General features: G+C 41.8%; 1 protein-coding gene across 8 annotated transcripts; it reads left to right on the top strand.

Moving 5' to 3' along the window:
* The first annotated feature begins 17,572 nt into the window (after positions 1-17,572).
* TRERF1 (transcriptional regulating factor 1) lies at positions 17,573-122,263 on the top strand. 8 transcript variants are annotated; one of them, XM_074817985.1, is made up of 18 exons: positions 17,573-17,779; positions 47,744-47,799; positions 71,728-71,896; positions 90,786-90,883; positions 98,932-100,571; positions 101,188-101,237; positions 102,018-102,168; positions 103,117-103,365; positions 106,765-107,134; positions 107,734-107,794; positions 108,575-108,714; positions 109,438-109,541; positions 110,731-110,806; positions 115,623-115,711; positions 116,528-116,641; positions 117,443-117,631; positions 118,154-118,362; positions 119,011-122,263. In XM_074817985.1, the coding sequence occupies exons 5-18, from the start codon at positions 99,195-99,197 to the stop codon at positions 119,330-119,332; spliced, it is 3,501 nt and encodes a 1,166-aa protein (XP_074674086.1). In that variant the 5' UTR covers positions 17,573-17,779; positions 47,744-47,799; positions 71,728-71,896; positions 90,786-90,883; positions 98,932-99,194; the 3' UTR covers positions 119,333-122,263. The 8 variants fall into 8 exon arrangements, with proteins under 8 accessions (XP_074674086.1, XP_074674083.1, XP_074674084.1 ...); XM_074817982.1 differs by lacking the exon at positions 71,728-71,896 and adding an exon at positions 17,944-18,111; XM_074817984.1 differs by lacking the exon at positions 17,573-17,779 and adding an exon at positions 17,842-18,111.
* The last annotated feature ends 408 nt before the right edge of the window (positions 122,264-122,671 follow it).

Below are 122,671 nucleotides of genomic sequence, written 5' to 3'. Positions count from 1 at the left end.
GCTGGGAATTTCTGTGTGGCCCTAAAGCATCAGGCACAAACTAAATATTAGTGCTATGTTGCACCCTGTGTCAGCGTTCACAGACGTAAGGACCCACCCTGCAGGAGGCTAGCCCAGCAAATCCTGCTGAGGAAGTATCTGCTCCAAACAGTTTACACTCCCAAATCTAGACAAGGCATGGGAGGGGAATAAACAGGCAGGAAAGACAAACCAAGTTATAATTGCCTGAAGTACTAGCCGAAGGCAGCCATAAATGTTACCTTTGCCAAACAACAAAATGTTACCTTCACCTTACAACAAAACTGTGTATTAAAAGTAAGTTCCGGTTCACAGCTTACATTCCTTAACAGTTTTTAAACATTCTCATAGTGGGCATGGATAGCTGTTTTTTCCCTTTTTTGTCTCATTTCTTTCTTCCTCAATTTCATTCTCCCCTCAACTAATAATTTAAATATTGAGTTACCCAAGGGAGATGATACATTATTTTATATCTGTGCAAGCATACATCTCTGGCCATATATTAATATAAGAATGAAGGTGGGCTGCGTGCCATTCCCTGGCTACTCTGGAAGAGATTTTAACGTTCCCTGCATCAGGGGGCAGCAGCGCACGCTCGCGTATTAGTCATACTCTGTAAGCACTTGTTCCTGAAACCTCAAGGGTTTATAAATCATTGCATTTACTTACATACTGTGTTTGTGAGTTCTGGGGAATTTTGAGATGAAGGGAGCATACATGTCTGGAAAGACTGATTGCGAGAACTGAAAAAGATGGGTTTAGCCAGTGCTATGAGGGAATCATAGAATGGTAAAAGGACAGCCTTTAGAATATTAATCCCACCTTCTAATATTCTAAGAATAAGGATCATTTCCTTTTGTCTGATTGTACCTTTACTATATGCAGGGTACATCTTTTTACTGTATTCATTTTTATATCATTTGCCACTTTTTGAGTAATCGTTCTCAGAACACAAAAAATAATTATATATTCCTTAGAAGATCAGTAAAGCCCACGCTGTTTCTCATTCATGTGCTGTTGATGCCTAAGGAATAGAGAACATGACGCTTCTTTGGAAGAAGGCAGAGGGTGAAAGAAAGCTGTACGATTTAATTGTCTCTCCTTCTGGGCTGCTTGAAGAAAATGCTAGAAAAATCCTGGGGTTTAGTAATGTGAAAGGCATCTTATTTTACCTAGAAAGGTGGGCAACCCAAACAGAAGTTAGACTGCAAAGCCATTATTTCAATATGAGCATAACAACTTCCTGGGTATCGTTTTTTATAACTTTGGGTAGAATTTTCCATAACTTTTAGCCTGTGCCATTAACTTCATAAGCGAAGATATTATTCAAATTCAGGAACAATAATTAAGGTTGAGGAGACTGCCTTTATCTTTTGCCAAGAAGCCTAACTCTTCCAGGTCTATTATCAGATAGAAATGGAAGAAAAGAAATCCAGAGAATTCAATGTTTCTACTGGGTTAATAGTAAACCTTTGTAGCATTTCCCCACTCTAGCTGATATGTTTCTGGGTCTCACCTTGCTTTCAACACTCAAGATAGTCCACAGAATGCTACAGACTATGGTTTAGAAAGATGCAGACATCATCTATATCTCTTTCACCTCCTGACCTATCTGTTTAAGTACTGCTTGCCTCTGCCATTAAAAAAAAAAAAAAAAAAAAAAAAAAGCCAAAAACTAAATGGTTCTTTGACTGGAGGTCAATTAACTTGATTAGGTTCCAGTATTTTTAATAAATGCTGCGTCCATTAAAAACACAATGTAAATAGGCACAATTCAGCAAATATTAATTTTGACAGTGGAGGCTGTGGTTCCTTTCTAAAAACTGTTTTAGAAGCTACTAATGAAACGGGATCTTTCGCACTAAGAAGACTGGATCTCAATGCAAGTCCAAAAGAAGTCACCAGCAGCAGCCCAGATGAAGCCCAGCTGTTCTGAAAGAGAAGGGGCCTCCAGTAGAGCATGCTCCAAAGAGGTGCTCTGCTTACAGAAATTATTGTCATCTTGGCTGAGTACTGCTTGAATGTGATCGTCTTCAGTGTCTTGTTGCATTTGCAAGTAGGAATGGATGAAATCATAAAGTAAAGGGATGTTGGAGGGAATTTTTAAGTGGCTGGTTTGCTGGCATGTTCATTGTACCTTAAATGCAGTCAATCTAATAGCACTGTATTAATTTGAATGTAAATAGAAAAATATTGCATATCTAGATTGCAGTGATAGATGTCTTCTTTATAGACTCAGAAAAATAAAATGCTATTTAATTTTCCCCCCATTGATGGAGTTTTCTGGCAATCATTATGAAAGACAAGTCTTGTGAGAAGGATTCAGAAATGCTTCTAGTCTCTGTGAAATGTTCATCTGGTACAGTTGAAAAACATTTTAGAAGTATTTATTTCCTTGTCTGCTCTCTAAAACAATGCTGCAGTTGTAACTTAATTTCAAAGTTTAACTATGAAAGCAAATGATCAGCGTTTTGCTGCATTAAGTTGATATTACGTACCTGTATCTAAGATCATCATCTTGCAAAGACATTTGTATCTCTTTAATCTTCCCTAAGTCAGCAACCCTTTCCACCAAATAAAGCACGCGTCTAAGTCTAGGATTCAGGTTTATATTTTCAATAACAGTAATTTTGATAAAACAGTTTGCTTAGCAGATACTGAATGACCAAAGTAGTGATTTTTACATTGCAAATATAATTTTTAAAGCCATTATCATTTACATGGTTTCCCTCCCTTCCTCTTCAGTGCCGGATGAGGTAGGTTTGTAGTCACCATCTTCTACATCGTCTTCAGATAAATTCAGATGGTAATTCTTTTATTTCTGTACTGCCAATTCCAATGACAAATTATGCTGACTAAAATAGAATTTTGCCTGTGATAATGTTAATTAAAAGATGAATTGTGAATGAGGTGAACAATGACACCCAGTACTTGGTGGATTGATAAGACATAGTTCACTAAGCAAGACATTCTTCAGAACAAAAGAGCACACGGTAATCTGCAAATACAGGTTATTTTAGGAATTTGGTTCAGAATTAGAGTATTAAAAATACTATCTGACAAACTGTAGGCGATTCTTTGTTCCTTGGAGGCACGAGTGCTATAATATCAGCCCTTTTAGCAATAAATCAGAATAAGCTTATTTCTTTTCCCTGCTTTGTCTTTGCATGATCTTAGATGATAGGTGTATAATATTCTAAACATGTCAAGAAAAAGGATTTAAAAAGATGCTAAAAGCAGAGCATATTGCATAATAACAGTGAACCTAGGAGCCATAATGGAAAGCATAAAGATACTGTGGCCATCTTCCCGTCTGGTGAATGCTCTCTGCAAGTCTAGCAAAGGCAGTTACATAACTGATTTTTATTGCATTAGGCAACAGCAATATTGCTAAGCAAACTGATGTGCAGAATTAGAAGGCTTCTTCCACAGTGGAAATGAAGAAAAAAGACAGAGGAAGGGTTCTCAGTTAACATCCAGTAAGAGGGCAGGGCAAGAGGGCGTGCATCTTCATTAGCGGATCATGTCAGGGTGACAACATGATTTATTCTCATCATGCAGTGTCTTAGAAAAAATACAGTGCAAACTCAGTCCATGATAATATCACTGCTTTCTGCAGTGTAACGTGTCAACAGTTTAGAGCTCAAGCTGGCAAGTTAAAATGCCAACCTCTAAAAGAGATTTAACTGAAGCTAGGATAATACTCAGTAATGAGTTGTACAGGGGGAAAAAATTAACATGGGAGCAAAGGAAAAAAAATACATACGCAAAAATGTGCCTGATCTCATTTGTTTTCACTGTAAATTCAGACCACTGCTAGTGTATATTTAGACATAGCAGTTAATACAAAGGGGTCTGTGAGCCGGTTCCAAAAAAGCCTATGTTTGTGGCATGTGGGTGGTCAGCTTTGACACCTAGGGAAGTGCAAGCACCACTTGAAATTTTTGCTGTAGCTAACGCCCTTTCCCTTCGCTTATTCACTGATGCTGATGAACATACAGGCTTACGTTGCAACCTTCCCCTTAGTGGGCCCTTCTTTCATGTGGCTGACTGTTTTTCAAGCTTGAATAAACAATTTTCCTTGAGACTTCTGCCACTCATGCTTGTGTGGCAAACAAGGTGATAGAAAGAAGGGTACACAGACAGGTAACCAGCCATATGAAGGGTAATTGTGTATGCTATGTTGCCGTAGGACCAGACTTTTAAAACCCCTGCACTACGAAAGAGTAGTCATGGTATTTAGCATCAACTGCAGCGCAAGAAAGTGCATTGTCAAAGTTCAGAGACCTAAACCTGTTATAACGGGTGTAGGATATGGTGAAGTAGGTAGGTTAAGCAGTGCTGCTACCACGGATGAGGGCCTTCTGAGTCACGACCACTTCGGTGACTGCCTTGCAAGAGTCTCTGTCTTGAGCAGAAGGAAAAATCTTGCTTTTCCATATTCGCAGCACTAGGTGGCAATACGTTGCACGGGCATGGCAGTGCAGAAGTCCTCTTCTGCTGCTTCCACTCCAAGCCCTCGCCAGCTCCCACTCACTCCAGTCTGCAACCGGAAGGGTGTGGGCGGTGGGACTGGAGGAGCCATCCGACTTCAGATTTTTTTTCTCTCAAATCAGGCTTTAACTGGTTAGTGACTGGTATTTAGGAAAATTCAAGACATTTTTGGAATGAGTCAGGTGTTAGAAGATGAGAAATGTGCTGTGAAATGACGGGGGGGCATGGATAGGGCCTTGGGTGGTAGGAGAGGCAGGAGAGGGAGAGAAGCAGGAGTGGCCAAGGAGTTGCCCGCAGAGGTGGACGGCAGGACAAGCACAGGTGCTGTCATCCTCTGACGGAAAAACTGGAGCAAGCTCCTCTAGCAAGGCCCTGGCCTACAGCACCGTGGAGGAGCTTCTGGGTATCATGAACAGCTGGACACGACGACGGTGACACTCAACGACATTGCTTGTTCTTGGCTGATGGAGATGAGAACTGATACTGAACCACTGGAGCAAGAGTTCTTGGCTCTGAAACCATGTTTATGTGCAGTTATGCAGGGGATGCACAGTGGAAATGGGAATGCACAGCCCACAGGCAAAGGCAGGGTGGATGAAAGATTTATCTGGGAATATGAAAATGCTTTGAACAAGTGAACTAACTCTTCTTCTTTTCCCCTTCATTCGCACAACGGAGCAATTTTAAATTAGAACAGGTTGTAACAGATTTAATTTAGATCACCATGGTGCCTAGTGTAATGCTACAGCATTTTCTAGTTTATCTTTTTCCCCAATTTTAAAGGGCTAAAGAGTTTTTAAATTGTGAATTTGTTATAGAAGGTATGGCTCCTAGACAGTCCTAAGCAATTAGAAATTTTTTTACCGCCCCATGATTAATTTTGTTAGATAAAACTACAGAAATACAACTGAAGGTAGAAATAAAAAGCATTTAAGTGCTGTACAGCCATGATTTACTCTTCAGGGATGCATTTAACGCTGTCTCCAGCAGAACAGCTTCATCCATTTTCCAAACATTCATTTGTTTATTTCAAGATTAGTCTCAGTTATAAACAGACACTAAATCACCTCCAGGCCCTAATACATTGTAATGAAGTATTGTAAACCATGTAGTATGTTGGTTTAAACAATGTAATCAGAAAGCAACAAAAGCATTTTCTCCTGGTTCTTGCTGGCTCCCTGACTTCTTCTGTCTGTTCAAAGAAAAGTTCTTTTTAGTCTGTAAATGTCAAGGTCAACCAGAGGTCAAGTTTGTGCTTTTGAGCTGTGGTTCCTTTCAGGTTATTGGCTTTGTTTTATTACTGAAAGGAACCATCCATTTTGGCATATAGACCGAAGAAGTCATGTAATCCTATTAAATACAAAACCAACATGTACAAATAATGGTGAGCGTTTGACAATCGCACAAAAGCCCCCTTTTTCTGCCCACGGTTAAGCCTGCGCTGAGTAATTAATGGTCCTTCTATGAGCCTGTCTACACTGGGAAAACTGCCTAACTAGTTTTCAAAACACTCGCTCGAAAACTGGTTACAAGCACGCCTGAGAGCCCGATTTAGGCAAGCTGGCGTCTTTCCACTGCGATGCTCAGAAATGGGAGGAGGACAGAAGCGGCTACCTGTCACCTTCCATCTCAGAGCAGAAAATGGCACAGAAGGAGACAGGCACAATCCTAGGCAGAGGATCCTCGGAAACAGAGAGACTTGAATTAAGAAGGAAGAAGGAGGGAAGCATCTGTAGAGAGTTAAGGATAAAAGGAGGCACTTTAATTTATTAGAAAATAAACTTGCTTTGTTGGCAGTAGAAAGAAGTGGAAAGCCGGGGTTACAGCACACAAGTTGAGATGAAACTGGATCATTATGTACTGGGCACAAAATCTAAGACATAAAAAATTAACTACAAATATCTCACTGATTTCCTTACAAAGAATGTTTAAGCATAGTGCAAGGTCAGTAGAAGAAAAAATTAGGAAGAGGAAACAAGGTATAATCAGAGGTTCAAATGGAGCAAAGAAAGTGTAGGATAATTTAAAGAAAACTGTTCTCACAGTGGTATCTACACAGAAGTAACGGAAGGAAAATGCTGAGGATTTTTCCTGTTCAATTAGTTATGATCAGATGTAAACTATGGGCTTGCAATGCTGTCAGTTCTACTTGTCACTGCTTTGAGGACAGTCAACTACAGTACGTGAAAACTACTGAAGCTGTGCAAAACCCAGTTTTCATAAACAACATTCATAACATTATTTTCACATCCCTCAGACAAGCATATAGGTTATCACAACCTTAAAATCTCTGATGGCAAGACAAGACATTACTATCCTAGAGCGTATGCAAGCATATGAACCAACTGGATGTATTACTAATAAAAAGAGATGAGCTGATTGAGAGTGCAGATAGAAATTGCAGATAAGATGAAGAACTGCATGAAACGTAGGCAGGAGCTGCAGAAATTAACACCAAACCAGACATATAATTGAATATAATAAACATAACAGAAGTGGAAATGGGAAGCAGAGAAATCCACGTTACCCAGATTGTGAAACAAGCCTTACGAAAAGCCAGACAGTAAAAGTTTCCAGCCTATCATATTGCAAGGTCAGATAGACAACAAAGATGCTTGGAGCTTAAGTGTGGAACAGGTCCAAGATGTTCAGACAGCCTTGTAATAGGAAGGGAAAAACACTGACACACCGCAAGGGAAGGACCTCCACGCAGGACTGCTCCTTAAACGCAGACTCAAGAGGTTTCCGGCAGACACTTCAGTGAGACTGGCCTCTAATGGTGGAGTCTTAACACAAGTCTGGAAGAAGCCTCACTCAAGCCTGGGTTTGCTCCGTGGGTTGAGCATATTTGTAGAAGGTCACAGGTTCAGTATGAATAATTGGGGCTGAATTTATTTTTTTGTCCTCCTTTGTTCTCAGGGCATTACTCATGTAGTGCAAAGAAAGTGGAATACACCCGCAACTCCTTATCTGGGGACTTCCTCAACTGATATACAATCAGTGTATAATTAGCTACTTAGCCTCTCTCTGGGGTGCAGAGGAATTATCAGTGTCTCAATCTTTAGCTATCACTAGCTGCTAAATTAGTCAGCTGGTGTGGGACTCAAAACAAAAAGTCATGGAGCTGTACCTGTCCTCCCAGGGGGGTTTAGAAGAGATGTTTGCATGATAAGAGGACATATAAGCTGTAAAATATATACCCAGAGAAACACAAATGCATGCCTTGTCACTGTTAGAATTTCTGAATAAAGTGAAATCGATTCTGCAGATGAACACATCAACTAAAGAAAATATTGATTTGAGAAACCTCTTTTTACTCCCTAGATGTGACTCCCTGTATTTCTTCAAGCTTTTCTAGCAAGCTGGCAATGCTGTGGGTACCCCAGACTAAAAGATGAGCCATCTGGTCCCTAGGTTATCTAGTCATCATTGGTGGGTTCCCAGGGAACCCTCAGATATGGGAGGACAAGTTGGTACTACACAGGGCTAGAAGAAAACTTTAGAGACTTTTATAGGAAAATTCCACACATTAGTGACCCAGAAGTGAGTAGGGTTTTTTTTTTTCCCTCTGAAAACAATCTCATTCCCAATTTGCATCGTTAGCTTTCTTCTCAACAGAACAAACCCAGAAGCCTGAGACCTTTAGTCTCACAGATCTAAGCTTGCATCTTGAGCACTACACAGAGATTGTTTTGGGGACCCTCTGTTTAATTTCCCAACTTCCATATTTGTTTGGGGACTCACAGGCCATTCGAATGGGATGGAGGTACTTTCTTCATCTCTAGAATCAAAATTTGTCCATCAAAACATACTATAAAAGTCTTCACCTATTTACATATCCCTGGATTTACTTGTCATCTGCTGCCCTTCAGCTGCTGCTGGCAAAACTGTCTCAGCTATAGAGCAAATTGGTTTTCCCCTACTATTAATTTTGTTAACCTGTTTTATAGAGGTCCCCCGCAGTTCCTGGTCTCACTACAGCTATACAGTAACTCCATCGCATTTTCTGCTTTCTGGTTTTTGGTGCAGCTCTCACCTCCTCAAGTGTTTTGGGGCCACCAACAAAAACACTGACACAGAAATGCAAATATGTTTGTCTTCTACTGCAAGTGTATTTTCATCACTATAAAAATGTGAAATGATACAGCTTATTTCAATGTAATGATGTAAAGTGCCTTACATCACTATAAACAGAATATACTGTATATATATTGGATATACAATGAGTCTAGCCATGTTAGTTAATAGTATTTTTTAAATCACGACAGCTGTATACTTACAGTTTAAATGCGTATCTGCCCACTGTCACATATGTAAGAAAAAAATAAGTAAGACACAGTGAGACCTAAAAGTGACCGGTATATATGACTACAAAACACTTGTATAAAAATTCAGGTTACAGTTCTGAATGGGAAAGTTCGGAGCATAAGATGTGGATGTCAGTTTTCTTTTAAACTCCTTCAACAAAACCCTACACAGAGTATATTCAACTCTGCATTAAATCATAGAATCACAGAATGGTTTGGGTTGGAAGGGACCTTAAAGATCACCCAGTTCCATCCCCCCTGCCATGGGCAGGGACACCTTCCACTAGACCAGGTTGCTCAAAGCCCTGTCCAGCCTGGCCTTGAACACTTCCAGGGAGGGGGCAGCCACAGCTTCTCTGGGCAACCTGCTCCAGTGTCTCACCACCATCACAGTGAAGAGTTTCTTCCTTATGTCTAATCTAAATCTGCCCTCTTTCAGCTTAAAATCATTACCTCTTGTCCTATCACTACACTCCCTGATAAAGTGTCCCTCCCCATCTTTTCCACAGGCCCCCTTTAAGTACTGGAAGGCCACTATAAGGTCTCCCCAGAGCCCTCTCTTCTCCAGCTGAATAAACCCCAACTCTTTCAGCCTGTCGTCATAAGGGAGGTGCTCGAGGCCCCTGATTGTCTTCGTGGCCTCCTCTGGACCTGCTTGAGCTGATCTGTGTCCTTCTTACGCTGGGGGCCCCAGAACTGAACACAGCACTGCAGGTGGCATCTCACAAGAGTGGAGTAGAGGGGGAGAATCCCCTCCCTTGACCTGCTGGCCACACTTCTCTTGATGCAGCCCAGGATACGGTTGGCTTTCTGGGCTGTGAGCACACACTGCTGGCTCATGTCCAGTTTTCCATCCACTAATACCCCCAAGCTCTTCTCCAGAGGCAGGGCTGCTCTCAGTGCACTCCTTGCCCAGCCTGTATTTGTACTTGGGATTGCCCTGACCCATGTGCAGGACTTTGCACTTGGCCCTGTTGAACTTCATGAGATTTGCAGGGTCCCACCTCTCCAGCCTGTCCAGGTCCCTCTGGATGGCACATCCCTTCCCTCCAGCATGTCGACCACACCACAAAGCCTGGTTTCGTCATCAGTAAACTTGATGAGGGTGCACTCCCTCCCACTGCCAAAAATGTTAAACAGCACTAATCCCAACACCAACCCCTGAGGAACACCACTTGCCACTGCTCTCCACTTGGACATTAAGCCATTGACTGCAACTCTGAGTTCAACCATCCAGCCAATTCCTTATCCACCAAGTGGTCCATCCATCAAATCCACGTCACTCCAATTTAGAGACAAGGATGTCAGGCAAGACAGTGTCATATGCTTTGCACAAGTCCAAGTAGATGACATCAGTTGCTCTTCCCTTATCCACCAGCGCTGTAACCCTGTTATAGAAGGCCACCAAATTTGTCAGGCACAATTTGTCTTCAGTGAAGCCATGTTGGCCACCACCAATCACCTCCTTATTTTCCAGGTGCCCTAGTTTAGTTTCTGGGAGGACCCACTCCATGATCTTGCTGGGCACAGAGGTGAGACTGACTGGTCTGTAGTTCCCCAGTTCTTTTTTTCCCTTTTTAAAAACAGGGATTATGTTTCCCCTTTTCCAGTCAGCAGGAACTTCACTGGACTTCCATGCCTTCTCAAATAGTGAGCCACTTCATCCGCCAGTTCCCTCAGGAGCCGTGGATGCATCTCACCAGGTCCCATGGACTTGTGCACCTTCAGGTTCCTTAGATGGTCTTGAACCTGGTCTTCTCCTACAGTGGGCAGTTCTTCATTCTCCCAGTCCCTGCCTTTGCCTTCTGTGTCTTAGGTGGTGTGGCTGAAGTACATGTCGGTGAAGACTGAGACAAAGAAGTCTCCATATCCTGGGTAACCAGGTCTCCCGTTTCCTTCTGGAGAGGGCCCACATTTTCCCTAGTCTTCCTTTTACCACTGACGTACCTATAGAAGCTTTTCTTGTAGCCCTTGACGTCCCCGGCCAGATTAGCAAAATAATTTGCTTCTGTGCTGAGGAATATGAAATAGAAAACTGAGAAACTGCTGAAAGAAGGGTGATGACTGGGATAGTTCTGATTAGAGATGCCACCTGAGCTCTTTTCACACAATACACAGTGGGATATTGCCAATATTGTATCCACTCCTGACAGTAAAAATCTGTAAAAAAATAACACTGCTGCCGTTGCACTGAAACTCACTACATACATTGGAAAACTTTAATCTGGATCTCAGTTGTCAGTGTGGACTTGAACGTGTTGCATGTTGTGGTAGGGCACTACACTGACTTAATCATATCTGTATTTAGATATTATCCTTCTGTTACAGAAAATTATTTAGATTAACTGCAACTTAAAGTTAAGACGCCAGGCTTCCTTGTACTCATTTTTGCATACAATCAGTTTCATTTTTCCTTCTCGTACTCAAAAGTATGATTTGTCTCATTCAGCAAACACCTTAGCAATTAGTACAGCTCTGTGTAACAAGCTGCCCTAAAGCCTCTTCTTGTATTTGTCAATTTTACCATATAACAGATTTTTAAACCCAAGAAAAAACAATTCACAAAGATTGGTGGGGGCATTCAACTGACGGCATAGGAGACGCTACCTTAAATACGTCACTGTATTTCACTGTTTTTTAAGTTGATGGTGTCTCTGTAAAGGTAGTTTCCATTGAATACTGTAATTGAACTGAATCTTTGCAAACAGAACTGTGCATTTCTTTCCAGTAGTACAGCAGCAGGACGTTTAGAATAAGGTGTGTTTCTTCATACAGCAGTTTTCAGCTGTTACCACCTGAAGTCCATGCAAAACCAGGCAGATAAAACTTCTTGTATGTCAGTCAAAGCTGCAAACATTACAAGTTGGGCATAAGACTTACTTGAAAAATACTGGCCTGTCTTTAAGACATAACCAAGTGCAAAGACTTAAAAGACTGTTTCATACTTTACCTCTGCAGCTACTTTCCTGGATGACACTGGACCACCTCTGTTCCCTAGTTTACCCATCTGTAAAATGGGGAGAGCATTACTGGCCCCTGACTGTAAGACCCTCTCAGATCTATTTATACAAAAAGCTGTAACAGTGTGAGTGGTTTTGAAGTTTAGAATAGCTCAAACCACACCATCAACTTAAAAAAGATGAGATTTTCACTTATGTTAGTTTTATAAAGATACATGAGTTTTATATGTTTATGCATTCACAATTTACAAACACATGTAATATGATTTATATAATATGTATATATTATACACATTTGTAAATTTATAAATACATATGTCAGTGTATTTTATAAAATAAAACATTTCCTCTTCTCCAGCATGTGAAAAAGCCCCACAAACTAGAGTGTTGCTCACTAGGACGTGATCCTGCAAGATGGTCCATGTCACTGTATCTCTTGAGCACACATGTACATGCCCACAGATTATTCCTGACAGCATGATAGTATAAGTGACTCTTCCAAGAGGAACGGGAACCTACACAAACCAAACAAAGCGAGAATGTCCTCTTTAAAGCTCCCAATATCTCTAGCTCATTTTCCTCTCTAGGGCTCGCACACAGCTGCAAAACAGTAATAGTGTCATTGAAAAAAAATCTCTGAGTTGTCCATATTTCTAGCTTGCCTATCTGTAACTTCTTTACTAAAACATTCCTAAGTACTTTACAGGCTTTAATTTGTTTCAGAGCATCCCTGTGAAGCGATGTCGTATCTCCCGTGCGCCCAACTGCAGGGAGACGCGGGGAGATCAAGGCTGGGTCCCACTGAGAGGCGCTAGGAGTAACCCCCATCCAGCAGCACCCATCTTCATCAACGCTGGGCCAGGGCCCCAGGGGCTCAGCTGCTCCCACAGGCTGTGCCAGAGGAGTGTTTCTAAGCTTTGTTAAAAAGTTCCCAAGGTTCGAGTTGAGAGAAAACTAGTGCTTCTGGACTTCCAGAGCTGACTGCAATGCAAACAGCCATGTGGGTTCACTGTTCCTTTTTTTCTTTTTCAGTCCACTGCCCAGACCGACCTTCTTAAAGAGCATCTTATCTGCTAGATGAGATAGCAGCCATGGCTTCATGACAATTAAAGGCAATTTAAACTGGTGAGGCTGCAAATCCCGCTTTTGGCCACACAACCCTGCCTCCTTTTCTGCTACTTGTTTGGCTGACTCAGTGAAGCAGTTCAGGGGAAAAATTACGCAGGGTTTCTGCCAGCCCTGGGAGATGATCTGGCTCACCCGGGAAGTGGTGAGTGTCAGCACTGGGTGCAAACAGGAGGCAAAACCACGGAGCTGGAGGCAGTAACTTGCACGGGGGACTGCAGGACCTTAGCCATCACAATTGACTTTGGTTTCAGCCTTCATGGAAAGAGACCCAGAGGGCAGGGCTTTCACCAGCAGTCAGAGTGACAACAGCATGCTTTCATGCTCTTCTCTCCTCAGCACATTTTCTGCACCATTCCTTACACTGTGCAATCAGCAAACCGATCTGGCTGAAAGTGAAGAATAAGAAAAAAAAGAGTCTTACTTCCAGTATTAGTTTTCAAATGGCAGTGGCACAGCCTGAGATCAGATTAGGCTGCCAGTGAAATCCATGACTTCACCTCACGTCTGGGATCAGAGCAGCCGCTTCACTGGACAAGAGGCAACTGGGACCAGCAAAGGTGGGATGCTGCTTGTCTGACACAGGCCTGCTCCTCACCCAGGCAGCGGAAGCGGCCAAAGGGAAATACGCGGTAGTTCGCAGTAGCTGGGGTCCTGATACATTTCTACTAAAAATTATTCAGCTCCATTTCAACCTTGGCCATATTTCCTAACTTGCAATGGATGTGGTTAGAAGTGACACCAAGGAGCGCAAGCTGTTTTATCCTGGAAGCTCTCAATGTCCTGAGCTTCCCAGGGAGAGGACCTGAGAGGGAGAAACACCATACTTGAATGTACATGAAGGCAAGGAGCACCAAGGCGAGAGCAGGGTTGTTAACATTACCTTCAGAGCAGAGATACAGAGGTTTTTGAGTGCAGGGATACCTGGAACAATGTACTTGCTGATCTCTGAGCAAGCCCATCACCAAACTGTCATTTATTTTTCTTGTGTTCAGGTGTGTGTGATGCTGTCACTACTTCCCTTATGATGCACAGGGAACAAGATCACAGAAAACACATGTTTGGCTTTTTAAACTATTCTGACCCTACTAGAGTCAATCCTGTAAGGTCCCAGTTTTTCTTATTTATCTAACAGGAAAGAGACAAAGGTAGATGACTGACTAAATCCAAGGGGTTCAGATGATACGAAACTAATTTAGAAGGAAAGAACCAGCACTGTCATGCTGGAAAAGTCACAAATTGAAATGAAAAACCAAGCTGAAACATTTAACCAGGAGGTGATCAGTAAATACACCAGAACAACTGGTAGCAGAGGGCATATTTGCCATTTCTTGAAATCTCAAAAATTACTTTTCTTTTTTTCTGCAAAATAAACTTTAACTAAGCAGGTTATAATCTCAACTACAAATACTACAGTTCACATTAGGTAGGATGTTAGATTCTGAGACTGAACTTGCTTCTGATCCTAAATCCTATGCTAGGCTATATGGCTCAAAAGCTCCATATTAAAACAAAACTAAGCCTGTCCTTAGTTTTGTCCAACCAACTTGGATAATTAAGGTCTGATTATTGTTTTTTTCAAGATAACATCCACAATTCAAAATTCAATCTGGAAACAGGCATCCAAAACTGAGAAACTGGATGGACATCTGTATTTTGGCTGCTGTGACTTTGACCAGTAAGATACTTGCATAAATGCGAGTGATTAAGGAGTCTCGGGGGGTTTTATTTTAACAACTCCAGCTGTTGAACAAAGGTATGTTGCCTTCTACAGTCTTACTGTGTTTTCTTCAGCATTGTCTTTCTTGGAAAGCCCACAAATTCAAAGCAAAGCCTGCTAATAAAAACTAAGGCGTTTGGGAAGATAGTGACACAGCAATCCTGTGTTGGAAAGGAATGAACCAGGAGGATGATCAGAGACCTCTGTCACTTCTAAACCTCTGTGATTCTTTCATTTCTAAAACAGTCCCACTTAGAAAAAATTAAAATTCATTAATCTCTAACAAAAATCTGACAGAGCGATGGCAGCTACCATAAGACATTTGAGCTTTTCTGTTGTTTGTGAGTGGTGGGAAGTTTCAGGAGCCAGCTGAACCACCACCCTGCCAGCTCGCTGCTGCTGCAAGCGGCGGCTCCCCTTGAGCTGCCCCCGGCACCCAGCTGACCTCCCAGGGAGCTCACCAAAATGGCAGGAAATTAACCGAGGCAGAGACGGAATAGTCTTCTGGCTTGGTGAGCTGAACCAGCTCGGCGGGGCAAGCCAAGTGGACAGTGAAGAGAGGTCTCCCTCTTCGGACAGCAGCAAGCGGGTGGCTTGGCCGGCCAGGACCTCACCCCAGCGTTGGGGACTCCCAGCACTCACCCACTAGCCAGTTACCATTGCCAAAACGTTGTTAAACAACATCACGACAAGCCTGTAGAATTATTCTGAGGTTTAATATTGTAAATAGTAATATGATTTGTTTTTCAAAACTGGGAAGCTTGATACTCAAATCCTCGCAGATTAGAAGCAGCATCAAGAAAACTGAGATCATAAATTCAGGCTTTGTGCTTTTGATGCAGACTAATTCACAAATTGCAGGATAAGCACAAAGAACGCAGCCTGGCTATAGCCAGCTGTGCCCCCCCCCCCCCCCCCAGTTTTCTTGAAATGTTGTCCAAAGCTAATAAACTAGTGTACCTTATTCAGAAGAGTTTCGCGTAGCTAAACTTATTATGGCAGAGTAAGATGTGTCCAGTTTATAGTATGTCAGAAGGCTGCTTGATAATGATCCTTTGTTCAAGTTTAAATTATACATTTGCTTCTGTTTTGAGTTATAGCACAAACCTGCGTGTTTCAGGTAAATCAAGTAACACCTAGCTGATTCAACTAAGATTTGTTTGAATTGATTAGTTGGACAAGTTGAGACACTGAGACAAACCTAGAAAGACTGTGTTAAATTCCGTTGCTTTTCAAAGGTCATTTTGGAAATCGCAAGTAATACGGGCTATTCTGGGTTTCAGACTAGACACAAAAAACAAACAGAGGCAAGGCACATGTTGAGTTGTGGTTTTAATTCTATTTTCAACATAGTTTATATGACTTCGGACTCCATCAAGCAAACAAGCCAACCATTGAATCCAAAACTCAGCATAGATTTTGCATAGCTCAGCATGGAGAAGTTACAATATCTGAATGGTATTTTTCACTTAAGTAAAAATAAAATTAGAAAATGACTAGCTGGCTTGGTTAGAAAAAAAAGAACCTTTTCTCTCGACATTTTAAACAACTGAGACCTTTGCGTATAGTACAAAGGAGTTCAATAGCCAGTGGGTGATATCATACTTTTTTACTCTTGCTCTAATCTACACTGTAAATCAAAACAATCTCATAAAAGGTTAAATTATTAAGAACAGTGGCCCAATGGAAGTGTCATACAACCAGGAAACCAGGATGACCATAAAAAGAAAATGAGGCTGCTGGTAACCATTATAATGTAAGGCTGAATCACAAACGCTAACACCAAAGACCTTTTTCTGTTCCAGTTATAACCCTGAGAGTTTTGTCTGTTGGTTTTTTTTTTTTTTTTTCCCCTCTCTGAAGGCAGAAGTAGGCCCTATAACCACCCCCCTTTCAGTTTCTCTCTTCCCAGCGACAGTTTCTTACAGTAACTTGTCTGTCATTGTCGGTGAGCTTAAACAGAGCACTGCATAAACCGTACGCATCACATCTCTGTCCCCAAGATGCAAAATCCTTCCCTGCAAGGGAGCATTTTGGTGCAATCCAATGCAAATTCTGAGCTCGAGGGAGGCAGGACCGATGAGGTATTTCACCAAAACATTTATGTAGAATTAAAAAAAGAAAAAAACGATAACTGAAGACTACCAGTGGCAAAGATCAGTGACCACAGGAGCAAGTTCCTACAGGGCTCGCTGCATTAGAGAATTAACTTCCAAATTAACCCAGAGCTCGGGAGCCTCCCTGGAGCCGGCGGCAGCCCCGTCAGGGCACAGACCTCCCCGGTGAGAGACCGCCTTTACCGCGGCCACTTTCCTCCCCCGGCGCCCCGGGGCGGGGGGAGGCGCGGGGGGAGGCCCGGCCGCAGCCCCCGCCACCCCCGGCCCCGATCGCTCCCCCCCGGCGCCGGGGGAGACCCCCCCCTCCCCCGCTCCACGGCGGCGGGGAGACTCCCCCTCCCCCAGCCCCGCGGCGGCGGGACCCCCCTCCTCAGCCCCAGGGCTGGCGCGGTGTCGGCCCGCGGCGCCGCTGTCACCCCCCGGCGCCGCCGCCCGGGCGGGAGCGGGAGCCGTCCCCGGCCCGACCGCCCTGCGGCATGCGGCGGCGCCGGGAGCCCGCGGCACCCCCTCGCCCGCCGCCCGCTGAGCCGCGGCCCCGGCCCCGGCCCCGGCCGCGCCGCACCGGCGGGAGCCGCTGACAGGTCGCCGGCGGTGGCCCCGGCACCTGCGCTGCGCTCGCCGCCCTGAGAGGAGGGGCTGCCGGCGAGACCGCGGCGCGGCGGAGCGGGAGGCGGCGGCGGCGCAGGGCCGGCGGCGGGCCCCCGGGGGCGGCGGGCGCCCCTCGCCCTCGCCCCGCCGCGGGGCCGGGCGGCCGCGGCCGCGGCGCCGCCGACACCTTACTTCCTGCTTCGCTACCCGGGGCCAGACCCATCGCGGCGGAGGGATCCCGCCGCCTCCCGCAGCCTCCTCCCCCTTCTGCTTCTGCTTTTCCCCCCCGTTCCCTCTCCCCTCGCTCTCCTGCAAGAAAATAATTTGACAGCGATTTGCTGACACCGGGATTTTTTTTCTTTTTTTTTTTCTTTTTTTTTTTTTTTTTTTTTTTTTTGCATCACGGACTCGGCACAGGCAGCGCGGCGGGCGGGGGAGGCCGTGCCGGAGGTAAGTGCCGGTGCCCGGAGCCTCCCCCGGCGCGGGGCGGGGGGGGTGCGGCGGGCCCCCGCCCCGCGCTGCTCCATGTGCCGCCGCCGGGGTGGGTGCTGCCGCCGGGGCCGGGGCCGGGCCGGGGGGAGTATGTTTCCTGGCGGAGCGATATTTGTTTACAGGATGAGCGCCGTACTGTAAGTGAAGTAGGACCCAGCCCGGGCAGCGCTGTAATAAATTAATATCGCAATTGTTCCCTCCTCGCCGACAGCGACATAAGCCCCGCGCCCGGCCCCGCCGCTCCCCGCGCCCGGCCCCCGCGCCTGCACTTGTTGCAGACTCCACGCCAGGTAGGCGAATGCTTCGCAAGTTTCATTTTTGCAAGAGCTGGGGCTGCGCTGGAAGGAGGGAAAAAAAAAAAAAAAGGGAAAAAAAAAAAAAGTTTGCAGTTCACTTTCGGTCTGCAGCGCCGAGTAGGCGAGGCCCTGCCTGCTGCCTCCTCCTCCTCAGCGACCGCCGCTCCCCGCCGGCCGGCCGCGGGCAGGGCGGGGGGCGCCCGGGGCGGCGGGAGCGGGCTGGGGGCGGGCGCGGCGGCGGCGGGGCGCTGCCCCGTACCTGCCCGGGGAGGGGGGGGGGGGGGCCGGTCCCGGGGCGCCGCGCCGCGGAGGCGGGGAAGGCCGGCTCGGCGGGGCTTGCCGCGGAAGTTGTGCGAGCGGCGGTCCCGCGGTCCCCGTCACGGCCCCCGACACGAGTGGCCGGCCCACGCCCCCCCCCCCCCCCCCCCGCGGCGGCAGCGCGGTTCGGTCGGTGTTAGCAGCGCGGCGGTGCGGGGCTGGGTTCTGCAGCCTTGCCCTGCGGCCGGGGGGCACCGCGGGGTGCGAACTTATTTTGGGGAAACGTGCATTTCTTCTTCTTTTCCGCGGGAGAGGAATGTGCGGCGGGTTGGGCGCTGGCGGGGCGCAGAAGCGCTTCCTTCTTCTGGCCCGTCAAAATATTGGGGGGTAACGAACGAGAACTCTTATCCAGGTCTTTAAATACCAGAGAGGTGATTTGCAAGTAAAATTAATTGGCAGTTAACCAGTTAATAAATGGGTAATGCCTACTCATTCTTCTGCTGACTTTACAGAGTGGTTTTCACGTCTGCCAGTCAACTAGCCAGGCTTGACTAGTCGAGGTGTAAACTTAGCGGGGTTAACACCTTGGTCCAGTAAAATCTGACCTGTACTTGCAGTCCCAGTGCATCAACACAGGTCGTGATTCAGGTAATTACTGGTGAGGTTCATGATTTTTACAGACTAATAGGATAGCAGCAAAATAAATACGATGACCCATAACTAAACTATTTATGGAAAACGTCGCAAAGTGCTTAACTGCTTGATTAACGTTTTAAGCAGGTAATCACTGGGGGGGTGAAGTTTTATGTCTTTGACAGCTATAATTTTACTGTAAGTATGGGAAGAGGGGAGAGTTCACCTGGCAAGCTTGGGCCTGGCCTGCTGGGCTGCTGGGCGAGGCCACCCTGCTGCCTGTACCCGTCCTGCCTGTACCCCGGGGACCTGCCCCTGCCCGTGCTCAGGGTGTGGGGTCACCATGAAGTGACCCGTCCTTGTAGTGTCAGTGTGTGCGTGAGACGTTCCTGCATGTGGTATAGGCAGCTGTTTGCTGTGATCGCTCATCTACTCGGTGGTCTTGTTTGGGTGTTAAATTGGATCAGAATGGAGCCATTTCCTTAATAAGATGCATCTATCTTGAAATAACTCATTTTGCGTTGTTACCCACTGAAGTGAGGGGGTGTGATGTGCCCTGGTTGGTATGTTACCTTTTTTTTCCCTAAGGCTTGTCCAAGGCAGGTATTTAACAACAAAAGTGCTGCTTCATCAATACTCTGTGCATGCATATGCAGCATGGAAGTTACGCTATGCAGCTTTGCTTAAAACAAATAAATATGTTTGTTTAGAATTTAGATAAGTGATTTTTCATATAAATAAAATGTGTTGTATGCATTTTTCTTCTATAACCAGTAGTCTGATATACTTTCCAAAGTATTTAAGGCTTAAATATACCCTACTCAAAAGTTTTGGCGCAAATAAACGCTGCTATGGTCTGTTCCGCTACCATTGATAAGCAGCTTGTGTTTCTGAAGTTGGGAGACTCCAACGAGGAGCTGAACAGCATTGTTGGCGTGGTGGTCAAACCAATGTATCTTAAAATGCCAAAAAAGCTCAAATGCAAGTAATGCGCTTCACTGTGGAAGCTGGCCTGAGTGAAGAGTGGAGAATCGGCCTCTTGGTGAAATGGTAAGGCCGGAGCTTAATCACACTGCTATCAACATATGTCCTGCCATTGGCATCCCTGCTGTATTTGGATAGATTGGAAAAATCCCCTTGTCTTACCCACTTAATTTTCTCAACCTTTATATTACTGCTGATGACCTGTCTCTGAGAATTCTCCCGTACGTATTTGAGACCATAAGGTGAGTTCTCGTTTCAGGTTTCTTTTGCCTTTGGGTAGTGCTCGACTACCCTAGGTAGGAAAAAGAAATAGCTAGATTTTAAACTCAAAACTCTGTTAGTTCTCTTGTTCTGGCCACTTTCATTCTTCCAGAGATATAGTGAGGCTTGCTGTTATAAATTGAGCTTGTAACTTGGCATCTGGCAGGGAGTATGAGAAAAGTGTAAGAGCAGCAGTCCTGTAACGTACTATAGGTTTCCTAAAGCAGTAAAATAATATTTTGCTGTGAATGTTTTTGTCTTATTTTATTTTTTTGTTTGTTCTGGTCAAGTGGGGAATATGTTGCTTAAAGACTTACTCAGCAAAGTGCTCAACAAGGCTCTTCTCTGCCTTTCCCAATACTATAATGAGACAGCAGTAAACTAAAGAAGAAAGGCCCTGGGATCCATAATGTCATCATGAGATTCTGGTGCTGAAAGGTTGTGTCTCCTATGGTGTCTCATAATAACTTGCAAGATAAGGCAGTGTAATTTCAACTTCCTTAGAAATAAGTTGTGTTTTTTTTTTTTTTTTAAAAAGTAAGCAGTGTTTGATAGATACAAATTAATTGTTGATATGGAAACAATTTGTTTCCTCCTGTTGCTTTTTTTTGTGGCTGCATAGCTTCCAATGAAAAATTAGAATTATGATTTTTCTGTCCCTGAAATTAACAGATCCTTTTACCTCTCCTCCATCTGTAATATGTAGGCAGAAGCACCTTTAAGTGCATGTATGAATTCTGCATGGCACGGCTGACACACAGTTGGTTATTTATGTAAGGTGAGCAGCACCAGTGGTCACACTGATGTCCATGGCGCTGCTTAGAGGAGTGCTGTGAAGTTGCTGTGCGTGTGAGTATTTGTAGGGTGAGGAGTGATGGGGCTGCACTAGAAACTGAAAAAAATGAAGGCAGCAAATGTGTTTTGCTGCATATGAAGTCATAAAACCTCTTCTTAACTTGTCCGGCTCTGAGAAACCTATTATTGTAATCAGTTGTGGGGCTGTGAGGGGAAATCAGGCCTTCTAAGATAAAGACAAAAATAGTGCATTCGAATATGCTTTAAGAAAGGCGGCTCTTCCTTCAAAGAGTAGGTCTGATTGTGATTCAAATGAAGGTAGCAACAGTTTTATCAGTTCTGGTTTGTTCTTTAGCTCTTTGCTTGAAACTAAACAGATTTAAGAGATCCATTGGATTTGCTTTTGAGCAGCATGCATTTATGTGCCAAGTTATCTTGTAGAGCTTGGGGGAGTATTTCCCCTTAGGTCTGGAGGTGCTGAGGATGGACTCTTGCACCATCACATCCTTGGTGCTGCCATTGCATGTGTGTCTCTAGGTAGCACACGATCCAGCCTGGCCGGGAGGATGAAGAAGGTAACGCGGGTGGTCGGCGAGTCGTGTCGATGCTGGCTCTTGTTGGATGTTGGTTTCTGTGGGCAGAAGGGAGAATATTTTTGACAGTGGTTTATTTTCTCTATTTCTGGCTTGGCTGTGTCACTCCGTGGTGGTGGGAGTGTGGGCTCACCTGGCCCTGCTCAAAACAGCAGCAGAAATTAAAGACATTGATTTGTGTGCGGAAAACCTGGAAAATGTGCTCAGGTTACAACCTGCTGCCGTAGAAACTAGAAGGCAAATACACCATTTACGTTACTTTCTTCTCAAGAGGAAAATGGTTTGAGGGACACAGGGCATGTTTTTAATGTATGCCCTGTTACCCTGTAATAGGGATTTTTTAAAAAAAGTTTAAACTCTCCATATTAGAGTGGGGATGTTGCAGGGTTTTGAAGGAGGTGTGTAGCATTGGGTATATTTTGAGCTTCTGAGTGAAGCGAGTCTTGTGGTTTCAGCTTACTGTGTAACAAAGAGTAACGTGGCTCACACAAACAGCCCACCTAAGTTTTCATAGTTCACTGATGATTTGCTCTGGAAAGACCCAAAATGCTGATATGATGCAGACTCAAAAGGTAGTTGATTTAAAAAAAAAAAAATTGTTTTTGGTTTGTCTTTCTCCAATTCATATTTCAAATTTTGTTAGAATTTCACACGAATCGCTGATCTTCAGCTTCCCATCCGCCGGCCAGCTGGGCTGGCGTAGGTCACTTTCCAGGCACATGGCCACAAGTGCTGAGTTTCCCTACCCCACCAGTTCGAGCTTTCTAAAGCAGCCATCCTGGGCCTTATCACAAATTTTCTCCTGTCTTTTTAGTTCAGCAAGAAAATGGTTGCTGTCTTTCCCCTCCCTCCCCTCATCAACTGCTCATGCTAAGATTTTTGATAGAGCCTGCATTGTGATATGTCCTTGAAGTGCAGTGCTGCAAGGTTTTGTTTTGCTTTCTTTTTTTTTTCTCTTCATGTTTAGACTTTGTTGCATCTATAGCAAAGCAAGATTGTTGTAGATGGTCTTTTTTGATTTTTTGGTTTTTTTTTTTTTTTCATTTGTCAAAAATGTCATGTTCAGTAATGAGGAAAAGCTCAGACTCGGGTAGTAAAACCTCCAGTTAACCCTGGAGTGTAAAGACTGCGAAAATATGGATTGGGGAAGGATTGACCCAGCAAAACAGGTGTAAGTTAAATGTTAAATTATCAGCATCTCTTTTTTTTTTTTTTAAAAAGGTCTCTGAAGGCGAGAGGTTTTTGTTCACACTGTCTGGCTAGAACAAGGCTTACCAGGGCTCTTAAAGGACAGGGTTCATTTGATTGCAGAATTTAAATCAGATACCTTCTCTTTAAGTGAATATCAAATCCTAAATAACTTCAGCATGGGACTGTGGGGAAAAAAAAGTACCCAACCGTGTGAAGCAAGTGGCTATTGAGTTTAAAATTTTATAATGGCTGAAGTTCTCTGTCTTTTAAAAAAAAGTCATTTGACTCTTAGTTGGCCATAAAAGATGCTGTACAGACCCATTTTTGTCTTTGTTCTCTGCTCCCCCCACCCCCCCATTTTCATTAATGGGGAAGTTTCATTTCCTTTATTTATATATTTTTAGTATATGCGTGTTTGGGGGTGTGTGAGGGAGGATAGAAGGGAAGTCTGATCTAGTTTTTAAATATAAAAGAAAAAACAAAAGCTAATGCTGGGGTGTTTAGAAATGACCTTAAATACATCCTCCCCTTTAAACCAAAAATTCTGCTGGTAAAATAGTGCATATTAGGGGATTGAGGGGTTTTGCAACACTTCTGTGTGGGTAAGAGTCCCATCTGAGTTCCAGTTGTACTAGCAGAAAAGTGTTTTTCCCAGTATTGTCATGCTTCACATGCCAAATCACAACTAGAAATCCCTTTTCCTGGAAGGATCTCTATATCCACTTGAAGGGTTATGCCAATTACAGCTATATTAGTAAGGCTTTTTACTTTGTGTGGTTTTTTTTTTTTTTTTTTTCAATTTTACACTTGACCTAAATAGTAACTTCTTTCATTTTCTTAACAGAACACACAGTACAGTCCTGGCATGTAGTTTGGACTGGTCTGTAGGGTAAACATTGCTGTTCTATGGCACAAATGCATATGGGCACTCTTGCAAGAGTATGATCATAAGTGGGTCTTAGTGAAATGAATGCTCTTAGAGCTTTGCATAAGTTGAAATAGTCCTCTGCTCAGCATGCAGAATTGAATACAATTTATTGGTGAGCAGGAAGTATGTTATGAAGCACGTTATTCATGTGTCCTGTGTAATTTAATTTTTAATACAGTTTTTAATTCCTGTAGATTAGGAAATCCTGCATTATAAACTTGTGAAAGTTTGGAGGCACAAGATAAGATGCTATTAATACTCATTTTGATCAGAGACTCAAGATTATTTACTCCTTTGGACAACATAGCGGTGCATGAAGAAGGAGCAGGTAAATGGGGCTTCTTTGGCAAGAGTCTGTAGCTGCTGGGTGTTGGGAGTAGGACTGCTGCTGGCGGTGCTGCCTGCTGGACTCGTGCCGCCAGTGCTTTGTCCCTGCTGCTACCCTGCAGTCTCTTTTTCTGCTGGTGGAGTAGATGTCCTGGTGGAAGATCCTGTTTGTACCAGAAAATAAAACCCTGACTAGTAAATAGTGTCATTGTTATTTCATGAGCAAATTTGCTAGTTATTTGCTCTTTTTACAATGTTAAGATTTGCATTGTTAGCAACAATAGCAGTGTATTAAATAAAAAAATGGATGCTGACCAGTCTTTAAATGGTTCACATCTGCCACAAGTATGAATACTTAGAAGACCCTGCATAGCTAAACTGAGCTTTCTTTTCCCCAAAATGGAGGCTGCCAAAGCCCTGAAATATTTATGATACTGACTTAGAGTTCCGTAAATATCTTCCCAGTTGCTTCTTTTTGGCCTGCCTCTTTTATGTTTCGTTTCGTCCTGAGCATCAAAGCTGGGCTTACCTTGCAGATAGGTGGTGGCCTTTGAGTTGGCGACACGCTACCTTCAGCAGGGCTGAGAGCTGCTGTTGTGCTCTCTCTGGAGGCTGAAAGCATCACCTTTGCAATGGCTCCTAGGTCACAGTGGGACGTTAAATAACTATGAGCTCTGTGGCCATTACCAGAGCTGTCTCTGCTGAGCACAGGAGGCTGTAGTCACCTGAACCACAAGTTTATGCCATGTATAGCTCAGTGTTGAGCACAGCAGCTTTGTTCCTGCTTGTGCCCCTAATATATTGGGGGGAAATGGGAGGAAGCAGTTCAGAGGCTAACTTGCTAGCTTGCTTTTAGGCGTTTTATTGGTTAGTTTTTGAAAGCTTATATTCAGTGTTGCAAAGAAACCCCTATGTATTTTGATAAAGCAAAAGAATGGTTAATGTTAATCTACATTGAATGGTGTGGCTTTGCAGGAGCGTTGTTACTCTAGCTGTCTCTTTGGCCTGCTGTGCAGTTTGAATTCAAGCAAAGGTCTCCCACGTGGTTATTTGCATGTGTCCTCCTATCTCTGTTTTGTATCTGCAATTTCAGTATGTGCTTCCAGAATTATTTTTGTTCATTTCCAATCATTCTTCAAAGATAACTGGCGAAAACCAACAGGCTGGTTGTGATTTTACAACAGTAGAAGGTAGACAACTTTGATCTTCTTGTTAAATGAATTTTCTTCATGTGTGGGCTGGGTGTGTAGTGTGTTGATTCAGTTTTTATTGATCAGTGTAAAAACGTGAATTCAGCATCACAGCAATGATAATAAACAAGTACTTGCAGTGATAATCTAATGAGTTCCTGGCAAAAATAAGGCAGAACACCATCTCGGAGATTGACGTGCTTTAGTGGTGAGATGCTGAACAAGGATACTTTATATAAAGGATTGAGTAAAGCTGTTTGAAGTTCTAACTTTCTTTGGCAACACAATTGCTGCGAGCAGTAGCATGCCAAGCAGGGCAGGCATTTGAGTGTCAGAAATGGCATTTTTGCTTCTATCTGGAAGGACTTTCACCCTCCTGATCATGCCAAGATAAGACAGATTGTAGGAACCAGGTAACTGCTTTGTTAGAGGGTATTGCTGAACATAAGTAGTGAAGCACTAATTACCTTTAAGTCCTCAGCTGTAGAAATGCCTAGTGAACCATCCCCATTGTGGTGGGTTGACCCTGGTTGGATGCCAGGTGCCCACCAAAGCTGCTCTTTTCACTCTCCCTCCTCAGCTGGACAGGGGAGGGAAAAATACCTAAAAAGGCTTGTGGGTTGAGATAAGAACAAGGAGAGATCATTCAGCAAGTACTGTCATGGCCAAAGCAGACTTGACTTGGGGAAGTCAGTTTAATTTATTACCAATCAAATCACAGTAAGATAATGAGAAATAAAACCAAATCATAACACACCTTCCCCACATCCCTCCCTTCTTCCCAGGCTCAACTTCACTCCCAATTTCTCTATCTCTTCCCCCCAAGAGGTGCAGGGGGACAAGGAATGGGGGTTGTGGTCAGTTCATCACCTGTTGTCTCTGCTGCTCCTTCCTCCTCAGGGGGAGGATTCCTCACACTCTTCCCCTGCTCCAGTGTGGGACAGTCCTCCACAAACTTCTCCAACATGAGTCTTTCCATGGGCTGCAATTCTTCATGAACTGCTCCAGCGGGATCCCCCACGGGGTCACAAGTCCTGCCAGCGAACCTGCTCCACAGGGCCACAACTCCTGCCAGGAGCCTGCTCCAGCGTGGGCTTCCCAGGGGGTCACAGCCTCCTTCAGGCACATCCACCTTCTCCGTTGTGGGGTCCTCCCCAGGCTGTGGGTGGAGATCTGCTCCCCCATTCACCTCCATGGGCTGCAGGGGCACAGCCTGCCCCACCATGGGCTGCACCACGGGCTGCAGGGGAATGTGCTACGGCACCTGGAGCACCTCCTCCCCCTTCTTCTTCACTGACCTTGGGGTCTGCAGAGTTGTTTCTTTCACATGTTCTCACTCCTCTTTCTGACGGCAGTTTTCTTTTTCCCCTTCTTAAATACAGTATCCCAGAGGCACTACCACTGTCACTGATGGGCTCGGCCTTGGCCAGTAACAGGTCCGTCTTGGAGCCGGCTGACGTTGGCTCTGTCGGACATAGGGGAAGCGGAGGCTTCTAGTAGTTTCTCACAGAAGCTCCCCCCCCCATTGAAACCTTGTGTTTCAATAAGCCTGCATGGCAAAGCATCAGGTACAGAGCGAGAGGAATGGAGGGAGGTTACTAAATTAGCAGACTATTTATGTCTGGAAAAGTGAGATTCCTATTCATAACTATGTTAAGCCCATATTTCTGAGTATGGTAGGGACATGTCTCCATTTAAGGTGGCAATAATTCCTCTAAGCCAAAATGTTTGCAGAAGTGCCAGCAGGCAGCTTGTCCCTCTTTTTGCATGGATGCTGTGTGTTTCCAGGACTGGAAGAGGCTTCTCAGTTGTGGTGATGAGCAGTAATTCTCTATATTTTTTTGTCAGATAAGCTTGTTTTATGCTGTCAGAGTTCAGTAAATTGGTATTTAAGCTGCATGGATCATGATGAAAAAGTATTGCTGCTGCCTGCATGTGTTTGGTAAAAGTAGAAAATGAGAAGCAAAATTTTTCTGAAGTGAGGAAAAGTGGTTTTTTTAGGACTATGAAATTTTGAAAGAGCTGGTTCATAATGAACTTTAATACTTTTAAAAAGTTGCTGCTATTATAATGAAAAAGCATGAATAAGAGAATATGCCTTGCAGGTAAAACGAAAAAAGACTTCGCCATTTATATGCTTGAAAACCAAAGATGCATTGCAGAAGATGAATTTTACCCTTCATTTTGCTCGTAGTAAAAAATTAGTCTTTGAAGTTAAAAACAGCTTTAGATTTAAAGAAATAATATGCCTGAAAAGGGAGGTGCACAGAAAAAAGACACTGGGTTAAGTGCTGTTTTGTTAATGAAAAGAACGTAAGTTAAGCCAAATGTAGCTGCCTGCATAGTAAGGTACTGCTTAACATGAGCAGGGATGATAAAATAAGGTCCTAGCAGACTTTTATTTCAACCATTTCCAACTTTCAGAAGAAATTTTAATCTGGATGTTGAATGCAAATATATAAACGATAGACTAATACCACAGAATTACAATAATTTATGAAAGAAGTTATACTTTCATGCTGGAAGTCTGTCAGCATACGATCCCTAGGCTAAATACTTGATCGTTAGTTAAAGTAGGGGTTCATTAAAATAACATGGGCTCATCTGGTTTTAAGTAGGCGATGGTCCAAAAGTAATAAGGTTGCTGTGCAGACGTTGTGGCAGTGGCGCATAGATTACTACGTAAAGCTGGTTGATGGAGAGATGTCCGTTGGATGAAGTGTGCTCAGTATTGGGCCAAATTTCTCAATTTTTAGTCATCTGTAGCAACGCCTGCTTATATTGTAGTCAGTTGAGCTACCTGTGTGACTGTTTGAAAGAAGGTGCAAGGTTGGATCTGTATATGAATGCAACTCTTTGCTGTAATTACTTTACTCTGTAATAATTGTATTCTTCTACTTGAAGAATCGTAATTACAAAGTGGATGATAGGGTTCAATTATGTACAGAAAATCCTTACGTTTAAGCCCCACACTATCCTTAGCATAAACAGCTTTTTTTTTTTTGTTTTTCCAGGTAGAACTTTTACTTTCAGGTTATTTCTGGAAAATCTGTACTGCTAATTATGTAAATTGCAAGAAACGAAAAAAGAGAACACAAGAGCGGGGCATCTTATTTTAGGCTTCAGCAAATGCAAAGTCATATGTGGCCATTCCAGCTATCTATAGTATGTGACTGTGTTATTCTGCTACTGCTTTTGTTACTAGTAAACCAGATCACTTAAACTGGGCATTTCTTGCAGGCTTTGTACGATCAGATTGCCAAATGTTAGAGCTGGGAAGTTTTTCCAGTAGCAGGGTCAGCTTATGCCCCCTAGAGAGTCCCTTCCTGCAGGGCTCCTTCCTTGCATACACAGAAGTTTCTCACTGAAAGAAAATGTAGGGCTTTTTTTTTTTTTTGGTCTATTTGTTTGTTTTTATGCTTTTGTGTAGGCAAGTCTGTGTTTTCTAGGTCAATCCCGTACAATAGTTTTTGTACCTGCACCTATTGCCTATTAAGGCAATAAGAAGCTCTCCTTGAATGAAGGGAAGGCAGATTTCAGATCTGCCTGCAGATCAGAGAGAAAGGAGAATGGAAGAAGCGGTGTTCGAGTGAATGAACAAACTTTCAAGCTGACTCAGTGATATGCATACAGTATACGCTGTAAAGATTAGTCACCACTTACTGTAAATCTTTCTTTATGGTGCTTGGTAGGCATGTGCCTCTATCAAGCTACAGTTAGTGAGCTTTGTAGACTGGGAATGCAGGTAAATGTTATTTCCACAGTATTTTCCCACTCAACAACAACATCAAGACCCACTGAGACCTGAAGACTTGTAAATGACTGAGCTAAAGGCAAAAGAAGTCTTTCAGTTATCTCATGGTGCTGCTATCTTAATCTGTGAAACTCGTAGGAAAGTGAATAAATTATGCAATAAGGTGGTGGTTTTTTTTATTATTTAGAAACCTGTGCTTACATGTTATTAGTGCTGTTCTGCCCTGTCCTGTGCAGGTTGGTTTGATTTTTGGTTTATTTTTTTCATTTCAAGCTGCATTTGTGTAAAATAATTTGCATGATGGTAACAGAATAACAATTACAGGGAAGGATATTCATCTGTTGAAAAACTTTTCATTTGCCCAGCAGAAACTTCAGGAAAAGTACCCTCCAGGTTGAATTTTCTCATATATGTTCTCTAGTTCTAAAATTATTTACTGGCATAATAGGTAGGCATAGCAGTTAAAGCAAAGTTTGTATTAAGGAGTTACTTTTTGGGGGGGAGAAGTGGGGGGTTTTTTTAATTAAAAAAAATTTTGTAAAAATGGTAAAATTATTTTGCAGCCTTTTCTGAGTTACCCAAATTCAGTAGGTTGGGGTTTTTTTTTTGTACTTTTAAACTCTTCTTTCAGTGGTTTCTTCTCTGTTTGGCTGAAGTTTATTTTTTTGTTAATTTAGCAATTTAGCTGGGCATTTTTTATAATGCTTAGATACCCTTTCTCTCTGATCTTCACCTGGCTTGCTTAGTTTTTTTAATCTGTCCTTAGAAAATTATTAATTTCAGCCATAATCATACCAAAAGTCCTTTAGAGTTGTTACAGCAAGCTGGTGTTGGTTTTTTTTTTTTGGTAGTTTGTTTAAAATTACTTCCTCCAAAATAAAAAAACCCCCAAACAACTTGTTGAAGAGTGAGAACCAGACTCTCCTGGCACGGCTGGGTGGGACGGTGCTGAGACTGCGTGCCTGTACAAGTGGTTTGACTCGTTGCTCTCCCAGTGATCTGATCCTGTCATAGGCTTCGAGTCCTCTGATGAGCAGGAATGAAGGCTGAACTCAAAAACTTAATAATGCTTTATCTCACACTGTTTATTTGAAATGGAGGCCAAGCAATTTGCATATCTCTGTATCTTGGATCTGAAAAAAAGATTTTTTTTTTTTTTTTCACTAGCCTTTGTGTGGAAATGACATCACAGCTTATGTCAGCCATGCTAAATTCAGAGGTTTTTCCCCTCCCTGTTGGGTTATTAACTGAGTATTAGCTCTATGCTGTGAGTCTTCTCTTGCTGACTGTGGTACAATAACTTCATCATACAAAATTCAGGGCATTTACAATGAAGAAAACTAAAGACCTGGTCTAAAGCCCTTTGAAATTGGTGGGAATGTAACTTTTTTGCACTGCTGTGCATGCAGCCGGACTGGGTGACCTCCTAATGCCATGTTGTTCCTGGGAGCGTCAGTGCAGTGTAAACAAGCAAGGGATGGCACGTTGTCTTTTGCTGGATCTGTCAGTGACCAGGTCTGAAGTTTGCTACAGTGCATCATCACACGGGTATGTCCCCTCAGCTGTGCAGGTTTAAACCCCCTGCCCTTCTGAGACTGAGTAGGTTTTTGAACTAAAGCTCTTAGGTTGTGCCTGATATGTCCCATATGCAAACCTGAACTCCGTGGCAGGGAATAGAGTGCCTCATCTCTACCAGAAACACCAGGGTTTTGGGGCTGCCCTTCTGGGGTTGACTCTAGAGTTGCAGCTGTGGCAAAGTGTAACATGGAGGCATGGGGGTTTCCTGTGAGAACCTGAGGAGCTGGGGGGAGGGAAGCAGAAATCAAATTAAAGTTGACATTTTGAAAAGTTGATTGCTGCCTTTTTTAATCATAAAGCAATTTTTAAAGTAAGTTACTTCCCAGAGGAAAAATAAATACATTAAGAAAAGGGGGAAATGTGACGTGGAATTTATGCATTTGAATGTAGCAGACTTGGTACTGTGATGGTAGTGGTACCAAATGTACACAGAGACAAAGAAAAAGATAACAAATGTCCTGACTCTACTCTTGCTAAATTTCCAGCCATAATGTCCTATATGCAGAATGGTTTTTTTTATCTTTACAATTTTGGGAGGTCTGAGACAGTGTAGGACTGATCCCAATTCAAAAAAAATACAGCGAAGCAAACCCACCCATCACCGCAGTGGACGTGGAGAGATTTCCCTTCTCGTCCCGCCTTGCATCAGACACCCTCTGCCTTGGGAGAAAGGCGAGGAGGCCTCTGGGTGCCTTCAGCAGGAAGGCTTGCAGGAACAGCTTTGGATCGGGCTCTTGGCACATGAAAGCTATGGATATCCATTTGACCGCTTTGTCTTTTGGTTTTTATGTCTCTTCTGGCTCAGCTCTTCTGTAGCAGTCGAGGAGGAGGGGATGGAGAGGGAAGTGCTGAGGGGTGCCCTGGGAGGGCACGTGTTGGTGTTACCCCATGTGCGTGTGTTTGAGTGGTGGGTGCTCACAGAAGCCGTGGAGGTGGCCTGCTGAAAAGCGCTGGTGAAATTACTAGTCCCTTTTAGAGCTTGCAAGGAGCACTTCGTCGCTGTAGTTATTTGTACAGCCATATGCTATTCCTTTTTCTTACATATGTTCTCTGATAATTGTCAGTAGCAGGTGCCTGAGAGCTGAGGCGGAGCAGTATTTAAAAATCAGACTCTTAATGGGGATAAAGAATCATGTGAGTTTAGTGCCAGCAAAAAGGCCAGGTTGAAACCGTTGGCCTCTGAAGGTTGTATTCCTTGCAGAGCAACAGCACAGTTCGTAGCACTGCTGGTCCTTCAGCTCCACAGTTCACCTGCAGAGGTGTGACCTTCGAGAAGGAGTCAGGAGGTCTAGTTTTGGGTCTTGTCTATCTGGCTTGGCTGAATAGAGGAAAAAGCACCAGCCCTTCTGATAGGTGCACCAGCCCACAGGCACTGTGTTGGACTGTGGCGCACCTGCTTGGTGACTTAGGTGGTATGGGCTGGTTGGAGATGTGACATGAAATCTCTAGATTGGTTTCTCCCACTCTTTGACACCACCTTTCCCTGTATGTTTGTCGAGACCCGTGAGCTGTTCTGGTTGTATTACTGGTTGCCGTTGCATTGCATGCATATGTATTAAGTACCCATTGTTTACTACTGTGATAGTAATTGTTGATCTTGCATCTCCTTTCATCATCTGAAGAACAACCACCAAGATGAAGATGTGGGGAGACTCGTAGTTACTCTGGACTTGGAACGATGCAGCTGTGTACACTGAAAATCATTTCAGGGCACTGCATGGCCAGAATCCCCCAGTATCCCTGATACTGCTGTCATATCATCTTCACACCCCCACAAATGGCTCTATAAATTGCCATTCCTTCTGCGTATCAGTTGGGGAACTTTATAGCTGGATGTAACAGATTTCTAGGAGACTGACAATTCAGAAGTATCTTACATTTCAGAGTGTCAGGGAAGACATAATGCCCCTAACATTCTTTTTGTGTGGGGTTTGTTAGTTGTTTTTTTTTTTTCTTTTCTGGTAAAGAACTAGTAAAATATAGAGCACATATGGAAATGGCAGACGTTGTTGGGTTTTTGAATTTTTTTTTGTTGTCCTTGTTTCTAAAATTAAACACACAGGAGTTTGCAAGATCCTGCAAAGAATTCAAACGATATTGCACAGTCATGTGTTCAAGGAGTCTTTTTAATCCAGTCACATATATAGTGAACAGATCCAGATTTTAAAAAAATATATATTCCAGTAAGGAGAGATGAACCAAATGGGATAAAGACAAAAGACTGCTAAATATCTATGATTTTATTTATTAAGTTTAGGATTTGCTACTGGCATTCTGTTGTGTTTCCTTTTTTTTTTGGTTGTCCTTCATGGTTCTTCCCTGTGTAAGAAAGAAACCTGTGGTATCGGCTGTTTTGCTTATCCCTTACAAAATGTTGGTAACTGAAAATTGGATCACACAACCAAAGTAGGTCCCTCTCTGTGTCAGAAAACAGTGTCTTTTGTGTGGGTGGGTTATGAATCCATTACACTTGTATCCATACACATGGGTAGTAAGTTTTAATTCTGCCACTCTGTGTTTCTGTAGTATGTTTCTGAGCTGGATTGCAGGATGAGTAGTGATCTCACAGCTTGACCACAAATGCACTTGGTGATTTTCACACAGGCAGAGCTGGTTACAGAATTTGGGTCAGTGGGACAGTATCCTGATGAGCTGTCTGGCACAGGACCCCGTAAGACCAGCTCACTGTATTAACTTGTGCTAGGTCTTGCTATATATACCATAAAAAAACTTTCTTGAATGTTTTTATTTCCGCATCTCCAGAACCTAGACCTTGAAGTACTGCAGAACTTTTTGAGATAATGTTGACGGCATGTCCTATACCACTTCAGAGCAAGTGCTATTCAAGTCACACACTGAAGTCAAGTTTATGCTTTGTAACTGAGAAAGAGGTACAGAAAGTGATATAACTGTATATTTTTTTAATTGTTTCTGACAGTAAATTTAATAAAGAGGTCTTGAAAGAGATACATATACACACAGAGAGTGCAGATCTGAAAAGCAATGAACACAGGCATATATGCATTATGTTGCAATTGTTTTCCTTTGGGGGTTTTGTTATTGTTGTCCCTTTCACAAACTCTGAACCTGCAATTTTTCATGTGCTGTTCTTTGGCCCTCTCTGCTAGAGAGGCTCAATCTGTCATGTTAAAAAAATCAATAAGAATTCTAGAGGTTTATTTATAAAGTAGAGCATGGAGAGAGGGTGCAAAAATTCCATTAAAATGGTAGTTTAGCGCTAGCTACATCTCTTTGGGACTAAGGTCCAATATTTTAAACTATTAAAATTGTTACAAGAGTGCTTTTAAAGTACCACAAATCACAGTAAAGCTTTCTAGTTGAAACTTGCCTTTATATAGTGCACTAGAATTCAGCTTATATATGTTTTTGGAATGTCTGATGCTGCCCTCAAATACCATTTTAGCATCCATTTTAGAGGTTTATTATAGTTAATAATCTTACAGGTTTATGCTCAAGTGAAAATATGCGGATGTAAGAAGTCAATTTATTTTCCTTCAGAAGTGTGAGTGTACGTATGCCTTTGTGCAGATGCAGCTCTGAGAAGATTAATTATTTCTGAGATGTCTATAGGCCTCTAATGTAATTCATCAGGATTGCCTGGCTTGGCACGTGCTACTTCGTTAGAGTAACTTACAAATTCAGATGGCTGTAGGTTATTTTATGACATAGCAGTTTACACCAGTGACGTGATGGTCATCTACTCCATCTTTCCTATACAAAGAAATAAATGTGTCCTTCTGCTCATAAATGCGATGCTGAAGAGTTTATGGGATAGTATCTGTATTAAACCTCTGAAATACCAGAAGCAGTGTACCTGAAGTGTAAGCTTTGCCTCCCCCCAGTATCTTTCTGACCTGTTTTAAATAGCTGAAGAGGATTGATCTTGAAACAAGTTACAAATACAAATGGCATTATATGGTTTTGTGTTGTATCCTCTTTTATGCTGGGGTGAGGAGAATTATTTCCAATGGAAATACCCTTTATTTACTTCCAAAAAAAAAAGTAAACTCTTATTTGGGCAAGAAATGGTCTGTGTGTTGGGGGATTTGTTTTATGGTCTCTGATGGAAGCATGTATAACTTGAAAGATGAGGAAACTGCATGGAACTGACTCAAAAGCAGGCTTTTCCATCTCTAGGAGACAGCACAGACCATTGGAGAGTATGGCTGTTGGTGGAGGCTGTGGGAGCAGGCTACATAAATGAACATGAGAGAAGGCAAAAGAGAAACTCCAATTCACTAAACATTTGTGTGTGATATATGTGCCCTGTCACATAGTCATATCCCTGCATGCAACTGAATAACCCAGTCCATCATTCCCACATTATTCATCCATTACTTTTTCCGTTTCTTACTAATTCACAGTCTAGTTCTACCTTACTTCTTGCCGTCATTGCTTGTATGTTTTCCCTTTTCCTGGCTGTATGAAGTTGGAGTAAAGTAATAATCCCAGAAAGCTTAAAAAAAGCAAAGCTATTAACATGGACCTTTCACTGTTAATTAACATTTGAAGTTTCAGAGAAACAGACCTATGTAATTACTGTGTGGTTAAAACTGTGGAAAACTCACACTAGTGCTTGGAAAGTGGAGACTTAGTTGTGTTACAGAGCTCTGAGCAGGAATGATAAAAATAAACAAGTGATGTTAATGAGGATAAAGGAGTAGAACATCAGTCAGGAAGAGGGAGTTTCCTGTGAAGCCTTCATAATCTGGAGTCAACAGTCCGCCAGAAACCTGGGTTGTGGGTGGGTTAATCAGGTTTGACCAAATTGTGATTGTTGCCAGCTGATGTTGGCATCCCTGCTGGGTTCTTCTGCTTAGGGCCCCTCTTTCTTCCTCCTCCTCCTCCTCCTCCTGGGTTTGCTGTGGCTTGGGAAGGAGCAAATTGGCTCCCTCATCTCTTGGTGTTGTGCAGTGCTGCTGTGCCCGGACCTATGTAAAAAGCCAAAAGGTAGGGAGGGAAGTTGGATGGGAGGTGTGGGAAGAGACAAATGAAAGAAAGTAATGTAGGCTAGTGCATTAGGCTGAGGTCTTTGGAAGGCATTTGTTTAGGGCAGTGGTGTTGAGGTTGCTCAAGGTAATTTAGGAACTGTGATGTCTTTGAAGGAGATTGAGGGTCTCCTCTCCTTTAGCCATCCTGGAGCCCTCAGAGCTGTTGTGGAAGTTACTCCCTGACTATATCTCCATTGGCAGAGCAGCTGTCTGCCAAGCTTTTAACGCTCTGTAATTCTGCTCTGTAACCAGTCTGCTGGTTTCCATTTCTCCTCGTGCTCTCAAGAGATTGGCATCTTCTTGGCCTAGCAGAAGGCCTTTCTGCATGGTTTTCCCTGTGTTTCTCAGGGGTCTTTTTTTACTCCTTTGTCATCCTGAGTGATGTGGAAGTGTGGGGAAAATTGGGGTTTTATTAAACATTTCCACTAGGATATGGCTGCTGGGCCCTACGTATGGCAATGTGTGGTGTGCTGCTGCTCCAGGAGTGTGCTAAGAGTGGGTCCCTCTTGGTAACAGCCACTCCTTTGCTCAGGTCCTCATCTTTCAGCAGCGAGGGCTAGATTCTGGGTTGCTGTCACTCCTCCTTTTCCTTCCGTGCCCATGTTGGTAGCGTCTCTGTTCTCAGTGGTGGGACATGTGGTGGAGGATGTGGGACCCGTTGGCTGCAGAGAATCTCGGCAGCCTCTGAGGCCCAAAACCCCACCATCTGTAAGGTATGGTCATGTTGGAAAGCTGGACGGATCTGGCAGGGCAAACAAAGTGGCCTCTGGAGGAAAACTTGATGCTTGTCTCCTTGCCTGCAACATTGACCTTTTGCAGGTAGTGGTAAAATTTTTGTTGTTGCTGTTGAGCATTGGTGCTGTCCTTGAGGACAGCAGACTTGCAAGGTGTGCCAAGGTGGCACTGCAAACAGCCAGCACGTACTTTGTGTAACTGGTAAAATCTCTTGGATTAGAGCTGAACTGCTCTGATTTGGCTCAGGGTCATCCCCAAAATAAAGCTGCTCAGGTTTGTCAAAGGGGTAGTTGCTGATTGCTTTAGCTTCTAAAATTTCTTTGGGGAGAGTGCTGCCTTTTGCTGGCTGCCTGTGGGGTGAGTCCAGTCAGACACTTATATTTCTTTGCGCTGGGGTTGGGGCATGGACTAGCACTTAAAGAAATCGCCTGTTCCACCTAGTGATTTTTTCCTATTATGGTGATCTGGGACATGGTGATGTCCCCCTTTCTTTATGTGGAAGGGGGGGAAAAAAAGGAGCTCTTTTTGTGGGTTTGCCATAGGCAGGAGGTGGTGTGTTTTAGGCTGCTCTGGTTTTTTATGGGTGTGGATGTTCTGATGATCTTCCTGAGATGAACTGTACCATGTAGGTGCTGGTGACTGGGAAGGACTGTCCTGGTGGCCTGATTCCTTCCAGGTTTGTGGTCTTATTTTTGTAACAACTTCTCTCTGAGACACTTCAAGGAATCACTGTTTAACCAAACGGGTGAAACCATGTGGTTTTGGCTTTGAGGAATTTCCCACCAAATCTGTTGGTCTTGCCCCTTGTTCAGGCGGTGCATGAACACCGGTATTGGCCCTCTCGTGTGCCTGGGGCTGAGCGAGGAAGTGAGGAAGAACTCTCTTGCCTCTTCTAATTTTTTTTTGGCACAACGGAGGAAGTGGTAGATACCAATCTTCCTCTCTCACACATCCTTCCACGCGCATCTTGCTGATGGCCACCCAAACTGTCCCCTAGAGATGCTACTCTATCATGACTGATTTCCTGGCTTTTATTTTGAAAATGCAGCTATCAAAGTTGCACAGATCAGCTGGGGCAAGTTCCAACCTCTTTTGTACATGAAAACCTAGAAAGCATACTTGTGGGAAAAGGTGTTGGAGATGGGTTGAGTTTTTTGGTTGTTATTTTTTCTGTGATTTGAAGAAAGGGAGGGCAGTAGTGAATGTGAGGATTTTAATAATTTAATTGGTGTACCTTGATTTCAAAATCAAGGCTAAGTGCGTTGGAAGTAGTAGATGCAAACTCTGCCAGGTACAAAGACTAACCAAGGCTGTAACAGTTAAAAGTGTATACAGATGATCCACCTGTGTAATAAACACTACCATGTCTATCTTCTGCTGTTTATACTGATATTTTTGTTGGTAGCATTTTGTGGACAGCACTATTTATGTGACTATGTGTGTTAGACATAACTCTGTTGCTTAAACTTCCTTGGAGAAATATTTTAACTAATATATGTACAAGCATGTGAACTTAGCCATTTCTTTATGCATTGTTTTCCCAGCTATAAAAATGTTCCAGTTAAGGAAAATATTAACTTTTCGCAGCAAGTCAGTACTAGGGAGAACTATTTTGTGTTTTGTTGTGTTGTGTGGTTTTTCTTTGGGATGTGTGTGTTTTCTAAAGAAGAACGCCAACTGAATAAAAACCCTTGCTTGAAGTATTGGTGATTTGGTAATGTAAGGTCAGATATTTATATTACTTATTGTCTGCCACTTGTTTAAAAACAAACAAATTCTAGTATGCATTTCATGTATATATATGACTGCAGATGTTGTAAAATACAAAGCACAGAGTAGAACAGAAGTAAGCTCTAATTGTAGTAGATGCACTGAATTAACTGAGATGCCTAGGGAAGTGAATTTAGAAAGACAGGAATTGGGACAGGTCCTTCCTTTATCAGCAGTTCTAAAGTCAGTTATCAGCTAGAAGTAAATTTTTAAGGCTAGTACAGTTTCAATATCTGAAAACCATTTTTACCAGGTTTTGCATTTATTGTTGGAGCTGTAAATAAATGCAGAATAATTTTACTGAGCTCCATGGAGTTTCTGCAGATCGGCATCAGCCCGACAGTTCTCGGAGTCTAGCCTGACTTCCTCCTCGGCTGGAAAAGCTAACCCAGTTCTTAAAAACTGGGAAACTTGCTGGGCATTAATGTTAGACAAGTGGGTTCTTGTGTTGTTGGGGATTTTTTGTGTTTTGTTTTAATTGGAAAAAAAAATAATATTTTTCAGACAGATTGTTTCCTAGGAATGCTGGGAGAAATGGTTAACTAAGGAGTTTCCTGTCAGCAGTCTTAGTCCCAGTGTTTGACTCCAAAAAAGCGAAATACAGACACCCCCTGCAGCCTCTCAGAAGCCTGCCCGAGCCCTGCACACAGCCTCTGCCCTCCTGCGGCCACCCCAGCCTGAGCACCCCTGAGGGGAGTCTGGAGCACAGAAAACTTGGTGGTTTGGTAAATGAAGTAAAGAGGAAAGTCAAGTTCCCACTGTTTCACTGTGGGAACCAAGAGAGAAGCAACAGGGTTGGCTGTATGTTAGTCTAAAAACAGAGTTAGGAACTTCCTTGGCTGGTATGAACCCAGTTTTTTTGCAGGGAACTGCTTTTAGATTGCCTGGCTCTTTAGCCAGAGAGTCAGTTACCTAAAGTAACATTTTTGTTAAAACCTTGCCCCATTGTAAAATATTTGAAGTTTAAAAAAAAAAAAAACAACCCACCTTCCCCCCCCCCCACCCCTTTCTTCCTCCTTCTTTAAACTCATCTCAAAGATCTGACAGCAGGCTGTGAAATGGTTGTGACACTCACTATCTTGACTCAAGCCTGTATCAGGACTCCACTCCAGGGAGTGCAATCATCCGATAAGCAGACTAGTCAAACACGTCTTAATTGCTGCATACTCGATTTAGATATTTAGATGCTTTCTGGGGCCTTCTCTTAGCAGGGTTTTGCAGGATTGGGACGGTCAATTAGCTTCTCCATACACTGAGGGTGACGCTTGGCTGAACAGAGTAAAGAAAAAAATTAGCATACATGCTCATAGAGACATAGTAAATAGGAGCGCAGTTCACCTTTTATTTTAACTTCTGGCAGTGCAGGTTTTATCGAATTGCTCTTAGAAGAAGCTTGGCAAGATGTGAAACAGACTTATCCCAACTTCCTTGGATGATTCCAGCACTGAAGTGCTGCGGTGCTAGTCCTGTGATTCGTGGGTTAAGAAAAGTAAAGCAGGACAGCAGGAAGCGAGGATGTAAACTGTACTTACTTCTCAGAGGCAGCAGGAAAATAATGACATCACTATTTTTTCAGACTTTGAGCAATCTTAAATTTATGTAGCTGTTTTCATCATATCTATTTCATAAAGAAAAATGTATTCTGTAGTGCTTGATGTGGTCATATTCTTAACTTTTTACAGTGGTGGTTTATACAGACATGGTAACTGCTTTGAAATGGTGTTTGTTTTATTACAGACCTGATTAGTTAGGAGGAAATGGAATTACAAATTTTAATAACAACAAGTACTGGCAGTATCTTTTTTTTTTCCTTCCCTATCCATTTAAATATCTTCTCCTTCCTTTTGTTTCTTTTTATGTGAAGTCTGTGCATGTTATCCACTGAAATAGTAGTATGTGAGACAGTTGTAATTCAGCATTTTGTGTAGTAATCCATTTCAGCAAAAAAAGGGCTGTGAAACTTTTAATAAAATGTCAAACAAAAAAAAAGTTCTAAAAGTTCTGGCTCTGGAATCCCACTTCTTTCTTGTGAAATTTTTACTTGGTGTAATTCTTTTCAAGAGGTTCTGCTGCTTTCAGAAAAAAATGATGCTCAATGAATATCATGGGATAATGCAGAAGCCTTTGTAGGATGTGCACTGACCTACCTAAGAAACCCAAGAGAGTTAATTACAACCTTTCTTAGTCTACATGTAAATGCACTTTGCAAATGTTTTTCCAGAATGTGAACCAGTTACATTTTGGAATCTATACCTCTATGGAAAATGGACTGTAAAAGAGATGCCTATTTCAGGCAATTTTTGACGAGTTCAAGATTAAAAAAAATATTATAGCATATTAAATTATTAGGCATCTTTACTAGGGTGTAAGGAAGATTTATGCTGTAATGAAATATTGCTGAAACCCAATTTAGAACTTGACAAATCTGGTTTTATAGGGCTGAATTATAAGGGATACCTCATTATTTGAGGGGAAAACTTTTTTATTGTTATTTTTGGCACCCTGGTCTCCTCTTTGCTTGGGCTGTACTCTGTAGGAGCTGCTTTGGGCAAGATGTCTCAGCTGTTCCTTTTTCAAGGGAGCTGTGCAAGATGAAGTCATAATTAAGGATCACATCCTGGCAAGCCTTTCTTACCACATGTGGTCACTGATTTTAAGTTAAATGCAGTCCTCCTTGCTCCTCTGGGTCAAAAATGTAGGTCTTCTTAAAAGCACAGACTTCTACTTTATTGTCAGATTTTTCTTACTGATAGTGTATATCAGATACTGTCTACTGAACCTGTATATCAGATACTGTGTATACAGAATCAGTAGCTATACACCAAAATTATGTGTATGCTATATATGCATACTTTTTAAAGCTAAGGAGCCTCTATTCCTTCCCTCTGCATAGCGACCTCTTGATTTTCTCTCGCTTGAAACTCAAAGCATGCCCTTGAGCAATGTATTCGGACTATGACCTGGCATTATGGCTTGCAGCACACAATATGGAACATCACAATAAAAACATCATTTGCTCAATTTAGGAAGTCTACCCAAAATTTTGGGTAGAAAATACGTCTTTGACCATCTTTTGAGACAGCTTGTGGTATTCTTATGTTGCTATTCACAGGTTCTCGGTTGAAAAAACTGAAAAGAAACTGAGTTTGTGCATTTGACCAAACTCAAGAGCAAATTTTAGCTGGAGATAGTATTTCTTCATAGGGTAATGAGTTTCTTGTGTGCAGGGTTTCTGTTTCCCCTGCTGCCCTGGCATGCAAAGTGATTGATCTTAAGTAAATTACATACACTTGTAACTACAACCATATACGTGCACATACATGTGACAAAGGAAAACAAAAACGCACGGTTTGAGCTCCACCAGTAAATGTTTCAGGAACCTTTTGTCCTCATTCCTGGGAGAGACTTCTCCTAGTGCTGCCTGTGTGTTACCTGGCCCTGTGACTTCACAAGTACTCTTTCCGACTTGTTGTGCCTGCCACATCGGAGGACTAAGGCGTTGCCGGATGGCTTATGTGGTCAGGTATAAGTAACAGATGGAGTGTTTACATTTAGGAGAATCTTATGTTGAATACTTAAAATGACTTGTGGGTAAGCACAGGTTTAAAAGTTTAAGAAGAGTCATGGTTTGGTGTGTTGAATGTGCAGTATATTAATGTGCTTAGCTTCAACTATAAACCATTTGCTGAATTTTAGTGACTCTGATGTTTAGTCTTTATCCCCCCTGTTTAGACATCAGTAGCCAAGTGTTTTGCCTCTGTATGTAGCCTCAAGTTGCACTTTTTTCTGCTGTAGTCATCGGATCAAATTATTTATAAAATGAGGACATCCTTTTGGACTTCATGTGTAAACAGTCTTAAATATGTGCATGGGCAGAGAGATTCTTGTCTTGTTTATCCACAGTGGAAGCCCAAATATTAATAAATACTAACATTAAATAGGCTTTTTACCCCCTTCAATCTTCATTTAAGTTTTCCCTTTAAGACTCAGATTTCTTCTCTAGATTAGATTACCTGGAGAAAAATTTTCACCTTGCTCTTGATCAAGTTCTGGTAGCAGAGACATACTGCAACTAGTGATTTGTCATGAGTTAGGGTAAACAAGTGAACTCTTTCAGAGTGGTTCCTACTGGGCAGGTATTAATGCAATTGAAACTGTGGCTGCAGTTGCTGGCGCACGTGTGTTTGAGGGTAGGATTTCCCATCTTCAGGCAATGTGATGACTCCAGGCCTGTTAAATTTTGGAATTAATGGTGAGAGCTGGAAGCCTGCTGCCAGCCCACCAAGGTGCCATTTAAAATTTCCTCAGAGTGAAGTTGGTGTTGGACTTTGCTGCTTATTTGTAAGACATCTCAACAGGCAACAAAGTGCTCCTCTTGTAGGGATTCGGGGGTGGTGGGGAGGGACTCTTGAGCTCAAAGGTGGCTGGTGTTGTCTCAGGCCCCTGCAGTGGGGAGATGCTCTTTTTGCTCTCTCTGCTGCATGCTTTTGCACATGATGTGCTGGAGACCTGGGAAGTGCCCGTCAGAGCAGCTGCCTTCAGCTGGAAGGGAAGATGGGAAAGCAAGAAGCAGGATGCTGTAAAACAGGGGCTGAGAAAGGTGCATATTACATAGGTTTCAAAGGTACTGATTGCTGCCAGGGCAACTTCATTTGTGTGTTGGTTTTAGCTTTCTGTCTTTTTTTAACAAAACTTCAAACATCCTTTTGGCCAATGACAGCAAGGTTTGCAGATTAAAACCAAATCTGAGCATAGCACTGTACTTGAGTGAGCTGCACTAATCTAAGACGAGCTTCTGTTTCCTGCTTAGAGTTTCTCCCTCATGCTCTCATTTGGCGCATGTACAGTACTGCGTGCTGACGGACACTTTTGAGACATGAATCAGTTAAAGAAGTGTGTGTGGTAGGACTTCTCCAAGCTTGGTATTTCATGTGCTTACTGGCTACCTACTCATGGTTAGGAAGTAGGTGTTTGGAGTCATGTGGGCTAGAGAGGAGTCCTACATTTGTGAATTAACATCCATAATAGAGTGGTCTTGGGTAGTTTTTGTGTGCTCCTATGATCAGACAAAAAATGTAATCTGCAAATAAAAGTAATCCCCATAAGAAGTTCATGTGGTGCAAGCAGTGTGTGAGCAGAATATTTTAGGTAGTGAATATGTTGAACTGATACAATCCTGAGTACTCCAGCTCTGCGATTTACATAAAAACAGCCCCTTAAAGATCCTGTGGTCTCATCTTCCATCAGCAACTCAATGACTGACTTTCACTTTTCTTACAGTAAGAGAATCGATAGAGAAGAGAATTTGACATCACTTCTCTCTCTACATTTTTCCAGACAGTTTGGCCTCCACAAATTGTACAGCCTCCCTTTTCTCTGCGTGGGAGAGTACAAACTGCTGCTGGAGGCAAGGAGGAGAGATTAACATTCATCTGTTCTCTCCTCTCTCTCTTTCCATCCCGTGGGCATGGGTGACTTATGAATGTGCTGCAGCTTTGGGGAACGTTTCTACTCGTTGCCCTGATGAGAAGACCACAGAGACACCGGTAAGGTGTGCGAGTTTCACGTTGCTGATTAAATGGGCACATGAAGTCCAGTGACTCCCTACAAGAGATCAGAGAGGAAGATGTAAGGACTGGCCTAAGTCTTAGGTTGCTCACTTGCTAAGAGATTCCTCCTCCAGAGTCCATGCACATTGACAGTTTAATGCAGAGTCTGCCTTCTCACTTGAGTCTTTCATGAAAAGTGGTATGAGTTTATTTTGCAAGAGCTCTGTTTTGAGCAGAGATATTTACTTCTTTGATTCTTACTTGGTGTTTTAATGTTGTGTATATAGGCAGGAATATGGGGAAATAAATGGTTTTTAAAAAGCAAGTCTTTGCTGGTGTGGAAGCTAGAGCTGATATCGTACATGTGTGTACAATCATAGCAGTGGTTGGTAACACTCAAATGCAGGTTCGGGAGATGTAGTTTCATTTTGTGGCATTAGCAGGGACAGGAAAGGTCTTGCAGAGACATGTTTCCAAATCACCCTACCACATGGTGAGCTCTCAGCTGGCATTGCCCTTTGGAATCCGTTTATCCTTCACAGGAGACAGGTACAGAGGTGGGTATACGGCATGAGAGGGTGATGTATTTGCTTGGGTCCACTTCCTTCTGCATGAGCACCAGCCTCAGGCTGACTGTGCAGAAACAGCAATTGCCTTGTTGTCCCCAGCATTTCCTGATGCTACCAAATTAGAGGATCTCTCTCAATTGACAACCAGGCATTCTTTCTCCCCACCAGCCCCCATCCTAATGGGGAGTAGTTGATAGTTAGCATTTACTAATGTAGGACTGTGGAAGGTTTGTTCTCAATGAACTTCAATCAGGAGGTCTTGCTCTTCCTTCAGTTAGTAGCCCCTGCAAGGGAAGAGGGCAGTGGGCCTCTTCCCATCCTTTCCAGCGCTGGCCACTGCTTAGCAGGATGTGACAAGCCAAGTGTCACCGCCATGGTTACCTGGAGGTGACGGAGCTGCTGGTGTGGATGGTGGTCACAAGAATTGCAGAATCTGGGAAGTCTTAGGCGCACACAACCAACATGTTGCATGGGGTGATGGAAGAGTACATGGTGAGGATTTTACCTGGGGTAGCATGCATATTGCTGACAGCAGCAGGGAATTTTTACAGAGCTGCTTGTTGAACTTCTGGAAGGATGTTGCTAACAGGCATCAAGTGTGGTGAGGTCAGTACAAGAGGAACAAAACCTCCTATTCAGATAAAAGCAGGGGAAGGGAAACACTGCCACGTGTGGGACTGGTTCAGGCTAAACTGGTCCGTGCAGTAGTTTCTGCAGCTCTTCAGGAACACACTATGGAGTTGAGCTTCCCAGCTCAGACAGGTCTACGTTCACGTTCCAGTCAGGCTTTGGGAAAGCAGGAACAGCACCATCTGTGTCCCACTTCATTTGAAAAAGAAAATTAAAAAAAACTTGAATGCCAGCCATCTGCTGATATCGCATCGAAACTCTATCCCTGTATCTGGGGGCAGAGGAGGGAGATGGTTTCTGCGGGGAGAGGCACTGTTCAGAGTGGAAGAGCTGCCTGCACCTGGGGGTGCTGCTGGACCCAGAAACCACCAGAGGGGCAGGATGGCTTGGCATCTCTGTCCAGCTGCCTTCTGTAGTACCAAAACAGTCCTGCCCAGAGAGAGCAAATCTGAGTGCCATCCTGCTGACAGAGTCCACAACGCTTGGTTTATGGATCATTGAGAGGAGATTTGAGCATTTCTGTGAAATGGATGCAGAGTGATGGGATGGTTAGCAGCCATCGTATTAATGGCTGAGGCAAAAACAGAGTCCTCACTTTTTCCTTGTAGCCTGGTAATTGGGTGTAATGTTGTTCTGGAAACGGATTAGGTTGTGGTTTTCTGCAAGTTGGCTATTAAAATAGGCCCACTATCTCGATGGGAACTAACATGAGCCCTCAGCCAGACGCAGGAAATGAGCAGACTCCTTTTTCTTTAGTTCTTTTTGTCCCAGATCTCCCCCGGCAAATGTCCAGTGAGTTTTGATTTGCTTATGAAGGTGCTTTTTCTGAAGTCGTGTCACTTTTCTGTGTTGTATTTCTGTCTTCTTCCTTGTTAGAGGAGTCGAGTGCTGCTTCTGTCCTGATAGCTCTGTGTGAATGTGGCCACAAGTAAGGCAGTAGAGAGTTAAAAAAAAAAATCCATTAATTAAAATATTTACATTGGAAGCTGCAAAACATTTACTCTTTGAGTAAAACAAACTTCCCCATTGTTCTTGTATGATTGCTTCAATTTCTCTGAAAATAGCCAGGAAGAGGTTGTGCTCTGAGAAACTTTACTGGGTTGGCAGAGGAGTGGGAGGGGTAGGGATACTCAAGTGGGCTCTTGGTCAGTGGCTCTATTCTGTTCAAATCTTTGTCACATGGACAAAAGATTTCTTCATAGAAAAAACAAAAAGTATCCAAAAGAACCCCATTGTGGTGGAAGTATGTTGTCATATTATTCTGGTAATGCCAAAAAATAAATTATCATCAGTAGAAGATAAGAAAATGGTATTCACTGGATGAAAGTGAATTTATTTTTAGCACTTAAAGCATACACTAATGTATCCTTAAAGGGGAAAAAGAGAAGCATCCCAGAGCAGGCAGTTTGGACCCTGGCTCCCTGGCAACCCTCCTGGCTGGAGACCCATGTGCTGCTGTGCCTGCTTTGCTGGCAGGGAAATGGCAGCACAGCCTGGTGAAGGATGTCACCTTCCTGTGGTGCCGAGCACCTGTGGTTCTGAACGCTGGGGTCTCTTGGCATTGCGGCTGCTCAGTGTCCAAGGAAAATGAAGCAAAGGTGCAAATCGGGGACATCGCACCACTAAAACACAAAGTTTTCTCTGCATCTAGTTTTGTACTCTAGACACAGGGATGCCTTAGTAGCATTACTACAGGAAAAGTAAGTAAACATGAAAACTGTTTGCTTCAAATCCTTCCATTCCTGCCGTATCTCCCCAGGATAACTGGATTGAAAAAATAAGGGTTGGTTGTTCTTACTTTTTAAAAAAAATTTTAATAGTATTCTCTCATACAGTGTGCCATTTCACTCTTACACATTTCTGGCCTTTTCCAGCCTCCAGCCTGGCACTGGACTAACAGGCTTCTAGGTCTTGTGGGCAGGATGCTGAAAACTAAAAAGGTGTGTGGAGGGATTAGTTTGTTTTTTTAAATCCTTGATTCACATTTCTCACTTAAGGCAGGTTCTTAAGCTTTTCAAAGTTGCGAGACAGGAGGTCTGTCTTCTGCCCTTGTGACTCACGGACTGGCTAGATTGCAGGTCCCATCTCCTTTTCCTAATAGTGCCATGGAAAAGTGTTTGTTCATGCCTGAGTCTATCGTGACTGTAAATTTTATTGACAATTCCAACGTTGCAGTTTTGTTGTTTAGGTGCATGGTACTCTTTCCGCTGATCCCAGGTATGCCAGACTGCGTCATGTTTACCTATATTATAGAAACAACTTCGTTGCATTGAAAGGTTGGTTTGTAAAGGTGTTAAGAAATTAAATGTACTTGTTCAGAATAGGCGTCATTTAAATTAATGCATGAGAGCTTTGTTCCATCTGTTTCTTGCATGCTTTACTGTATTTAAGAAAGGCTGCATGCTGACAGTTTCTTGGCCTGGAGATAAAAGGTGCTGCCTACCCAGGTTTGATACACTGATGGAAAATTGTCTCCACGATGTATAACACCGCTGTGATTATTTCTAGCCATTACGACTGGTCTCATTTTACAACCATTCACATTATGTAATTTGATGCTCATTTAATTTAATGAGAGGATGCTGCAGACTTATTTATGACTCGGCTGGGCAACCTGTACGCTTTGGCCACCTCTGTTATCCTTGCCGAAGGAGGAAAAGCGTGCTTCTTACAGAACATGTTACAACATCTTTAATACCTTTATATCCAGGTTTCCCAGATTGCTGCAGACAGGAGGGCAACTTGCCTGGGGTGTAGATTATACTGGAATGGCAGGAGAAGTTTAACTTTTTAAAAATCTTGAACTGTTTATTAGCCTTTTGTTGTAAGGTTATGAGGAGGTATTAATGGACTTTTCCTTTTGTTACAGATGGAATTTTATGACTTGCTGGATTCTGAATAGGACAAGGAGATGTGTCTGATAAGGTAAGAGAGAGGGTAAGATAAACATGTTCCTATGCAAAACAGTCTCACTGGTTAATTGTTCGGATTGAAGACAACTGTTTCTTTCCGTGACAGAACCCTGCAAATAATTGAGATACTTATTTTTAAGTTACATGTGCCTCTGAGCCTCTACGCAGAGACCACTGCTGTTCTGTACAACTTCTGTCCCAGTCCTTTCTCCCGATGAACTGATGTACTAAGTCCAGAAGACAAAAATGTATGCCTTTCCAGGAATGGGGGTTAGCAAGATAAGTCATACTTATCCTAATATTTTAGAGCTTTATATAATATAAAGTAACAGATGAGGTAGAAGAGTTCTTGTTCAGTTTTGAGATATTGCCCCCCCCCCCCCCCCCCCCCCCCCGACATTTGAAAGGTAAAAATATCTTTGAGCTCTTTCAACTTCTATGCTTTAAAACTTGTTTTTCCTGTTGCATTATTTTCTAATTTAATTGTTTTTATTAGGACACAGGGTATATGAGTAGAAAACCTCTAGGTTTGAGTTTGAAATTAGTGTTTGCTGTCACTAGTGTGCTGGAAGAAGCCATAGGTTCGATGTTTTGGGTTTTTTTTATTTTTTTTTTAATAGCAATGTTTTTAAAAGGCAGTGCTTAGATACTTTATTTTTTTTCTTTCCGTTTCTGGTTCAGAGGGTTCCACTGGTAGAGAGGAGTAGATGTCTTTAAAACTCTTAGGTGTTGGGATAACCACATTCAAACAACAAATAGCCAAGCACAGTAGAAGTATTACATAGTGATTGTCACTGTCTTTCATCCTATGATCTACCCTGCAGCTATCCAACTCTATCACTTAAGTGTTTCTTTTTGTCTCCTCTGTTTTCCTGAGCTCTGTGCCATTTACAGGCCTCAAAAATCCCTATTGTTCTTTTTGGCCTTTGATTGGAAAATGTAGTGGAAACAGCTAAAGGTATGATGTCGTTGTATAAGGACCAGGACTAAATGACTTCTTCCTTGGATTCAGAGATTTACCTGTTGTAGACAGTCTTGACATTTTGGGGGCTTTTCTGGTGGTTTTGTTTTTTCTTCATTAAAGTTTTATTTGCTAAGAAGAGTTACCCTTTGGAGGGTGGCTGCCCAAGCAAGAATGGAAAACTTTGAATGGCTCGTGGCACTGTGTGGAGTATGCAAGAATGCTGCTTAGATTTTTTTTGCAAGTGTTAGGCGTTTTGTCCATTCAGACTACCTTCTTTCATGCCACTGTTGAATGGTTACGAATATTTTAATAGCTTACTCTCTACCCGAAGGTGGTCTTGTATGTGTATAGTTGGTAAAATCCAGCTCTTCAGGTGAGAGGTCTTGCAGTCTGCAGTGCTATTATACAAAGCATCTCACATGCATACCTCGTTTGTTATGTAAACGAGCTTCTTCACTTGCACGTGTTGGAACCAGTCTACCTATGCTCCAAGAATGGATAATTAAAATTGCTTTCAGGACTTCTTAGAGCGTGTTCAACCCGACCTGTGCTGGCATCCCCCCGCACGCAGGCGGTTCAGCTGCCATCCCATCGCACGCCTGCCACCAGCATGGCTGCGGCTGGAGGCTGTGCAGCGCCCACCGTGGCATCGCCACCGGCTCATCAAAAAGCAGCATGGGCAGGATGGGATAAGTGGAAATGCTTGTGTTCAGGCTGGTTTGTTCTAGCACATTCAGTTGACTGAGAAGTGTATTTGTCTGATGTCAGTGCAACATCAGGGACGTCTTTGGCATGCACGTGGGGCAGCACTTCAGTTGTACTCATTCAGCTGCTAGTGTTTTCCTAAGACATTACTCCTCATGTATTATAAGTATATTATATAGTGTATATATATTATATTGTTTAATTTCAAGTACTGTTCTCTTTCTGTGAAGTGGATATTGATAAATCTGTGTGCTGTAACATGGGCAGCTCTTGCGACACACAGCTGGCTGCTGTTGGTTGTACCAGCTCTCCTGGGGCAAGCTTGCTTTCCCCTTTTCTCATAAAACAACCACCGAGGAGGCTCTCTTTCTAGCAAGTTCTGCAGCTTCAGGCCACGACACCTTCTCTCACCACAGCTTTATTGCCAGCCTCAGGCACGTATGTGAGCCAGATCCCTAGCAACTGCAGGACTGGCTTTAAAATGAGATTCTGGGAGGAAGAAGTAGCACTTTCCACTGGCTCTTGTCTTTTGCCTCCAGAAGAAAATACTCTGTCCTCGTTTTGTGTGTTACTTCCTCAGGATTGGAATTAATCCCAAGCTGTGAATGTGTGTATCTTATTTTGCTTTCTCTGAGAGGGCTTCTTTTATGCCTTCCCCAGCAGCCTGGGCTGGAGAAATGCCACTGTCGCACTCGCAGTCCTCCTGTGTCACAAGAAGCAGCTGTCCTGGTCATGTTCCTTCTCAAGGCTGCAGTTGTCAGGTGTCCCTCAATTCTTTCAACTGTCCTTTACTACTATGGCATCAGTGTTGTTTTATTTATTTTATTTTTTAACCTCCTGCTCCCTTTATGCATTCCCTCTCCCCATTTACATTTGGGTTTCCATTTTTCCAGACAGGCATCTGGCTCTTGCCCCAAATGTACCCTCAGGTCCTGTCTGTGCCTCCTGTCCATGTTTTTTTTTACCTTGGTTGCTTACAGTTTTCATGGAAATTTCCTGACTGGTTCCCTGCTGTTTCTTCTTCTGGGGGAGTACTTCTGAAGCACTTGTGTGTTTTTTGCTGCCATTGCAATTAAAAGGGTTGCTATCTTTTAGTCCCATTTAAAGCAACGAGAGATGGTCCAGTCTGTGCAGGGAGTAATCTTGTTTTAGTCCTAGTCATGGTGACTTCCTTGTAATGGCTGGCTTTTGGCATCCATCCTGTTGATTACGTGATGGGGTCGAATAAAAACAATGAATAATAGCTCTTTTAATATGCCTGAAGCCTAACGATGAAATTATGAGACTTGGCGAACTTGCAGCGATGTTGATAGGTGCCAGACCTCTCACCCAATATTTTCATTTCCTTCCCCATATTTCCCTGTGCCTTTATCTTGCTTCCTTCCAAAGAACCCAGGGCCCTTGTGAACTGCAAGTCAAGTTTCACGTGAGGTCTGCCCAATAGCTCGGATCATAAATATAAAATCGTTCTACAAGGCCTAATCTATTTTCAGAGATACGTTTATGAGATATAAATTTCTTTAATCGCTGAAACGGCATTGTGTCATTTTTGGAAGGAAATGACAAGGAAGTAACTGTTATCAGGCCTATTTTCACCCGCCGTTAGCTTAGACTTAGCTCCAAGGTCGCTTGTCTTAACAGTTCCAAATTAGGTTGCCAATTAATATTGATTATTTGAAAAGCAGTAGGTTGATGTATATTCTATTATTAATAGCTGTTAATGCACTTTATAATAGCAATCTGTTTTGCAGACATTTTCTGGTTGTTCTTTTTTAATGAGTCTTGGCAGTGAAAACCCTGGTTTAACACATGCAGAACTACAGTAACTTGTTGAAGTATTTGTGGTTTTTTGCATTTTGGGTGTTTTTGTTATTGTCTTTTACTGGGAGTAGCACTTGATTTTGATGAGACCAAACTGAGGCAAAGTTCAGGAACGATTTCTGTCTAAACTGGTACATTGTGGTTTCTCCTTGTGTTAGTGCACATCAGTGCAAAACTCTTGCATCACTGTTAGATGAGTTTTAATAACTTGCTTTGACATTGCCTATGAATATTTTTGTCTCCACAGAAGCCATCTTAGAAGAACTTTCAAAATAAGAAAGCTAATTTGAATAAAACTGTAACGAGTAATTTGAGTTCCTTTTCTTGTGATATTTAGCTGTTTTGTCACAATATGTGGAAAGTACCTGGAAAGCACAGGGAGAAAAATGGGAAATCTCTCATGCATAAGGAAAAGACTCTAGATAACAAAGTTTGGGGTGGGGGAGAAAATATCTACGTAAATGTAGACATCAAGGTAAATGCTTTTTCCTTTTCTTTTTCTTCCAGAAAATTTGAATATTTTCACAATCTGATGTTGCAAGTTGTAAATGCTTAACACTTCTAAAAGAATAAATTACTTCAGTGCCTGAATGTGTAGATAACTGTCAGCTTCAAAGGATCAAGTGAGTTGGAAGGAATGTCTGGAGAACTCAGTATAGGCAGGTACCAGGCAGAATATAGAAAGTAGGGGAATACATTCATCTAATATAACAGAGGCCTAGATGTAAGTTTATATATAAATTAAGACTAATCGTGTTAGGAAAAGTGAATTTCTGTGGTTCTGCTTTTAATGTAAAAGTGGGATACTCAGTTTCCCCTCCCCATCTCTGTCACACTGTGTTTCCCAAGCTGCTTGTTATAAGACTTTTGCTGCTTCCATAAATCCTGAGATGGAAAATTAACCAATGTAATACTTTTCAAACTACCCTTACAAAAAAGGCCATCTCTAGCTGTAGAATATCCTCGTTGTGAGCTGGCTGGTTCTGTAAAATGTAAGTAACTTTATGCTCTTGACTAAGCAATTAAGAGAAACTAAAATCAGTACTGTAAAATGCACATTAAAGCTATAGGGCTAAGATGGAAAGAGCCATTTTAGCTTTTGCTTGTGAAGTGAACTGATCTGAAGTTCCCCTTGGAGTATATAAAGCACAAACACGATGAGGTGTAGTTTAGCGTTGCAGTCTCTGGGATGCATGTTGCCCACCTTTTACCCCACCCCACTCAGTGAGCCAATGCAGGGTACTAAACCTCGCAAAACTACTAGTTCTGACTTCTCCTCGGGGTTGTTTTCCTGACCCAAGTTCTCTGGGCTGTAACGGGCACACAGGCACGAGGGGAGCATCAGGGCAGACCCTGGGGGTTGCAGCTGCCGCTTTGGGGTGGGTGTCTGCCAGAGCAGGTCAGCAGGTTGATGTGGGCATCACTGCTGCTGCTCATCACAGAGCCCACCACCATGGCTGGATGCACCCTTCTCTTCCTTCTCTGGTGGTGGTGGTGTGACTGGAGCTCGGAGACATGGCGTGGGGAGCAGGTGACCCTCTATCTGCTGAGCGTGCAGGATACCAGCTCTGTGGCTGCAGTGTGGCCGCCGATTTCAGTGCTTGAAAATAGTGCTGGCAGCCAGGAACTTCTAACTGCAGCTCTGCTAATGACTACTGTTGTGGTTTTGGGCAACTCCCTTGGTTGTCTTTGAGTCAGCTCCCCTGTCAGTAAAAAGGGGGATGATACTCCTTTGTGACTTACTGTTGAAATGATTATTGTGCTTCAGATGTCAAGGTCCTGCTCTGTATTGTTACCATGGGTATGGAAAGGCCTCTTGGCTTTTGTTCAGAAACCCTGCCTCCAAGAACAAAACAGGTTGTGGGGGCTATTTTGTTTTAGGCTTTTTTCCTGTTTACTTATGAAACAGATCAGATTGACTCTCAGTACTGAAGTGCTAACCACCACCACTGACCATTTGAATCTTGGACCCCTCTCCTCCCCATTTCCTTCCTCTCTGCAGCTCCCTTCTTGACCGTCCACTGTCTGTATCAAACATTTCCCAAGTGAATTCAAGACAGGGTGCCAGATAGAGTTAAAAGGGAAATTTTAGTTGAGGCTGAAGGTGAAATCCTAGCAGTGAGGCTAAGGGTTTGCCACTGGCGTAGCGAGATAGAGAGATGTTCTGCCTTATTCTCTGAAACCCATTCCACGTGGAGGCTGTGCAGTCTCCAGGCTCTGGCTTGGTTGCCAACCTGAGATATGCCAGTAACTTGCTGTTATTTTTTTTTTTTTTAAAAAAAAGCTAAAAAAAATGTTGGGGGTAGTCCAGTGAGTGAAAAGTTGCAAGATTCACATATAAGATTAAACTAAATTTAACTTAAAAAACCCTAGATATTTGAATTAAAGGAAGATAATAGGGTACCCAGACAGAGCTCTGAGAACAGCAGAAGCTTGCTTGCTTGTTAATCTCCCACATAAAATGTGCTCTCTTGGTTCAGGATTGACCTCCAGCTGCAGGTGGTAACTTCCTGCTCCTTTGTGAAGGAGCTGGGGGCTTGCCCTGGGCCACCCATTTGGGTGGTGGGGTTGTATGGAGTGGGCAGCTGTTGGTGTTCCTGCTGGGTGGGTGGGTGCCTGTCTGCAGCCCAAGAAGCAAAGCAACTGTTGTTTACTCTCTGGTCGCCCCCTTGATGCTTAGCCAGTGTGCCTTGAAATTACAGGGGCTACTCATGACTTGTGGACTTCATAAACTCTAAGGAATGGGCTTTAGGTTTAGAAAACATATTCTGTGAAATACAGTCATAGACTTCTGTCCCCAGAATGAGCCTCTGGTACCTGTTCATCCTGTCTTACTAGTGCAGATCATGAACTCTCAGTAATTTCTAGAGTGAGTCCATAACTTCTGTTGTTACTTTAGAGATGCCCACTCATGACTCTAAATGACAGAAGGAGACACATCCCGGTGTCTGGAAGAATTTTAGGCAATTCTATTTTGTGCTATAGAAATTCTTACGTATTTTGTTCATGATTGTAGTGCTAGTATAGCAAACTTCTTTTGTTTATCCATGGAGGGATGTAATAATAGGGATGCATCACCCAGGTGTTTTTGTTTAGTACAAGTTGCTATGAGTTAAAAAGTGAAGGGGAGGATCTGGATATCATAAGCTTTGGTGCTCAGATCTGCCATGGGATTTCTCCTTGGGAATCACTTCACGTACCTCATTTAAGCCACACAAAAATGTGAGTCTCCAGCACCAATTAACATCATCAGCAGAACAGTGGATCGCAGTCTGTCTTGGAGCTCTGGGAAGAGCCTTGAATACCCTGAACTGAGGCTATGGAGCACTTTGAAGACAAACTTTGATTTTAATATTCTGATAGTGCATAGGGAGCAGCCAGTGCTTCTGAAGAGATGTGTTCCAAGAGCCATACTGGTTGGAGTTACCTAAATGCAGAGGTCTGTATTTCTGAATGGATAGCATTGCTGCAAAGCTGGGAAGATGTAAACACCAGAGGAATTGTATGGGGTTTTAATCAGCTGGATAAGATAGAAAGTAGTCCTTGTGGATACTGCATTTTGCAAGTTTGCTGTCAAGGAGTTTCTGAGCATACTAAACATATCAATTGACTGTAAATATGTACAGTCAGGCAGAGGAGACTAATTCTGAACTCTTCAATTTCCTCTGCCCGGCAGTGTCTCTTTGGGGCCCAGTTGTGGCTAATGTATTCTTTATCTTCTGAGTAAATTTTGGTAGAGGCATTTAGCCATTTTGCTGGTAAGTCACTGATAACCATTATCCTCTTTGATAAGCCAAATATGCAGACTTTGAAAACTCTCGATGTAAGATGTGTTTTCTGAATCTTCAGCTGTTCTTGTGGTATTTACTTTTCTGAAGTGAATAGACCAGAAATGCATGTTGCCCTTGCTGTTGTTGTTCTTTAGATAATACTCTCCCTCCCTGCCTTGCCTTATACAAAATAATGTTCTTATCCATCCAGAGGCTACACTTCCTTGCTTAGCTGCAGACTCGTGCAGGAAGTTTAGCGTTTAGATTGTGTCTGCCATGACCCCCAGTCTTTTTTACAGTATCGTTGCCTTCCCAAATGCAATTCCCCAAGGGTAACTCAGTTCTTTTTTTTTTTTTTTATTTCTAGGAGTTTGTAACTTTGTGTTATTGCTGTATTAAAACCAGCTGTTGTTCAGATAAACTATACCAAGCAAAAAATATACTTTACCAGAAAGTAACCTGATTCGGTTTTTGCTTACCATTGCTCCAGGTTTCATGTTCTGTGCAGATGACAAGAAGTGATTTCATATTTTCTTTCAGATCTCTGGTAATGGCAATGGACAGCATCCCATCAGGCCCCCAAAATACCAAAGAAAAAATATGAGAGGAAGTGGGGTACATGGTGTCATTAGAGATAACACAGAATTTGGAATCCCTGAATTGAACTTCTTGTACTTTGCAGTTTGGGTTTGTGTGAACATAATTACAGCTTTGAATTTTTTCTTTTAAATACTGCATGTATGTGGGGGAGTAGTTGTTTTGTTTTTGCTAAGTAGCATTTTTCTAGAGAATTGCATTCATACCACTTGTGTTCTTTTTTTGAAGGTAAAATTTAATGTTGATACCTTTTTTGGTCTAGTTCTTATATGAGATTAAGTACCAGACAGTTGCACATTTACCATGAACTAATAGTCAAAAGGTACAGTCTCGCAAAGACTTGGCTAAAACTAAATGAATAGCTCTCAATTTCCTGTGGGTGGGGTTTTTTTTTGTGTGTGTGCACTGCTTACCAATAAGGAACAGAGCAACTTTCCTCTTCTGAGATAGCTATGTTGCCAACTTTTTATACTGTTGAAGTAATTTTGTTAAACAGGAGGAAGAAAAAAGTTCGTAAGTTGTCAAAAGGAATTTGTCTACAAAGTGTGCCAACAGGGTTGGGTTTGGTTTTCCTCCTCCATTTTATCAGGAGGAAAAAAAGCTTGTTGCTTTAGTACTTCATTAGCCCTTTGCTTTCAAATGCTGAGCTTTAACAGTATACTGCTTTCATGATTTATTATTACAGTTGACTGTGAGTATAGTATTTGAACACACGTCTTCAAGATTTAAGGAGGTCAAAACCTTTACTTGATAGGGATGTTGTACACAGCCTTATTTTATGCATCTCACTGCCTATTTCTGAAGTGACTTGAGTAAACTGTTTAGGGCAGTGTGGGAAGCCTGGGGGGACTGGAGTAGTGGTACCCTCCCACCAAAGCCGTCTTCTGATGGTTACGGAATACTCTGGTCTGTCTGTCATAGACTCAGGTGAATTTTGATTCTAGTAAATACTAGTGGTGTCACTTTGATCCTGTGCATTGCTAGTTTGAAAGCTTGAGTGTTACTCTAACGATTGTGTGCTTTTTCTTACACAAAGGAAAAGTGTACACTTTCTGGCTCTTATCCTGGTCTGTGGTACTAAAAAGACAGGCAAATGAGTAGACTTGACTGTGTCCCACTTAAACTTCCTCTGGACTTCTTGAATCTACAGCTTGGAGGAACAGATTATCTCCTGCCCTTTCCCTCTCTGCTTTCTTCTGCTGGTTTGCAGCTTAAAATATCATCCCCTTTTGTAGCCTTAAGAGGGGGTGATGATGAAGTCTTCACTAGAAGCGTTCTCTGAAGCTGAACTAGTTACACCATCAATCCCACTAACAAAGCTCAATTGAATTAGAGCTTTTTGACACAATGCTGGGAGGATATCCAGCAACTTTTACTGATGGAAAAACATGAAAAAGGTGCTTGGGTTGTACCTGTGCAGCTTGCTGTGTAACTTTTTACTTTGATGATCTTTTGGGTGGACCATGCTGCCTAGAAAACTTCCCATTTCTACCAAGAGAGGCTGTTGGAGAGCCACCAGGGGATACCTGGGTTATCTCCCTAGCAACTGATAAAATGCGAGCTCCATGTGTCACTTACTCAGAGAAACCAGCTGTTGTTCCTCAGTTCTGGTTTGAGGGTTGGAGCTAGATGAGGGTGTGTTCTTGTTTCTCCAGTTTCCAGACATGGTGAGAGGGAACGAATGGCATGCTCTGAATACCCTAGTGAAGAGTGGAATCTTGGCATGCTTTGTGGCTCTGACTACTTGAGACACAAAAGGAGGTGAAAACTATTGTTCAATTTAGATTTCAGCAGGCACTTAAGGGTCATCTGTAGGATAATCTGAAGTTCTGTCATTGGTTTCTGTTGAGACCTGTTACTGCATGAGGTTTGAGTAAAAGTAGCAATGGCCACTGTTCAGCAAAACCATAGCTGGCAGTGGTTAATGACAAGGTATTTTTTTGCCCTATTAAAGTACTTTTAATAAAACAAGAAAGAGGGCAGTGTGTCCAGATGTCATATTGATGGATCCTGATGCAAGAATCAAAACAAGTAATGCTTTTTAAGCACTAGTGAGTCATGTACAGTTAGGAGCTCCTATGCTGTCTGTCATGCAAGAAAATTCACATTTGCTTAGCCTGCCTTCTTCTCATACATGATTTTGGTTTTCACTACTGATTAAATTTGAAATTATTTCCTTATATTTTCAGATGTTGCCGTAATATTAAAGTGTTAATCCTTTTCTGGTTGCTTGTCCTCTTCTGTATATGCTTATATTTACTTCTTACTAAAGAAATACTATTATACAGTTACATAAAAGTGTATCTGAAGAATAAGTTGAAGGGGAGGAAAAGACTGACCTATGTTCTTTTCCTCCTGTTTAAAACAGATTGAGACTTATGTGATATTTTACTAGCAGTCTCTCACTTGTCCAGGGAAATTATTTTTAAAGACCAGACCCTGGGAGTATTCTTTTCATTTGGAAGGGGTTAACATCAGCTTTTTGCTTTCAGCCAGTGTGTCTGATATATGGGACATAGAAACACAGCCATACAGGTTGCTGTTGGTGAGAATGTTGTTTGTCTAAGTAGTTTCCTTAGCAGGTGATCGACTTCTTCCTTAATGATTTAATTGCTTAATCTCAGGAAATCCTTGGGGAAAAAAAGATGTCTGGGAAGTTCTGCCAGAGATTTACATAGGTGTGGTAATAGAGGAGGGAAGGGATGACTTCTTCTGAAGTTAGATGTGGGACAGAAAGTGCTGGAGCAAGTGTTGGCCAGAAATGCTGAAATACAAAATGAATTTCGGGAGGTGTGACACGAGTTCTGGTGTTTAGCCCATCAGCAAGTCACTTTAGCCTGAGTGTGCCTCTTGAGTTTCCACCTGTGTGAGATGAATTATAATATGTGCCTCAGAAGTACTGGGAAGGTGCTAAATTAATGCTTTCAGTGGAAGATCACAGGATGCTTTGAATAAAGCTTTACAAAGTGCACAGTGTTCTTACTATTAATACCAAATAGTTTGTGTGTATCTCTTAAATGACAAGGAAAATGAAATGTGCCAGATCTGTGAAGCTGGAGAAACATTTGCTCGTTATTTTGAAAGATCTGGAAAGTACAGATGGAGAAGGGAGGACTGAAATTTAGGTATGGAGGAAAAAAATCCCATGGACTGTCAGCATGGATGTGGTTTTGAAATCCCTCATCTTGTTGTCTCGTGTCTGTAAATCAGCTTTGTAGGTGGTTGAGTGTTTCTGAGCAGGGTGAGAGGGAAGAGAGTGTTCACCAATGCAGAGTAATGCAAGGCAGAGGAAGCTGCTGCTCAAACTCTTTATTTGAAGAAAATGTGACAAACCAGGAACTGCTATAGTCCTTCTCTTAAATAGGAAATACATGCAACCACAAGACACAAACGCAGAGCTAAGTGACTGGCTGGAACCTATATTAGAAATCTGAAGTTACAAGAAATGGTCTCTCAGCCTCCTTTGCCATTTGGATCATACTTCAAAAGCTGAAAAAAAAGGCCAATACGCAGCCCGCCAGCAGAATAACAATTAGTGGCATGTCCACAGTAGGATTGTCCTTTCACGTGATGCCTTTATTTTCTCTGCTGGGTGTCACACTGAGATGCCGGCACTCTTCCTAGTGGGGGGGATTTTTGCTGTCCTGTCCGAGCTGTCCCCGGCTTCAGTGCCTCTGTCTGCCTTGCCCAGGCTTCACTTCTCCTCTCCACAGGCTTGATCTGGGCTTACAAAAATCACCTAGTTCACTTGAAGCCAGCTCGCAGAGAACGGGAAAGATTCACCTCGTCTCAGATGACTGGAGCTTCTTGCTGTATTTGAGTTATTTTAGTTGGTAACAGTGAGGTGTGAACTTCCTGTGAGCAGGTGAGAAGTGAAAGCCCTGCCTCTCCCTTGCTTGGGATACTAGCATGCTCAGAAATGAGGAAACTGCTACCCTTTAACTTTGTGATGGAGGTCAAAACACAAAAAAACCCCAAACCCCTCCTATTCAGAGAAGCAAGTCCTCAGCTTGTCTCTTAAGGAACAGCTACGTGATGATCAGGCCATTCTTCTGATTGGGCAAGTTGGCCCTCATTTATTAGTTCTGACCAATGAAACATTTTATTTTTAAATGAGCTCTGGTAGATATGTTCTTAGCTAATCACTTAAATATCCTAGGGAAGGCTTTGTGGCTAGTAACTAATTCTGGTAATTAATTCTGCTGTTGAACTAGTGTTCAACAAATGGCTGCACTGGTTTTACTTAAGCAGTGCTAACGTGAGGAGATGTGTTGAAACTTCTTTGACCTTTGTTAAAAAGTTAAAGCTCTATTAAACTTTAGCCTAGGAAAAAAACACCTTTAGGTCTACATTATGGTGTTTCTGTCCCCTAAATAAATCCATGTGGGCAGAGCTGCCCTAGGTACTTGGGTTTGGCGTCTAGACCCCTGCTTTTCAAGGGAGTCCTCTCATACAGGCTGTAACATCAGTTGACATCCAGCTCCATTGTGACGGTGGGTTCAGGCTCTCCTGCCCCTGCTCCTCTTTATGCGTGTTACTTTTCCAGCATACTATTGCAATGCTCGTGCCATTTGTCTAAAAGATAAAGTTATCTTACTCTAGAAAAGCAAAAGTAGTACAACTAAATTGGTACTTCTGTCTATAAATATTACTGCTGTTTGATAATGATAGGAATTCTCCTTTTTGAGCTGAAAGCACAAGAAGCACTATGTTCTGACAAGTTGTTCTGACTTGACTTCAACCACAGTTTTTTTAATAGTCATTAAATGGTTCATTATATATAAAAAACAAAACAAAAACATTTGTGCGTTGGAAGAATGAGTATCTGATGTGACAGCGTAGAGCAGAAGTTTATTATGCATATACAGTTAAAATAAGTTAACTTGTTTAAACTTTATTGTAGACACAGTGCTCCTGCGTTTGAAAAAGTTTCATGACTCCATATAACCATATCAACATGTTTCCATAGTTAATTTCCAGCCTACAATTGCATTATCTTTTGTCTAATGGAACATCATCATATTAAGTAAACTAATAACCATAATGTTAATGTTGCTGATGCTTTATTAGATACTACATTTTAAAAAACCCAAAACAACAAACTGCAATCCTGCATTCACTTAACCAGGTTATGTTTTAACTCATGAAGCTTTTCTGTGAGGAGAAGGTGAAGGTTACACTTAAGAATACTGCATCTAGTGCTCAAAATGGACCAGTATGCCATGCTGTTGCTTGTGATGACATCAAATATACACCCAGTGCTCTTCAGCACTGTTCTGCAAAGAGGAACACATTTTATACTGGGACTTCTGTCACATTTACGTGTGTCTGTGTATGAAGCAAATAGAGAAATAATGGCAGCGAGTATAAATGGGCAACGAGACAATATGATTATTTGGAAAGGAAAGGGAGAAGTAACTACAAGCCTTTAGCTGGTAGAACTGAGATAATTTTATTTCAAGACCACTGATAATTACACTGAACAAAGTTATTTCTTTTTAAATTTGAAAATGCCACCAAAAATCAGGGATATGGCAAATAATGACATGTCCTTTGTCACACAGGGGATTAATTTCCTTTTGGTACGGACTTGTTTGAGTAGTACGAATGTTAGCACAGGCCAGTCCACTTATGTACACTATGCAGAGGGAAGGGCTTGCTACATTCTGGAGAGCAATTTACATTGGAAGGGAACTGGGGTGATGGTAAAAAGCTAGCAAAATAAACAGTCCTTGCAGCGCTACTAAAAGAATGAATATGATCTTTGGATGCAAAAGGCAAACATGTCCTGTAGGAATATATAGTATTTTACCAGTGTATGATGGCACAGGATCATTACGGGAACATGGAGTCTAGTCCTTACATGCCTGCTTTAGAAAAAAAGCCTTAGGAAAAAAAAAGTCTTTAAAGAGCTGAGAGATCGATTACAGTTGGAAAACCTGTTCTACTGTTAGAAATTTATTTTTTTTTTTAAAGCCTAGCATGCTTACTTTACATGAAGTGGCTGAGTTGTATTTTGCAAATATCTATAGAGGAAAGGAAGTACAAAGCTCTTCAGTTTAGTAGGAGGAGGTGTAATGAGATTGAATAGCCGAAAGTTGAAACCAGATGAATCTGGGCTAGTTGTAACACACAAATTATTAAGTAGGATAAATTACTCACTGAAACAACTCCATTTGGATGTGGTGGATTCTTGATCACTTGCTTGTGCATTAGGACTACAGTTTTTAGCAAGGGAGACTATTGCTGATATATATATATGTTCTGGACTTTAACAAGTAATACATCTGCATGTAGGTCTGTGGCACACCTTGGGTGAAGGTCAGACAGAGACTCACAATGGTCTGTTCTGTTCTCTGGGTCTGTTGGAGGTGAATAGAGACCACCCAATGCTGTGAAATGATGTTCCAGCTAAGTCTGGTGTTTGTGCTCGTATTTATTCCCAGTACCATCTCTAGTAGGCTGGTGAGGTTTTCTGTTTTGTTGTTTCTTTTCTCTTTGACAAATCTGCTGGTTTTTGATTCATGACTCAAAAGGGAGAAAACCAAATTTAAGTCCTGCCTACCCATCCATGTGGAGAGGGACATCTGTAGTTAGAGCAGGGAGAGTTCTGAGGGGCTCTTGTTTGGTTTTTTTTCAGTAATTGGGGATTGGTGGTTTTTTGTTTTTGTTTTGTTTTTTTTTTTTTTAGGAAGATGAAAGGAGTCAGACAAATGAAGTTTTGTATCCATGCAGGTATCCTGCTGGAATAAAGAATGGTACAAGTAGAGTAGAGAGGAAAATTAACTTATGATCGAGGTTTTTATGCAATTTTTGCTTGATCTTTTGGGCAATAGGTGAATTTGTGTGGGTCATGGAAAATTAAAAGCTAACGCACTAGGGACCCTCCACCGTTAGGTAGGTGTTCCAGATTCATTCCATATCAGAAGCAACTGGACTCTTTTTTTTTTTTTTTTTATGGTGACTATTTACCCATATAAAATATAGTTTTTCTTAATGTAATTTCAAATAGAGACATGTTTCCATTGCCGTGTCGAACTTCTAGCACACTTTTTGCAATAAGTATTGATGGAGGTCACACTTGTTCAGTGTCTTGCCTACCTCTGGATTTGCCTCTTTGGGCCGGAGCAGAGGACACAAGGCAGAGCTATGCAACACCGCTGCACCTGGGCAGTGGGCCCAAGTTGGCAAGTCGATTTAGTTACCAGGGTGAAAATAGAATTCGTGTGTCATTTAATGTCTTAAAACAGAATGAATTGCACTTGTCCCCACAGTGGCAGTGCTTGTGTAGAAGTCTCTATCTAAATTGTGTTAGTGGGGAGACCTTTTGTGGAGAATGAAATGTTGTGTTTTAATGAAAATTCAGTGTACTTGTGTTTGCAATGTTACGGCAAAGCTTTGTTTCACTGAGTATGGGGAGCTCTGTGAGGACGTGGAGAAAATGCCATTGTCTTCACTTCTGACACGTATTGAGTGTGAATTATTTATGGTACTTCATTGCAAATGGAGTGTTCTGTAGTATATCTGTAAATAATGAATTCTTTATGACAGGACATCTGTGTCTGTGGATCCTGTGTCACAGAACTGGCTCTCTAAATACACTTTATGCTAAGATATCTATCCCATTTCCCAGGCTGCACTGTAATAAAGTACTTTTGTATTTCTGCTATATCTGTTACTCATTTTGACTCTGACTCTTAAGTGATAAATAGATAGGTACATATGTAAAAGTTTGTGGTGTTGTGAGTTGATATGGTGTTAATTTTATTATAAGAAGTAGGTATCTTTATAGGTAAGCCTTCTGATTTTTGTGCTGTGTAAAATCAGGTTAGTGAAAGACTGATGTGCCATATAAACTGCTTGTTACTTCTAACTCTGCTGAAGAGTACATATTTTTGTAAGACAGTACTTAGTTTTTTAATTAATCAGAATTAGTTTCTGGTTATGCCACTGGTTTGTAGAGGTAATGAAAATGCTAAGTGCAGTGTGCAATTCAGAATGGTCATACAAGAAATGAGGGATGATTGCCTGTTTGGCCCAGTACATGACTTTGGGGCTACCCCCTTCCCTTGCTTGTCTGTGCAGTTTGAGTAGGACTCACTTGAAGGCTTGATTTGTGTAGGACCCTGCTACAGTGCATTCCTTAACAGGACACTAGTGAAACTTCTCTGACTCTTTAGGATAGTCAGTGGCAACACTGAGTGTAAACTGCGTATCCTCTGCAAAACGTTAATAGCGCCTTCAACAATCACGCCTAGTTGCTTCTTGCCACAGGGTTGTGGAAGAGGCTGCTTTACCCGCTCCTGCCTGCCATCTCCTGCGTGAGCGTGGGGAGCATTTTGGTGGTGCAGGAGAAGCTGCCACCTTGGGGGACCGCAGATTCGTGGCCCACCAGTGGGTGGCTGAAGGGGTCGACCTTGTCTGTGCTGACCCGACCCACTTGCGCCACTGACCAGTGAACCAAGCCACTGAAAAGATCCAAGTTGGAAAAATAATCTTCTGCAAGGAAAAGGCTAGTTTGTCACCCAGCCTGTTTCAGTAGCGTCTTTTTCCATGTGGTTCATGGCTGGGTCCTGCTAGCTCAGTGAGGGGGCAGCTGGCTGGGGTCAAGGCTGGGACCTCTGCAGGGCAGATTGGCAGCAGAGCCCTGGGCAAGGTGGGAGGCTGGCCGACCTGGTTGCTGGCCAGCGTGGTCCAGAGGCGTGTTTGGAGCAAATGCAGAGGGAGCAGCACCATTACCATTTTAGCCATGTTTGCTGAGCCGATGTGATACAGTGGTTACAGTGCCACATAGATGAGAAATGTGCCAAGAGGAAAAAATGCTTTAGTTTTGGTATGCTAAAAAGCCCAAAGAAATGCTGTATTTTTCCTTTTACAGAGGATGGGGAGTCTTCCGTTAAATTACCTCCCGCATACCCTCCCTCCTCAGTGCATGGTATCCAGGCAGCAGCGTGCCAGCCTGGTCCCCTGCTGTCCTCCTCTCTCCCCCCATCATTGCTCTTCCTCTTTTTTTACCCCTTAATTACTGTCAGGAACTTAGTACCAGTTACCAGTTTTGCGGCTAATGTACTAGTAAGCCTTTTTAATTCCCTCAAAAAGCGAAAGAAGTGAATGCTGGATGCCCGCCTGCCCCTGCACGGCTGCTGCCGTTGCCTAGCAGCTGGCGGGAGGCACGGGAGGAGTGGCTCGCTCCTCCTTGAATCATCTGCTGAGAGAAAGGAGAAGGCAGTTATTACTGGTTGGGTTCCTTAACATCTTCCCCCCCCAGTCTTTCCTGCACACTCACACACTCTCTTACCTGCCTCTGCTCAGCAGTTTCTCACGAGCTGTGAAATGGAGTCTCCCGCATTCACACGACCCTCGCTGTTCACCGGCTCGCACAAAATAACGCAGTAACTGTCATGGGCAACTACAAGGTTTTAGTCTGCAGCATCACAAGTGTACTGCATGGATGTTTTAACATCTCTTGAAAGAGTGGGGTTGGTTAAATGCTTCAGGTGATGAGATCGTGGTTTTGCACATTGGCCTCTTAAGTTTTTTCCATTTTTAGTTGCAGGGTGCTCGGCGCTTCTCACCACTTTTCCTCGCAGGCTCTGACAGAGTGGCTCTGCTCAATCTTCCTGTGGTAGCTGGAGACATCTCCAGCTTTCGGCCAAAAGTTGTGGCCTCTTCTGTTACCAGGACTGGTAGAAAAGGATGCCTGCCCCTGCCTTGGCCATGCTGGTGCAGGATGGTTGAGAGCTTGGAGGGAGGGAGAGCTGTGAGCAGGGAGGCTAAGGTGTGTTGAGTTAGTCTGACGCTGCCCCAGGGAGCAAAAACACCCCGAAAACACAGTGGGTAGCCAAGGATGATGGTGTCTGTTAAACTGCCACAGTGGCTTCAGTGCACATGAGGGATGGAGGTATGCGTCTCCAAAAGAGGGTGTGTACCAAGATACCATTTGTAGAACATCAGTTTTGTTCCAGAGGGGTTTCTGTAAACTTGAGCTGGAGAAGAAAGGATTAAGAATGCTTCTAACCCCTGGAATATCCAGTTAACTAGCTCACTGCTTATCTCACCGTGGTTGTAAGTGCCAGTGTAATGTACTGTCTTGGAGCAGGGACCGTCCTCAGAGTCATACAACTGTGAAGTGTTCAGTGCAGTGGGATCCTTCCTTGCTTCTTTCTCCTCTGAGGACACATTTCTTCTGGGTCCCTCTGACTTCAGTGGAAGTGAATGATGCAGAGAAGCTGCTGGCTGTAACAATCATAGGTCAGCCAGTCTCATGTGTCATTATACTTTTCATTTTAACGGAGATTCCTAGATAGCTGTGAACCTAGAGTCAGAGGAATACATGCATGATTTATATAAAGAAATATAGCAGGTAGCACTTGGATTTCCTTTTTAAAAGGCTAATTGTGTTAATTTGCTTGAGACACAATTATCTCAATGGGATTGATTTGCTTAATTAACTCGGAATGCCTGCAGGTTAAATAGTGAGTATAAATAGAAGGACAGTGGGGAATGCATCACTAATGTTTGTATTGCAGAAGGATTGACTCATATGTAAATGAAGAGCTGCAAGCCTGCCAGGCTAACCTAGTTCTGGGGTGGTTTCTAGATGCAAAAAATCTCTCATGCTGTCATGCATAACACAGGGCTCATACACTCAGGAATAAGTTGGTGAAGAGTGCATACTGTAGTACTAATGGCAAAAATACCTTGCTCCTGTTATAAATACTTGGTGTATGAGCACTTCTGCGAACCCTGCGAGGGGATGGTGTCTGAAGGATGTGGTTTGTGTCGGACCACTGCGATGGCACTGCCCTGATGCAACCCAGCAGCTACTTCAGTGTGTCAGCCCTCTCATGAGAAAATTAGTTCAGTTTCTTGTTCTAAACATTGCAGAGACCATTTCTGAACAGAGAGGGCAGCTACCCTGTATCTAGCATCCTTAGGCTGAAGCCTCGTAACAAAGCTTTATATGATCCCTTGTTCCCAGCTTCCTTTGCCTTACTGTGTGGACATAATGCTCCGCACTTCTGCAGAGGATTAGGTATCTCAGTGGACCAGATCTGCAACCTGTGTGTGTGTCCTTCACTGTTTGCAAGGGCTGTACCCAATACTTTAACATGTCCTTTGTCCTAAGGTAGACAGTTAGGTTAAAGTCCCAAAGAGGAAATTCTGAACCTTTTCTGTTATTTTGGTCCTGCACTGTGAAAATTTTACATCTTGCAAATACAGAGAGGGCAGGTGAGTGTTTCTGATCTTTCCCCTACGTAAAGTAAATTACTCATTGTCATGAGCTATATAAACTGTAGTCTTTTTCTGAATCTTTCCGAGGTCTTCATTATAGCTTGTGGCAAAATATTATGCAAAATAAGCACTGAATTAAAATAAAAAATAACAATGGAGCACTGCCACAGAACCAAACCAACTAAACAAACACACATTTCCTTTTAGCAGCTTTAAGTGTATTGCTGTTTCAAAGATGCCCTTGCTTCTGCATGAGGAGAGTGTATAGAAGCACTGTAGTCTTTCCACAATTCTTTTTTTATATCCTTTATAATTTATCCATCTCCCGTTAGTGTGGTTTCTTCGGACTTATTCATCTTTTTGTACAGAAATCTGTGTCTGTCCTGAATTATTCTTGTCCTCATTTTCTGAACCTTTTACTACATCTGCTATCTCAAGAAGAGATCAGATGATAAGAGCTGAACACAGTGCTCGGATGGAGAACATGCTCCTGATTTATGCTATGGTACAACAGTGTTGTCGGTCTTATCCTTTAGATAATCATGTGAATACTTTCATCTTTAAAATGGGGAAAACCCAGAATATTTCTAAGTTGTATCTTTGCATATCTAGCAGTGTTTTCCACTTATTTGCTGAAGACTTGATTCAAATATTGAATTACTGCAGAACTGTTAAACCCAACAATCAGTTTTGAGTGCTTCACATTTTTCATTTAAATGCACTTTGCTTTGTATTGATCTGCAGTGGATTTAATTTGCCCCTTGGCCTGGCCTTGCATGGTTCATCTGGAATTCTTTCCAGTCTTCTCTGGTTTTGACCAACTGTAAATAATTTTGCCATCTGTGGATTTTAGCTGTTCAAGTTTTTTGGGGGGAGGGGAGAGGAGGTGTTGCCTTCATGTCTTTCCAGTTTGTTCAAGAATATATGAAACATTGCTATCCCAGTATAGAGCTGAGGACATCTCTTCCTTGATTTTTTTTTTTTTTTTGCCTTATTGAAAGCTGTTTCTTTTGTTCTCATGTATTTTCTGTGTGTCTCTGCTGCTTTCTAATCTGCATAAATGCTGTTCCTAATAAACCTCAATTTTCTTAATAGCATAAAAGGATTTTGTCAAATACTGTTTGCAAGCCCAATTTCCCAGCCTTTTTAAATCCATACTTATATTGACAAGCCAAAAATACTCATGAACAGCAAAGAGAAAAGTTTGAAAGTGTGTGTGTATCTGTTGGAGAAATTAGGCTTGGAAAATTGTATCCTGTCAGAAATATGTGTTGCACCAAGTCTATAGTTCTTCCACCTTCAAGACACTGTTGGTCCAGCCTTTGTTTGCATTGCTTGTTGTTATATCCTAATGCTTCATTTAGGATCAGTCTGTTTTGAATGCAGAGAACTGTCTTTCGGACTATTTCCAGGGACAGTAATTGTCCTGCCTTATTATTTTTCTACCTGGAGAAGGATTATGGTTTGGGTTTATTGAGGGGATTTTGGTTCTCATAGCAGGTCCCTCAGCTTTTCCACCCTTGCATTCTGCTGAAAAGATTCCCTTTCCGTACATGTTACCTGAAGTCAGGACATCTGCATATGTTTTAAAGACTGATTATAAAGCTAATGGAACCCTAGAAGAAATGTCATACTTCTTCCATCTTGCTGTCAGCCATGCTGTTATTCTGTTGTCAAGACAGAGACTTCAACCCTTCTGGTGTTTGACACAGATGCTGTTTTACCCTAGCTTGTAAATGTATGTTTCTCTCCTGACTCTAAAGTGGGGTTTACCAGGCTTTTGACTAGAACTAAGTTTACTGAGTAATGCCAGTTTAACTTTTTCAAGTAAATACTACAAAGTGGTTGCTAGGGCAGGTTTGATTCACCTTCACCCATTCTATTTGGATTAGTGTAAGATGGCAGTATCTGAGGATGATTTGAGATCTGTTGAAGGGAACGTTACAAAGAAACTTTCCTAAAGTTTCTTTGGAGCTCAGGAGTTAAGGAGTAGCAACTTTTCTTCCCAAGACACAATTTCTGACCCATTTATGTAGATTTCACTTAGAGGGCTTCATTGATGTAAATCAATTTTGGTTCTGCCTTAAAACCACTGTGGGAAAAGGTCTTTGTACAAGGTTTGTTTTTTGTTTATTTTTTTAATCTGTTACAGTATTGAAGTATTAAATAACTTAATACTTCAAGAGCTTATTCTTTCCAGTCTGTGGCTTTCCCTGAGAAAAAGTGACATGCCTCCCCAGAGGTGCTTTGAAAATGATGCTACGCAGATGTTCAGGGATGCTCACACATGTGCGCGCACACACCCGAACAGCACTGTGAGTTCAGCTTTGAAAGCCTGGGGTGGCAAGGGGGGTAAGAATGTGGAGGGGACATGAAGTTTGTCTGTCTGGAGACTGTCTAACACTGTGTATTTACCTTCAGAAATCACAAAGTACCATGCTTTTGTAATGTATCATCTACTTTATGTGTTCAAAAGTGTACTCAGACATATTCAAAATACATTTTTCCAGTGCACGTTATTTCTAAATTACAAATCCCTCACACAGAAAAGATGCAGTGTGCTTTTCTACAAAATTTCAAGAAAGTTTCTTCTAAATTTCGCAAGATGGTTAACTAGTTCCTGGATATTATCTTGAATCAGGAAAACATATTGCTGCAATTGGTGTATTTAATGGCCTCACAGACTTACTAAACGTAGGCTCAGAAATTTGTACAATAGATTATAGTGGATTAGCATAGGCGAGGTAAGGAAAACTGATTACGAAATACACGTTAGGCACTTCAGAGGAAGTTAAATTAAAGTGAAAATCATGATTTCTGTTGGAGAGGACACTTACAGGACTGCCAGCTGCAAAATGCAGCTGGATGGAGAAGCATGTTGCATGTGCTGCAGAGACTGCTTGGGATGAGGCAGTACCGGTATGATAAATAGCAAAGGGACCTGGAGATGGACTAAGGAGTACGTTGATTCGAATCTTGGGTTTATTTTTAAAAAGTACTCTAGGATGATGTTCTGAAACTGTCAAAAGCCATCAAGAATGTGAATGAAAAACTAGGAAAGACATCAGGTAGAGAAAAACCGACAGAGAACAAAGATGATCTGGAAAAGGTTCAAGCAGAATGTTTTTGGTTTTCAGTGTAACAAAGGCTATATGTTGCTGCTCTTGAAGTAAGCCGTGCAAACCCCAAATGTCTTTTTACTGCAGAAATGCCTTTTTTCCTCTGTGGTATTTTAGAAAGCCACATCTTTAAGTAAAATCGATTTTTACTTGCTTTTGTCTTTATATTGTTGACATTGAGTTACCTGCTTATTGGATACATGCTTGTCATGCAGGCCATCTAAGATGCCACCAAGGGATGGTGTCCTTGAATGATATTTTCCATGTGGTCCTAAAAATAATATGTTCTGAAATGGAAAATGCGTTTCTCCATATTATTTTACAAGATTTAAATCTTTTTCCCCTGTTGCCCTCACTGAAGTGCAGAAAACAGGTTGACTGAAAGGCTGACTATCAAATTAAGTTTGTGCATGTTTTAAATAACTTTTCACATTGAATCTCTTGAGATTTTTATCCCTGTATCTGCAGAAATGTCAGTGAAATTTATCCTAGTCCAAGATTTTACCAGGGCGAAATCTCAAAAAATGTATGCATTTATTCCCTTCACCCTCTTTTTTCCAGTTCTGTGCCAAGTTGTGCCTCTTCTCCCTTCCCTTGAGTGTCCTTTCCTAGTGTTACATGTCCAGATGAGTTTAGGATTGGGATACGCAGGCACATCTGCTTCCATCAGCCAGCTGTTACACTCCTCTGTGTGTGTATGGATTTCTGTTTGCCATAAATGAACTTGTTTATCGTGGCTGGTTTGTAGAGACTGGAGGAGCTTCTTAGCACTACATAATATTCTGTGAGAGGGGAGGTGGTTACGGTTAGGAATAACTAGTTCATAAAGTAGGACGAAGCTGTTTTTACAGGAAAACTTGCTCTATTTTGCATGTTTCTTTTGAGTGATGAGTGGAAAAAAAAAGTCATGATTTTTGCTCTTAATTCTGTGAATTCCTGTAATGTTCAGAAAAAATGTGAATAGAATTTACAAGATTACTGCAAGATTATGCAATGGTCCCATATCTGTGAGCAGTTCAGGGAGAAAAAGTCACTGCTACTTGTACTGTCACTTAAATATGATATGAGAGAGACACTTCCCTCCCCTGCTTCCTGCCTCCTTTTATGTTCTTTGCAATGTGAATATACGAACATCTATCTGAAAGTTATTTTTGTCACCTAGGCTTTCTCCTTCACATCTACCTCAGAAGCAATGCATGCATCTCAGCGGCATGTGTTTGTTTAATCTAAGGAAGAGCAAAACTCATTCAGATGACTGCAAAAGCAGGAACAATTGTTTGCTGGAGAAGATGATGGCATACATTTGTTTATCTCACCTTTAAGGTGTTTTGTAATCACTTTTTCCCAGATCCAAAAGATAATTTCCTAGGAGATAGTAGCTAATAGATGCAAATACTGTGTGAATTGTACTCGCATCAGTCACCTTGTGCTACAACAAAGGAAGAGAAAGAAAATGGATAGTGGTCCTTGTTCTGCAGTATGTTGAGGGCCCTTGACTTGCCCTGAGGCAAATAAACAAGATGGATAGATACAATAGAGTAGGAATTCTTTTTTTTTTTTTTTTTCCCTCAGCTCCTCAGCACTTCTGGTTTTGCATAGATGTGATGGAACTGTTGTTTTTGAGTGTTAAATAATATACATACTTATATAAGAACAAGCTCTATCCCTTTTTGGTGGGAGTGGTACTGTGTGTGAGGATTTATTTTTTTATTTTTTTTTTTTTTTCCCAGACACACGACAGCAGCTTTAAGGGCTGCTGAGATTCTCACAAAATTTCTTCCTTACGGTGCTGTCCATTTTGGTGGCTTGTAAGTGGTGCAGGAGGTGCAGCTCGGGCATTTGCTACGTGCTGTTCGGCTTTTGCTGCCACGGTGGTCTAACAGCACATGCGGCGCTTCGGTACGTTCAGCGGTTGTTCTGATTTAGGTGGTTCTTAGGGGTGGTTTGGTGTGGGTGGGTGGGCAGCTCTATGTGTCTGGGGGGTTTTCAGCTGGATGGGTGGCTTTGGTTTGTTTTAGTGTTAAATACAATTCCAGAGGTGGCTCTCCCGTGGTTCTCCAGCGTAACAGTGGAAGAGTGTTGAATCTTTGATGTTTGCCTTGCAGAAAGTTTTCCCTCCTCTGTGTTTTGTACCATTGCACCTGCCTTGTCGCAGCCTGCTTTGTTGTAACCTTGTCTTCGTTAGCAATGCATTGCAGCCTATCTACAAAGCAAATGACGGCTGGTCCCTAAAAAGCTGGTACTGGTTAGTTATAAAAAAGGTTTAACTGAACTTATTCCTGTTGCAGTTTATGATATAAACTGCAAAAGACAGCAGTATTAATAATGGGGTGATCTGAGTTGTCCTAAGTTTAGTTTTCTGACTGGATCAGCTGATGTCATTAGGCTCCTGACTTCATTAGGCCTCTTTGCAATCAGTAAAGACAGAGGACCTTTTCTTTAGGGCACCTCAACAGGAACTGAATTTCAGTGCTCTGGGTCACCTTCTTTTCTGGAAACTTTATTTTTTCTTATTTCTTTTCTTATTTTTTCCCTCCTTTTTTTTTTTTTTTATTGCCTGTATAGGAAACCTGGAGAGATGAGCCAGCCAAGCTGGCAGTGGTATCAGTTGCAGAGTTGCACCCACAATTGTCAAGTAAGACATCTTTGGAGGGTGATAATGAAGGCATTGGTCTGAAGTCCTGTTTAAATACTTTGCCCAGTGCAAAATGCTTTTTACAGCCTTGAAGGAATGCTTACTTCTTGAAGAAATATATATATACCTGCGTTTCTTGCTTTTCTAAATGCAGTAGGCCATTGTGAATTGGATCTTGTGATCAGCTTCTGAATCCTCACTGTTAAGAGCAAAATACAAATTGAAACTACCCATAGTCAAATGGGTTGCAGAAAGTAACACGCATCATTTACTCCTTTCAGTGAAGTGCTTGCTAGCATATGATCATCTTTATACAGACAGATCCCTCCTGTGCTGTTAACAGCTGCTGATAGGCATTTTCTATGATATTAGAAACTGCTTCAAAACATTCTGCTGAACGGACGCCCCAAATGCTCTTGTAGGTATTTCTTTCCTAAGTGATAAGCCAGACAGAAGAAGAGCATTTGAGAGAGCATGTGAGTGTTTGACGGAACCTTGTGAATTTGAAAAAATGGAAAATTTTGTATCTGGCATGATTTGGAAAAGTGCTGTTAAGCTGGACAAAGCTTGTTTTGTTTTCATTTTAAAAATGACATGAAAATTTGCTGTAAGAGTTTTTCCCCTATGATGTTACATTTTTGAGTAAAAAGGTAACAACTGGACAGGGCTGGTAGCTGACTGGTGGAAGTATGAGTCTGTCCTCGTAGGGGAATATTGGGACAAATAGTGTGGTGCAAGTCTGTATGACCCCTTTTGCTGAACAAGCACATCTGCTGTTTGTTACTGGAGTTGGTCATTTATGGCTGTAAACTATAAACTGAGGGGAGGGGATGCAGGTGGTGTAACCTCAGCCTGTGCTGTTGTTATATGAGGAGTGTATGGTGCCATCCGTGGGGGGCTGCGTCTTAACCCTGTCACCAAACTTAATTCAGTGACAAATTTGAGGGTCAAACATGCAAGGCCAGTCCTTGGTGAACCTGCCCTGGTTTCAGGGAGACGTTTCAGCTATGGTTGGGAGACCATAATGGCATATTGCCTGTTTGTGTACACTAGTTTCTCCCACATACTCATTTTTCCCCTTGTCTTCTCCATTCCTCCCATTCACCTCCTGTATGCTGTTCTAGCTGTGATTAGTACAAGAGGGGCTGCCTGGGCAGACCCCAGCATTGACTCTTAGGGCTCTTCTTCACTCTGTCCGAAACCAGTAAATGTGGACTTGCTGAGCAGAAAAGACAGATTTCTATCTCTAGTGGTCAATTCTTGGTTTTGAGGGTGGAGAGCCTGGGTTTAACTTCATATTTTGATGGAATGTATATTTAAATTACTATTAAAGTGATCTCTTAGGAAAAATGTTTATGTATTTATGGAAAAAAGAGCTATTTTAGGTAGTTATCTGAAGTAAAAGTACTTGTCAAAGAATTTACTATTTGAGTCGTGTGGTCTTTCTGAGTGCATTTGACATGATCGTTACTCACTTGTACCATTTGTTTCCTGTCTCATTATATAAGTTAACAAACCACTCTAGGGTTACCTTTACTTTTATTTGCATTAGAAATTGTACCATGAAAAATGTTCTTCTTGGGTTGCCTGCTGCTGAGCCAAGAGTTGTAAATAAAGTGGTTTCTAATTGAAATGCAGGAGAACCACAGAACCATTACAATTAATGTACCCGTTTTTTCTCTTTTTTTTTCCCTGATAATACCACATATCTTTTTTTATAAAGTGAACCAAGTTTCTCTTCCTCCTAGTTATGCTTAACTAGAAATAGTCACTTCTTGCTGAACCAAGTGCTCCAGACCTCTGTTTGACATTTATAGCCTTCTGCAGGTGTGCCTACCTCTGATGCTGTTAAGTGTTTCTGTACGCTCTTCTGGGTGAGTGAATGGTGCTAGGAAGAACACCTGAGGCTGCTTTTTTGCCTTTTCTGTAATTTAAAAAAAAAAAAAAAAATCACGTACAGAGGAGAACACTTTTAGATAGGAGTAAAGAAAAGGTATTTTGTGGGAAAGCATCCATGTGAGAATCTTGTGATCTGCAGGCAGATGTTACTGAGAAGTGGTTTGCTGCTTTTGACTGGGAGGGTGGGCACATTTTGCCACTCATGTTTTAATGGAATACTCCATCTGCTGTCTAGCCAAATCTCTTTCTGAACATGAAAGTTTTGTGCCAAATGTAACATCAAATCAAGAGAAAAGAGGTGGGGTGTTTTCTTCAGTACTCCATAAATGTTAAAACCCAGTGTGTCTGAGGGTGGGCAAATCCAGATCTTTTTGTGTATCTGGTTCTTTGATTGTTTTAAAACAGCAAATACATATAATTCCAGTTGGTTGTCAATTTGGAGACTCATAGGCAAGTATTCTTTTTATCTGTAAACAGCTGTTTTGTTGGGTTTTTAGCTAACTAATTTTATATTATCTGGCTTATTCATAAAATTCTCGTCAAAGACTATCTACTGTGTTGGATTCCTGCCTCTTGTGATGAATGTTATTTTTACCCTTTTTGCAAAGGCTAGTGCCATGCCACTAAATAGATTTAAATTTTTTTTTGTCCCCATGTTAAGGAGATGCAGTAGATATGACATCCATTTTTAAGATTCAGAATTTTTAATACTCATGTGCTTTGCTCTAAACATCTGCAGTTATAATTTTAAATTTTCTGATTCTGTTTATTGACATGGTACTTTTTTGTTCAGATATGACAGTCATGAATCATTCAGCAAGTTATTTGATTCACATGAATGATTTTTCATTTTTTAAAGCACCTGAGGGGGGAGGGGGAGAACTCTTTTCTTACTATTTCACCAGATTTAGGAGTAGGAGCTATGAGGATCTTTCCTTCCCCCTGCTTATTAGAAACAAAACAGATGCTAACAGCCCTGTGAAGCCAGAACTGGCCATCTGTGGTGGCCCTTTAGGCATGGGAATGGAGTGAAAAGCCTGAATTGTGTCAAGATTTTCCATCTTGCATAAAGTCTTTCAGTTTAGGACTTTCCAAAAGACAGGAACCCACAGGAAATTGTGACATTCTCAAGTCCAGAGCAAGTTCCTTCTGATACTAACCTGACACTCAGGAGACAGTTTGTCTGTTTGAGGATATGGCTAAAATGAAAATAGGAACCAGCCTACTGTCTTGCTAAGTATTTTATTTTTATTGAGCATCATCTTTTTGTTAAAAGCCTATAATCTGAGAAATAGAAGTGAGATCTAGACATAGAAGATGGTGATTTAAAGTATCTGAAAATGTTCAGGTAATATGAACCAGAAACGTCTTGCTGACTTGGTATCTTATATTGGGGGGATATAAAATGTGCCAGTCTCTTGCTTGTGTGAAAGATCTATACTTTGGACAGCAGACCTGTAAAGTCATGTCCACAGAGTTATGCTACCATTTTTTTCCCAGGTTGCATGGACTGTGTAACTCCCTAAAGAAGTAAAAATAGTGATCAACCACAGATTGTAGAGTGGAGCTATATGTCTGCTACCAGTGAAGAAGTTGTGTAGACTGCACTCGCTATTCTTTGCACTTTGAAAAGAGTGAAGACCAGTGAGCATTTCCAGATCTCATTTTCCTCAACAAACTCGTCGGAAGCCTCAAATTAGAGAGGTCTAAGGTTTATTCATCTCAGGTTTTCATGTCTTAAGTAGTCCTATGTTGTCCAGAGAAAATTGCTAGTGATGTATGTTTTATTGTAAGAAATACTTTTCTGTTCAGGACTTCATAGTTCAGACTAGTGAATAAATCATCAGAATCTCATCTTCAGGTTTTCCTGACAGGAATGGGCGTATCTATTGGAAATATATAATAATTTATGAGATGGATCTCCAGGACCATGGTCTGTAATTGTACCCTGGTATGCTGGTGAACATTGAGAGGCATCACCAGCTGCCTCAGTACTGTCTGCTTTTAGCTGTGCACAAGTACCAGAGAGATGTTTCTCCTCTTGTACAAACACAGAAAAATTGTCTACGTTCATCATCAGCTCCTGATGTATTTGTGGCCTGCAATAGGTCATGTCTGGAAGGAGAGTGCTGCAAAAGGCATCTGAATGGAAGGGTAGCCTCTGGGTTGTGGCTTCTGCTGGTACATGAGGGACAAAAAGAGAAAGCTGGAGCTGGCTAGAAGTAAGGCACATCAGACTGGCACTCCTCTGTTTTCAACAGTTGTTTGCATTGTGCAAAACCCCTGTAATAGTATTTGAGAAAAGACCGTTATCTTGTCTGAAAGATAAGGTATCTGAAAGATCTTTTAAACTGAAAGAGGGTAGATTTAGATGAGATATAAGGAAGAAATTCTTTATTGTGAGGGTGGTGAGACACTGGAACAGGTTGCCCAGAGCAGTTGTGGCTGCCCCCTCCCTGGAAGTGTTCAAGGCCAGAGCAACCTGGTCTAGTGGAAGGTGTCCCTGCCCATGGCAGGGGGGTTGAACTAGATGATCTTTAAGGTCCCTTCCAACCCAAACCATTCTGTGATTTTTATGATCTGTGTGTCAGTGGGCTGGCTCAAGAGAAGGTCTCTGAGGAATGATGGTGCAGACGTGCAGGGCTTCAGACAGTGTCAAAAAGTTTGATAATTCAATCACAGGTCTCCCTGTGATGGAAGACAACTTTGTAACCATCCGTCTTTCTAGTAAGGGCAGGAGATCTCAAAGGAATGGGACATTACAGATGGTCCATTCAGACCATTTCAGCTTTGCAGAACTCAGTGCGTGGAGTTAATGAGATGACAACTGAAACGTTCAGTGTGCAAAGGAATTTCAGTACTCTACTGAGTCTAGACCTGGGTAAAACTTGTATGTAGAAGATGAAGAGAGAGATACAGCTCTTGACATAGCTAGGGATTAGTGGAAAATATACCAGCAGGATAGTGTGAGACCACATAGACTTATTTGAGCCCTGCATTACCAGAGCCATTAATGCAGGGGAAGATGAGTTAAAGAATGCCTTAAGGTTTTTCTGTAAGATGGGCTTCCTCTAGGCTAATGTCCTTTAGAAAAACTAAAATGAAAATCAAATCTATAGCAGGGATCTCAATATTTAAAAAACAAAATTAAAAAAATTAGGCTTGCTGCAACTCTTCACTTTTCAAACATAATCTTTAGACATTGATGTTGTTATATGATCTGGTACAGCATCTGATATACAGATTTTTTTCTGTAGCTTGGATTTGCAGTCCAGGAATGCTAAGAACATGGCAGAAAACAGTACTCTCTTGATTATCTTTTGTCTCATGTAGTTACTTCTTATCCAGAAGGCTTGTCTCTGAATCTTCCATAAGGACAATTTGATTTAAATAAAAATTATTTTTTTAGGTAGGACCATTGCTTATTAAAAAAGAAAGCATTGTTTTGCACAAGCCAAAATCACATTACTGTTGTTCTGGCCTGATTCTTGGCATCTGAAGGAAAATAAATGTTTGTACGTTAGGTATTTGGAGGCAACTTTAACTCATATGTGCAGTACCTTCATTATATATTATTCATCCTTCTTACTGTCTTTTAACTGAAGCATGGTAATGTCTCCATTGCAAGATAAAGGAACAATTGTAAGGTTGTACATACATTGAAGAAAATTCTTTAATAATAATGTAGTCCTTCCATGAGGTCTCTGCTTGAGATCTTTGTCAGATGAGACTGCTATTTGAACACCTGCCTTATGTTCATGCAGGTCGATGCTTTCCTCCTTTTAATGTTGTCTTGGGGGAAGGCTGTTCTGGAATGTCCCAGCGCTGTGCTGGGTTCAGCCACTGTACACTGACTGTCAACCTTGCTGTTTGTTGGTGAGTCCTGACTCCCAAATAGTGCAGTGTAGTACATGCAACTACTATGCTTTTAAAAGATAATTTTTTATTTTTCAGTAATATTATATCGGTTTTCAAGAAAAGTAACATTATATCAAATTTCAGTATCCATATTCAATAACAACTGTTCAATTAATTCAAATAATTTCTGAGATGCCTTTCTTGTGCTACTGTGACTTATATGAATGCTAAAAAAGCCCCAACCAAACCACAAACACCACCAACACAACCCCTCCTCCCCAACAACCCCAACACTCTAAAGAGAGAGTTTTACAGCCTGCACCTAAGTTAAGGACCATGAGGTTTGACCAAGGGGAAAAATGATGCTTCCTTAACAAGAATGCTAGTGTTGTGTCATTGGAGCCAAGTGCTGGGAAAGAAGGGCAAGGCTTAGCGTCTCTTCAAGCACTTCAGGCCATGCAGTGCTTACACCAGCCTTCACTCCAGAAGCGTGCCACCATGCTTTCTAAGGGGGAATATTTTTCATCATGGGATGGGATCTTGGAGACATGTGCCCCTGCTCTACCTTCCCTTGTGCCTGGCTGTGTTGAGGCTTTGGGGAGATCTTTAGCTGCTTACTCCGGGTAAGAGAGGCTGAAGCACTGCCTGCTCAGGTTTGGCTGGTATTGCATGAGTTGCTTTTGCTTCCGACTTGCTCAGCATGTTTGTGATGTCTCTCACCTTTCATTTCTGCTACATTTTTTTTTTACCTCCTGTTTTAATTGTGTTTTTTAAATCAACTCAGAATCCCTCCTCACTCCCCTTCTACAGCCCCAAGTTATGTTTGCTGGTATTTGCAGTGATGAGGGTTTTTAGAAATGGCATTATCAGTTGAATATTTTACTCATGAAGTCCACAATCATAACTAAAAATACCTGAGGTTCATGGCATTACTTTTCAATCCTCTGGTCACATTGCTTGTAGCCACTGTTCCTTGGGCAATTCCCAAGGATGCATTGGTGGGGAGGTTAGCGTCCATCCTGCTCAGAGTTACAAATCACTTTTTCGCTCAGATCTCTCAAATAGGTACTCCAGAGAGGCTTGAATCTGCTGTAAGTGAAAAGTAAACAGAAGGGAAACCATGAGTGTGTCAGCACCACCATCTTCTTTCCAGAATCCTGTGATAGATCAGATAACACTGTTCTGAGAATTGCTTGCTTACTAATTATTGAAAAAACATTACCTTTTCTTTCTGTCTGTAATTAGCATTTCGGCTTGAGTCTAGGGCTTGATGATAAATGAGCCTGTATGCCATAGGTTCAGTAAATAATGAAAAACTGAAGTCTGTGTTTGCTTACTCTCTTCCTCCATAAAACAAACAAAACTGAGCTGATCTCTAAGTAGAAATGGTGTCAGAAACGATGTGGTCTGAAGGAGGAGGTTGTTTTTATTTTTATTTCTCCATTTCCTCATCGGGTGGCTCACAGTACATGTAAACAATGCACTAAATAAATACTCTAAGTCCAATCTTAGCTAAGATAACCCTGGAAAATCCTTTTACGCATTTCTAAATCGGAGGATAAAAATGCATCTCCTACAAACTGGTAGGAGAATTATAGAGTATGTCTTTAAAAGCATGATCTGGAGCAGCCTAGATTTTCAGATAGCACACTCTGAAACTTAATATCCACGTAAAACAATTGATGAAAAATGTTGATGTAAAAATATTGTGTATCCATTTGAGATAACAGTCTTTTAGAGAGAGGGAGAGCAGGCTGAAAAGCTAAGGCAAGCTCTCTAAAGTGGTACTGAGGTTCTGTCTGCTGTGCTGGCTTGTGGAGTTTGCGACTCAGAACTTGATACGTGGGCATCTAAACAACACCATGTCTGAATGCAAGACTTGTCTGAGCAGAATTTATGCTAGGCATGTTATCTAGTTTGCTTAAAGATATGAGCTTATTCTGAAGATGTTGGAGGTCTTTTGCAGACTGTTTGGAGAGATAATTCATAGAGGCTTCTCTAGATGACAGCAGATGGGAAATCACAGATTTTAGCAGAAGTGTGATGTCTCAAGAAGAGAAGGAGAAACTAGTGAGCAGACTGTGGAAGGTTATTCCAGAGGGGAACCTCAACAGCTCGAGTAAACAGGACTTTAGAATATGTCCACTGCTACCTCCTAGCAACCAAAACTTTTATGAGGTTCAGCTGGCGCAGATCCACTTGCTTGGAGGGCGATTATGCATAATTCATGCTAGATTCAGGTCACTGTGACCTCAGACAAAATTGGGACTTGAAATGAGACATTATCCTTGGGCTTCCTGTTGCTGAGCCCCCAGTTCCTTCACGTTCATGCAAAGCACCATGCCAGGATGCCAGTTGGGTTGTGGGGAAATGTGGGCAGAGCCTTTTGGTTCTTGTATGGGACAATAATTCAAGCTATATCTGTGATAGAGCTGAGAATTATATGAAATGGTCAGGCATACATTGCTTTCAGTTGGAAGTCTGATGCTTGGTAACATTCTAGTAACTCTGAAGGATGACTTGGTCAACTGGTAGGTAAGGTAGAGCCATAGATGACAAGACAGTTTATTACCTTCTTGAAAGTGTTTCATACTTGTAATTAATTCCCAGGAGAAGATCCTATGGTGTTGTACTGGGCCTGCTGTAGAGAAGGCTTCCACCCTGGTGCTTGTCAGGTGCTCTGTGGAAACTCCTTCCTATTGTTCTGCTGAGAAGCTGGCAATTTTGTCAGAAATAACCTTTAGCCATTAATTTATTTAAAAGGCCATTTCCTTAAGATGCTCTTTTGTTGTGGTTTTTTTTTTTCCCCTCAGTTGTCCACAAAATTAAATAACAAGCAAACAAAAAACAAAAAACCAAGCAAACCATGAAAAACCAACCAAAACAAAACCCCACAAAAAAAACCAACACAAAAAAAAACCCCAAAAAAGCCTCACTGGCCAAATAATTCTCCTTAGCCTGCCTGGGAAGGGAGACATTACCCTAATCTGTGTTTCTCTGTTTATATTTCTCTCAGGTAAGCGTTAAGCAGGATGAACTTGCTCCTTGCAGATTGATATGAGTTTACTTTGTCACTTGTATATCAATGAAGTACCTTTTGTAAGGTGTGCTGTGTGCTTTGTCACAAGTTGGCAAAATTGGAGAGAGTATTGTGCTGCTGGACCTGTGTTTAGTGTGGTCAATACCTTGGAAGTGAAGTTAGAGGGGCTGGGAACATGCATGTTCCAAATTTCAGGCACTCTTCGAAGAGAAATCATAGAAGCCAGTTCTCAAAGCTTCAGAGGCTGTGTATCTGTACCTGTAGAGTAATTAGGCAAAATGTTCATAGCTTAGCTAGGAGACCTTTTGGGAGCGTTGTTGTTATTTTTGCAAGCATTAAATGCAAAATCTGAATTTGTTACAAACAATGTTGTGCTTACCCATTCTCCCTTGCCTTCAAGCTGAAGGCACCATGGTATTAAAAAGCTTCATCCTTTTCCCCTTTCCTGTGCTACTTCTGGTTACATGGAATACTAGGAAGAGAAACTGAGGATCGGCAAATACTACCTACTCTACAGAAAAGTCTGTACAAGGGAGAAGATTTCTATAGGGATGGCTAAGAGCTTTTAATGTAATGAAGAAAATACTCAGTGGAGCTAACACTTGTGGGGAATAAATTCTTCACAGAAAGTTGAGAAAGCTGCTGACTGTCAATGTTCCTCTGAAAATGGTAAAAGTAATTGTAAAAGCTGAATGGCGTGGCATTTAATTATGTAAGGAACCAAAGGGGCTAAGAAAATAATAACCTGCTATACCAGAAAGCAATTTAAAATATAAGCTAGGGAAAATGGAATATTTCTGTCACAATAAGATGAATTCCACCACTGGCTGCATTGATTTTGTGTGTCAAGTTTTGTTCCAAACAGATCTGTAACTATGGAGGGGAGGGGGGGAAAAAAAAAAGGCATACTTTTGTTCCATCGACCTCCTAAGCCAACCCATTCCCCTTCTTAGCAAGAATGGTGAGAAAGATTTGGATAAATATGCAAACAGGACTTAAGAATTTAATTAGCTCTGTTAGTCGTTCAATCTCCAGTTGTCTGATTTAATTGTCCCTTTCAAAGCGATCATTTGAAGCAGAGCTCCATATGCTCTGTGAATGTCGGTAAACTAAGCTTGTTAGTGTACAGTGTGAAGGCCAAAGCTGAATTCTTGTGGGTATTCACAGCCTTTAATAAATAGCGCGGCGGTGCTGAGAAGGAATCGTTCCCTACGCCCACTCGCCCTTAAGATGTTTCCCTTCAATTCAGAAATGAATATTCAGTTGAAAAGTTATTATACATCTTGTGTCTTTCAAAATAATCTTGGCACTGCATAGGAGTCTGTCTGCAGAGGGCTGGGATGGTTTTTTTTTCTTTTTTTCCCTCCTACCTTCTGCATGGAAGAGCTAGAGCCAAGCAGTAGCTGTTAGACTTTTAGGTTTGTCTGCTTATTTGTTTGGGGTTGGAGTTTTTTTGGCCTGGCAGTGCTGTTTCCTGAGCTGTGAAGCTCCTGCTCCATCTTCTCAGGGCAGGGATGGCACACTAGCATAGTATGAGAGGTCCAAGCGTTAGGTTATCGGGCTCTTGACAGAAGATCTTGCTGTGAAGTGTTCTCTGCCAAACTGAAACAACTGGGGCTAAAGTTCATTATGGGGAGTGCCTGCTTGAAGAAATTTTTTTTTGAGTGATTGGGGAATTTCATTTAGGAGAGTGGCTGTTTTCCAGTAATTTTGTGAAGGGAAAGAATAGTTTGAGGGTTTTTCAAGGAAGCAGGGTTGTTTATTGACGTCATTTTTGGCGATGATTTTGTTTGAACAGTTTCAGTCACCTCATAGTTTAAGGAACTGAAATTTTGCAAGAGTGTAGGCTTAGGGTATTAAGAATAACGAAAAGAAGGGCTAGCTGAAATGTGTTGCAGAACTCCTTGTACTGAATGATTGGATGATAAAATGCCAGAGGAAATTGCTTGTAGATAAACGAAAGTAATGTGTGCGAGAGGAGGAGGGGGGTCACAATGTGCCCTGATGAGTGCTGCACCAGTGTTACTGCTCTGGAAGGAGACTCTGTGGTCGTCCTGTAAAAAATGGCAGCATAGTGATTGGTAAAACAAGTGTCAGTACTCATTAGTGAAGGAACAGAAAACAAAACAGAAAGCATAAATGTGTCCCTGTGTAAATGTGTGGTGCTTCCCTGTCTTCAATACTGTGTGCAGCTCTGGTCCTCCCTGTCTTCCATCTCACCTCCCCCAGTCCACAAATTCTTGTAAAGAAGAAAAATCAAAAGTATGGGGTGACAAAGAGCTACCAGGAGTCCTTGGTCTGGAAAGTACTTGACATGGAAGCGATCTGCAAAAATGATGAATGTCATGAAGGAGATGGGGAGTGAGTGTGCAGTGTCCTTTGCAGGAGATGAGGATGAAATAGGCGTGTGAGAGCTGTGAAGGGGATGGTGATGGCTTTTCTGGCAGCTCTGGGGCTGTCAAGCTTGTACTGCCAGCCAGGATACTATCCGACTTCAGTAAGGAGAGGACAAGAAATAGTGGCAGGAAGTATATAGGTCATGGACCTGAGGGAAGAGAGCTGAGGAGAGGAGACTGGCTAGGTCCAGAGGAGTGATGCCTGGCATGACAGAGGAGAAGAAAATGCTTCTTGGAAAAGGAGTCAGTTCTGGAGAAGGGACTGGCTTAGGGAAAGAAGAGAAAGGGAAGAAGCAGACAAGTGCTGGAGTTGTAGGAATGGGCAGGCAAACCTCTGCTTACCCAAACACGCTGGCTTACAAGGTGGGGATGGAGACAGGATTGTCAGAGGTTCTGCTGTTGGCAAATACCTCTCCAACTAGGATGAGCATCCTGCTAGCATGCCTTCCCCCAGTGGGTGACAGCTGGTCACTGCCATAATTTTACTTTATTCAGCTTGACTGGTCTGTGTAGAGGCTGTGTTCGACTGATAGAAGAACCATTCCAACTTTTAGACAATACCATGTAATGGAATATCCTTTTTAAATGACACCACATAGATAAGATATTAAGCCAACCTCTTTCAGATTAAATGCCAGAATGAAAATATGCTTTTATAACTTCATTTTAGCATTGTTTTACATAAATACATTTAATGAGAAAACTGTAAACTGCATTTTCCCCCCCCCCCCCCCCCCTGTTTAGCTTGGTGCGTGTGATGGATTTGCTGTGAAGATAAATTTAACTCCTGTAGAGGGAGGCTGTGTTGGATCCACGATTCATTTGCTGCAATTGTTTGAAGTTATGTAATGAAAGATGCAAAGAATTACAAGAAAGAGTATTTTCTCCTGGATGGGACAAGCTGAGCCCTGCCTGAGGGAACTAGATTATATTCTCACCAGTGCCACAGAGCAGCTGCTTGATGTAGTCACTCAAGGCAGGCATCTCCTGGGTAGTCACTGGTTACACCTGTGGTGGTCTCCTCTAGTGTGAGCACCTGTTTGCTTTGTGTGAATGGTAGGCATCTGACCAGTAGCTCGAGTCAAAACTGCTTTAAACATAATCTAGCATTGTACAGCATCTGTTATCTGAACAGTTGGACCCTACATGTGAAAAACTAATAGATTTTGGAATTCATAATCTGTCTGTGCCATAACATCTCATCTGTAAGATGCTCCATTTGTCTAAGAGATTTTGTCCGGAAATAAACGTCATACAATATTCCTGAAGAATTTCAAAGATGTAGAAATGAGCATATAAAAATAATTTTGCGTGCATGAAGAATCCTGTCCTTGGCAGAGCATTTGAATCCCTAGAGTTTTTCTAGGAAAATGCAACCAGAAAGCTGAACATGGACCTCAGGAGGGCAACAAAATCATGAAGTTAATGGTTAAGAGAGGACTTCCAGCATGTAGGGAAAGACTGTGCTCTGATGTAGTTAAGTGAACCAAAGTAATGGTACATGATTGATGATGATAGTTCTGGTACTGTCAACTTTTTTGTTGCTGGTTTTGCCAGTTGATATTACAGTCTTTGTTGGTATTGCTTGTTTAATACACGTACTCTGTTGTTGTTGTTATGTTTCTTATTTTAAGGTGGCTTACTTTCCCCTTTTCTGCTCCAAAAATAATTAAATACTGTTTAATCATGACCAACCAGTTTAGGTAACAGGATGCTCTCAGTCACCCTTGTTGTAACAGAAATAATGACAAATACAGTGGAGAAAACTCTTGTGTTTCATTGTTTTAAAGTAGATTAGGTTTATTCATTTCATGGGAAGGTTATCAGCTGGTGTTTGTGTATGGTTAGGTAGGTGGCCACTGGGTAGGGGAAGAGAAATTCCAAATTACCTTTTTTTTTGATATATTCTCTCAGTGTCCCATTTTAGATGCTCTGATGATGATCTATAGGAAGTCTGAGTTCCCAATTTTAACACTTCAGTTAAATTCTTAATGTCAAATGATAGAAAAGTCCATCCTGTTAAAGTGAATATAGCTATTCTAGAAGGGTATATGTCCAACATTTCACTTTACTTCAATAGAGGATATGTGTATCCTCATCTTTGATCTGTCTCGTTCTTTTAATATCTAAAATCTGCCTTGCAGCTGTAGCGTTGTCCTTGGAAGCACGTGGCCTGTGTCAGGCACACTTGACCAGCCCGTGGAGCATGTGTGTGGCCTGCTTTGGTGTCACTGCTCTTCATGGTGGTTGAGTGGGTTATCTTCATTGGCCAGAAAGAGGTTCTCCTCGTCCTAACCTGCTGTTAGGAGTCAGAGCAGTAGCAGAAGTTTGGGAAGAAGATCAGCATCTTGGAACACAATGTAGTCACAGTGGAGGCTATAAGACCTCTGGAAGATAGCTCTTTATGGTGACCTGCAGCCAAGGGGAGCTGAAATGTTGCAACAAAAATGCTGCCCCCAAGCTGCTGCCGTAGCCTCATTGCACAGGTAGTGTAACCGGTTCTGGTGTTTGTGCCACTGCTCCTAGAGCAGCACTGTGTCTTTCTGCTTCTCCTTACATCTGCCTTGTGAAGGCTTCTGCAGGACTAATTCAGTCTTCATCTAGAAGTCATCCTCTCATGTGTTGCATTAACTTGCAGGTGTGTGAAAGCTTTGAGTTTCTGACCTGTAACCTGGCTGGAGAAAATCCCCGTTCTTCGGTGTGTTGCCTAGAGTTTTACTGCCATCCTCCATTTTATTCCTGGAAAAATACCTAGTTTAACTTTGTGTGAAGCTTTGCTGATCAATACGTTACAAGCATAGTAAAGTTCAAGAAATTGCCTCCATTACTATCTTGAGATGAGAAATTGATTTAGCTGCATTCTCTCTCTGCTAATTTGTCTGTGCTTTACGTTCCCATAAAAGGTATTATGTGCTCCTTATTTTCCAGCAGTGTCATCAATCCTAATGGAGAGGAGAACAAAAATTTATATTGTGTGTATGGGATAGCTGATCTCTGATTTAGCTCTTAATTTGTAAATGTTGCTGTAGGCTTCGCTTCTCAGCGTCTCCTTACTGTGCTTCACTTACATGCAAAATCTAGGCGCTGGGCTGGGAGCAAAACTGAAGAATATGGCAAAGGAATATAAAGGTAGATTGCTTTTTAATCTAAACCTCAAAAAATGAGATGCTGATTAAAATTTAATGAAAGGAATTAAAACCTCATTTGTGAATTTTATGTACTCTTGTAGTTTGGTCCTGTGTTAATTACACTGGGACTGTTTTTAGTATTTATCAGCCATCAGCTCACTACCTCTGGCTCCAAAATGCCCACGGTTTTATTCTTTAACTATCATACCACGTATGAGATAGTGGTGCGTGGTATTGTAGTTCTGTGCATATGGGTGGTATTGTAGCTCTGATGATATAGTGGGAAAAGCAGCTGAAACAAATGAGAAAAACAGGAAAAGCATTTTCCTGGGCATTCCTGTTGTTGCTTTTCCCAGTGTCCATCAGCCTGGCCTCTGTAGGAAGCTGCCAGTGTTGGTTTGTCTGCAGAATACTTCAGCATTTTTAGGTTTAATACTAGCAGTCATTGTTCCAGAGCAGAAGGGTAAATGGAAAAGAAAGGAAAACTATATACTGTGACTTTGGTCCCTGCTTATGATATAGCAATTATTTTTTTAAATGAAATTTAAACATCTTCGTAGGTTCTAAACAGCTGTGTTAAACTGGGAAGAAGAAAAAAAAAAAAAACAAAAAACAAAAAAAAATTTTCTTTTTTGGCTCCACTGATGTTAACCTCAGGTTTTCCCTGTGTCTAAATATTTCCTGTTACAAAGTGATGGTATTCACATGTCAGTCATCTAGAAGATTCAATATGCCTGTTACAGACCTAAAGGTGTTAAATACCTGTATAGATAACAACTTAGATAAACCCACATGTACTTAATGCTTTATTAAAACCTGTCTTATTTCAAGGAAGAGGCAAATTCATGAGATTTGCGAGAAAAGCCGTCAGCAGATAGGATGCAAGCAGGTGAACAAATGGTTTGCTTTTGAGGTGTTTGTAGCATTTCAGTTCACATTTGTATCAAGACATGGACATGCACAGGTTTTAGTTACTGGGACTCAAAGCAATAACGTTGTAAGTAAAAACTCACTTGGATGCAAGAAAATCCATGTGTCCCTGTGCGATGCTACCAACATTCACCATCAGCTGAGATGTTCTGTCAAAGATAGACCTTTTGGGCAGGTCAGGCTTTGTAAGGAGCTCTGCTGTCTCCTGTGGCATGTGTTTTGGAGTGGGTTTGTGTCTGGATTGTGCTGTGGACCCGTCTGTTTCCTGTGGGCTTGGGGGAATGTGAAGGGGGAAGCAGAGGCTGGCATTGGGCAAGGGAGCTGCATGAGTTTGCTTTCCCCAGCTTGTTGGTGGGCTTGTTCTGTGCAAGGAACTGCTGGACTTGGGGGATGGCTTCTTGCTGTATGTAGTAGAGTCACAATGCTTGGGACCTATTATCAGAGACTTTTAAAGAATAATTTAAACAAGTGAATCCAGCGAGAAGGTGAGAGGAGGAAAATGCTCATCGAGGTCACTGAGGTTATTCGTGCCCTTCTCCCACAAGCAGTCATTTATACAGTTTCTTCTTAAGCTTGGAATAACTTCCCAAAACCTTGCAGGGGTCCATGCATATAAGGGTTTCCCATTGACATCAGTGAGCTGTGAATTGCACCTTAAGCTTCCAGGCTTGTTTCACAGAATCATAGAATAGTAGGTTGGAAGGGACCTCAAGGATCATCTAGTCCAACCTTTTTTGGCAAAAGCACGGTCTAGACAAGGTGGCCCTGCATCCTGTCCAGCTGAATCTTAAGTGTCCAGTGTTGGGGAATCCACCACTTCCCTGAGGAGATTATTCCAGTGGGCAATTGTTCTCATTGTGAAAAATTTTCCCCTTATGTCCAATTGGAATCTTCCCAGGTGTAACTTGTACCCATTACCCCTCATCTTTTCCATGTGACTCCTTGTAAAAAGGGAGTCTCCATCTTCTTTGTAGCCACCCTTTAAATGCTGCAACATGGTGATAAGGTCTCCCCTAAACCTTCTTTTCCCAAGGCTGAACAAACCCAAATCTCTCAGCCTGTCCTCACACAGCAGACTTCCCAGTCCTTTGATCGTCTTTGTGACCCTCCTCTGGACCCTCTCCAGCCTGTACACATCTTTTTTTTGTACAGTGGGACCAAAACTGAACACAGTATTCCAGGTGTGGCCTGACAAGCACTGGGTAGAGTGGGAATATGACTTCTTTATCTCTGCTGGTGATGCCCTTGTTGGTGCAACCCAGCATCCTGTTGCCTTTCATTGCTGCTGGAGCACACTGCTCACTCATATTGAGCTTGTTGTCCACCAGGACCCCCAGGTCCCTTTCCACAGAGCTGCTCCCTAGCTGGATACATGCCAGCCTGTGCTGCACTCCTGGATTATGTTTTCCCAGGTGCAAGACCTTACATGTGTCTTTGTTGAACTTCATGAGGTTCTTGTTAGCCCATTCTCCCAGCCCATCCAGGTCTTCCTGCAGGGTGTGTCTCTCTTCTTAAGTGTCCATTTCTCCACTCAGTTTGGTATCATCGGCAAACTTCATCAGGGTACACTTGATCCCATTATCCAGATCACTTATTAAACAGCATTGACCCAACATCAATCCCCAGGGGACCCCACTTGTGCCAGGTTGCCAGTTTGAAAAGGAGCTGTTTCCTACCACCCCCTGGGTGCGGCCTGTCAGCCAGTTCCCCACCCACTGGACAGATCACTTGTCTAAACCATAATGCATCAATTTTCTCTAGTACGAGGCTGTGAAGAACCGTGTCAAAAGCCTTGGAGAAATCCAGGTAGACAATGTCCACCACTCATCCCACATCAACCGAGCAGGTCACTTTGTTGTAGAAGGCGATCAGGTTTGTCAAGCATGATTTGCCCTTGGTGAATCCATGCTGGCTTTTCCCAATCACATGCTTCATTTGACTTGTGATAGCCTCCAGGAGGATTTGTTCCATAGCTTTCCCAGGGACTGAAGTAAGACTGATGGGCCTATAACTTCCTGGATCCTCCTTTAAGCCCTTCTTGTAGATGGGGGTGACATTAGCCTTCTTCCGCTCTTCTGGGACATTGCCTGATCTCCACGGCTTCTCAAAGATTGTTGTGAGGCCACTCTCCATAACCTCAGAAAGCTCTCTTAACACCCTCATGTGTTCAGGGCCTTTCCTAAAAGCTGTCTTGGCAGCAGCATCTACAAAAACAAATGTGTTGTTTTCATTTAAATAATTTAAGATGCCTTGTCTAGATATCTCCTCTGCACTGGGTGACAACCTGATTGTATCTCCCGCATCTTTAACTTTCATTAATCCCTCCCTTCCTGATTGCTATACCTTCTCTTGTTTGCGTGACGCTTGTCATGTAGGTTGCAAGCTCTGGCCCAGCAAATCTCTCTGTGAGAACATCCAGCCTGTCTTTGGGTTCTGTCAAAGCAGCGTAAGATGCTGTGAAATCTTCGCAGTCTCTGCAGTAGAGGCACAATCTTGTTTTATTTATTGCATCAACATAACAAAAATTCCTCATTTTGCAGTAGGTACCAAGCTGAGTAAGAAGATGAATTTACTTGTATTTTAGTCTGTAATTTGAAGGACCATGGATGTATCAATCCCAGAGATTTGACAATGAAGCAGTCGTTCGCTATTGAAATGGGAAAGAGGTTCTCGGTTGTCTTTAAGGGAGTTAACAGTGCTGATAGATGTCCTCTGCAATAGTGACTTGAAGAACAGAGTAGCATAGAAATACTATATTGAATAGAAGTGAGTATTTGGTTGTGTTACGATAGGAAACTCATTCTTGTGGGTCTCCTCATGGTTTGGGGCAAGCTGGTGATATTTTATAAGACAATCACAGTGGGAGGAAAAACTGATTTCCATTCTCTTGCTTTATGTTTAGATACATCACTCTGAGATCACAGAATGAAAGCAGCATGAAATGTTATGGCAAAGACAGCACAGCAAGATACAGGAGTCTCACAAATCCTCAAAAGTCAGGTAATGTTACAGCATCATATGTCCACTTTCTATAAGGCTGGCTTGTTTCATGAGGCTCAGTGCTTTTTGACTTTTTTCCAAAATTTGGGCTTCTGAGTCTCTGTGGCTTTATTAATGGACTTCTCAAATATGGCTAGTTGTGTGTTGGTTTTGTGTCCTGTAAAACATTTAATGTACCACAGTATTACCTTAATTTAAAAGGAAAAAAAAAAAAAAAAGAAAAGCAGCTATGGTGGTCAGTTCTGCATAGCCATTGAATTTTACTTGTCTCCATTGCTAGGTACCAACATGATGTATTTTAGAGGGATTGACTTTTCAGAGGCTCCTGCAGCTGCATTTCTGAAAACTGCCTGCTTTGGGGGAGACATTGGGCTCAGAATAGCTGTTCCTTCCCTACTGAAAGCTTAGCCATATGCTATTTTCCACATACTACTACTTTTGCCTGTTTTTTTTTTTAATTGTTTATCTGTCTCAGGATATTTCCTCCTTGCCTGTTTTTGCAAATCCTAGCATATGTTCTCTGACTGTTTCACAGCATTTACAGTTACAGAAAAAGGCAATCACATTACAAGCCTCAGAGCGTAAACACTGTAGAGGTCAGGAAGAAACTGGTTAAGTGCATTATAAGGATGCTCACCTTATACTAAAATTGTATGCTTGTCATGGCTGTAGTCACAACAATAGCCCATAGATTGATGTTTGAGTGGAAAGGCATAAAAATTTCCCCTCCTCCCCCAAATCAACAGCAGTGACCAGAGGTGGTAACGTGGTCACATATGATAAAGGGACAAAGTCTAACCTCTCTGTCCTAATATCTTCATGCCAGGGTCCTGTCATACCTGCAGAACTAGGATCTTTCTGGGGAAAAACAAGTCACTCAGTTCAGTAATAGAAGTAAACTAAAATATGAAATTGAGGGCAATTTTGGTAATAGGATGTGTTTATTTTCCAGGAAGCATTTGAGAGTATTTCCCTTGATGTAGGACTCAGCAGAAGGTACTACAATTTATTTCATCTAAGCAGTCAGTAAACCCAGATTGACTGACGAGATTTCAAATCAAGTTTCATAGACAACTTCAGCCTTGATCAAAGATGCAGTAATATATTGGTGAATATTTAAAAAAATCATTGTGTTTATCACAGGTGATCAGCCCCTTTAATGCTGTCTTCTGTACGCTTAGTTGTGGAATAGGCAATTCAAGTGCCCTTCTGGCCTTCGTCAAGGTTTGCATTTTATTTTTATTTTAAATCAGTATTGTGAGGAGATCACATCATTTTACATTTGCTGTTTCTATGAAGTAATGTGATACCTGCTTCAGTTGCAGTTCTCCGAACCCTTCAAAGTACCTCGAAACTGTAACGCCAATTCACTGACAGCAAAGATAATCAGGTTTGCTGAAGCAACCTTCTTCATTTCTTTGGGACTCATGGAACTGTATATCCCTTAAACTAAACTGAGTTAATGGCTTTATTTAAAAATCAGCCTCCTCTTCTTGAATATGCAGAAATCTGTTAGTTTTGGGAAAAAAAGTTTTCATTCAAACGCCTCAGAATGTGTTTTCAACTTATAACTTAGATCAAAAGGAGAGGAAAATGTTTCTGCTTGTTTGCCTTCCTTTCTCCTCCCCCCTTTTCTAGAGACTTTCTTGAGATGATCAACTGTTGGTTTTGCTGTTGGTTTTTCTGTTGCCATTTTTTTTAAACTTCATTGAAGTAGAGAAATTGCTTGGTTCCCCTCCCAATGCCATCATTGCTCTCCCCTCCCCCAAGTCCAATGTGTTCCTTATTAAACTGAATTAGGACATTCTAGTCTCTCTTAAGAGTGGAAATGGGAACAGCTTAAATGAGCAGCCACATGAGACTCAGCAGCCTTTCCAACTGCACTGCAGAAGGAGCTCAGCTGCAAAGGGAATGATAATTTTTGAAGGATTTGTGCAACTGTTGAAGAATTACGGGCATTAATATTAAAAAGCAGCTAATCTGTTTTTCCCCTTCTGTTTTAAGAGTTTATAGCTTTCTTACTATGCTTGCTATAAAATCAGTGTACTAAATATTTTGCTTCCTTTCCATCCTCTTTTCACTTTTGCAATGATTTTATTTGCTTATGTACTCATATACTGAAGTGGGGTTTTTGTTGTTGTGATTTTGCTGAGTAATGCCAGCCTTGGGGTTTGTATGCAGATATGGGCGCAGATTTGAGATCTCTGCCATTCAAAGAAAGCCAAAATTGAAGTGCAGTAGAAAACATGCAAGCAGTTGTATCCAGGATTGGGATGAAAAGGTTTTCACCCCTATAAGAATTTGTCCTTGAGACATAAAATATTCTATATAAAATTATTGTTGGTCCTTGAAATCCATATTGCTATTTTGGTGTCTGTTCTAACCAAAATAGCCATGATCCTGATACCTTTTCACCCTTGTTTTCAGTCTCTGTCTCTCTTTATTGCTATATCAGATGTCTTCAGGGTTTCTATAGATAATTTAAAAAAATAAAGGTAGATCTTTGAATTATCTTCTCACCTCTCTTTCCCCTTCTGTCTCTGCTAGTTCACCCAGCCACAGTGCTTGGCGTTAGAAATTATTCATTCTGTTTCAGTGCTGTGCTGCTTTTTTTCACATGCTTATTTCCTGTGCCAAAAAAACTGGAGCTGGGCCTTGAACTGTGGCTACACAAAGAGTTAGAGGTAAACCTGGTATCTAAGCAGCCTGTAAGAGCACAGAGGTCTCTGAAATATGCCACTCTTCCTCTCCCAATTCTGTGCTTTTCAGCCATCCAGCATTACCGCAGTCGTCAGATCTGAAGACGTAGAGGTAGTGCCAGCTCTGCTCCTGAGAGCTGGGTTTGAGTAATGCAGGTGCGTCTGTTCTTAGGTAGGGCGCTCTTGGTTTTTAAAGCTGCTCTTCTCTGTGGGTTCTTGGTGGTGGTTGTACGTCAGTAGTGCCCAGCATGCCCCCCTCAATCATGCCTGTCTGTGCTATTGCTTTAAAGACTGGGTTATAGTCAGCCCATGTAGCAGGGGCTGCTGGTAGCATCAGTGTTAGCAGAACGGAGGCTATCAGGGAAGGAACTGCTGTATATTCCTGTGTCTGTCCTAAAAGAAACCAGAGAGCAAGACGATGTGAATGATAGCTGTCTTGATTTAGGTATAGCTGCTTAGCAGAAGATCTCACAGTTCTGAACAACAAAATAGACCAATAAAAACATTCTCATAAAAAAGACTAAAAATTGAATAGGATAAATCCTGTTTTGTTTCTATTGAAGCGGGGGGGGCGGGGGGGGGGAGGAATTGAAAGGAAGGAAGGGAACAGAGAACTTCTGGTTTTGGATTTCATCTTATCCACAGTTAAAAAAGAAGCTTATATTCTAATAGCAAAAAGACAGCCACTTGAGAAAGGTCTGTCTCAGCCTGTGCGACTGAAGGGCGGTAAGGCACGACTGAAATGTGTCTGCAGTGTTGGGAGAACACATAGCAGTGACACATTTCTGTAAGCAGCCATGCCTTGAGTTAAGTGTTATAAAAAACAGTTTAGACTGCTAAGAGTGGTGGTTAAACTTGCTTTAACTGACGTGTTACCGTCCTGGAGGGAGGGACATGAGGAGGGATGGTGCCCCAGCAAATGAGCATCTGCTGATACTGTTGCTTATGAGTAGCTGCAAGTGCTCTGACCTGCAGAAGCTGGTTGAACACGGAGGTCTTTTTTGCATCTGCTGTTTTATCCAGTCATCTTTTTTCAGGCTAACTAGTAACTAATCTATAAAAGCATGTAGATTTTTGTGTAAAGTGACAGCTGAAAATCTTTAAATAAGTTGGAAAAACCATAGGATCCACTTCCCTTTTGATACACAGCTATGCAACCTACTGAGACGGCTTAGATCAGTGCTGTAATAACTTTATGGCTTTTTAATGAGTCTGCTTCCTTCAGCATCTGCTCTCCTACAGTCTTTTGTCATCCCTCTCCATTAACTCGGTTCTGAAACTGGCACTGGCTGGCATTCAGTCCTGGTTTTGCAGCCCACACCCACCCCAACTTTCATGCACCGACTTATTTGGAGTGGACGTCTTGCTCTGAAATTCATGTGGATTTAGGCACTTCGATAGCATGACTGTGGCTTGATCTGTTGTTTACTAGAGTTGAAAAATTCTGCACGTTTCAGCTTCTGTGGTGTGTGATGGAGCTGGGAGTGGGTTTTTTATGTTAGAACTACCATCTCCTTGATATTTCACTGCCTGTCTTCTCTAAGTTCTTCTGACTCTCCAGTGATATAGTTTATGAAGGAGGAAAATCAGATCACCTTTATTGAAGACTGATAATGCTGGAATATTCTTCCATTTCATGTTTACCAGAATTAAGTTGCAGCTTGCTTCTAGGAGAGACTAGTGCTTATATTGCCTTACAGTTGCTTGTGTTTGAAGAGGGAGACAGTTGGAGTGTGTAAAGGCATTTCAGCCAGCTTGGCATGTCCCTGGCTTTCAGTGTAGAGAAGGGACCTGTGCAGGGGACCACGCTGAAATGATGAGAAAAGAGTTGGAGCAAAACCTTTTCTCTGTTGAAATCAATTGAACTCCCATTAGAGTCCAGATTCCATCCATAAACTTAAGTAGGGTATTTCTCTTTCTAGACAGTATACAGAAATGTTTCTGTCCTTTTGCATTTGTTTTCATGTTTCTTTGTAATGATTGCATAATTGGGATATATCTGTAATGTCAGAAATGTAATAGGTTAAGTAGCATAAATGACTGTTGGGAAGAGAAGAAGCACAGAACTGCAGAACCATTGTTGCTTTAAAACTCCTGCTGTTTTTAGTTTGATTTAACCATTTAGTAGTTAGAGTTGTTGTGATAAATTGCAGTGATGGGTGTTTAAGCAGGATTGCTAAACAAGAAGAAGAAAAAGCACACTTTTATTTCTGTCATTGAAAGAAATAGAAATCACTCAGTATGCTGCCAATGGCTTCTTAGTTGGCCAGAGCCTAACTTTGGTGCCCCTAAAGCCTTAATGATGATGTGTACAGCACTGAAATACTCTGTTAGATTTTAATCCGACAAGAAATGTATACTGTTAGCATTTCGTTAAAGCTGATAGCAAATGCTCAGTGTATACAGCATCAAGCCCTTGAATTTAAGCCTGTTCAAGTACTAAAAGAAAATCTGGTATCTAAGGGACTGGTTTATTACTGATTATGCTTTTATCAGTGTGCCTGTCTGTTTTTTTTCTATGTTACCTGAAGGTAGAATAACAATGCTGTTTAAACATTTGCACTTTTCTCCCTCCAGATCAGTGATGCTTTTTGAAAAGAATGTTTTCATCTTTCTTTTTTCTTTTTCTTTGGCAGAGGGAGGGTGGAATGGGTGCTTGAAAACAATGCAGATTTTTTCAAATGTGATTCTCAGTGACTGAACTTTCCAGTCCTTTTGTGGCTTGATTGGTATTTTAATATAATATTCCATTATAATCTTTTCAGTTTTTTACAAGTATTTCTGTGTAACTGTGGTGATAACTCTGTAATCTACCTAACAGCAGTATGTCCCAACTTCCAAACTGGAGGTGAGTTAGGGATGCTGGAGCTGCTGGAGATGAAATTTCTATGAGCTTTTTTTTTTATTTTTTTTTTTTTCCTTCTGAGAGGGGAAGAGAGTGGTTTGTGCTAATGCCTCGGATATAAAACCTTCTTGACTCTTTTCCAGTACCTTGAGAACCGTGAGAGGTAACCCCTAGGTGAAAGGGTGCAGTAAGTGGAATTTGGTGCATGTCCGAGGGCTGACATTTTCTCCGGTGACCACAAAACTAGCTGTGGCTGCTGGTACAGACAGTACCATCTGCCACCATGGTGCTTCTGCCTGTGAGAAGCATAGGGAGTCAGAGGCCTGGCTGGTTGCTTGATTCATTTTTATACTGAAATAATGTTTTTTGCTGCCTTAAGAGTAAGTGCTCTTACTGTCCTGACTCCCAAAATTCTTGCAGTCTTTTAATTGTCTTCTGGAGACATTTATTCACTGGGTTTGTATTACTGTTCTTTCTCATCCTTTGACTAATACTTGTCACTTCAGACTTTAAAAAGAAGGGCCAAAACCAAGGAACTTGGTGTAAATTACAGCACTGTTAATAGGTGAAATGGAACATACCTCCTATACAAAAGGTGTGTTGACAGATGCAATAGCACCCTGTTTTCATGGGAAGATGTGTTCAGAGCATCTCTGCTGAACTTTCTTAACTTGGCAGGCATAAGAGGAGATGCATATTCCTGTGTAGGATCCCCCTCTTCCTCTAAAAGGTGATGGCCTTTCAGTGTGAAATATCACACGGTGTTTATTTTTATGCCCTTTGAATGTTTTGTGGAGGCTTTGTTTAGCTTCCCTTCATAATTTTTAATAGGAAGGCTTTGAAGTTGGATTGTAGCTGAAAAATCTTGTTGGCAGCCCAACTATTCATTGTTGACTCCTATCTTTTTTTAATTGTGCAGCTATAAAAATCTGGAAGGGAGGGTGTTCAGAGAAACTATGAAGCAATGTATATTTCTGGAAAAGGGAAATAAACTTGCGATTATTCTTAGCCATTATTTGTCACGTGAAAATGTTACATGCTAATGGCTGCAGATGGTTTACACAAAAACTGTACACACTGAAAGCCCTCTTCATTGGGAGCTATGGTTTTCTGTCATACATTATGCTAGAACGGAAAAGGGTTTTTTTCTGCCTGCAGCTATGTATTATCCTTATTTGCTGTTGCTAGCACAGACCTCGTTAATATGCATCTGGCAATGGTTAAAATTTTCTCCATCAGTGACTTCACATTTATCCATCTAGATCAAGGATTCTCCTAAGTTTAAAAAGGTAAGGACGTCAGTATGCAGGAGTCTTTGGTGGAAAGCATTACATTTGGAAAGGCAGATGTAAAGAAGGCAGAGTTAAGGTTGTGGTCTAATATCTTTGTGCTCTTGTTAAAGTTCAGAATCGACTTTTATGTTAAAACGTATTTATATGTGTGTAGGCATATTGTACCTCTGTGCATGTGTGTGATTGTAGACAGTGATTGCTTCATTCTGTGGAACAGTAAAACAACCCTATAATGTGCCTGTGTATTTTGTTTTATTCATTGAAAACAGTACAGACATCTGTAAAGTGTTACTTTGAATTACAGTTCATACAGTAAAAATGATAAAAGATTGCGTTCAGTATAAATTAGTCCATTAAAATAATGCAAAGTGAAGCAGGAAGGGTGAGAGGCTAAACGCAAATTGGAGTTCAGCACTCCTGATGTAAGGTGAGTGATCAGAAAAGATTTCCATGGACTGGTTTGGTCTTAGCATTAATTAGATTCCACATAGATGTAGCAAGCAAATCTACGTGCACAGATGCAGTTGGGTAACTGTGCTTGTAATTTTTTTAAATTTTTTTTTTTATTTGTCACAGCAATGATCATTAGTATTGTATCTTATTCTTCAGTGAGGCTCTATTTTCATACCACCAGTGGACACCTTCTGTAGATACCCTGGAAGTTGTGAGAAGCTGTGGAAGGCTCTGTGCAAATCCCAGATTGCAGTTAACTTTTCTGTATATTCTTTTCGATGCTGATACCGGAGTGTGATAAGCTTTGTTCAAAGCCATGGTTTTCTTTTACCTGCCTTTTCAGGCCTTTGTGGAGGCAGCCGTGGTGTCCACAGTACTTTATTTTGTGTTATAAAATGGGTGTGTTGCTTCTGACAGGAAGGCTGTAGCACTAGGAAAGTGACTTGGATTGATAGTCAACTGTCTGGCTAAAACTATTCATGAGAGAACAATATGTGGCCAGCTAAAACTGCTTGAATGTTCATACACAGTTTTGAAGAATAAGCCTTTATTGGTTTGGCAGAATGATTTTTATCAGAGCACTAGAGAAGAGGGCAGGATAATGGGATGAGCAGAATCTAACTGCTCTGCAATAGCCCAGCTGGTACAATTTTACATCTGATTATGTATTTCAAACTAGGAGATTTTACAGTTTCCTTTGAGGCAGTAACAGTTTATGCAGAGAGCCAGCGCTTACCTTGTCTTTCTCTTATTCTGCAGGTGCCTGGCACGCTGAACCTGTTGATCTGTGTAGAATTTGTGCTGTGGTCCATTTATTGAAGATGTGAAGCAACGTCAAGTCTGAGATTGGAATTACTGACAGACTGGAGGAAATCTTAGTCCTTGTGATGCACATGGACATGCTGAATTATAAGTAATTCTAGCTTATTTTCCCCTCCCCTCCCTTCCCCTCAGCTATCTCAGGGTTCATAGAGATTTCAATGGTTTGTGTGCCTGTAAGTTTGGAACAGAAGTGACCAAAAATGGGGGACCAGCAATTGTATAAAACTAATCATACTGCCAACAGCAATGAGAACTTGTACTACCAACAACACCAAATGAACTCCCTTCCATCTCTAAATCATAGCTATGGGTCATCTGTTATGGATGCTGCCCAGGCATCCCCTCTCTCCCCCCAGTTTCCCCAAGATTCAAGAGACAGTATAGCTTTGCCTGTAGGTTCAAAAAGTCTTGGGTCAATGGATACATCTAGACAAACCAGCTGGACACATTCTGGCTCAGGAAACCATGTCCCAGTGAGGAACAATTTGAATAATCAAAGTGCAATGTGGAGCCCCCTCGGGCAGGGGGAGTCCCATGATGGATACCAATATTCTTACTCTCAACCCAGTGAAAATCGATCGCAAAAAATTACCAGTGGGGTCCTGCATAAATTGGACTCCTTTACACAAGTATTTGCTAACCAAAATCTGAGAATTCAAGTCAACAATATGGCTCAGGTTTTGCACACCGAGTCTTCGATGGTGGATAATTCTGGTGATAGTGCACTCAGGCAGCTGCTGTCCCAGAAGCCAGCAGTTGAGCAACAGCCTGTAACTTCCAGTGTACAAAGATACCAACCACTGCCACAGCAAACGCACCAGAATTTTGCAAGCACACAGCAAAAGCAACAAATGCAAGTCATGCAGCACCAACAGTTGTACTATGACTACCAGCAGCATTTATCGCAAATGCAGATGCATTCTGCGTTTCAGCAAGGACAGACGCACGTTCAACAAATGCAGTCCCAGCAGCTCTTACCACAACAGATGCAGCACTTGCAGCAGACTCAATACTACGCTCAGCCGCAGCAGGGACATCAGCGGCTCGCGATACAGGAGATCCAGCAGCAACAGCCCACTCGGCAGCAGCAGCAGCGGCAGTGTCCAATGCAAATAGCTCAGTATTACCAAACGCAACCTGTCATGCAGCAGTTACAGCAACAGCAGCAACAGATGCAATTGCCACTTCCTCCATATCACAGGGAACCCGATCCAAAGACTATGCATGAACCACATCAGTACTCTCAGGATCCAAGTCATCCTGTGCAGCTTATCCAGTTGGGAGCAGTGCCTCAATATTGCTACCAAGATCCCCATGAACAGTACAGGCACTTGTACCCACAGAGTTTACTGCAGCAGCAGCAAGATCAGCAGAAGCAATACCCGAGTGAGGGCAGGGCGCCATCTCTGAACTCCCATGTTGGCCTCACTCCACCAGAGACCGCAGAGGATCCCGCACGGCAGGAGATTAATTCTGTAGGTAATGCTGTTCCTCATCGAACACTTTTGCCACCCTCGGGAGTTCATCTGAACAACAAAAGTTCTCAGCAAGACTCTCCCAGCGCTGCATGGCCTCAGGTAGGTAATTTTTAGGTCTGTGCTCAGCCAGACTTGTTTTGCAGAAGAGTAGCGAGGTGTGGAAACAAAACAGTTGCAGGAGAGCCAGAAGATTAGGATGTGAGCGGCGGGTGTCGCTGGGATGTTTTGGGGACCTGTGCTAACAGACTTCTGCCTACATTGCTGGGCTAGCTTTGGGCCAGGCTGGCGGCAGCACAGAGCTACTGCTGCTGCAGGGCTGCTGCTTCCCTCACGAGAGGCCTTGACAAGTTCTGCCTCAGTTTCTGGTGAGGAGGCATTTGGTTACAACAAAGTGCTTTTGCTAATTTTTCAACACCTGAGGGCTCGGTTGCTCAGGAGGAGTTGGTGAACTCCCTGTTTCCAAAAGTAATACTTCTGGGTCAGAGCAAAGGCTTCCAACAGCAGGTGTGCGTAAGGAAACTTGCACTAGTTGTGGTCACAGACGCACTGATTTGGTAGAGCCATGTAAGGCTCTCAACTCAAAGGCTTTTAATATTAGTAAAATCATATGCAAAATGCAAACATAATGCTGTGAAGACCTTCGTTTATGCATTAATGTTTCCTGAAAAATTATTTTCTCTTTTTTCCCCTCTTTTCCCCTCTCCTCCTTTGATAGCAGGTGCAACTGTCAGATAGCAGACTGCAGCCACTGTCCCCAGAGCAAAGGTATTTTTAAAAGATTTTTTTCTTTAGCTATTTAATTTTTTTCCCTTTAATTTGTCTTTAAATTAAAAAATTTAAACATGGGAAATACAAAGGAGTGCTGCAGTTTAGAGGGAGAGGAATGCATTTTGGGCAGGTAATAGTTGTTGCTCTTCCAGAAACATCTTTAGTGCTTTGTGAATTTAAGTTTGCATGATTTTCACCCTCCCTCACCAGCAATAAAATCAAAGCAATGCTTTGTCTTTCAAGAAAAGAAAAAGAAAACCACAAAAAAAGGCAAAAACAGGAGAGCAGTGTGCTCTAGGTGTTGCCTTTGCAAGAGAGTGGACAATGTGTGGTTTGGATTTGTATCTTTTGGCAACAGGGATCTTCTGTTTTTCTTAAGGTCTCACCTCTGAAGGGCTGAGGTGTCCTCCAGCAGGTTGTCTACCATAGGTAGGGGCCATTGTGTCCAAGTACTTGCTAACTGCTGTCATGAGTGGGGAAATACAGGTCTGTCTATAGATCTTGCGGTTCTGAGCCTTTTCCATACCGAGGGTCATGTTTTGATGAGCATGTCCTACTCAAAACTTTCCTTCTCTCCATCTTGGGAACAGCTGATCTAGGTTATTGCCCACATATTCCACAGCACTCACCCCATGCTTATTTGTGGCTTTATAACCATCTAGCTGTAAAATTTTATTGACTTCCTTGACTAAAAAGCTTCCTCTGCAACAAAGGGAACGTGCCAAACTAATGTCTCTTCTTCTGTTCCATGCTAAAAAAAAATGAAAATAAAAATAGTGGGCAGAACAGAGAAACACTTCCTGAGAGAGCTGATGCGAAGAACAAGCTAATGTGTTCAATATGCTTGAAGGAGTTTAAGAGTTTGCCTGCTCTAAATGGTCACATGAGGTCACATGGAGGAGTGAGAGCATCTCCTAACTTCAAACAGGTAGCAGTTCATTTTACTTCAGTATTTGGCGCTCTCCTTTCCATGTTGATGTTTGCTTGCTTTGCCATGCTTTGCTTTGCTGTCAAAACTTGTTCATCTCAGCACTGTTTTGTTATGTCATACCCTGTGTAAATAGAAATGCACATAATTCTGCTGGTTCATAGGCCGGAAGTCTTGCTTTAAAGTCAGAGGCAGTGGTGGAGGACAGAACAGCATTTGTCCCTCTCTGTACGTTACAAAAACACCCTACAAAGTTGTGTCAGGAGTGTATAAAATTTTTTCCCCTCATGTTTGTTTATTATATTAGAAATATCAGGAACATCAAGTCTTCCTTATTTTCATTTGGACTACTTGGATGACTAAGGGATGTTTATTGGAAGCCTTCCCAGGCTTTAATTGAAGGAGCAGGATTGTTGAATCTTTGACAGCTTTCTTCCCAAGTGTTTCAGTTCTATAGGTATCAACAAATACTAAACCAAGAATGTGGGATTGAATTGTTCTGCATAAAAATAACTTGCCCTGTCAGTCAGTCTTTCTCTGTCCTGATATTTTAGAATTTCTGGCCTAATGAGGAGTATCACAGGAAGGCAAAGAGCTAACAGATTACACCATCTGTGTCTTTTTTTTTTTTAGGTGGGTGACGGAGAATTCTGTCTTTATAGTGACAAAAAGAGCACGTGTTTATCTCCCCCCTTCCTCCCCACCCTCCGCAAGTTATCTTATAAAGATGCTTAATGTGGTTACTTATCACTGAGGCCAAATCCTATGTAGGAGTCATAAGTAATCTGCCAACTTTGTTCAAGGCAAATAGAGTCCAGGAAGCAACGCTGTTGTGTGTTTTGTAACCCTGGCCACTTCTTTTCAGCCACAGTGCATACGTTGCATAGTGTATCAATCCAGAAGTAGCCCTCCCTCCCTTGGGCTGAAAGCCTTTAATTGTCTGTACAGGATGAAGGAGAGAAACCACCACAGCAGCCGCTGCCTAAAGAGGTGGATAGCCTCGCGCCCATCGTCATGCCAGTGTCTGTCCCTGTAAAGCTTCTGTCACCCGAGCCCAGCACACAGCCCTCTGCCAGCACTGCCACAGTCAAAGACAAGCCTGCCAACTCTGTGTCAGATGATGAGATGCCTGTTCTCGTGAAGATGACTTACTCTCCACCGTGCAGTCCAAAAGTGGCCAACCCCTGCTCATCCTCTGTGAGTGCTGCCTTTCTTGCAACTAACTGTGCTGTGCTTGTTAAATCCCTTTGCTTATAGTGCTACTACTTTCTAAAATGTCCGTATTTTAGAATATTTTCCGGATTCTTAATGATGCCTAATAAACAAAAAAGGCCTGTAGCATCACAGCATTTCTTCCTTAGTCAACTGAAAACATTAATTTTCCCTTTGCTGGGGAATCAAGACCTCAGTTGAAAATAAATCATTTGAAATTGGAATGTGATATTCTTTTATCCCACTAGAACAAAGGGATTTAGTATCTTTTTACTGTTTTTGTTTTTCCTTTTCAGGCTGCTTTGTTTTTATGTTATTGCTTAAATTCAGCAGTTTTACTTCTTCCTGTTTTTTAAAGTCAGATATATGTGCTTCTCATTTCAGCTGAAGATAGGAGGACACTGTGCAGTGCTTACAGTGTGTGCTCTAAGCCAATATGAAGCTTGCCGACTCAGAGTTTTGCAATGAAGTCATTTTTCCCTTTTCATCTGCATGCATCAGATCTAAGGGTTAATCACTGAGAATTCTGATGTAGGAAAAATAGCTTAGTGCTTTCATTTTGCTCATAAAACTGAAATTGTCAGGCATGAGGAATTGAATGCTTGAGTGAGATGTGAGAATGCTCTTTATTGTTTTCCTGAAAGAGTCCTGGAGCAAGCAGTATTTATTTCATGTGCCAGTGTAGGAATAGATGCTGCTTGTTCCTTCAAATCCATGCTTGCAGAGTACGCCATGATAAGAGATTACTGGGGAGTACAAGTGTATATAGTATTATCTGTATAATGCAGAGAAATGCTCTTGTGATTTTTTTTTTTTTTCCTTCTCCTCCTGAAGCTGATGGCCAAACAAGGGGACAGCATATACCATTGTGGGTGGCTCCGTATGATATTTGTGTGTTTATCACCTCCCCTCCTGACCCTTCACTCAGACATACACACTAATTTTAAATATACATAAAATCTTTTACTCTCTTCCTTTCAGACAGAGGTTTTACACATAAACTTCCACTTTACTGTGGAAGCCAGCGTCTCACAATACTTAGCTTGTAACTCAGCAGTACAATTTTTCTTTTCTATTTCTAGTTTCTGGAGAGAAAAGGGACAGTCTTTTCTCAATCCTTGAGCTCTGAGTGGGAGATCTTCTCTAGAGACACCAGAGTAGGTGGCTTGGGCTTGTGTATTTCTGCAACGTATGTAAAGTGACTGTGATTAAATCTGCCAGCGTTTGGCTAAATGCACATTCATTCACTCAAAATTATGCTTGCACTCCTTGTTATTGCTCAAGCAAACTAAACTTGCGCAGTTTCCTCTCTGGATCCTATCTTTTATATAAGCAGCAGCATTGGAAACGCTCAAAGATCAAAAGATTACAGTTCCCTCTTCTGTAAAGAGATTGTGCCATTAGAGACTTTTAATACCAAAGAACTGGAACTGTGTTTCATTTATTTATATTGTGCTATGAGCTGTCCAGAGCAGCTCCCACAAAGGTCATGGAACCAGTAAAATTAAACAGCAGAAGGTAACTAAATACTCAGCAAGGCTACGGGATGGTGAGCTGAAACTAGCAGTCAAGTGAGGTCCATCAGGATCTACCCATAGTGGATCTGTCATGGTGTGGCAGCAGGGCCCACAAGGATGCATTCAATCTTGGATAATGGGGAGTCAGTTCCTGGAGCTTCAGAGAAGTATTAGGGTGATTCTGCATTGAGAGCCCCATGGACATTACAATCTCCTTTAATATTCAGTGTGATCTTTTTCGGAAGTAGTGTTGGCATAACCACACTGAGGCTAAGATATACTGTAGGTGAAGCAGCATAGGAGATGGAGGTGTATAGGACTTCTAAGATGTTGCCTTGGTTAGTTTGCTTTACACTAGTGAGAAAGGAGTACCAGCTCCTTTACATTTAAAGACCAGAACAAAATGAGCCCTTAGTCAAAGACTTGGATTTGGCCTTCTGGGTTTTTTTAGGTTTTGGGGTGGGTTTTTTTTGGTTTTTTCGGTTTTTTCTGTTCCTTGAGTTTAGGTTTTTTTTTTCCCCTTTCTCCTTTTGAACACTAAATGTTCACCATTGTGATGGACTATGTCTGTGGTTACAGGTAACCGTCGCTCTTCTGAATGTCCATTATCAACAAAATTATCCGTAAAGCTGCCTTTTTTTTTTTTTCTGCAAAAGAAAAACTCTTCCAAAACTCAATTTTTTTGGAGAGAAAAAATGTCAACAGCTGTTGGAGAGGATACAGTCATGATCTAACAGAGGACAGGACCTTTGTAATCAAAAACATTTCCACAAGCTGGAACATATTAACATAAGGGATAAAGGGTGACAGTGCTAATGCTTCTTTAACATGATTTTTATTGGGTGAATGTGATTCTCAAGAACCACCCATGGTGTAAAGATGTGTGTTGTCTAAACATACATTGTAGTAATTTACTTTATGTAGTAGTAGAATTTACCAGATGATGCAGACATTCTGGAGTAACCCTCTCTGTCAGAACTTTGCTTCTGCTTTCCAAGTTTATCCTAAAGATGATCTATAATCTGAACACCTGAAAGCAGTATATTTAATACCATGTTCATTTACCAGCTTCTGTGTGTTCTTAAAGCACAACCTGAGAACTTGTTTCTTCCCACCTTACCCCCACCCCCCAGAAATCCAGATTCCAGGTTTGCATGAATTCTGTGCAGTTCTAGGCATGTTACAGTGTGTGAATTTCCCAAATGGTCATCTACTACTCTTTTTTTTTTTTTTTCCTCCAAGGAAAGAGGAGAGAGTTAAGTTCAAGATTTGTTGCAGCTGGACTGTACTCAAGCTGATGGGAATGTAGTGATAAGAGGCAAAGAATTTGAATTTATTACATTTTTCTTCCTTTCCTGCTGCTGAGTACTGCAGTAATTTAACTGAGCTCATGAGTCCTTCCTAGTCAAACAAAATAAATGCATTGGAAAACATCTCACATAAAGTTTCTAATAAAATGTGACGGGGTAATAAAGTAACTCCCAACAGCCTGTATGTGTTCAGTGCAAATAGAAGTGCCCAGGGTGTTCACGTGGAGGTGGAGAAGGGTGTGGGAGACTCATGGCCTGGGAGAGCCATTCCCTGCACCTTCAAAAGCTGGCAGCAGCCTCTCTGTGCCTGTGCGTATGGCTCAGCCCTACCTTGACCCAGAGGGCTTGCTGAGGGTAATTTGTCCTGTTTTTTCTCACTCACCTGAGGTTTCTGTGTAGCACCAGACACTGTACTGACCAGGCTTATTATGGTGGTACCTGAATAACTGCCTAGTGGTAACAGTTTTTCTGTGGCTATTGCCCTAAGCTGTAGGAGACTGTGTGCAAACCACATTTAAGCATCCCTAAACATTAAAGTTGTGCGTGTTTTCATTTAGGAAATTAGCAAAAAACCTCATCAAAGTGCTGTAAAATTGGAAGAAAACTTCAAACCATTGCAGGACAAGAAGAAGTATCGGCACAGACCCGAACCTCTCTTCATACCTCCTCCTTCCTTCAACTTCAGCATGTCCCACTCTGGTGCCACTCTGTACCAGAGTCAGCTTCGCTCTCCCCGTGTCCTCGGAGATCATCTGCTAGACCGGACGCATGAGCTCCCCCCCTACACTCCGCCACCAATGCTTAGTCCAGTTCGGCAAGGGTCTGGTCTCTTCAGCAGTGTTATCACATCATCTCATAGCACCTCGCACACTCAGCTGCCACTTACTCCACTGACACCTACTCCACGGGTGCTCCTGTGTCGGTCTAGTAAGTATTACGTTTACAGAGTGGCAGTACGTAGTAAATACCCCTGTCCTCTCTTCTGGTGTTACCACATTGATGAATTTTGTGTGCTCACATGCATGGCTAGTTCTGCTACCTCACAAGAAAAGTCCATCCTTATCAGGATTTTTGCCTTGGATTTTGTAGAGGTGGTGTTAAAGCATGAAGTGATTAGAGGAGCCGAACCAGCGAGTAAGGCTGTGACCTTTCAGTGTGGTCAGCCTCAAGGACCACCATGCCTCTCATTACATCTGGGCTCTCTGAAGTGGAGAGAAAAGACCTGGTTTGAGACATGGGGTTCATTTTAAGTATTTGTTGTTCAGTGCTTTGCAAGACAAGGTGACTAATCATAGATGATCAGGGCAGTAGAAACCTCTGCAAGGTAGAACATTTTTGTTACCTATAACAATTTAGACTGTTTCTATCTAAGTATTGATGAAGGGTAATTTTCGCTTAATAGACTTGGAGTAATGTAGATGTTAATAGGGAGATGGCAATGCAGCCTGGGAGGTGGAGCATCAGCAGTGATACATGGTTGTTGCCAAAATACCCTTTTTAAACTCAAACTTCAATCTCTGTTTCAGATAGTATTGATGGAAGTGTCATTCCAGTGACACCTGGGCCTGGAGAACAGACTGTTGAACCGTAAGAAAAACAATATTGTTTTTGTCACTGCTTTTATAGACTAGTTCCAGCCTAGAGCATGTGGTCTGAAGTGCTTCGTACTGGGCAGATAGTGTTCAACTGCCTGAAATCATATTGGACTGGATGCGTTTAAGGTTGCTCTGAGTGGTGGCTGAGGACATTGGGAGCAAAATGGCTCTGGGAGATGTAGATGTCATGGCTCAAAAATGCTAGGAGAGGCTTGGTGAGAGCCACTGAAGGTGAATCAAGAGTTTGTGATGGCTGGGAAGAGGGCTGTGAGGAAAACGTATGCTGATCCAGTACTTTTGCTTTTACCTATATATATATATAATATATATATATAAACTGTGGAGCTTTGGAGAGGTGTTACCTGATAGGTTCCAGACTGCAAACAGGATCGTGCCTCAGCAGTAACATCTCTTTCTGCTCTCTGCTGAAGAGTGCCTTTCTTTATGGAACAGAAACTTACTGTTTCCAGCATCTAGCCTCTTTGCTAGTTAGCACGCATACAGACTAGCTTGGCCTCTCCATAAGGTATGATGTCTCAATATAGTTTAAATTGTGTATTGAAATTTTTGTTTCCCCCCAAGAGATTGGTTCTCTCTAATATTCAAGACACTTATCCCACTGAGAGTAAAGCATTGCGTAAAGGAATCTGACACAATTTCCTGCCACTCCAGTGTAATAAAAGTTTTGCTGGAAACAAACATTGAACACTAATGTGACTTCTGTTTTTTCTGCACATTGTGTAGTTGAGTACTTATTTATTTGTCTTTATAGACGAATCAATATCGGGTCCAGGTTTCAGGCTGATATTCCAGAGCTGCAGGACAGATTGCTAATGGAGAAAGATGTACATAAGGCTACTTTGGTTTGGAAACCATGGCCAGAACTGGAGAACAAAGTCTTCCAACAAAGAGGTACAATGACTTGCTGTTTTAGAAGTTCATAGATCAGCCTGTGCCTGTTGAAGAATTTCGCATTGGTTTCTCATGTGTATACTGTACAAAACATTCAAGAGAGCATTAATTACTGAGAATGCAGAGCAAGAGACCAGAACTGCATGTTACAGGTTCAGAGTAACAACATTATATAGTGGTACTTCAAGTGAAGTCTGGGTTAACTGCTTTCTGGCAGCCAAGGGGGAAAGATGGGAAGTGGTTTTGCTGGGAAGTGGGTTTTTTGGGGAGATACTGAACTGCCTGGTAAGGTCAGAGGTCACAGATGAGAGGCAGCTGGTGGTTCCTGGGCCTGTCCTGTGACCATAACTGAGAGGAAATGTGACGGGCTCAGTGGCTTCTACCAGTCCTGAGCAGAGTTTGTTCCTGCTTCCAGCACGGTTCATTTCTGTTTCTCTGTGTCGGCTGGAGCCTTCTTGGCACAGCAACATCACTGGCTTGTGCAAGCCACTGCCTCACAGCCAGATTTCTGCCTCTGGCTCTGCAGTAGCCTGTCCCATACCAAGGATGTGCTCTGCAAATCCCATCACATCCCCTTTTCGGTGAGTGATCCTAAAACCAGGAGATGAGATGCTGGGGAGAGAGAGTATGAAAGCTACTGCCCTGAACTACACTGTCTTTGAGTGGCATTACAGAATCCTTGGCTCTGGATGTTTAACTGACAGGATAACTTGTTTCTGACAGTGGAAGACCTTTTAAACATGAGCTGTTCCAGTGTGTTACCTGGTGGAGGAACTAACTCAGAATATGCTTTGCACTCTCTCTTTGAAGCGAAAGGAGATATTATGGTAAGATAAGAAACTGAAAGGGGAGATATGATCCTCTTCTGCAGATAAATTAGCATGCTTTATTAAATGGATTTAGATATGGTTATATAAAAAAGAGATTTCTGATTGATTTGCAGTGATGCTTTAAACATCCTGTAACATTTTTTGGGAATGACTTTTCCCTTTCATTCTTTAATAAATTTAAATTTCAAAGCAGTGCCTCTCTGAAGGCTTACTGTATATTTCATATAGATAAGATTACTTACTTTATAGCCTTGGGGCTTTGAATGTCTCCCAGTGCTTGCTCCAGCCCTGATATTTCAGAAGCTTTATATTTGGTCACAGAAAGCTTAGCCCTCTTCTAGCCCTTATAAAAACCCTTTTTTGTAGCAGCAATCATATCCACTTACTTGCTCAGAACTGTGAGGTAATTGCACACAGTTCTCATATAAATAATGCATTTCAAATATTTGCATTAGTTTAGTGATGGGAATGTTATTAACTAGGGCAAAACATCCATTTTGTCCAGTGTTAGGGAAAGACAAGGCCCCGCACCAGTTCCTGGAAAGCCAATTTAAAACAAAATGCGACAGAACATGGGGCTGGAACGAATCTCACAGGGTTGTCTAATACAGTGTGTTTTAGCTTGTGTCCCAGTTTCCTTAGGCTCTGTTAGCTGTATCTGAGGGGTCTGAGACATGTGACGAAACTTACTGTCAGGACACGAAATTTTCTATACGGGGGGGGGCTCTGCATTGTCAGGGGGGAAATTTTGGGGATCCACAAATCATCTGTCTCCCTGATCCAAAGGAGGATTAACTATACTTGCTGTCGTTCCTGACAGATGTTGACCTAAACAGATATTTTAAAAGACTTCACGCTATAAATATTAATGCTGTCAAACCAACCGTTAAATATTAGTATTAATTAACACTATCAAATCAAACACTATAAACATATTTGTATGTGGCAAGCAGAAGGGAGGGAAGAGCTGGAAGTTGCTAAGTAATAGCCACATTTGTGCTAATTAAGGCAGGACAGGTGTGCATTAGGTGCAGTGTTAATGGGCCTTGGAGTAATTTGATGTGATTTCCTATGACAGAAAAGAAAAAAGAGAGAAAATTAATTCATATCCTTGTACCAAATAGTCTTGTAAATGCAGTAGCTGACTGCATTTGCTAATTCTGTTTTTCCCTGCTTTTTCATTTAGGTTGCTCTTGAGAAGCTGCTGTTGAGAAAGCCAGTGAGATTGAAGTGTCATCCTTTGGCAAATTACCACTACGCGGGTAGGTTTTCTTGCGATCTCTGTAGCTGTTGGTATCTATAGTCCAAGGCTGGCATCCCAGGCTGGAGCGTGGGATCGCGCTGCACTCTCTGCTGTCTGTTGCAGGGATGGCAGCATCTAATACAGGTGATGTGCCGAGTGGTACTTCCAGAGACTTGTTACAAGTTTGGCAGTTTTTTGCCAGACTGACGATGTACAGAAACTTTGCATCCATGTTGCTGTGCAGGGTTCTACAGATTTAAAACTGCCTTGAGTAATTTCTTTCCTCTCTTAAACCAAAATTTAATTTGTTGATCTACTTTTAAAACTGCTGCTATCGTAGATTATAATTTACTAGCAGTAAGGTCTTCATTTTCTGGTATGTAAATGTCTGTCATCATGCCTGCCTTTTCTGATGTGATGGTGCATGATAAATGAATATGATAATCATAAGCATCCTTCCAAAGAGGTAGTGTTGTAACTCTCACTAGTGTCTTAGTACTGAATGCAGAGCCTCTCTTTGCATGGATCTAGCCAAAAAGAAACAGGTCTGGGATGATGACTTCATTAACGAACACAGCAAGAACCGCATTTTGGTGAGGAAGCAGATGTGAAATAGAAGGTGGTGTTAAGCCATTAGACGTTATGTCACCTAAGCATAGGTGGCAAATGTCTCTTCTCTGCAGCCCTCGATGTTACTGCTTAACGCATCGTAGTGGCTAACAACTACTTGGACACACAGAATGGGGTTTTACGTAAGAGATTCAAGACTTTATTACTAGTTTAGGCTCAACAGGAAACAAGCCAAGAATCTTCTGGTGGTCAGTCAGTCACAGTGTCTGGGGTCATCTACTCATTTCCAGTTACAGTCCTTGTGCGACGTAAGTACTAGAAGCGAGCTGCTTCCTGGCTGTAGCAGTTCACTGGAAAGACTCCCAAGTAACAGGGACTCTTTTGTAAGCAACTCCTTAACCCCTTGGCCTGAGAACAAGAACAGAAACATGTTTGATGGCAGCTGATGATAAGAGTGATTAAATGTGAAGATCAGGTTTTGAGTCTTGTCTGGTGGAGATGCTTAGTGCCTTTGATAACAGCTCTGTTGCAGTCCAGAGGGTGGACATGGGGGTGGATGGAGAAGGAGGATGTTGGCCAGGAACTTTGACCAGGGTCTCTTCTCTGAAGAGATGACACTAGATCGTGTGTGTGAGACAGTCCAGGGCATGAGAGCTGGAAGATGAGGAGATACCCCAGCAGCCTCATCCTTAGTGAGCGATCTAATTAGCAGAGCAGATAAGAAATTTCTGCCTGTGTGGCAGAGGAGGAGGAACAGTCTCTATGAAGCAACTTCACAGTAATTTCAGAAAGTGTTTTATTGTGATGCAGGGAGGAGCCAGGAGAGACTGTTTTGTTTAGTCTTTCATGTGAGATGACACTTAATTCTTGTTAACTAACACTGAGACCTGTGGACATCAGTGTATCCCTATTTCTTAAGCAGGAAAGGAAGTTTGATTCTGCTTATCGCAGCATGAAACTAAAGCTCACCAGTCTGGATTTAAGTACCATAAAATAACAAGACAAAGCATTATTTACTGATGCTCTTGAATGCAACATGTGATTGCAACTTGTATTGACAGTCATGCTCTAGCACCATGCAGCATCTCTTGAGTAATACCTTATTTGTGGTTGATAACCAGCCATTTGAGGCATATGGAAATTTCTCACAATCTAGTGCACGAATAGCTTAATACAACTTCAAATGGCATTTGTTTGGGTTAACCCTCTGGGCTTTCTGCTCCATACTCAGAAATCACAGCTTTCAGGCACCGCTGCATTTAAAGGTGGAATAGACTGAAACAGAGCATGGCACTGGCTCATGAGAATTAACTGATACCACAAACAATAAATATCTAAATTCATCCGTAGCATTGCCTTTGAATGAAGGTACAAGCAAATAGCTCATGTTTGAAACCTGTTGGCTTGTCAGGGAAGCAAGTTGTAAAACTTGAGGCTTTTCTGTTGTGTGCCAAGAGAGCTGGGCATGCTGACCCAGGGCTGCTTGGAACAACCACCTGATATTTCTGTCCCAGTACTTTGCCATCTGTCAGAATGGTGTTTTAGGGAAGAGAGGGGGAACACATAGCTATACAAGAGGAGCGCTGTTGGAAACACTTGAATTTTTTTCATTTGAACAGTGGAATTTCTCAGGTCTCAAGTTCTGCTGCAGTGAGAATTGCAAGAGAGAGGGTCTCCGAAATAACGTGCTTTGGGCAGTCTGGAAACTTCTTGTATGTACTGTGATAAGTGTGGATCAGACCCAGCATAGGCTGTATGTAATGGATTTGAGCCACCGCTCAGGGGAGCTCCCTGGGTGTAGGTGTAGCCCCCTCGAAACCCACAGGTTGGGCCCAAAGTCCCCACATTTGTAGAAGATATTTATTGTCAGTTAATCAGTGCATAAACAATATGGCAGGTAAAACAAAATGTAGAATAAATGTCTAAACATAAAGATCAGCTTTAAAATTGTATCTGTATTCCAAAGTCCAAAATTCCTTCTTGCTGCATTGCAGATCTCTCTCTATACACGTTCTCTATATCTCCCTCAAGCTAACAAGAGCAAAAGCGGTTTCCCAGCAACCAGAGTTAAAAACAGCTTTTCTTCTGTTTCTTTTCCTACACAGGATTTATTCTATTAATTAGGTTACTTTCAATTAACCCGCATAATCTTATAAGGGTCTCTGCTAATACCACAGCTATTGGGGAAACTCTGTAAGGCCTGAATCCTTCGTAGGTGTACAATAAAATTACTTCATAGAAGTGATTCTATATTTTTTCTTTCCAGGAGGGTGGGGTGGAGGCAGGAGAGCATGACTAGAGAGGTTTGTCAAAAACTAAAATCTCTTCTTTGGTGTTGTCATGCTTTTTAAAGTTATATTTTGGCATAGTAGAGCAGGCCCCTGGACTGAATCAGTGCATTTACCCCTGCCCGAAGGGAGGCTAAATGCAAATGACTGGCAAGTTGTGTAAGAAGGGAATGACGCTGGTTCAGGGTGGGAAAGATGGCAAGGCAGTGTGTCAGCAAAAAGATCTTTGGGTGATAACAGAATAAATAAAACTCGTGGCTTGAAGCCAGTGCCTTTCTCTGATGCTTAAGAGAGATTTAGTGTAAATCTCTGTGGAAATAACTAAAGCATGCTTATATCAAGTACTGGAAAAGCCTGCAGAAAACAGGCTGCAGAAAAGTTAATTTTGTGGTTTTCAGCACATGAAGGAGCAGTGAGATACCTGCTCTAAGCTCGTGAGCCTGGGAGTTGACACTGAAAAGCAAAACACTTGCAGTTAATAAAAAGATCTATATATTTTTTTATAGACATAAGTAACCTGTAGAGTTCAATACCATGCATGGTGCCAAACCCAAGTTAATTGAATTCAGTGCAGAGGCAAGCATTTCTATGGAGAATGGTAACATTGACAGGAATATTAGGGGTTTCTTTCGATAAAAGTTTCAGATATTTCAGAAACTCTCAGACTGAAGCAGAATCTTCTTATAATGTAAGTCATTTCAAAGGCATCTGCTTTATGGCTTCTTGCATATCCTTCCTTTAATGTATGTAATGCTGCCCACTCTTACAAACAGAACACTGCTTTGATGCAGTAGAGCAATCCTCTGTTCCTTCTGTTTGACTAATACTGAGGAAGCACAAATTCATTTCAATTCAAATGTTGATTTTACATTTTCATGGCCAGTTAGGCTGGTGAAGCAAACACAGAATAACAATATTTGAAAGTTTTATATACAGCTTCCATTAAATGACCAGAAGGCACTTTGTGCGCACTGCACATTGCTACAATCTCTACTTGTGACTGCTGTCACAGAGGATTTGAGTTTCTTTCCTTAAGCCATACAAGTGAAGACCTGCAAAAGGACCTTACAGGAGTTGGCTGGAGAACAAAATTATGAACTTCTGTGTACTTGAATGTAAAGTGGCATATATGGGAATAAGCAATACAATACTGTTACTTCTCATTTAAAATGAGACCTCGGGATTACAATGCTAGTTCTGTGAAAGCATCAGCTCTGTATTTTACAACCTCTAAAAAAACCCAAGTCAAATGTGAAGAGGATAGCGAACATGGTGATGCCACTGTGCAAGTCTGTGAATTGCTTATATGTTGACTATTGTGTGCCTTTCTGGTCCGTTCATCCCTGTAGGAATGTTTTAGTACTGGAAAATGTTCAGAGAGGGACAGCTGTAATGACCAAAGGTGTGGGAGTGACAGAAAGGACATACAATCCTGAATAGCATGGAGATGATGGTCGAGATTGGATTCACTTTCTCTTCCACTTGAAGAACAAAGGGTCATCCAGTGAAGCTTACTGTGAGCCAGGAAACAAAGAAAAGGAGGTGGCTCTTCATGCACAGGGCCTACTGATCTGTGAAACTCCTCAGCAGAGGATGTTTTGTGTGCAAGAAGTTTAACTGGTTGAGAGGAAGAGTTGGTCAGCACTCACAAGGATAGTTACTAAATAAGCAAATTGCAACAGATTCAGGAAATCCCCTGTGCCGAAAGTGGTCAGAGGTTAGGAAAAATTAGGGAGAGGCATTGTATTTGCTTGCCCTGATCACAGGCAGTTTCCTAGGCAACTGCCTGTGACCGCTGCTGGAGACCGAATACTGGTTAGATGGACTTGAGGTCTGAGTCAGTACAGCCATACTTGTATTTGGGTAGCAGCAATCACTAGCGTGTGCTTGAGATTTCCCACTTTTTGTTTCAGATACTACAGTAACATAAAGGTGGTAGGTTTTTAGCATTTATAATGAATTTATTCTTTTTTTAAGGGTCGGACAAATGGACACATCAAGAAAGGAGGCTGTTCAAAGAGGCACTGTCCACCTACAGCAAAGATTTCATATTTGTACAGAAAATGGTAAGGTTATTTCTGTTCTGTTAATCGCTTTTTCCATTTGCTGTATTCCATTCCCTGTCATCTTCCTTCCAGTGCCAGACCAGCTTATTGCATGTATAGAGCCAGCAGTAGTTACGAGAACGCCGGTAGAAGTGGTATATTTCATTTGGTGTACCTATGCATGCAACTGCAGCAGGAATAAAAAAACAGTTAAAAATAAATAAACAAAATCAGTTCCTCTTGGTATTACATGTAGATGTTTTCACACCTGGAATCCAAGTCATGTCATTCCATGTGTGGGGCAAGTATGGTGCTCCGCTATCCTCTGGCAGTTTGTTAAAAGGTACCTGAGTCACTGGCATTGAGCCTTGCACCAGAAAGGGTTGAAACCTGTTAATAAAGACAGAACGTGTTTGGGCCTAATTTTCATGTTTTGCTACAAAGCAGAAAAGACAAGATGTATACATCTCAGGGCAGAATACCTTACTTGTTAGCTCAAATGTTGAAAAACATCTGCGTTTATGGGAACCAAATCTTAATTCCTAGATCTCTTGGTGGTATTGTACACTTGAGCTACAAAAGTATTTTCTCAGTAGTATTTTCTGACTAGAGAGTCCCAGAGAACTGTACTGAAGCTGAAATAGTCAACACAAATTTGACTAAAAAACAATAACTAAAAAAAAAAATTTTACAGAAGTATTCCTGTTGTAGACAAACTGTCTTTTCCTCCATCTGAATGTTTGAGAAATAAAGCCTACCTCTTGGAATGTATTAAAATTGTGTTGAATGAAAGCAAAAAATTGAGATTGGACTATTTCTGCAATTACTTAACTACAGGTTAAGTCTAAGACGGTTGCACAATGTGTGGAATACTACTATACCTGGAAGAAAATCTTGCGTTTGGGACGGAAACACAGAACACGTTTAGAGAAAAAAAGAGAGGAATGCCTGGTAAGTCTAAAAGAGTATGAGAAAGTTTAACACTTGATAATTTTTATTTTTGTCCTGTTTTGAGGAGGAGGTTGAACTAGATGACGTAGGTCTCTTCCAACCAAAATCATTCCGTTACTAAATTATACTCTGGATGAGCATTCAGTGACCTCAGCTTTACCAAGATTTTGTGTTCCTGGATTGTAATGGAATAAAAGTGTTTTGACTAGTGTGATGTCTCAGTCTAGCCATAGTCTGGCAATTATGGCTTTTGCTACTAATGAAGCAGGTAAACATCTGAAAATTATGCCTGTACCTGTGTGTTCCTAAAGGGTGCTCTAATATTTTAGTACAAATACCATTTACACAGACTGGCAATGCAGTTCTTTGTGTGCAAGGTCTGTATTACCAGTAGTCCAAGTAGTCTTAGGACGTGTGGGTAATTTTTTGTGTGTGTTTGTTCGGGTTTTTTTAAACAAGTCATTTAATTTGACTGTGAATATAGTGTACACTGCCATTCTAACACCTGGGGAAGGGTTTTGCACCTTGCCATCTGTAGATTCTTGGAGCCACAGCTCTGCATATGATACATGTCATACAGATGGGGGCTTGTTTTGAGCACTGCAGTGAAGCTGTAGCTTGTCTATTAAGGGTAGTAGTTCCAGCAAGACCCAGAAGTTCATTCAGGATGGGGGAGAAATACTGAAACCTGGAAGCAGACTTGACTAAGTGGCATGCTGTTCCAGTACTGTCTATGTCCTACTATCCAGTACTGTCTGTCTTTGACCATACTTCTAATATTTCTTAAATGTGCTGTTTCAGACAAGTGGAGAAGAGGAAGTGTTAGAGGAAGATGAGGAGATCGAAGAAGACAGAAAGGAAGAAAGGGAAATGCAGAAGTCTCCTGACCCACCAGCTATCCCTCTTGTTGGACCAATAGATCTGCCTGCCCTTCAGAGTCTTTCACTTTCTTCGTCCTCCTTCATCTGTGAAATGCCAAACTGTGGCGCTGTACGTGTGTGTTTGGTATCTTTAATAGCGGCGGGGGGGGGGGATGTGTGTATGCTAGTGAATCGTGATTTTGGAAGTCAGGGGTTTAGACTATTCCTGGCCAGTGGTATCTCCTAGATATCTAGTGATACCTTCTAGATATCTTTGGACAAATCATTTTCCCTGCTTTTAATTACCACCTCACAAAACACAGGCAATACACTGATCTGTACATAAAACTGAATTCTGAGATGTTGTATCAATTAGAAATACTATATGGTAACAGCTTTGGTTACCTTTTTGTTATACAACTGTAGTAACAGGCTAGCTCACGGGTTTGTTTTATTATGACTAAGTTTCTTTGATGCTAATGGGATATAACTGAGAGCAAGCAGCATTTGACCAAGTAGATTGTGCATATTAGACATGTACAGTTGTTTTGTTGTAAAACGCATTCGGCATACTTCTTTCTGCAATTTCTGTTCCAGTGCAGTATTTCTTGGTTCTTACTTTTTTCCTTCCCTCCACCCCATTTCCCGTCAGGTGTTCAGTTCCCGACAAGCGCTAAATGGCCATGCTCGCATTCATGGAGGTACGAATCAGGTGACAAAAACACGATGCACCATTCCAGGCACTAAGCAGAAATCTGGTACGCAGAGCGGATACTGCTCCATCAAGAGTTCACCTGCCCACAGCACAACAAGCGGCGAGACCGACCCAACAACAATTTTTCCTTGCAAGGAGTGTGGCAAGTAAGTGAATATGACTGCAGTATTGCATCACATCTGCCTATTTGTATTCCAGATGAATAGAGTTGTGACAAACTCTTACTTTGCTCTGATGGTCTCAAAAGAAGTTTCCCTTTAGATGACATGTCCTCCTACCAGGACCTTCAGAGATTGGTTTGCATGATATTTTGGATGTTTCCCCTGCAGTATTTATTCCAGTTTTCCTGAATCCATTTACCTGCTAGAATTCCTACATCTGACAGTCCAGCTTCCTGCTTCATCACAGACTTGCATGCGACAGTTGGCAACTTTCTCTGTTTCTGTGCTTGAGTTTGTCCATCCTAATATGGGATTCCTTCACCTTTTCCCTGTTGTGCAAGGTTGTAGTGAAACTAAGTACAGGAGAATTAGGATGTGCAGAGATACTGAACCACCTGTGGGAGCTACAAAATACCTCTGGCAGAGCCTGAGTTAGGCCATTTTGATACTGTCAGGATGTATAAATCTGTTAGTCTGTCCCTGAAATTCTCACTGTGGCATTGCAGACTTCACTGACTTCTATTTCAGGACAAGGAAGCAAATGTACTGATAGGTTGTTGAGTCTTTTTTGGCTCACTTCATCGAAAGCAATGCATTTTTATCTGTGTTTTTTTTTTTTCCTTTAAAATTTAGGGTATTTTTCAAAATCAAAAGCCGCAATGCTCATATGAAGACTCACAGACAACAAGAAGAACAGCAAAGGCAGAAGGCTCAGAAAGCTGCTGTGGCAGCAGAAATGGCAGCCACTATTGCGAGAACTACTGGGCCAGTTGGGCATAGTTTGATCCCTCTGGATCACATGAGTTTGGTTAAACATGTTGAAAATGTTGGTGACATTGATGACGATGTTGTTCAGGAGCTGGGTGATGTCATGGAAGAGAATGAAGTCATGGATGCTGACCTTTTATTAGATGATGAAGATGCAGATTTACTGCAGGATGATGCTGAGTTGTAAATAAAGTTGTTTGATAAAGACAGCTACTGAGCGCACCCTGAATGGATCAGTCAGGAAACCTGGACTGCTCATTTATTCCCCACTGATTGTAAACTACCTGTTTAAAATTATAATTCTTTTATCCAGGTCTAGAAGAAGAAAGAAATCTGCTTTTTTCCCTTTTTTTTAATTAATTTGTGTTTTGGGGGAAAAAATAAATAATTGGTACAAATATTCTTATAAGGTGTTTTTATCTGAGCTCATTTTGCTGATAACTTCCAAGGCTACTAATTACAGAAGTTCATGGTTCTGCTATCACTTCCCTCCAGATGATCCTGGTAGGATCTTTTGTCTTTAACTCTTCCAAGTTTCATTTTAGCCTAATTACAAGAATGATCTTCACACACTTCTAATGGAACATTTTTTTTTTTTGCCTATACTGGATCACTTCCAGCATCTCCTAGAGACTAAATGTCATCTCTGTCAAGGAGATGATTACGTTCTTTGTCTTTGTGCTGTCATTTTAAGGGAGGTGGAGGAAAAAAAAAATCTGATTTAACTGTGAAATAGTTACAGGAGTGACTGTATCATCTGTAGTATTGCAGTACTTTTTCAGTTCTGTCTTGCCTTAATGCATACATGTTGGGCAGTTTGTAAAAGCATTGGTTACACTGTACGTTTTAGAGCTTCCATTTTAGCAAGGTTTTGATCTGCTGATTTTTAAATGACCTAATTCAAGGGTTGAAGAAAGGAGATGATTGTACTGTCGTTCACATCATCTGATGGGAACACTGAATCAGGAACACCACCTTGGTAATCAGATTGCACTGGAAATATATTTTGCTCTGACAATAAATCACACTGTTGAATAGCCATCTCAGTGTTTTTAGGAGAGTGTATGCTTGAGCAATGCAGGAGCTTGCTCTCCCACCAGGCAAATACAGGGAGACGTTCTTGCCCGTGGAACAGAGACTGAGGGAGTATATGCCTTCAGCACATGTTAGTTATTACTTGTAGGCGTGAAATGTTATTCTGGTGCCGTTTTCAGTCCTCCTCATTACATCAAATTCAAATGTTATTTATTTAGTAAAACATACTCCAAAGGTGAGTTGACATTGCTGTTAAATTACTGTTTCTCCTCCTTAGGTTCAGATCTACATGCTGGATGTCTAACACCATTTATATAAAATTAGATTTGTTTCTCTCAATAAATAGGATCTCAAAAGAATTGAAGAATTAAAGAATTAAGGATGAATTGGCGTTAGGTTGAGTGGAGCTTTAATAACAGAATATGAATACTGATTTTAGAGCTTTCACAGGTAGCAGCACTGGTTTTCTTGTGAATTTTGCACAGTAGAAGAGTATTGCTAACTTTATAAAGTATTTTATAAGACTGATTTTAGATCTTCCAGATTTCAGAGTTGTTTGAGGTTTTTTTTATGGGTTGGGTTTTATTTTAGTGGGGTTTTTTGTCACATTCCTAACATCTTAAGCAGAATCTGAGAGATAGTGGATCTTACCTTCTACTGTCTTCCTTGTATAACTATGCAAAATGAGGGTAAATCACGGCACTTTTGTACTGGAGTACTGGACCACACAAGTTCAAAACCAGTGGGACTCATCGGCAGAGAGGTGCCTTCTCTGTCAAAGCCACGTATGTGAAGCCAAATGACCTGAAGTTTTTACTTAAGGTCGAATGTTCTGATACTAAAGAACAACCCTTCAGGAGAATGGAAATCCCTTCTCAGTTTCCTGTTAGTGAAGTTCCTGTGTATGTGGCTTGTGTTAGTGTTTTTTGAGGTTGTTCCAAAGGTTTTCTTAGTTGGTTTGGACCAGCGGGTGGAATTTCACTCCCTCTTGCCTACATAAGGGATGATGTTCTCAATTACTGTACCTGTGAGTTTCAGGAGATCAGGCAGCAGCCTTCTTTACTTTTCTTTCCCAAACTGCCAGTTGGCAAACTCCCCAGCAGTTCCTGTCCATGCTGTGACATGTTACTTTTACAGCGGCCCCATAACCCAGGTTCTGCAGACTGGGTGTTCAGCTGCAGCCAACTAGATCCACTGATAACGCTTGTGCAAGTCTTAGTGGTTTGCAAAGTGGAGGCTTTTGTGAGCGGTAACTTGTGTTGGATTTTAGGAGCCAGTGTTAGAAACAACCTGGCAGAGTCTAGTCTCTCTTCCACACTGGATCATTTTGAACTTTTAAGGATCTTTGGGAAGGGCTACTACACTGGTAAATGGAAACATGTTTTCAGATTCCCTTGTTAATGGTGGGGAAAAAAATTGAGCGTTTAAGCGAGGTGATAATTGAAGTCAGAGTTCTGCTTGAAGAATGGAGTGAAAGATAGTGGAAACTTGTGGGCTTGATTCTGAAGAGCAGCTCTGTGTTAAAGAATCTACAGTGGAACTTTTATAGCAACAATTGGACAGGTATCTGTGCTAAACTTAGTATATATGAATATATATACACATACATATATATATGCCTGGTTCTGTAACGTAAATGGGGTGCTGTTTTATTGTACGGCCAAGAAGATAACAGAACAACGATAACCAAAGAAGTTACTCATAAAGGAAAAAAAGAAATGCACATTTCTTAAGCAGTACATGATTAAGGCCTCAAACATCAACTTCATTATTAAGTGTTGCATTGGCTAATGTTAAACAGATGCTGTTCTGCCTATTTGTACATAAGTCGGACATAGTTTTATTTCAGAAAACTTGTTTTTTTGCTGATGGTTGATGGAAAACTGTTCACTGTTGAACTTAGTCGTCTTTGATAAAACCTGTACATATAGAAAACATATTTTATGAGAAAAATCTTATTTTCAATATTTAACTGTTATTTTATTAGAAGATGGTTGTAAATATTTTAGGTGCTTTAGTGTAAAAAGCAGACTGTAATTTTAGGTGGCAGAGGAAGTAACAAAATAAAAAAATATACATTTGATATAGCTTGTGATCTATGCTGGTTTCAGGTTCCTGCTGTTAGCATTTGACTTGCACACAGCTTAATTTAAGGTTACTGCCTAACTGGATGTATTAAGATGGCTTAGTGCATGAATTAGTACTTGTTTACGCACACACACCCTAAATGTTTGGTACTGATCAGAACCGGTGTTGTTACATTAACTGCTACGTAGATGTGTAAGAAGAAAGGGGTTTATGTGACATTTCCAGACATTTTTATACTTTGGTAAAACGTAGTTGGCTGGGTTTTGCTAATAGGCTTGTATACCTTTTTTTAAAAAAAAAAAAAAAAGTATTTTTAAGGGGGAGAAAGTTGGAAACTAGGTTCACATGTAATTATTTTTCAAAGAATTTCTGAATGGTTCCAGAAGAAATATTCCATGTAGTC

The sequence above is a fragment of the Strix aluco genome, chromosome 3 (assembly GCF_031877795.1).
Source record: "Strix aluco isolate bStrAlu1 chromosome 3, bStrAlu1.hap1, whole genome shotgun sequence".
In the NCBI taxonomy this organism is placed as follows: Eukaryota; Metazoa; Chordata; class Aves; order Strigiformes; family Strigidae; genus Strix; species Strix aluco.
This window is presented reverse-complemented; position numbering and strand designations above follow the sequence as displayed.

What these genes read in the sequence shown, in the direction of transcription:
- TRERF1 (XM_074817983.1), top strand. Translation starts at nt 99,195, where the DNA reads ATGGGGGACCAGCAATTGTATAAAACTAATCATACTGCCAACAGCAAT. An exon ending in CAAAGTCTTCCAACAAAGAG is followed by an intron (nt 108,715 to 109,437) that starts GTACAATGACTT and finishes TGTTTCTGACAG; the next exon opens with TGGAAGACCTTTTAAACATG. An exon ending in GGCAAATTACCACTACGCGG is followed by an intron (nt 110,807 to 115,622) that starts GTAGGTTTTCTT and finishes TCTTTTTTTAAG; the next exon opens with GGTCGGACAAATGGACACAT.